Here is a 144,179-nt window from a genome sequence, read left to right as displayed (position 1 = left end):
AATTGCGCGGCCATCATCTCCAGGCAAACTCAACGTCTCAGCGTAGTACGAATGGGGACGTCGACAACAACAACAACAACAACAACAACAACAACAATAGCAACATCATCAGTAACATGCTTCAGCCCATCGGCACCCCGATGACCACGAAAGCATGCACCAGCATATCACCAAGAACGCCAACTCAGCAGCAGCTACAGTGACGACGACGATCACCACATGGCAACAGCAACATCGATGCAACAAGACACCGCATGGTAGCAGGAGTAGACAGTACATAGATAATAATTAGATGTAAGCATTTTTGCAGGAATTGAAGCTCTTTTGTATTTCAAAGTAAATTCAAATTGACGCAATAAAATCATTCCAGTTTTAGTCGTAGACATGAGCAGTAGTTCTTTTTAAAAACACCCCGAAGTCCTTAGGAGACATAATTGGCGCAGTCGGTAGTCCTGGAGTGATGTAGTTAAAGTTTAGTGAAGTGCAGTACAAGTGATCAATCCGAAATCATCGGGGGATTACCGGAGAGCAAGGATTGAACCGAGCAGCACTTTGGAACTGACGAACACCGGCGGTTTACCGGCTGAGAGTCAACTTTAACTACAATTCACCTGACCAGGAGTCCGAGGGAAAATCGGACAAAGAACCAGATCGAAGGAACATCGATCAAAAATAAATCGTAAGTACCCACCTTTTTTATCCTTCAAAACTAATTCAGAAATAGAAATCCGGCATAGGTTTACTACTTCTGAACATCCTCTAAACCTTACTAATAACACAGTCTGGCGGCCCCACCCGTGGTAACCAATGGACTAAAATATCACAGATAGGCCGCGAACTAACTTTAAAAACTCAACAAATAAATAATAAAATCAGCAACATAAATAAATTAGTGAATTAATTAAATTAGTAGCAAAGTGAATTATTTATAAGCAGTGAAGTGAATTATTTTATTAGTGCATGTTAACAAGAAAAATGTCCGAGACACTAATGGACAAAATTGAAGAATTGGAGCAAATGCTGCTTCAACAAAGAAGGCAAATCGAATCGTTGCAAAACACCCCGCGAAGTGTTGAGCAGCGCCCACAACAAATTTTTGATGCAACGCGTATTCCTGACGTGATTAAAATGATCCCAGGATACGATGGTGAAATCAAGGCTTTGCCATCTTGGATTGCCTCGGTCGACCAAAAATTAGAGTGTGCGAAGAAATTTGTACCAGATAGTGATACGCGCACCGTGCTACCTATCTGGACATCAATTATCAGAGACAAAATCACTGGTAAGGCCAATGAAGCCTTAATTAGCAACAATACTGAGTGCAAATGGGAAGCCATAAAGCACACATTAAAAGAAAGATTTGGCGATAAGCGAGATTTATCAACAATTTTGAGCAGGATACCTTACTTGAAGCAAGGTTATCTTAGCGTGGAAGATTTTTACTACAACTGCGATGGATTATTAGCAGATATTCGAGCTAAGGTTAGAAAAAAAGAAAAATGAACGTTACTAATTACCTTCTCATCTTTTTAGGTTTGGGATGCATCGGAAGACTTCAAAATAGCCTTACCAAGACGCCTCATCAACACCTCATTCTCCATCAAGTTATACCCCACTAATCCTTTCTTTGAATTTTAGGTTGGAACATACCCTGGGAACTTAAGTCAACCTAGCTAAGACGCTCCTTCAACTCCTTAATCATTAACCACTATCCTTAGGTGTTGGAAAATGAACCCCATAATAACATTTTTGCTAATTATCACCCTTTCCAACACCACACCTCAATCCATAGAGATAAAAAGCCTAGATAAAAATCCAGGGCTCCTAACCTTAAGATTGGGAGAAGGCTTCATAAAGATAGGAAATCATAAAATATTTCACATAATAGACTTTAAGAATTACGAATTAATGTTTGCAAAACTACCTGCTACCTTGAATGGTTTGAAAACTATTGGAAACTTCACAGATACCATTCACTTGCTCGAATCTAAGTACAATACCATGAAAAATTTGTATCATGATCTATTCCCCACAGTTAGACGCAAACGAGGTCTTGTTAACATTTTAGGATCAGCTATCAAACAAATCACAGGAAATTTAGATAATAATGACCTCATTCAAATTTCAGACACTATTAGAAAACTAGAGCTCGATAATGAAATATTAGTCAATGAAAACAACGAACAGGCAAAAATTAATATCCAACTACAAAATCGGATAAACAGAGTCCTAAATGATTTAGAACGTCAACACAACCTTATAAGAAAAAACATAATTGTTCAACGATCGGAGCTAGGACGAAACAAAAGCATTCAAATAATTGAAGAAATTATAAAAATCAATCTTTATATCGATATCCTTAATTCACATTTAGAAACAATTTCAGAAGCCATTCAACTGGCAAGACTTGACATTATCTCAAAAAACATCCTCTCACCAGACGAGTTGCACTTCGCAATAAAACACTTAGAAGATCAGGGCATCTCTATTACTCACCCAGAACAAGCCTATCAATTTTTAGGACTTGAAGCATTTTATAATCAGAGCAGGGTTATTTTTGTTGTAACGATACCATTATTCAAAGCCCATAAATACGAAATATTGTTTTTGGAACCACTAATCGTAGGAAATAGAATCATCAAGCTGCCCGCAACCAAAATCATATTGAGCAAGGAGGAAACGTACTTCATAACCAGAAATTGTCAACAAATCCATAAGTACTACGTCTGCGGACTTGAAAATTTGTCAAATTCTACCCAAGATGGCTGTTTTTCTAGATTGTTAAGAGGCTCATCAGGAAATTGCGTATTTAAAGAAATAAGCCAACCACATGAAATCAAATCGATCATGAGCAACTACGTAATTTTGAAACAAATTAGCAATGGAACCATCTGGTCCACCTGCGGTATCACAAACCGAACACTGACAGGCACATTTCTAATTGAATATCATAACTGTACAGTGAAAATCAACAGCCTACAATTTTCAAACGATGAGATCGTAAAAACCGAATTACCCGACATAATTCCCTTGGATGGCCTGAATATTCAAGTAGACACCATAGAGTCAGAACCAGATTTCGAAAAGCTCAACATCGTAAACAGGCATCGTTTAGAATCGTTCACTAAAACGCAAAGATTCCACACATCCACCTCTATAACATTATCTAGTTTCAGCATACTAATTGGAATAGCAGTTTCGATCTACCTGATTTGGAAAAATAAGTCAAAAACTACCCAAGACCCCACCAGATTACATCCAAATACGAATCGGGACGATTCTTTTTCTAAGGAGGGTGTAGTTATGGACCACCCATCAGCAACCATCCCAACATCAGAAGACATCGCCCATCGGTTGGACTCAATTCAACGAAACCAACAGCAAGTGGCCTTAGCATTGAATTCAATTGCGCGGCCATCATCTCCAGGCAAACTCAACGTCTCAGCGTAGTACGAATGGGGACGTCGACAACAACAACAACAACAACAACAACAATAGCAACATCATCAGTAACATGCTTCAGCCCATCGGCACCCCGATGACCACGAAAGCATGCACCAGCATATCACCAAGAACGCCAATTCAGCAGCAGCTACAGTGACGACGACGATCACCACATGGCAACAGCAACATCGATGCAACAAGACACCGCATGGTAGCAGGAGTAGACAGTACATAGATAATAATTAGATGTAAGCATTTTTGCAGGAATTGAAGCTCTTTTGTATTTCAAAGTAAATTCAAATTGACGCAATAAAATCATTCCAGTTTTAGTCGTAGACATGAGCAGTAGTTCTTTTTAAAAACACCCCGAAGTCCTTAGGAGACATAATTCATATATTTACTTCAAAAATCAAAAGAAAAGTTAATCGATGGAACCTTGAGTGTAAAATTGAACGCATTTCCGCTTGATGCCCTCCATCAAAGTCTTTACAGTGTCATCCGGTACCAGTTTCTCAGTTTTTTTTTTCCATTTTCTTAACATGTCCTTCTCGTCTTTGACTGTCTTCTTGCTCTTCCGAAGTTCCCACTTCATTATTGCCCAGTACTGCTCCACCGGGCGCAGCTCCGGACAGTTTGGCGGATTCATGTCCTTTGGAACAAAATGGACAGAATTGGCCTCATACCACTCCAGGACACTTTTAGAATAGTGACATGATGCCAAATCTGGCCAAAATAGCGGAGCTTCGTCGTGCTGCTGCAAGAACGGCAAAAGGCGCTTCTCGAGGCACTCAGATTTGCAGATCTCGCCATTTACTGTGCCCTTTGTCACGAAAGGCTCACTCCTCAGTCCGCAAGAGCAGATGGCCTGCCAAATGAGATATTTGGAGGCGAACTTCGACATTTTCTTCTTCTTAAATTTGTCGTCCACATCGAACTTGCTCTTGCCGGTGAAAAACTCGAACCCCGGAATTTGCTTAAAATCGGCTTTTATATACGTTTCGTCGTCCATCACACAGCAGCCATATTTTGTCAGCATCTTCTCGTAGAGCTTCCGTGCCCGAGTTTTAGCCGTCGATTGTTGCCCCTCATCGTGGTTTGGGAAGTTCTGTACCTTGTATGTATGTAGTCCAGCTCTCTTCTTTGCATTCTAGACGTAGCTCTGCGACATGCCGATCTTTTTAGCCAAATCACGGCATGAGACGTTGGGATTTGCTTTAATCATCCGCTTCACCTTTCCCTCCGTCTTTTTGTTCTCCGGTCCCGGTTTTCTTCCAGCTCCTTTGCCGTGGTCCAACGTCAACCGCTCCTGGAACCGCTTCAACACTCTGGAGACGGTTGAATGGTGAATGTTCAACATTTTTCCCAACTGCCGGTGCGACAGGTCAGGAAATTCCAGGTGTTTGGAAAGAATTTGTTCTCTCAACTCGCGTTGGTTCACCTCCATTTTCGTTGAATCGAAAAACACGACTTCGAGTTTGACAGCATGTACACAATACACATCAATGAGAAAGTGTGCAAAATTTGGTTGATTTTTACCCAATGGTAAAAAAGTTATGCCCTGTTGAATGTGTCGCAATAATTTCGTGTTCGCCCTTTATTCGAGATCTAAATTACAAACGGAACCGCAATACAAAACTTCTTCAATTTTGGAGCACTGAAACTATTTTAAATAAATTCGATTTCAAATCACCACCTTTTCGCCCCTCGGTAGTACTCCGTATGTGAGCGAGCTGTCAATTTGTTAATTTTGAGTCAAAAGTGCAATGGTTTTTTTTTTTTTCCTTGATTTGTTTTCTGTTGATCTTGTTTTCCGTGCAGAGCACCAATGCTACCGACGCCAGGGAGGCAGCTCCCACACCTGGATCCTACCTATCGACCCATCAACTGATGAACCGGGTACCAACGGCTTTACTTCCCTTCCAAAAGAAGGCATGATCAGAGATGTTATGCCTCAGAACATTCCGGCGGCGCCGACTGGCATTGAACCCAGGCTTGCCACTACACCACCGTATTTTAGTAATGACATTTTTTTAAAGTGAATTGTCATTTTTTAGCTAGGGTAAAAGGATGTCGTATCGGCCTAAAACCATAAATGCCCCTAATATGGGCCCATACATAAATTCAGCAATCGATTATTTTTTTCAATAGTGACCAAAAATATCTGTTTGTATCGTCCCAATGACGCGTTCATCTAGATAAAATTGATAAAAATCAGATTTTTAGCAATGGGCCCAATCTTAGATCCATAGGCCATATATTGAAAACTATCCTACTGAGATTTTTTGGACTACATCTTTAGATTCAGTGCACGATTTTACATGGGAAATGACCATCAGCGTAGAAAGTTAATAAGTTCTGGTTAAGTTTAGATTTCTGGTCTATCCAGCTTTGTTACTCTGAAGATCTTAAATTGTCCACCAAGTCAAAATCAGTAATAAAATATCTCGATAAAATCCTCTTGATGTGCACTGAGCTCTCCTTTACTCGATTTCTCGCTATCTCGATGGAAATTCAGGCTACTTGGTATTCTCGGCTAAAGATGTGCGACACGTGGCTCTGCAGTGTAAAAACTACGAGAGTCAACGACAAGAGAACAACATTGACAAAGCAAGCTTACGAGATCATTTAGGAAACTCTGAGGAGCAAACGACAAATTTGCTGAATGTTCTATTTCAAACTGGACTGTACCTTATCGGTTGCAGAGAAAAGAAGGAGGAGCAGCCAAAACCCGGTGTAGCGACAAGAAGGTGAAGTAGATAACGGAGCAAGAAAGGAAGAATGTGAAGAAGGAAAACATGTAACTGGATGAAGACCAAAGACAGTGAACTAAGCTGGAGAAAATTGATACGGTCATGTAATGAAGAAAACATAGCGGGTAGTGGATTGAAGAATAAGGAGAAACAACGTGAATTGTGCAGAAAAAAAGAAGAAGAAGAAGATGGAGGGAAGAATTCAGCATCAGATGAAGGTAGAACGGAAAACGAAGCGGAAGAAGACGAAGAAAATCAAGAAAATAATGCGGACAATAGCGAAAAGAAGAAGACGACACCGAAGGAAATTGGAGAAATCGTGAAGACGTAGAAGATGAAAACAAGGCAATGGAAAAAAAAGAAGGATAAAGAAAGACGATGATGAAGAAACAAATATAATAAACAGAAGTATGGAGATGCCGGCGTCGGTGGTGTAGTGGTAAGCGAGACTGCTTTCTCACCCCAATGGGTCTGGGTTCAATTCCAGCCGAGGTCGGTGGGATTTTTCTGAGGCATAAAAATCTCTGGTCACGTTTTCCTTCGGAAGGGAAGTAAAGCCGTTGGTCCCGGCCCATGTGTGTTTGAATGGGTGCGATATCCTACGCAGGTGTGGAAGCTAAGCTGCCTTCCTGCACATTCGATTGCCGTTAATGGATGGCAATCGATGGCACTAGATTGCGGAACAGAGACCAACGTTAAATAAAGGAAAAAAAAAATAAAAAAGAAGAGAAGTATGGAGAGAAAAAATAAGAAGATAGATTTAAGAATGAATGTAGAAGCATACCAAAAAGCAACAAAAGATCAGATATCAGAAGAAGTGAAGAAGATACAAGAAGACGACACAGCCGATTCAGCAAAACAAGCAGATGAAGGAAACTCGTCAACAGGATGTCAAGATAAGTGAATTGAAAAAGAAATATCACAATGAATATGAAAAGTCAATAATAAAAAAAAGCTGCTTGGACCACTCTTCTTATACAAATTTACTAAATCTACCTCCCTAACTGGATATTCTCCTTGACTCCTACGTCCCCATAATTCCTCCCCATGGCTAGTTTTTGCACCTTGACGTTGGTGGGTGGTTGGCTTAATCTCATGTCATAATGGAGCGTTGGAGACGGTGAGTTTATGGCCGGCATCTCTAGCTCATGCTGTGGCAGTGTACCGTCATGGGTGGGCTTTGTGTATTATTGAGCCTTCCGTCTTTGATGAACCATGGCTTGAGAGAACCAAAGTTCTAGTCACTAGTGATAGTATCACATCCGTACGCTTATGTAAAGGTACTGCCTTTGGGTTTGGGTGTGGTACTAGCGGGATAGGCTTCCATTTAATTCCACTTAATTAATTTTGGTATCCATGACAGATACGTATTTTGACTACAATGTGCTTTTTTACCTAGACGATGAATACTTAAGGGGGTAAGATTTTGATAAGTTCTTTAGTGGAAATGACACTGATGAAGACTGCACATTGTAGTCGAAATACGTATTTGTTTATTTGTTTGTTTATTTGTATTCCTCCATCTGACAAGGTTGTCTTAATGAAGTTGGACAGGGAAAAGCCAAATTGAGTCATGGTGAACTCAAATTGGCATAAAAACCCTGTTTCTTTTCTTAAATTAAGTACATAGAAACAGAAACTAAACATTAACAATTACACAGTTCACAGCAAAAACAATGCAAAATACAATAATTACTACAGTGTAAATTAAAAACGTTAAAATGCGGTCAGTGTCATAAAAGTGTGTCAGCAACAGTGCAGCATCGTCATTGATTGTCAAGTCCTCGTGGAAGGGTCGAAAGCAACCGGAAACAAAAATGAAAACAGGTAGCACAATTCATACAGTCATCAGGGGATGGACAGTCACTCACCTGCTCATAATCAATCCATGCACATAACAGCTTTACAATCGATTACTTAGGCGGCGTTGAAAAGTAGCTGCGGAAGCTTCAAAGTCGAAAAGCTCAGATACATCATTGAAGCGAGAGGCCATGAACCGTATTGGGTCGTGTTGCCCGTATCGACTGTTGCGGGATGCCAAATGCAGGAAGTTACGCCGACGAAGGGGGCGTTCAGGTACATAAACGTTGATATCGGCAAGAATGGCAGGTGCATCCACCTCACTAGTTAATACTTTGGCGACAAAAACCGCTTGCATGTCAGACCTTCGTTTCTCCAGTGTTTCAATTCCTAACAGCATGCATCGATGTTCGTAGGGAGGTAGATTTAGATGTTCACGCCAAGGTAGATAACGAAGAGCTAGGCGCACAAATTTTCTTTGAACCGATTCTATACGGTCAACCCATATACTGCTGTACGGACACCAAACTATTACAGCAGATTCAAGGATCGAGCGAACCAAGGCGCAGTACAGTGATTTCAGACACAGAGGGTCACGGAATCCATCGGCAAGTTTAAAGATAAATCCAAGCTGCCTATTCGCTTTTGAAATCACATCAGCATAATGTGTCCGGAGGTTAAGTTCAGAGTCCAATAACACACCAAGGTCTCTAACCTGATTCAGCCGTTCTAGATCATGACCAGCAAGACGATAGTGGAAGATGATCGGATGACGTTTTCTGGAAAACGAAATAGTGTTGCATTTCGTTACACACAGTTCCAGTAAGTTCCGTTTGCTCCAATCCTCAAATGACTCCAACAAACTCTGCAGGTAGGCACAGTCCTCGATGCATGTGATTACCATGTAAATCTTAACATCATCGGCGTAGAAAACACGATTTCCAGATGGTAAAACAAACGATGCATCATTAATGAAAAGCGAAAACAATAGGGGGCCTAGGTTGCTCCCTTGTGGAACTCCGGATACAATCGGGAAGGCGGTTGAATGTGAGGAGCCTAATTTAACTTTCATAGACCGTCCTGACAGGTATGATTCGAACCAACGAACAAAGGCGACGGATACTCCAAATTTCTCGAGTTTTCGAAGCAGAATAGCATGGTTCACTCGGTCGAATGCAGCTTTGAAATCAGTGTATATAGCATCTACTTGCATGCCAGCGTCCATCGATCGAATGCACAATGAAGTGAATTGAGTGAGGTTCGTTGTCACAGATCTTTTTGGAAAAAATCCATGCTGGGCACTAGAGATGTAATTCTTGCTAGCTTCGAACAAGGCATCGTTCACGATTATCTCAAAGAGTTTGGAGCAAGCATTCAACGACGTTATCCCGCGGTAATTGGAAATATCACACTTGTCCCCCTTTTTGTGAATAGGAATCATGACCGAAGTCTTCCACGCGGATGGGAATGTCATTCACTGTAATGAAATATTAAACAATTTCACTAGCGGCATCAATAAGACACTTGAGCAATTCTTAAGAATGCATGCAGGAATACCATCCGAACCGTATGACGCAGAATGTTTAAGTTTACGTATCGCTTTTTGTACGTGCTCCTCAGTGATTTGGAAAATTCCAAAGTCGAGCCTATCTGATGGTGTGTCATGGATGGCTGCATTTAGATGCGAGGACGAAATCGACATGTCCGAGAAGGCACTCTTGAAGTGATCAGCAAACAGCTCACACTTGTGGGCATCTGTGCTAGCAGAGCGGGCACCGAGATACATAGACGAAGGTAACCCATTTTCCTTACGCTTCGACCGAACAAATGACCAGAAACGTTTGGGATGCAGGCGTAGATTTCTCTGCGTACGGTCTATATAACGAGCATACATTTTGCGGTTAAAGCTAGTGTATTTATTGCTGGCCAGAACAAAACGACGTTTCAGGTGTTGTGATCGATTACGTTTGAATTTCCGAAGAGCAGTACGTCGACGGCGCTTCAATCTACGAAGCCGATTGTTTGTCCATGGAGGTTTCAGAGTAGGACGCTGAAGTGGCACGTGAGCTTCGATAACACGACGTATCTCAGAGTTGAACGACTCAACGATGTCATCCAGATCTCGTTCGTCATCCAAAAATTGCCAATCAATCACAGAAAATGCTTCACTCATCAAGTCATAGTTGACACGGCGGAAATCAAATTGCGGGTTCTCGTGTGGCTGATCAAATCTCACTGGTGACGGCAAAGAAACGGCAACCTCAATAGCGGGATGTGCAGTGTCGAGTTCTACAAGAGATTCAACCGCTTCAGAAATGCTGCAGTTAGGTAGTGCTGTATCGTTCACCAGTACTAAGTCAAGAGTACGAGAACTGGCATTTTTCACAGAGTTGATTTGCGTCAGACCATTGAAACAAAACGCATCATATAGAGCACCATCCGAAGTTGAAAAACGGGATATACTGGAATCTATATGAAGTCCGCCATCCTCTGAAGCAGTCCAATGCATGTTGGGGTGATTGTAGTCACCGAACTGAAGCGCAAAATCATGAGGTTTCAAGCATGATATTACTGAACTAACAGAATCGCTATGAAGCTGAATGAGGGACAGATCATCTCTACGATCAGGTGGTAGATATAATACTCCAATACTGACTGAACACGTTTGCAATTTGATTTTTACCCACAGCTGTTCCAAAGCATCACTAACTGGAGCTGGGTCGACACAGCAGCACAATCTGGTAGACACTGCAATCAAAACTCCACCGCCGCGCAGCTTTCTACTGTTCAGTGGATTGCGATCAGTCCGAAAAACAGTGAATGATCCACCAAATAGCTGAGTTGATAGGATGCAAGTGTCGAGCCACGTCTCGGTTAGAACTATCACATCATACTCCGAATCTGCCGCAGCGAGATAGAAGGCATCGATCTTCGTTCGGAGTCCACGGACATTTTGATAGAAGATACGAAGTTGAGAAGAAGAATATGAGGGAGGCATGCCAGTAATCTGTTGAGTCTGAGCGCAGACTGGGTGGATCACAGGACTACCACTTTCAATCTCAGGAACGAGTCGGTTGCGATGAACAAAAACAGCATCTTGCAGGACAAGGTCAGAGGGCCTCGATGCTACTGGAGAATTACCTGCGACGTGCAGCGGCAACTGGATTGAACATGGTGAGGCTGGTGTGCTGTTATTGTCAATATTAGACCACAATTGTCGTGGAGCAGAGACGTAAGATGGTACTCTGGAAACCAAGATATTTACAGGCAGAGAAGTTGTTGTTTGCTGACTGTACTTGCCTACGGTTTGATTTTGGAAGACCCCCTCTCTCAACTCATGCGCAGAGCTGGGACGACTGTTGAACGCTGGCAGCTTAGGCTCGACTGCGATGAGAGGACTAGGGGCTTCCACAAGGCTGGCGGCAAGTGTGCGTCCCAGTGGCATGTTGAAGACAACAGGATGTGATTTGTTTTGCAATAAGCGGCTGTAAGCATCATACATTTTAGGAAGAGAATTGCTCGAATTATCATCGTACTTGCCTGAAATAGGGTTTCGGAAGACCCCATCTTCACATCCAAACGCAGGACCGGGACGGCTGGAGGTCGCTGGCAGAATTGGCTCGAGTGCGATGGGTGAATTAGGGGCTTCCAAAAAGCATGCGGCAAGTGTGCGTCCCGGTGTCCGACTAGGGTAAACCACGAACGAGTTTATTGACGAATTACGACTAGAAGTGATAAGCGTTTCAGGGACAGAATTGTTCGGAAAACTAGAATACTCGCCTGCAGTTGGATTTTGGAAGACCCCTTTTCCGGACTCATACACAGGACCGGGACGGCTGAAGGTCGCTGGCTGGAGGTGCTCGACTGTGATGAGGGGATCAGGGGCTTCCAAGAAGCTAGCGGCAAGTGAGCGTCCCGGATTCGGGTAGTAGGTAATACGACGTAGTGGCTCTGGGTCTTGACTCAGTGATATCACTCCGTCATAGGCATTTGATGAGGTGACTCGCTGGATTTCGGAGTTGTCTGCGGTGTATTTATTGGCAATCCAGGCGGCTTCCAAAAATTTTCGGCTTTGCGGTTGTCAACAAATTCACGAAACAGCATTCCTTTGGGCCATGTAGAGGACGACAATGCTTTCGCCTTCAAATTTGTAGAGACGCCTACTTTGAAGGAGACAAACGACATGGTTTGGATATCTTTACTCTTAGCATCTCGTATCTGCCATGGATTCCAAAATTAATCAAGTGGAATTAAATGGAAGATAACCTTTTTTCGCAGTTTTATTTAAGCATTCCGCTAACAACCCAATTTCATTACTTCAGTATTTTGTACTTCTATTTTATCAAAAGCTTTTTGAAATTTTTGTAGCTGTTGGGACCAACGGAACTTTCGTTATGCGCAATTCGATAGAGCTTGCCAGACGCGTTCTGGGCTTATTTAATTTTTAGAATTTAGTCGGTACGGACGTGAAATCTAAGCATAATTAGTAGAATATTTAAGGAGGAAACCAAAATTTATGAATGTGCCAACATAGGCTATCACATTTATTTTGGTGGTACTCTATATGTAAAAAGCTGTCTTATTCTGCTGTTTCACGCAGCATTCGGAAATCACCCGGTTTTCGGAACTTAAATGAGTTTAGATATTTTATACTAAAGGGTGATACGGTCAAAATTTGGTCAAGGGAAAACGCATGTAAATCGGTGAAATCGTTTATTTAAAAAATCAAATTAAATTTCTTTTTCAAGTTCAATTAGTATAAAATTCAGGAAAAATATTCAGTTAGGCTTCCGCTTTTCCAAATCCGAATTGCCGGGCCTTACGCTTGACCCCTGCCATCAGATTTTGTACAACCACCTTGTCCACCTTCTTCGCCGCAGAAAGCCAGTTTGCCTTGAACTGCTGCTCGCCCTTAGCAGTTTTTTTGGTCTTCTTTAGGTTCCGCTTGACAATAGCCCAGTATTTCTCAATTCGGCGGAGCTCTGGCGTGTTGGGAGGGTTCTTGTCCTTGGGAACCACCTGCACGTTGTTGGCGGCGTACCACTCCATGGCCTTTTTACCGTAATGGCAAGATGCCAAATCCGGCCAAAACAGTACGGAACAACCGTGTTTCTTCAGGAAAGGCAGCAGACGTTTATTCAAACACTCTTTCACGTAAATTTCTTGGTTGACAGTCCCGGAAGCTATGAAAATGCTGCTTTTCAAGCCACAGGTACAGATGGCTTGCCAAACCAGATATTTCTTTGCGAACATTGACAGTTTCATGTGCTTGAAAACATCTGCTACCTTTCCCCTTCCTTTTGCCGTATAAAACTCCTGTCCCGGAAGCTGCTTGTAGTCGGCTTTGACGTAGGTTTCGTCGTCCATTACCACGCAGTCAAACTTCGTCAGCATCGTCGTGTACAGCCTCCGGGATCGCGCTTTGGCCGTCGTATATTGTTTATCATCGCGATTTGGAGTCACTACCTTCTTGTAAGTCGATAGTCCGGCTCGTTTTTTGGCTCGATGCACGGTTGTAGACGATACACCCAGCTTATTTGCGGCATCTCGGAGAGAGAGGTTAGGGTTTCGCTTGAAACTACCGGCAACTCTCTTTGTCGTCTCAGCGGCTTCCGGTTTTCGATTTCCCCCCGATCCAGACTTCCTGGCTGTCGTCGAACGTTCCCCAAACACTTTAATTACATTTGTAACGGTTGATTTGGCAACTTTTAGCGATTTTGCCAACTTTGCGTGCGAGTAGCTCGGATTTTCGCGATGCGCGAGCAAAATTTTGATACGCTGCTCTTCTTGCTTGGACGGCATTTTGACAACTGAAGAGAGAATTCCAAAATCAAAATAGGAGCAACATTCTACACACACACACCTTCAAAATGAGGGGTGTTCAGGTTTTTTTAATGCAAAATTGAAAGAAATACGTCAAGTTGATATTGACCAAATTTTGACCGTATCACCCTTTAAAACAGATTTACTCATTTAATCAGGGTACTACGCGGACGTTTCTATTTTAACAAGTGCATTTTATACTTTTCGCGGTGTTAGGTATTTTTTTCATAATGCCTTGCAATAATTTTTTTTTGCAGATTAATAAGGTATTGTCTGAATATCTCCAATATCAAATCTATGATCAAATATCATTTCTTACATATTCACTCATAATGTCATGTTGACCAGTATTTTTTTAATCTTCAGATGACATTTTGAAACTAGCCTCAAATTAAACAGAAGCACCTATTATTTCGTTTGGTGTGTGTTTCAGCGATACTGATTTTTTTTTATATTAATGATTTTCTGCAAGAAATTTCGTTTTCTGAACAGTTTTATTCCATTTCCCATACTTTGCCGCAAATCCAGATCTTAACCAAATTCGATCAAATTTTGCACAGCAGTGGGAAGCCAGGAGGTTGTTTAGTTGGCTAGTGCTCAACAATGTGGGTACGTTCATAGCATCACATGAGTACATAGAGTGCTCATTAGACTGATGCAAAATTTGAAATTTTCGCTCCACAGTGCTCAAACGGTTCCAAATTGGGCCCTGATTAGCCTCCCAAAATTTGAACTTATTTAGTGAGAAACTGGCTTGGCACAAACCATTTGAAGTTTATATGGGAATTATAATTTCGGTTCATATCTATCTCAAAATTCACTAGTTCACTCTACTTTAAAAAAATATAGCTGAGCTTGTTGAAAATTTTCTCAGCTACAACTTGATTAAACATCACTTTTCGATCAAATGTAAGGAACAAAAATTATTAATGATTCAAGTCACTGATGTCTTATAATTACGCTCAATCAACTGATCAGCATTGGTGTTTATGGCGCGTAGAATATTTAGAGGACAAAAATCATGGCTACTATGTCACACTGCAGAATACAGTGTTTCCCACAATACAGTTGCTTAATCTTGCCATAAGATTATCAATCTCTGAAGAAATTAATAACTATTTAATTTGACGTTTGGCTGAAAACTAATTTTCTGCAAAGTTGTAGCTGATGAAAATTCCCATAAGAATAGCAATAGAATTTGTTAACAGTACAATTTGTAAAAAGACTAGAAAATAATGAACAAAAACTTTTATTTTCCCATAGTAATTTCCATATAAACTTCAAATGGTTTGTACCAAGTCAATTTCTTATCAAATGAATTTAAACTTTCGGAGGTTAATCAGGACCCGATTTGAAACCGTTTGAACACTGTGGAGCGAAAATTTCAAATTTTGCATCAGTCTAGTGTTCATGGATCCACTCAAAATTGTGGGTGGCTTCAGCGATTGTTAAAGAAAGTTATATGAAAATTGGAGGCCAAAAATCAGATTGGAAGTTGTTTTCCAGTTATTGCTATATGCGACTTTCATCAGGAAAAATAATAAAATAATTTTAATACTTTCAATTTGCGCATATAAATCCAGTGCAATTAATGTTCATTAACTATTAAATTGTCCTCGATAAGCAGCAATGACAAAATGGCTTGATTATTCGGAGTGATTTTTTTTCAAGCCTCCGGATAATCGAGTTCAACTTGTATTATGGTAGTTTGATACTTCTTAATTATATTTTATCTAGTTTTCAAAATATCGTTAAAATAGCAAATTATGTTGTGATAAAAGAATAATTTGTTTTAATGGCTAGCCATATGACGAAGACTACAATTCAAGAAGACTCGCAATTGTTCCCTTCTTCCATACAAATGTCAAACGTCACTGATAACAGCGCCCCTGTCAATCAAAGGTGGAAATTTGAAGCACAAGTGTAAGTGAGACTGCTCATAAACAGTGACTGTGTGTATGCACTAATGTCACCAAAACGAATAATCATAACACGGTACTCGTTGTTGTTTTTGTTTTGCTCTACAAAATTTCACGTCAGTTTGTATCCTAATCCCTGCAAGCCGGTGGTTTTCCAACTTGCCATAGTGGATCAAGTAGAGGATTGAAACTCGGATCGATACCTAGTGAAAATAACTTTTTCGTATGAACGAGGAACCGAAATATTGTTGGCTTTGCCTGTTGGAAGCAATCAATTACAAGGAATTGGCAGCTTCCTCCACCATTGAGTGAACTACCATCATTCGGAAGCTGCTGAAAATTCAAAAATTCAAAAAAAAAAAAAAAGCAGATCCGGTACCTACATCACGATCCATCGGAAGGCGTAGCAGGATCTAATGTAGGTAGAAGAAAATGAAAATGAAAGGTTGAAGGGGGGCGACTCCGGCGTAGTGGTTAACATCCATACCTCTCTCACGCCAAAATCACGAGTTCAAATCTCACCCCAGACAAGTGACCCAAGAGTGTTAAAGTGACTATAATAAAAAAAAATAATTAAAGGTTGAAGGACTACAATCCCTAACGGGTACCTATTGATAAAGAGTATATTTCCATTTTAGATGTTGTCAGAACATGAAACCACCGAATAGTATAGTGATCCTCTGTATGCTTTAACAATTCTTGAAATCAACCGACCCCTTCCAGCGAATGATAACAACAGTGTCGGATTGGCCAGTGACATTCAAATGGTCAGCGAGTACTGGGTCAAGTTGCCGAACGTCACAACTCAAATAACCACCGACAAACCGACATGAAACTTAATCTTACCTCTTGATCGAGAATCCATAACGGTGGATTCAAATGTATAGCGATCCCATCTGTCAAAACCATAGAAATTTGTTATCTTGATAAAAATAATTTGCCCGGATTAGATTAGACACAAATACATTTTGTACATTTTGTACATTTTTCGCGAACACGGCGGCAGATGTCAGTTTGGTGCTTTGATCAGAAATGTGATGGTACTTTTTTTGGTCATTCATGTCGGTTTGTCGATGACTTAACTTCCCCCACTGTGGCCAGGAGCCAAAGCCATGCGGAACGAGCATGCATTTTTACAAAAAAAGCCATACGAATGCCCATAAATGCATCACTAAAGGGCTTAGGAAAAGTGGTCCCTCCATCATTGTGAATGGCATCATTGCCCTAGTTTTAATTTTCAAAACAAATTTACTTACGCATCTGTTCAATTGGCGTTGACGGCACCGTCGAAAAATTTGCTCTTCCAGCAAATTTAGATAGTTTCTTATGGGAATTTTCGGTGGAGTGAAAGGATAGTACAAAGTCCGCCATGTTTCACGCACAGTCTGACGTTTGCTTATGGATTTTCTCATAGGAGTAAAGAGCTACAGAGTCGCCGTCAACGCCAATTTCAGCAGGAATTTTACTCGTTGTCAGCATAGAGTAAAGAAATAAACTTTTCACTTTTTACGACAATCGTAACAAAACCAATGATTGACAGCTATTTATTTCTACCTATGTGTGTGAATCCACTCGTGAATTAACACACACCATCATACACAGGTTCCACTTTTGCTCAGAAGAGGCGTTGCCGTTACTGTCTCCCAATTTTTGGCAGAGTTACCAGTCTTCTTGATTTGTAGTCTTCGCATATGGGCTAGTTTGAAGGGATTCCCCTGATCTCTGGTCTAGCCACGGAGATCATCTGGGGTGGGCTACACTCGCCTATTTTGTTGGATAGCTCGAGCTCGAAACCCTAGAACTTCAATGTTGGCTTTTAACATGTTTAATATATTACTCACGGTATCTGTAGTGAGGGTGGGTGCAGCGATGACGGGATTCTGCAGCGGGTGGGGTTTGTCGGAGGCGGATGAGCGGTACGTTGCTCTACGGTAGTCGCGCCGGGTCTCGATCGGATGATCGACGGAGGTTTTGCCGGTAACCAACAGATTGTTTGAACCGGTCGTCGGTGGCTTGCCGATCAACGCTTGCTAAACGGGTGCTGCTTGCGGTTTAGCGTTCACCCTAGCACTTTTTTCCTTGACTTTTTTCCGTACTGAGTACCAATGCTACCCACACCAGGGAGGCAGCTCCCACACCTGGATCCTACCTATCGAGTCATCAACTCATGAACTAGGGACCAACGGCTTTACTTCCCTTCCGAAGGAAGGCCGTGATCAGAGTGTTTATGCCTCAGCAAATCCCGGCGGCACTGAGTGGGATTGAACCCAGGCCTTTTGGGGTGAAGGCAATCACGCTTACCACTACACCACCGGTACCACTTCCTTCGCACTTTTGGTCCAAAGGTTTGTTATTAGTATTGGTATTAGTAAGCCTTAATTTAAAAGTTTCGTATTTGTTTTAAACCCCATTAAATATTTTGATAGGTTTGCTTAGCTGATGAATAATTCTAACTTGAACAATATAGCACGGAAATACCAGTTGGCACAGCTGGCAACAACACACCGGCCGGATCAATTAAAATAAATATTACGATTTTCATACATTATGTGTGCGGAAGTGCTAATGAATGTACGCTTATATGTTGAATCGTTTAAGTGTCTTCGGCGTACTTATTCCTTGGTTAATATGGAATAAGTTCGTAGATGGCACCAAGATGATACAACGTCAACGCGTTGTATTTATAGCGCTATCGCACTTTTCAGGAGTCCAATTTAAGTTGTAAACGACCATAAAAGCTAACCTAAAATGGTATGAACAAATACATGACTAATGAATGTATAGCTTAAAGCGTAATTTCCTGTTGGTTATATTCATCACTGCGACCATTACTTTGATCTATTTTGAAAGCTTATTCACTATACGACTATACGAAAAACAAATTGTTCATAGTCTGTACTTATATGTTTATATGTCACAGAAAAAAATCGAAACTTAATGCGATTTTCGCACAGGCTCGCAGGGAAATATCTTTTGTATTTTTGTAAATACTCAAAGCTTCTAAAGTCATACTTAAATTCTCAAAACTTCATTTTTTGTAACAGATCTCTGGAACTGATTATCTCAACCACCTTCCGTTGCTTAATGAGTCAATAAAATCATGCTGATTTTGAAAACAAATCCGCGGCGCCGGTGGTATAGTGGTAAGCGTAACTGCCTCTCATTCCAAAAGGCTTTTGTTTAATCCCAGTCAGTGCCGCCGGGATTTTCTAAGGCATAAAATCTCTGATCACGCCTTCCTTCGGAAGGTAAGTAAAGCTGTTGATCCCCGGTCCATGAGCTGATGGGTCGATAGGTAGGGTCCAGGTGTGGGAGCTTCCTCCCTGGCGTCGGTAGCATTGGTACTCGACCGAAAACAAATCAAGGGAAAAGAAACTAACGTTGTGGTGTAATCCTCGGGGGATCAAATCTCCCCTAACTGATTTTAAAACTTTCAATTAGATTGAACAAAGAGACAAAAACAGTAAGGACTGTTCATTAAAGAAAGTGGACACCTGTTTATCAATGGTTTAGGGTAAAAACGTAACGTAAAATTGTGAATTTTCGCTCAGTGTGTAAAAACATTGTTTATTTTGGCAACACACCTGAAAAAAGTGAGAAATTTCGAACGATCGGATCAGCCTACCAACTCGCAGATTAATTCTGCACAAATGGTTTTCCGAAAAGTTGTCGTTTCGAGAATTGGCAAAAAGCGTGAAGTGCAGTAAATCTACAGTGTTCAAGACTGTTAAGAAGTTTGGAAAAACGTGTTCTCTTGAAGATTTACCGAAATCTGGGTGCAAAAAGAAGGCATCGGACCAGAAAAAGGAGCTGACAGCAGTACGCCTTTTGAAATCGCAAAAACCGTGTTCCGTTCATGAAATTGCCAAAAAATTGGACATAAGCGTCGGAACTGTGCAGAATATCAAAAAACGTAACAATATCAGATCCTGCAAGAAGCAAAAAGCACCTAAGAAGACGGATTCACAGAAAGCTTCTTCAAAAATACGGTCACGGAACATGTATGACGTTCTCCTTCAAAAGCCGGTGCATTTTGATGGACGACGAGACGCACGTCAAATTGGAACACTTCCCGGGCCACAATTTTTCAACGCTGAGCATAGGACAGATGTGCCTTGGTTTGGCAAGCCATTTGCTCCTGTGGCTTTAAGAGTTCTTCGTATTTCACGACGGGCACAATCAATGGTGAAAATTACAGAAAAAAATGCATCAAAAAACGGCTTCTACCCATCTAACGAAAGCATACGGATCCTCCATTGTTTTGGCCGGATCTGGCATCTGCTCACTATGCTTCTGCTACGTTGGAGATGCTCAAGAAAGAAAAAGTCGATTTTGTCGAAAAATTCCTCAAACTGCCCTGAACTGCGTCCTTTCGAAAGATACTGGGCAATAATATAACGACATCTTAAGAAAGACGTAAGAGAAGCAAGCTCGGTTGACTGCTTCAAGAAAATTTGGCCTGCGGCACAACGAAAACTTAAGAAGAAAGTTGTGCAGAATCTAATGGGCGGTATGAGGAGAAAAGTCCCAGCGTTCTTCAGAAATGAGAAGTAAACATTCAAACTCACGTGAAATCGGTCATATGTATGTTGATTTTCATTTATATAGAGTAAACTTATGAATTTGTTCGACAATCTGACGCACTTGAAAAAAAAAACTGATGATTGTCGAGAAAGCAGGGGAGGGCTCAAGTGTGTCCAGTTTCCTCTATTTTTTTTTTTTTTTAATTACTTTATTTGTACAGGCTTAATCAAATAAACTTTACAGAGCGAAGTTATCATTTTTTTTTATACATTATAAATGTCTTAAATCTAAAATTAAAGGATTTTAACCGATTACTCGCGGTCTTCTCGAGGTTAGTGGATGACAATTGTTTGGATCGGGAGAGGGAAAAGGAGATTTGGAATATGATTTATGATTCAAAAATTTCACTATTTCTAAAACATATACTTAATCCTATCGACGTTAGGTATATCAACTCTGAAATTATACAATTATTACAAAAACAAATATACAAAAAAAAACAAACACACACACACACACACACACACACACACACACACACAAAATACAAACTAAACACAAGGTTTATCAAACTTACAATCTATGGTTAATATTCTTAAAGAAAACATATATGAGTTGCATAAACTCCAGATCGCGTCTAGCTAAAATATCCCGAACTGGAACATTAGGTTGTCTACCTCGAGCCCGAAGGGAACCGTACAACTCGAATCTGACTCCACGGTGCTCAGCACATGACCAAATAATGTGATCTGCGTCCCGGTAACCTTGTCCACATTCACAGAGATTGCTGTCCCCCAGCCCAACACGGAACAAGTGAGCGCTTAGCGAATAGTGACTGGACATGAGGCGAGACATCAGACGAATGAAGTCTCGAACCACCTCCAAACCTTTGAACCAAGCACACTTCGACACCTTAGGGATGATTGAATATAACCATCGTCCCAAACTCCCTTCACTCCATTTATTTTGCCAGCTGGCGGGTGACTGGTGACGATAAATGAAGAAAAATTCGTCGTAGGCGATTTGTCGATCGTAAATGTCGCCTTCCATAGCACCCACCTTTGCAAGCGAGTCCACCTTCTCATTGCCCGGAATCGAGCAATGAGATGGGACCCATGCAAAGGTGATGACAAAAGATCTTAAAGATAAAGCACTTAGAAGCTCTCGTATTTTCATATGAAAATAAGAGGAGTGCTTTACCGGCCTCATGGAGCGAATAGCCTCGACAGAACTGAGACTATCCGTAAAAATAAAATAATGATCTGGTGCAAGTGAGGCGATCGTTTCTAGCGTACAATGTATTGCCGCCAGCTCAGCAACATATACGGAACAAGGAGCTTGAAGCATTCGAGAGGCGCTATGAAATTCGTTATAAATACCAAAACCAGCGGACGCCTCTATTAGTGATCCATCTGTGAAGAACGATCTTGCGGAATCAACTTGACCAAACTTTGCAGCGTAAATTGACGGAGCAATCATGGAACGATGATGCTCTGGGATTCCGCGAATCTCTTGCGTCATTGATAAATCAAAATGAACAGAACTGTCGAAGTCGGAGAAGCAAACACGATAGGGATTATGCTGCGAAGGGCTGACATCCTGTGTTATGTACACGTAGTACAATGACATAAAACGAGTTTGAGGGTTTAGCTCAAGAAGCTTCTCAAAGTTTGCAATCACCAGTGGGTTCATAATTTCACAACGGGTGAGGAGCCTGAGGGATAATTCCGAAAACCGATCAGAGAGTGGCAACATGCCCGCTTACAGTTCGAGACTCATCGTATTAGTCGAGTGCATGCATCCTAGCGCGATACGAAGACAACGATAGTGGATCCGTTCCAGCTTGATGATGTGCGTTTTAGCTGCCAACTGGAAGCAACAACTACCGTACTCTAAAACCGATAAAATCGTTGTCCGGTAGAACGTTAGAAGATCTTACGGATGGGCTCCCCACCACGTTCCGGTAATTGTACGGAGAAAATTGATCCTTTGTAGGCATTTCCGCTTCAGATACTTAATGTGGGATCTCCAGGTGCATTTTGAATCGAACCAGACCCCAAGTTATTTGTAGGACATAGAATGAGTGATCGGTTTACCCAAAAGTTGAAACTTTGTTTGTGCTGGGCTATGCTTCCTAGAAAAAACGACCAACTCAGTTTTCTCCGTGGAGAATTCGATACCTAGCTGGATAGCCCAAGTAGACAAATTGTCTAAGGTATCCTGTAAGGATCCTTGCAGGTCGGCCTCTCTGAGCCCTGTCATAGACACTACGCCATCATCTGCAAGTTGTCTCAACGTGCAGTTGTCACTTAGACAATTGTCAATTTCTCTGACGTAGAAATTATATAAAAGGGGGCTTAAACATGAGCCCTGGGGGAGGCCCATGTAGCTAAATCGTGAAGCTGTAGAGTTTCCATGAGAAAAGCTCATATGTTTCTCTGACAGCAAATTGTACAAAAAGTTATTAATTAATGGAGAAAGGCGACAAGCGTGGAGTTTGTCTGAAAGGACTTCAACCGATACTGAATCAAAAGCCCCCTTAATATCCAAGAAGACAGAAGCCATTTGCTCTTTTTTAGCAAAAGCCAACTGGATTTCTGTGGAAAGCAACGCGAGACAGTCGTTCGTTCCCTTGCCCCTACGGAAACCAAATTGAGTATCTGAGAGTAGGTGGTTCAACTCAACCCATTTGTCCAAGCGAAAAAGGATCATTTTCTCCAACAATTTTCGAATACGATAACATCGCGATGGGACGATACGAGTTTTGATCTGAAGCGGGTTTTCCAGGCTTTTTAATGGCTATAACTCTCACTTGCCTCCAATCATCCGGAACAATATTGAGCTCCAGGAACTGACAAAACAAGTTCAACATGCGCCTCTTAGCGACGTCTGGGAGGTTCTTCAACAAGTTGAACTTGATTCTATCAGCCCCTGGAGCCGAATTGCCACACGAAAGGAGCGCGAGTGAGAGTTCCAGCATTGAAAAAGGCTGGCTGATCTCGTCTACCGAATTCGTCGTTTCGCGAGGAATCATCTGTGCCGGCACAGAATCAGGACATACTTTTCGCGTGAACTTGAGAATCCAACTATCCGAGTACTCCTCACTCTCGTTGTGTGAAGACCGGTTACGCATCCTTCGCGCACCATTCCAAAGCGTATTCATCGACGTTTCGCGCGATAATCCGTCCACGAATTGCCGCCAGTATCCACGTTTCTTGGCTTTGATGAGGCTCTTGAGTTCGCGTTCAAGAGAAGAGTACGCTGCGAAATTCACGGGTGTTCCACGTTTCCGGAAAAGCTTAAACGCGTCGGAATTTTTACGATAAACCTCAGTGCATTGCTGGTCCCACCAAGGGGAAGGAGGTTTCTTGCGGAAAGACGTTCCTGGACTGGCCGAGTTTGAGCTTGAAGCGCGCTGTCCAAGATCAGATTGGAGAGGATGCTATATTCCTCCAACGGTAGAAGCCCTTCTACCGATGTTAGGTCATCTTCTATCACATTCTTGAACTTTGTCCAATCGATATTACGGGTAAGATCGTACGCGACGTTAACGGGTTCCGACGGATTGAACCCACTGGCAACTGAAACTTTGATCGGCAATGATCACTACCGTGGGGATCTTGGATCACATTCCACGTGCAATCCAACGATAATGAGTTACAGCAAAGTGTGAGGTCTAATCTACTTCCATTCGAGGATGGGCCAGCCAAACGTGTTACTTCTCCATTGTTAATAATTGTCATATTAAAGCTGTCGCAGAGGTCATATATCAAAGTAGAACGGTTGTCATCATACAGTTCCCCCCAGCCTGTACCATGGGAATTCAAATCTCCCATAATCAACCGTGGAGCAGGAAGTACCGAACAGATATCTGAAAGTTGTTTTCGATTAACAACGGCTCTAGGAGGAATATAAACGGATGCAATACAAAGGCTCTTACCTTTAATAATAGCCTGACATGCGACAACTTCAATACCTGGAAATTGTGGAAGATTCACTCTATAGAAGGAATGGCACTTTTTGATCCCCAAAAGTACCCCTCCTCCACGCGAATCCTCACGATCCAGTCGAATAATGTTAAAATCATAAAAAGGAAGATCGATATCGGAAGAGAGCCAAGTTTCACAAAGTACAAATGCATCACAATCATTATTGTGAACTAAAAACTTAAAAGAATCTAATTTAGGAATGAGACTTCGACAATTCCACTGTAGAACAGTGATCAAATCCCCGACCTCGTTTGGAAAATTATCCATCGAAGGAAATGATTGCTGCAATGAGGGGCCACTTCAATGTCAATGGCTTCAAGAGGGTCTTCACAGAAGAAAGCATTGCCAGAACAATGCTTTTGAGAGGATCAGAAATATTGAGGTACTTGAGGATATCGTCTACAATTTTATCAAATGAGAACAACCCAGACGAAGAAGGGGCTTCTGTTCTTAAAAATTGGACATCAGGGGTTTTTAATGTCCCCGGAGAGATGGAAAATTATGGTTATAGTCAGTTCTGCGGAAACCAGGAGGAGTTGAAACTTCCTTTTTTCCATCACTCCTTGATTTGGGCAAGCTGATTTGGGGTTCCTTATCTGCAAGATTCCGCGAACGGATTCGTTTTCGTTTCCGTGCAGAGCCTTCCGGAAAACTGAAAGCCAAGTCAGAGTCAGACTCGTCATCAGACAAAACAGCAAAGGGATTTTTGTCGTTGGTTGATGGTGTGGCTGTTTTTAGCATTGCTGCAAAAGACTTCCTGGAACGCTCCTTAAGAGAGCGTTCTAGTTTCTCCCCGCGTTGTTTGTACGCCGGACACGACGACAGACCATGAGGAGTTCCCTTACAGTACACGCATTTTGGTGCACTGACTGTGCAGGCGCCATCCTCGTGCTGCTCCCCGCATTTGGAACAGCGTGCCTTACTGCCACAGTGAGAGGCCGTATGTCCCAACGGTTTGCAGTTTTGGCAGTTCATGACCCGAGGAACAAACCAACGCACAGGTAGCCGAAGTTTTCCCAACTTGATGTAGGGAGGAAGGGCTGAACCAGAAAAGGACACACGGAACGAGTCTGTGGGGGTAAATCTCTTTTTAGCCTCGCTGAAAGATACTGAGTTCAGCTTTTGGACTTCCAGTATCTCAACCGTGGGAAGCAAGGGGTTCTTGAAACGGCCAACCGCCTGCTTCACCAAGATCTCGGGGGTCAGGCTCGCTACAGTGACCACACCTTCGATCTCCACATTACGAGCTGGGATGTACACTCTATACTCGAGTGTAAAGAGGTGGGAGGCATCAATCTCGTTAGCTTGTTTCAGGTTAGAGACGACAACGCTAAGTTTATTGTACCTCACCTTCGAGATTTCGGTCACGGCCGAGAACCGCTTCGTCAGATCATTAGTAATTTGCATTACATTCAAAGGTTTCTTTTTGGGCTGAAAGTAAACAACCCATGGGCCAGTCGAGTCTTCTGGGTAGGCTCGCGATCGGGGGCTTATCTGTCCCTGTCCATTACCAGACTGAGATGACGAACCAGGGATGGCATCATCTGATTTCTGGGATGACAGACCCTTCTTGCTATCGCGTGGCAAAGTGGTGTCATCTTCCGACAAAACGTCTATCTCGTCTTTCGACAAAATGTCCATTTTGCCGTACGAGTTGAAGCGAAAAACGCTCTACCACTGCAACGATAATCAAAATTACTCGGACACGATACACGAAAAAAAAAATACAAACACAGAAACACAAACTTAAATTTAACTGATGGGCGAAAGAAAGAAACAAGAACCAAAACTTATCTGATAATCCTATAATCAGTTTCCTCTAATCAAACATTTTTAAATATTCTAAAATATCTATTCAACACTATTTTCAAAACTCAAGTCATTGATACTCTTTAAAAACACCATCTCATAACAAACAATGCTGTTACAATTGATGCAATGTTGAAATGTTTCTAACATTCTCCTCATACAAATCAAAGAAGAAAAAAAACATTTGCTCTAGAAAAACTGCTGCCTGCAAACTGCGATGAAGTGAGCAAACTCGCTTCTCGGCAACGGGATAGTCGGGCTGTGTCACAGCATTGACGCACAGTTTTCAGGCTTGGTACTCTGACTGTTAATATAATGAACTGAATTTTAACTATTCTACGAAGAAGGCCTAAACGTAAGAAAATGTCGGGTGTTGGCACCAAGGTTTGGAACAAGTTATCGACTGTTCACAAAATGGTACAAAATTTCATTCGCATCTTGCTGTTAATAAAATTCACCATCTAATCCAGATAAAACACACATTACAATGTTACCCAACTGATATAAAATTAGTCTGAAGTATGCCCATTCTAACCGATAGCCGCTGATGTGAGTACCATTTTATTACCAACCCATTGTCACGAGCCTCGACAGTTATATTACATCACATTGACAACGAGTGGTGACTTTCATGCGTGTGTGTGTGTCGTGCCTTCCCAGGGACAGGGTCATCCATTGAATCAAATCATTACCCTAGTCTGGTCAAGCTGGGGGAAATCATCTCCGCGTGATGGTGCCATTATCTTTCGATCAATTCGCTACAGTTATTATTACCTTGTCCCTTTCAGCTGAATGCACTCATGCACACGTACACGCAAACATGTTAATCCATTGCATTTTTTCGCTGACTATTGACATTTAACTCCTCCTAGGTGTAGGTATATTTAAATACTTATTAATGCGAGGCACTCGAAAGCGCGGCACTCGAAAGCATGGCACTTATTGTTTGCAGTCTCGTGTCAGTCCGATGCCATATCCGAAAAGCTTCAATTCGTTGAAATTTAACTATCATTGACATTGGGGAAAACCACTCGCTTAGTGCCTTCGTCACACTTCATTTTGCTCACTTGCCATTCGGATTTGACAGCAAATCTGTTGCACTTCTTGGTAAGTTATTAATGTGCTCTAGCTTTCCGGGCAACAAAGCAAACTACCAAACCAAGGTCAATCATTTTCTAAACTGGGTGAAATAAATGTTCATTTGTTTTTTTAGTATTCCTAACCGAGCACTCGTTAAACGTAGCGCTAATAAATCCATCTGATTGGTTAGCATTCATTAGCTTCTCGCATAAGTAACCAAGTGCGCTTCCTACAACACAGTAGGTAGTCGAATCATCCGCGCATTTTATCCATTCCGATCAGGTAGAGTTTTCGTCACAAGTTTAAATGGTTCACCCTCCCAGTCGGTACGTCATGAAAGAAGCAAACAAATGTATTCCTAAAACAAACTTGCGTCCGTGCTAGGAATGTGAAATTTTGACCTTCAATTTACATGCATATTGTAAAACTGTAGAAACAAACGCTGTAGGTCAAATATCATCATCCGGATAGGTTTTAAATAGTGGGAAATCAATCCACCGCCTATGATTCACCGTAAGCATAAAGGTAGACAGCCGATTCTTGCAATTACAAAAAATACCAACCTATGCCGACTCTGACCACTGAAAAAAAAAACTATACTTCAAGAAGCAGCTGACGAAAGGAGTGCCTTGGTAAATACCAACTTTTCGTAGCTTTTCTTCTTGTTCATTCAGGTTGAAAGATCGGCAGCGAAAAGCTCACTCAAACCGAACCACCCCCACCAAGACCGGTGTTGTGGCGACGGCGAAGGCATCGATCATCGTTCAACGCCGTAGATAGCGAGTGTTCTCTCGCTCCGAAAGCTTGCACCGACTTAACAGTGCTCTTTGTTGCAGCAAGAGAGATAGAGAAAGAACCACCTGAAAATGTCAACATATTATGCTGATGTACACCAATAGTGTGCATAGCGGGGATTGAAAGGAAATTCGACTAAGATGCGCATCGAGAGCATGGTTCATTGGGAACTCTATTATCCAGCTATGGACGTTTACGGTTTTACTGTACTCTTTGATAATTAGCAGGCACCAACATTAAATAGCAACTGGCTATGACGCTACCAAAACTGTAAACCGGTAATACCGGCCAAAAATCCAGTACCGAAAAACCGGTAATTTTGGTATTACAAATTGACAAACAACTTGAGATAATTAGCATAAATGGCAAATACTTTTAAGATTTTTTTTAAGTAACATCGAGAAGCATGTATGTAATCACTACGGAAAGTTGATCCCCACCCACTTATTAAAAGGATTGCTATTTGAATATGCGAACATATTTGCGTTTCTGTCCAACTCATCTGTCCAAATTCACAACCATGTGTAATACCGATGTTCAAAATTATTCAAATTTATTTATTTATTTATTTCATCAATCAACGTAGACTAGTACAGAACAGTAAAAAAGTAAAAAGTACAATTATGTCTCAGATAAAAAAATAAGCATTGTCTGCTTCTCTATTTTCTTCTTATGAGTTTTGATGCCGTATGAAATTAAAATATTGATTTAAATTATGCCGAGACATTGTAAAGTCAATGGTTTCGTAGTATTGATTGTAAAAGGCCGTCATGCGATTTAATGGCCCATCTTTTGCATAATTTGTGCGTTGATGGTTTATGGCAAATCAATTTCGATTTCGGAGTTGCTGCGTAGATGCATGGAAATTTAATGTTGATAAAAGTTCTGTTGAGTCAATGCGCTGCGAAACTATGCCGTTTGCAAATGAAACCATTGCATATTCACAACGCTCTTTTAATGTTTGTATGTTTATAAGCATGCAGCGTGCTTTGTATGATGGAAGAGGAAATGATGTCCTACCTAATTTACAAAGGGCATATAACAGAAATAAAGCCACAATAGAGCGGGCGAGAACCAGAGGAGCCAAGAACGAAGCCCGTCAACGGTACTCGGCTCTAGAGAAGGAAGTCAAGCGCTCTTGCAGACGGGGCAAGCGAGCGTGGGTGAACTCCCTGGCCGACGAAGGAGAGAAAGCCGCAAACACTGGCGATATACGTCTCCTCTACGATATCTCACGACGCCTGAGTGGAGCAAGGATGAACCCGAGGATGCCAGTGAAGGACACGATTGGGCAATTGCTTACCGACCCCACTGACCAGCTGAAACGCTGGTTTGAGCACTTCGAACAACTTCTTCAAGTTTCGACGGCCAACCAGCTATCAACATCTCGGCATGATCCGCCTACGGTGCAGCGCATCACTCGCGTCAATTCCGAGGCCCCATCACTGCAGGAGATTGAAGCAGCTATTAGAAGCATGAAATCCAACCAGGCTCCAGGGGTCGATCGCATATCAGCAGAGATGCTCAAAGCTGACCCCATGCTATCCGCACAAATGTTGCATCAACTATTCTGCAATATCTGGGACACCGCGACTTTTCCGGCCAACTGGATGCAGGGCACCTTAGTGAAGGTCCCAAAGAAGGGGGATCTGACTGTGTGCGACAATTGGCGAGGCATCATGTTACTGTGTATTGTTCTCAAAGTTCTGTGCAAAGTTATCCTGAATCGGATACAGGAGAAGATCGACGCGACTCTCCGACGGCAGCAGGCAGGATTCCGTGCCGGAAGATCTTGTGTGGACCATATTGTCACGCTCCGCATCATCCTGGAGCAGGTCAATGAATTCCAAGAGTCCCTTTATTTGGTATTCATTGACTACGAAAAAGCTTTCGACCGTCTCAATCACGAGAATCTGTGGGGCGCCCTGAGACGCAAACGGAGTCCCGGATAAAATCGTCAACCTCATCGAAGCGCAGTATGAGCACGTGCAGAGTTCTGCATAACGGAGCCTTGGCCGACCCTATCCGGGTAGTCGCTGGTGTGAGACAAGGATGTATACTATCACCGCTACTGTTTCTCATCGTAATCGACGAGATCATGGTAGGTGCAATTGACCGTGTACCGAACCGTGGGCTGCTTTGGCAGCCTATCACCATGGAGCATCTCAACGACTTCGATTTGGCTGATAATGTTGCTCTACTAGCACAACGGTGCTCTGATATGCAGAGTAAGCTCAATGACCTAGCCGAACGCTCCTCTGCGGCGGGTCTCACCATCAACGTCAACAAGACCAAATCGTTGGATATCAACACGGGCAACCCTTCCGACTTTACGGTAGCGGGGCAAGCAGTGGAGAAGGTCGAAAGTTTCCAATATCTTGGCAGCCAAACAGCGTCAGACGGCGGGACCAAGAGCGACATAGGTGCACGAATCAAGAAGGCTAGGGCTGCCTTTGCGAGTTTACGAAACGTATGGAGATCCAACCAGATAAGTCAACGCACCAAAATCCGAATTTTCAACTCGAACGTGAAATATGTGTTGTGATACGCCAGCGAGACGTGGTGTGTATCAACGGAGAACACTCAAAAGCTGCAGGTCTTCATCAACCGATGCCTGCGGTATATAATTCGTGCCTGGTGTCCTCACAACTGGATCTCGAATGCCGAGCTCCATCGTCGATGTCATCAGAAGCCGATAGCAACAGAAATTCGAGAGCGAAAGTGGAGGTGGGTCGGCCACACACTTCGACGGGGCGGAAACGAAATCTGCAAGCAAGCGCTGGATTGGAATTCGGCAGGACATCGCAGCAGAGACAGACCCAGGGGCTCATGGCAAGTCGATAGGAATATGACCTGGGCCCAGGTCAAGGCAAAATCGAGCAGCCGCCCAGGATGGAAGTCTTTCACGTTGGCCCTTTGCACTGCTGGTGGTGCACAGGACCCTTAAGTAAGTATGTAATATAACAGAAATTGTTTTTCTACTGATTCAAATCTTTCTTCGTGCGTGATTGAAAAAGGAGAGCATACAATGCTACAATATTCAAGAATTTAGCATTAGCATTAGCATGAGCATCGAACAAGTTCCACAATATCGTAGGTTGTACGAATTCATAAAAAAAATAAAAAGACATATCCCGCTTCAACAGTTAATGATTGTCCTGGCCACGTCCTTACAACTGGTAGGGAAGGTATGTTAGTCCAACATTCACTTAAGAGAGATGCAGAGAACTACCACCCCTTATAAATTTCTCGGAAATTTAGGAATTATGTTAGTATGGAAGGTTAGCCATAGGATACACCCAGTCAGTGTTGCTGGCAAATGTAGATTTTTTTCATAAATGTTTAAATTGCTGTCCGCTCCAGCAGACGCTCTTGCTGGAAGAGAGGGTTGTTGAAATAAAATAAAGATATAGCATGGTGAACTCACCATCGTTGTCATACCCGTAGCTAATTAAAAGGATGGAATTATGTTATGATTACGTCTTTCGGCAACATATTGGGGGTGCAATTTCAAAAAAACCAAAATCGATCACGTTACGAAGCGTGGTCAGGTTTTGACCACTTACAACTCTGTCAATAGTTATTATTTTAGTTAAAATAGGTCACTATTGAAAATTACACAAATGTCCACCAGTTTCAATGGTGATCAAAATTACCACCGATTGCCTGCAAAAAAGTGGTTTCCCTAACACAGTCGCCGAATATTGATACCAAGCACATAATCCTACGTCATATCTACGTTGGTGTCTTGGATACAACCTCTTACTTTTTTATTGATAGAGGGGAAAACCCGCGGGGGTGAAAATAATTTTACTACCACTTCTCCCGTAGGCTGCTGAATTTCGATGAATCACATTATGCAACATAGGCTACTAAATATATGCAACTTGGTTGAGGGAGCGATTGAAACGATACACAGGGCAACCGGACACCCAGGGAAGATCTTTCCTTTATTTAACGTCGGTCTCTGTTCCGCAATCTAGTGCCAATCACCGACGAACATCGATTGCCATCCATTGACGGCAATCGAATGTGCAGGAAGGCAGCCTCCACACCTGCGTAGGATTCGCACCCATTCAAACACACATGGGCCGGGACCAACGGCTTTACTTCCCTTCCGAAGGAAGACGTGACCAGAGATTTTTATGCCTCAGAAAAATCCCACCGACCTCGGCTGGGATTGAACCCAGACCCATTGGGGTGTTAGAAAGTAGTCACGCTTATCACTACACCACCGGCGCCGGCTACCCAGGAAAGATCGACGGATGAACAAATATTCATAGCAAAGAGAGTGATTGAAGAACGATGGAATGAAGGAAAAATGACTATCGTAGCATCGATTGATTTGAAGAAAGCATTTGATAGGGTCAATATCAAATGTATTAACAGGATTCTGCAAAACTTGAATTTTCTTCATCTCTTGTCCAAAGGGTTTGTAATGATATCAACTTAGAAAAAACCAAAATCATGTGGGAAGGAGTAAGCACAACTGAAAAGAGTAAAGGAATGGGAATCAAGCAACCCAAGTAACAATTTTGGTTTTATGAGGGTTATGTAGACCATGATTTAGACTTGTAGAATGCTATAAAACCGCGATAAAACCAGCAATGCTACTTGGGAAAGGTACCTAATTTCTCCGTTCATTTTCACTTTCGTTATCCAAGATGTTTTAAAAGAGGTTAAGGAAAAAGTGAAAAAAATTGAATCTATTGGAGGAAAAACATTTGAAGCTTCCGATGATATTTTGATACTAGCTACCTCCAAACAAGAGCTTGAAGTCATATTAAAATGTCTGAAAGAGCAAAAGTATGTCTTGAAATAAATGCAAAAAAATGAGTGATCGAAATATACCGAAACAAATAGAACTAAACAACGAGCAATTTCCGGTGAGGACAAGTATAATGTACTTGGGAATTCATTTGAGGATTGGACAGATCGATGACTACGAGACAAAGATGCAAGGACACGATGAAAATTGCAAGGGTGGTAATAGAGTTTATGATGGAGCTTTGGTACATTGATGTATAAAAATGTCATCGCTCCTGCAATTACGTATGGAACAAAAACGGCAACAGATTTGGAAAAGAACCGGTTTTCAATAGCAAGATATGAACACCAAATAGTGCGAGATATATGGGAATATGGAAGGAATAAACCCCCAAAAGAAATATGCGTAGCAAATCTTGTAGAAGGACAAACTGCAGTTAAAAGAGCGAGAGTACAATGTATTTGCAATTGGGAACATATACAAAGGAGACCAAAAGATCATCCACTGAAAAGAGTATTGAACCTAAGATCTGGTAGAAGGAAACTAGGAAGACCGGCGTTCACGTGGAACGACACAATTAAGAAGGATATAGAAAAATTACCGGAAGTGGAAACAAGAAAAAAGAACGAGTTAGCAGAGGAAAAGGAATGCCTAAAAAGAAAAACGGAAGTCTTGCCTCAAAAGTTACCCGTTTTGAAGTACTAGTCTTCATAACATAAAGCGCAGTTCTACTTGTCCAACGCCCCCGGCTGGGTAAGAGATAGAGGATGACACACACACACACACACCTCTTCTCCCGTAGGCACAAAACCTCTATGTCTTTTCAACTTGAATCATAATCAATTACAAATTTCAACAATAAATCATTATTCAAATGGAAGCAATAAAGTTAACAGGTTCAAGATGATAGAAGACATGTTCGAAAGGTGACATCGCAGAACTCCCGCTGAGGTGTCTTCAAGGTTCCATCGTGATTGACAGTGAGCTGAGAGTAGCTTTAATAAAGAAAGATAAGATAAGAAATCGACAGCAATCTGAATCTAATCTAATCTAATCTAACACAAACGCAGCCCGTACGAGAAAGCATCCTGTAGAATGATTAGGTTAGATAACGCGTTAGGTTAGAAGGGTGCGTTGACATACCGTAACAAACGCCCCGAGCTATGTAAGAGTGAATTTAACAATCATATGTGATGTAATGAATAAACCATAATAAAGTATACTTAATGGTACAATATTCCAGAATTGACCTCAAAAAGGCAATATATACACCCAACCAGGCATGTAGGATTTGCTTACAAAAATTTACAATATTTATCGCTGAATGTTAGTGTAGACATCATGAACGGAGGATGCGATATACCAAGCTGCGGTCCAATGCAACAAAATTGGAGACCGAAAAATGTTGAGTGTATTAGTGCGTGAAATTAATTATGCCGAAAAAAAAATAGGAAAAAGGTTGCCCACTGGACTCGAAGCACGAACGTTGCGATTATCTGACCTGAGTTTTCTCCACTGCTCTCTCCATGCTTCGGAACAGGTTAACGGTTTGCTAGCTCGATATTTGTGTGATCGAGGGGGCTGATAACCACTACTTGTTCCTTTATAATTCCTTCCAGTGACGGACCTCTTGCTGAGTTCATCAGCTCCGTAAAAATGAATGGCCAAGTTTTGTGCAAAAGCTGCAACGCTCTTCGATAAGGCGTTGATATGTTCAATATCAGCAGTCGTGATGTTCAGATTTTCATCAGAAGTGAAGGTCTGCAAATAAATAAAAAAAAGTTTTAAGTAGGAGAAAACAGTTTTTAGCATTCAGAGGTAAATATTATACGTTTTGACAAACTTTGGGTGTTAGCAAAAAAAAAATAAATTTGGCATAAGTTTTGTGCTGTTCTTAAAGTTTGACTAAATATTCAACATTTGATTTAAAATTTAGTTTACAAAATTCACAGCATGTACCGAATACACGGGTTTACAAACAGTGTATTTACCAATACGATGTTTAATACGAGTCTGGTTTTTTGGAATTTAAATAAATTCCAAAACTCCTTAAGCTTAAAGATTTTTTGGAAATCATAACAACTTACGAGTTTTGCTTTCGGATCCTCTTTTGCCGCTTTTGCTTCTGATACCGCATGCACAACTATACCTTTCAGTTGAGCAATTTGTACGTCCTTGGCATCAATCTTCTTTTTGTATTTTCTTAGGGTCTCTGTCTGCTTATTGCACCGTTGCAATAAACGTGTGTTATGGTCATTCGAGCATTCGAGTTCGATTTCAGAATTTGAACCTACAGCGAGTTTAGAATTCGATACTGAGCACCCTTCTTCCACTTCTTGGCTTGCTGGAATTTGCTTATGTGAACTTTTGGGTACAAGCTCAACATTATGCACGGCGTCGTCCGATTCGTTGTCCATCTGTTCTGTATTGTCTTCTGGAATGTTGTGTTTAACTGAAGCATCTTCGTCTCTAGCATAAGAGCACGGACCATCGTTATTGTGAACATCCTTTTTAATTTTTTTTTCCTTTGGTTTGTTTTTTCCGTCGATCTTGTTTTCCGTGCTGAGCACCAATGCTACCGACGTGCCAGGAAGGCAGCTCCCACACCTGGACCCTACCTATCGACCCATCAACTCATGAACCGGGGACCAACGGCTTTACTTCCCATCCGAAGGAAGGCGTGATCAGAGATGTTATGCCTCAGAACATCCCGGCGGCGCCGACTGGGATTGAACCCAGGCCTGCTGGGGTGAGAGGTAATCACGCTTACCACTACACCACCGGCGCCGTTAACATCCTTTTTAATGGTAGGCTGTGTATCCTATCCGTTATCCGCCTGTGAATCTTGTCCATTAATTGCAGCATTACGTGTAGTGCTGACGACCATTCCAAAGGTAGAACTCGTGCCTGATATGCCCAAAGGATTGCTGAACGATTGATCCAACTCGCTCATTGAATTCTGCATATCAACGTTGATGAATTCATGGCCACTCTGGCTATAGTTTGCCACAGCATTTTGTGACAGAGCTGATGTTAACTGAAACGATAATGTAGGAAAATTAGGGAAGCATCAGCACTCTATTTATGTTTCAAGTGTTGGTTCACCGCTTGTGTGAGGTTATGTTTATGAGATTTGAACTATCAGAATCAAACACACAAGTATGAGCAAACAAACTCATGTTAATGTTATGCAATAACCATAGGAGTCATCATGGAAAGCTATCTCTAATGCTAAAAACAATAAATTTACCATTGGTTGTAAGTACGCTTGGTTTTCCTCGGCAGCTTTTTTTCGATTACCTTGCTCCTTCCGAGTACGCACACGCTTATTTTTTGTAGAAAGTGCTATTCAATAAATACAATACAAATATTTTTATTGTCGACTTACATACGGCTTTGATTGTAACATACCTGTATTATCGCTGCCACTCCGATTACATTTTTTTCGAGTTTTCGGAGGCATTTTATAAAAAAAAAAACTTGGACCACACTGAATTTAGCTTCAAAATGGCGATTTTTTGTCGATATCTAAAACAGGTCTAGCAACTATAGTTAGTTGCTTTTCTTCCTTCACATTTGACGCCACACAAGCTATAACGCAGGGATAGAAAAGATAACAAATTAACTTTTCCAGATCTGCGATGTACGACATTGAATAATATCAGAACAACATGCGAATGTGTTTACTATCCACCTCCAACCTGGATCGGGTATCAAGATAGGCTCTGCTTGTTTTCTAGCAAACGTCAGTTTGATCGTTTGTTTTTATATCCTGATACTGGTCGAGGTTCGCACTGACAAAAAGTTCGGGTTCGCACTGGGTTGGAACTGGTTTCAACCTGGGAATAAACAAATTCGCGAGCTTTTAAATCAGGGAAAACATGTCAGAAGGGCCTAATTCGAAACGTGAACAATGAATTTAACGGCGATTGTTCGCGAATAAAAACACCCATACAAGCTAACTATACAATCTGATAGAACAAAATTTGATTTAACATATGGTGCAGTTAGTTTACGTGGGTGTGTTCGGAGTCAAACGAAATCGATATTTGAAGTTATTATTTACGTTTCAAGTTAGACCCTTCTAACTTGTTTCCCCTGAAATGTTTTGTGAATGCATTGCGCCGCACTTTAATTTCTTTCCTTTCATGTTTATACGACGTTTAATTTGAAAAACATGAGAAATTCACGGATGAACAAGTTGTTTTTTATAAATAAATCAACCCCATACGCTCGTCGATCTCAAGTAAGTAGAATTAATCCTGGAATTACATACAGGTACATTCATTTTTATTTTTGGTAAACAAACGGATCCCTATTGCAGCAGTTGTCGTGAAAAAAATGAGCAATTCGTCGTGATTCCTCCGATAGATGAGTTGTTGCAGGGTCCTACTGCACAATTTCCTGTTGTCGATGCTCCTACCTCTGAGCATTCTATAAGGTAAATAATAAATCTTTGTACCACACATACAATATTATGTTTTTTTTTTGCCAAAGGATCCTACTCCTGCATCTCCGGTCCCGCTGTCAGATGGTTCGAATAACTTAGATGCATATAAGCAGGATGAATCGGGTCGTTTGAAGGTATATAGATGCCAGCTCAGACGAGAAAGGTGCTAGCATCTCCAACTGCATTTCACCAACGAAAAATGAAAAGGACCTAAATGATTCGCACCACATTGATGATGAATCATATAACACAGATGATGAAGAAGACAACTAGACTGCTTCTTCCATCAGCAGTCAATCTAATGACAGTGAACCAGATCTTCATGAATTTGATGAATGGGAAGATGAAGAGGTAGAGTGTTTGCATCATTAGGCTCACATGATAGAAATTTATTTATTTATTATAGGATTCAATGTTCTCCGAAGATCTTCTGCACAAGGACTTAACCGTTACCAAAGTTGAAGTCATGATTATGCTGCTCCATGTTTACATTAAGCATAACCTGTCCAATGCTGCACTGGAAGATGTACTACGATTGATCAATGTGATTGTGGGCTTTGATTCAATGCCGTCATCATTCTACAAGTTCTCACAGTTTTTCGATGGTAAAAAGTTCAATCGACATTTTGCCTGTAAAAGCTGTGGATTCTACTTAGGAACCAGTTCCAGTGACGTATTTGCCGTATTTGCCAAAGCGATAGAAAATCTACATTCGTGATGTTTGACTTTGTATCAAACTTACGAGACATTTTGCAGATAAACTGGACCTCTATTCAAAGCTACAGACATGGTCTTCGCAACGATGGTATTATCCATGATATTATGGATGGAAAAATAATCCAGAGCCTTTCCAGGCTGACTGATATATTCATATCTTTCAACACAGCTGGTGTTGCTATGTTTAATTCCAACGCAAAAAAGTCCCTTTGGCCTGTAATTGTAACCATAAACAATTTTCCTCCTGAACTCCGTTTTATTCGCAAGAATATAATTGTGGCTTATGGTTATCGCACGGAGAACCTGATTTAAATGTCTTTCTTAAACCATTTTTTGATCAGCTGAGTTCTCTAACAGAATACGGTGTGACTTTAAAGAATAATATGTTGTACAATGTACGAGCTATTTGTTGCTGTGTAGATGTGTGTTGCTCGTTGCAAGCTCCAGCAAATAAGGCAGTTTAACGGTTATGATGCTTGCAGCTTTTGCATGCATCCGGGAAGCTTAGTGGAAAGACAAATAAGGTACAAATTTGAGGCCAACACTCCTGCATGTCAAAAGGTTGACGTACTTAATGCAATGGCTCTTGTTCGCAGAAGAGGAGAGACTGTCCAAGGTGTTAAGGGTATATCACCTTTGATTTCCATACCAAACTTTAATATAGTCAATTATTGTCCAGTGCAGTGCTCCTTGAAGTATCGAAACAACTTTGCAAGCTTTGGTTTACTTACCTTACTAATCAGGCTAAGGCCTTGTCTTCCTCTGCTGTCCGAAGAAGTCGTCTCCACTCTACTCGATCCATGGCCACAGTTCGCCAGCCTCGTAGTCTGCGAAGGGTCCGCAGGTCACCTTCTACTTGGTCGATCCACCTTGCCCGCTGCGCGCCTCTTCTTCTTGCTCCTGTTGGGTCACTTTCTAGAACCATTTTCACTGGGTCGTCCCAGCAGCTGGTGCAATTCGTGGTTCATTCGCCTCCTCCAAGTTCCGTCATCCATCTCCATTCCACCGTAGATGGTACACAACACCTTCCGTTCGAAAACACCAAGGCCGCGTTGATCCTCCACGAGCATAGTCCAGGTCTCGTGGCCGCAGAGGACCACCGGTCTAATCAGCGTCTTGTAGACAGTCAACTTCGTGCGGCGGCGAATTTTATTCGACCGGAGCGTCCTCCGGAGTCCAAAGTAGGCACGATTCCCTGCCATAATGCGTCTTTGAATTTCTCTGCTGGTATCATTTTCGGCGGTCACCAGTGAGCCCAAATACACGAACTCATCGACCACCTCGATTTCATCACCGTCAATCTGAACTCGGGGTGGGATGCTAACATTGTCTTCCCTAGAACCTCTTCCTTTCATGTATTTTGTCTTCGATGCGTTGATGGCAAGTCCAATCCGCCTAGCTTCAGCATTCAGTCTGATGTACGTTTCCGCCATCATCTCAAAGTTCCGTACCATAATGTCAATGTCATCGGCGAAGCCAAGTAATATCGAATATCGTGCCACTCGTGTCTATCCCAGCCCTTCTGATCACACCTTCTGACGCGATGTTGAACAGCAGACACGAAAGTCCATCACCTTGCCGTAACCCCCTTCGAGATTCAAAGGGACTCGAGAGTGTCCCCGATACTCGAACAACGCAAATCACTCGATCCATCGTCGCCTTGACCAATCGCGTCAGTTTATCCGAAAATCCTTACTCGTGCATAATCTGCCATAACTGATCTCGATCGATTGTGTCGTATGCGGATTTGAAATCGATGAACAAATGATGTGTGGGCACGTTGTATTCGCGGCATTTCTGCAGAACCTGCCGAATCGCGAAAATTTGGTCCGTGGTAGCGCGGGCACCCATGAATCCCGCCTGGTATTGCCCCACGAACTCTCTTGCATATGGTGACAGACGGCGGCATAGAATTTGGGAGAGTACCTTGTAGGCGGCGCTCAGCAGTGTGATCGCGCGGTAGTTGCAGCAATCCAACTTGTCGCCCTTTTTGTAGATTGAGCATACGACACCTTCCATCCACTCCTCCGGTAATATCTCCTCCTCCCAAATCTTGGCAATTACCCAGTGCAGCGCTCTAGCCGTATTTTAATAGCTCACTAGGTAGTTGATCTACACCAATTGCTTTGTTGTTCTTCAGCCGACCGATCTCCTCCTCAACTTCTTGAAGATCAGGGGCCGGTAGCCTGTCGTCTTCTGCGCGTGCTCCAAGGTCTGTTGACGTGCCACTTTCATGTTCTGCTGCTTCACCATTGAGGTGCTCGTCATAGTACTGCTTCCACCTCTCAATCACCTCACACTCGTTCGTGAGAAGGTTACCGTCCAAGTCCTTGCACATATCGGCTTGCGGCACGTAGCCTAAACTTTTTAGCTTCTCATAGAACTTCCGTGTGTCGTTTACGCGGAACAGATTTTCCATCGTCTCGCGATCTCGGTCTTTCTGCTGACGCTTCTTCCTTCGGAAAACCGAGTGTTGTCTGTATCGCTCCACATTCAATCTCGTGCGGTGTTGCAGCATTTTCGCCCGTGCTGCATTCTTCTCCTCTACTAACAGTTTGCATTCGCTGTCAAACCAGTCATTTCTTCGGTCCGGGATTGCAGTACCTAGTGCCGCTGCAGCAGTACTACCTATGGCTGAACGGATGTCCCTCCAGCCATCTTCAAGAGAAGCTGCGCCAAGCTGCTCTTCCGTGGGTAGTGCAACTTCCAGCTGCTGCGCGTAGTCCTGGGCAACTCCGGCGTCCCGTAGTTGCTCAATGTTGGGTCGCGGCGTTCGACTTCGACGTGTGTTATGCACCGTTGAGAGTTTTGAGCGCATGCATACTGCAACTAGGTAGTGGTCCGAATCTATGTTCGCACTGCGGTACGTGTGGAAGTTGATAATGTCGGAGAAGAATAACCCGTCGATTAGTACGTGATCGATTAGGTTTTCTGTGTGTTGGTCAGGTGAGCTCCAGGTGACTTTGTGGATATCCTTGCGGGGGAAAAAGGTACTTCGAGCTACCATACCCCGAGAGGCTGCAAAGTTCACGCATCGTTGGCCGTTGTCGTTCGATACGACATGCAGGCTGTATGGCCCGATTGCCGGTCTATACATTGCCTCCCGTCCTACCTGAGCGTTCATGTCGCCGATGACGATTTTGACGTCCCGTTGCGAACAGCCGTCGTACACCTGCTCCAGCTGCGCATAGAACGCTTCTTTCTCGTCGTTGGGTCTCCCTTCGTGTGGGCAGTGCACGTTGATGATGCTGTAGTTGAAGAAACGGTCCTTAATCCTCAACTTGCACATCCTCGCGTTGATCGGCTGCCAACCAATCACGTGTTGGCGCATCTTACCCAGCACTACAAAGCCGGTTCCCAGCTCGTTGGTGGTGCTACAGCTCTGGTAGAAATTAGCCGCTCGATGCCCGCTTTTCCATACCTTTTGTCCCGTCCAGCAAAGTTCCTGCCGTGCTATGACTTCGAAGTTGCGTGTTTGAAGTTCGTCATAGATTAACCTATCGCAACCCGGGAAGCCGAGCGATTTGCAGTTCCATGTTCCGATTGTTCCGATCCGTATTTCTTTCTTCGGTATTTGCAACTTTGTTTTTTTTTTCCAGGGCGGCTTGTTGGGCCTACCCCAACCCCCTATCTCACCGGGGGACCATCGTGCACAGCTATGTTTAGAGTCCCATGCTGGCTTAGGACGGTGATCAGCCGCTCCTAACATGGAGCCGCACCTCCATGATGAACAGACGCTCAGGTTTGGTGAAGCATTTCCTCTATCACCGTACTATGGTTACCGCGCCAGTGTTCGCGTCGCACCTCTTCACTTTGCTATTGCTGGACTGGCTACATTGCCCAGGCTACGCCACCCAGCTGTCTCCATGTTTCAGCTGGTAGTCTTTTGTTATCATATGACTCGAGAAGGCGTGAAGTAGGAACTTGTGAGGACCAGGGCTAGGTATTCCGCTCCTTCCAGGTTGTCAACTCACCATTTTGTAACCCAACAAGCTTTGGTTTGAACATCCTAAATTGAAGTGCTACATAAAAGATAGGATGGAGGACATAGACAGCTTACTTGAATCAATACATCCATTTGCTGAGATCTCAAGATATCCTAGAAAAAATTCGGAAAGGAGATCTTGGAAAGCCAACGAGTGGCAAAACTGGCTGCTCATTTATGGTCCGGTGTGCTTAAATGATGTTCTTCCCGTAAATTATTATGACCATTTTGTATCATTTTCAATAACAATTAATAGGTTGTTGTGCGATGGACTAACCGAAAAAATAATGAATGAATGTGAAATAAGTTTGACTTATTTTGTGAAGAAATTTGAAATACTCGATGGTTCTGAACAGATGACGTACAATGTTCACTTGATGCTTCATATTTCAGAATGCGTACGAAATTACGGTCCATTATGGGCCTTCTCATTATTTTCATATGAAGATATCAATGGGATGTTGAAAAAGTATATGAAAGGCCCAACGAACCTGTTTTACAAATTGCTACTAAATATGTTCTGTCTCACGCACGATACAACACTCATTATTTAGAATCTTATCAAGAAAACGTAATACAATTTTGTGATGCCAACAAACATCAACCAGAGTGCAAGGAAATGTTTCAAATTCCTGCTTCTGTGATTAATTCATACTCAATAACTTCTTTTGAAGCAATCAAAATATTGAGATTGCTTCTTTCCTTTATTTAACGTCGGTCTCTGTTCCGCAACCTAGTGCCAATCACCAACGGACATCGATTGCCATCCATTGACGGCAATCGAATCTGCAGGAAGGCAGCTTCCACACCCATTCAACACACATGGACCGGGACCAACGGCTTTACTTCCCTTCCGAAGGCAATATTAAGATTTAACCGGTACATTTTTAAAGCTGATAAAGAGACATCGAAATAAACAGAAATCAAAAATTACAATCGACAAACTTGTTGCGATTCCACTTTTAGTATGATGGTTAATGAAACAAACCAGTTAGGTATTATTAAAACTATTTTATGTAATGAGAGGGATTATTTCTTTTTGTATTTTCCAATAGAGATATGTGATTTAAACAAATATCCTTTGTACAGAAGATTAACTTAAGCTAATAAAAATTGAAAGCTCATTGCAAAAATGCGTAAGAATTTCTGTTCTGGACAAAATGTACGTATTCTCATATGGAATCGCGCTTCAAATAAATAAAATAAAACTATGTTAAACCTTTAACAACACAAAATATTGTAAAAATGCTGTACTGCAAAAAATCGTTTTCTTTGTCTAATTTATCTTACAGAAATTAAACAATGTTTTTCATGGGAGACTATAAAAATTATGATTAGATCATCGTTTCTACCGTAGAAGTAAGTAGTAAGTAAGATATAAAATTTATTGATAAATTGGTGAACAATGATTTTTCAAACATTGTCAATTTGCCGTTACACATTTTACCGGAGGCATCGTATTCGGAGTGTTAAACTACTTAAAGAAATACTGATTGTTGAGAAACGAAAGGGTGTAGTGATCAATTTCACCCCTTTTTACGGTACTCATTCTTCTGTATCATTTTTGTCAACTTACTGCGACAGTTTCTTCACTGCGGGTGGTATGTATCACAGATTGAGTTTAAAACAAATTTGTAAGGCACTACCCAACCTCTGTTATTACTCACGGCGTCCTACATTTTCCCCCAGAATCCTTCGTTTAGCCCAATATCCAAACTATAGCAACTGGTTATTCAGCAGATCATGTTAGGGACGGCAGGCTAGATAAAAAAAAAATCGAGTTGGGATTTTCCTCGACAACTTTGAAACCACTTAAAAGAACATAAAGTTGCGAGGAGGCATAAGACCGTGATCAGCTGTTTTCAAAAAAAGCACTAAGATACTTGCTACACCACTGAAAGCTTACTAGTAGCTAAATGCTAGTATACTAAGTGAACAGGTGAGAGAGAACTTCGTTCTCGGAGCTTTTGCGGAGAGTGCCCAACAATGACGCCGACGCTGACTCAAAGCTGGTTGCGTCGGGGCATCAGGCTGAGCGCAACTTGCGCCCTCGTTTGCACATATGCCTGCCTGCCAGTGTGTAGTGTAGTATGCGTACGAGCTCCAAGGAAATCTATATAAAAGTATACAGCATTCATAATTTCTTCTTTATTTGTTGTCCAAAGGTGCTACTGAAAAGAGTGCTGTTGCTGCGAGTGAGTTTTAGTTTTCTGAGGTAGTTTTTTTTTTTGGAGTCGTGAAGGTTTACTGCTTGCGCGTGCGCATATTTGTTTTGGAGAGGAATTCCAAAACTAGTAATCCCTGACGGTGCTGACTGTTGTTGATGTTGCAGCTGCAGAGATGCAGCAAGACACGAAAAAACACTAAAACAGCAAAAAAAAAGGTGGAACTTCGACGAAGGACGACCTTCACGCGATACGAAAAGTCGAGCCACACATGAGTGACAAAATCGGTTTAGGTCGGATAGAATCTGAAACATTAATCTACCATAGTGAATTAAGGGTTTTCGAAATCCATGTGCGTTGTTTATTAAGAACTGTTAAAGTGTTCTCCATGGGAGGGACGGAAAAGCGCGATTAAAAGAGAGAAGAAGAAACAGTTTGGAAACGGACAACATTAGCAAATAACATTGAAACGAAATCGAAAGTGTTCGGTAGTGTAGAAAGATTGTGTTGAACAGAGTGAGGAGATGGACTGAAGCACGGGGCGCGAAAAAATAAACTCAAAGCGGGGATAACATCAGAAGAGTTGATAAATCGCGAGCATAGGAAATACTGTGCTCTGACAGTGAGAAAGAGATTCAAATCGTCACGACGCCGCCGTCAATAAATTTTGACGGTCAAATTCCACACAGCAGCAGTAGCAGTCGGGAGTGATGAAAGGAAACTTGTAAATTGATTTTTTGCATTCTCCTGTCATATGTGGCCGTTGGATTTAAGCTGACTGTCATCACACCGAAAGGCACGCATTTTTTTTCTGATCTTGGTCTCGGTGTGTCAGATTGGGTGACTTACAAATCGGTGGTGTGATTGGGGGGACGGGACGGACCTCAATGGGTTTTAGTGCCTGCGTGAAAGCGCGATCAAAACCGAATATTAAACTCGGACAAGGTGTTATATAATTGAGCGGGAGGCTGGTGATAAAACTTACAGATACCAGCTTCTGCTGAAGACGTTTAATGATGCAAAATATTAAATCAAAACTAGATTGAATGGCGGTCAAGTCGAACATTCTACCAACACAAACATCAGGTTTCACGACCGGAACAGAGCCAATGGCAGTAGCCAAGTCATTCTGGTTCGTTGCTTTTCGATGCAATAACTTCAATAAAGCAATCTACAAATTAGAAACGGATTTGTTCCGACGGAACTTCGATATAAAACAAAATCTGAAATGCGAATCAGTTGGATCGTCATTGAGCCTCAAGGACCTACAAATATTCGCAAATGTGCGATTCTTTGGCAGTAGATTGATTTGTCGCAGGTCATCTTTTAGATGCGAAAAATTATCTTCATGTCTGTGTTTTTCTCTATAAAATTTGTAATACTGTTGTTTTAGTCAATAAATATTGGCAAATAAAGGCAAGCAAATCATTGTTAACTTAGCAAAGCTGTCGTCATCATGCTGCTGAATAAATATTGGAATGTTCATTTCGGACATTTTTTTCTCTTTAGACTGTTACATTCTAATTGGAACCTTGTGTCTGCCAACAACTCAACTCAACAGTTGTCAATTGACCGACCTTTCAAATCAAATTTTTACCTTCAAGAACGAAAGCTTCCGGATCAATGTTGATGATTTTCATATTTTCCTTGTTATTCTCGGGGTCTTTATTAAATGATCTTGAATTTCGAAGAGCACGATATAACAAACAGTCTTTTCTCAAAGCAAATAGAGGAAATGGCTCTAATGTTGGCCTATGGATCTTAGATTGGACCCATCGCTAAAAGTCTGCTATTTATCATTTTTTTTTTCTAGATGAACGCGTCATTGGGACGGTACTAGTGGATATTTTTGGTCGCTATTGAAAATTTTGCCGATTGCTGAATTTATGTGTGGGCACATATTAGGGGCATTTAGGCCGACATTACATCCATTTCCCCTATCTTATCAATGGTGGATAACATGAAGGTTTGAGGAAAAATAGGTAACAAACTAATTTCTAAAATGAGTGTTGGACCAAAGGTTGCCTTTGGATTCCAATTGCAGTTGGCTAATATTGATATGACGTAAAGAACAATCATGTAGGACTCAGATTTAATGTTGGGTCTACTAAGCACAAGCCGCCCTTTGCCTTTATTTTCCGAACGGATTTTTTTTTTCACAAAATGGAATGTTCTCACTGCAGATGCCTTCCAAATTTATTTAACTTTCCGTGCGTATCGTAAGATTTGATAATGAGTATCAGATTGGTGAGATATTATTAAAAATCTAACACTGCTTCTTGACCCCAAACTCGGCCTACAGATTCTAAATTTGGCCTAACGTATTGGAAACGCCATTGAAACGCAATTGAATTCACTTCGGCCTGTCGGATGAAGATAAATATTGAGGCGCTCTTCTTTTGTTTTTGAAAATAGTGGGTGCAAACATTCAGATCACACGTTCTTATTGACTTCGTTCGGTAGATTTTAAAAAGAAGTATCGTATCAAAATTGACTTGTTAAAGGCTGAAATCATGCACACTTAGAAAAATTGATGTAAATTTAGGTGCTCAGAGACTGACCTATACGAGCGTCAATTTTGACATAAAATTGGGTCATATTAGATGCAAAATTCAGCTCAATCAAACGTACTTTCGAACTTTTCAATTTCGGGTTTACATGACATGTTTGTTTACGTCTCACCCTTTATGTCAAAGATAGATTCCGTCACGTGTAAGATTTAATGTTTTCTGCTAGATAGGCCCAAAATGGGCGATTAGGCTGAAGTAGCTATCTACCCTATAATTACAAATGTTGTTGCTTCCTCTTGATCGTTCAAAGTGCTGTTTGCTTGGAATTTAAACGTATAATACAATGAATGGTCCCAGCACTGACCTAAATTTGTTCAAAGCTCCTATTTTTTTTTAAATCACCTCAACTAAAGAGGAAGTCATTGTAACTTATGAATCCAAATAATTTAGAGTTTGATGTGTCTCTGTGGAGCATGGATCATCTTTAGCGAGGTCTAATCTGAGAAAGAAGCAAATCTACGGAATGACCACTGACTGGAGTAACCCAGTCCTCCGTTTATTTGGAAAGGCTCTATTGTGCGAGCTTTACCGAGCCGATAATTCTGCTTGGAAGCATTACAAATATCACCTAAATCTACGTCTCTAGGCATGGGACTGATTACTGACGGTTCATTCGAGGTTTGAAGGTTTATATTGTTCAAGATAAGATCAGAGGAAGAGCTCTGAAATGCGATTTTGTTGTGTTAGCAGAGAATTATCGCCAGTGATTGTTGCGCTTTTGATTTCTGATACCGATCTAGATTCAGACCCCGATGTGCAATTAGGTTCCATTAGGACCAGTTTAGAACAGTTTCATGTTAAATGTTCATTTTGAAGAACTATAAGGTCCAGCACTATAAGCACGGCACAAATGAGACACTTGTTGAGTACTTATTTATTCAGATCATAGACATATGTTTGTAATGTCACTTTTTGGGGCCTAGTGCTAAAAACAACTACGAAATAGCGTGAAAGATCACCTATGAGACACAAACTACTCGCTTGAAGCATGCAATATTGATGCAAATTTTGCCCAAAAATCAAAGCAAATGCGAAGGCAAAACACGGGTATGGAAGTTAAGGACAAGGTTGATAGAATCTACAAACGGCCGTTGTTATGGCTGATTTGCCTTGTAACATCAACCATTTGTGGATTCTACCAATCTTGTCCTTAAATGTGGATCATTCCAGCTCAAGTGTATACAAAGTTGTGGTCAATGTCACCGATGTCAAACAAACTTTGCCAAAATGCAAATTTTGATATTCTCAGAAAACCAATTATTTTATTTTGCTCTAAAGTGCCTGTTTCACTATGGGTTGTTGGTTGGTTTTTCTTCTTCTTCTTCGCATTTCAAACTCATTAGCTTATTGCGTGCTCTCAACTTAGTGTTCTAGATGCACTTCCACAGTTATTAATTGAGAGCTTTCGATGTCTGTACCATTTTTTGCATTGGTATAATTGTGTGGCAAGTCCAATCATACTTCTATGCCCAGGGAAGTCGAGAAATTTTCCAACCCGAAAAATTCCTAGACCGGACCGGGAATTGAACCCAGCCACCTCCAGCATGGTCTTGCTTTGTAGCTGCGCCTTTACCGACTGAGCTAAGGGAGTCCCCTTGTTGGTTGGTTGGTTGTCTTTATTAAGGAGATTTTCAGCCCTTTGCTGGTTCATATTCGCGCCTATGGGTTACAACCCTAGGTTTTGGGATTTTTTTTATAGAATAGAGATTAATCCGCAACCAAACAAGATTTATGTGTTCTTGACCCTCCATTTGAAGGGTTTCTAATGTAAAAATCAAATATATTAATCAATATTTGATTTTTATTATATAAACTACATAAGCCAGATGATTGGAAGGTATCCAAATTATTAAATGAAGGCCAATTTTCAAAACTCCTGAATCTCTCTCAATATATTAAAAAACTAATTTACATACTAGATGAGGCCATCTTTTCTCGTGATGAGATAGAACACATATTTTTCCATGTATTTTTTTTTTTAATCTTAGAAAATCTAAACCTTTCAGAAATGCCGAATGAAACCAGTTTTGAAAAAGTTCACGAAATTTCATGAAGTTCAACAAGGGAAAAGTTCGCGAGTCATAGTGAGTTTTTGCGAATTTTTCCATTACTGAACTAAACAAATATTTATGTAGCCAAAATTTGCCTTGAATAGCTCGAGGATTACGAGTTCTTACTATCCTATTAAATTAATGATTTACTGACTATATTCTAGAAATTTCAAATTGGTATGTACAGTAGTTTTCTGAGGTGGGTAAGTGAAATTGAAAACCTGATACTAGATACCTTGTAGATTTTGCAACCAACCTTAAGCGAATATCTTATTGTTTGTTGATATAAAAACTATCGATATCCCCTTCAATGAAGATCGCCATTTATCAACCCCAAACTTCATTCGGATGAACTGAACAGCGTTGCAAACTACCATCGCCCAATCTACAATTTCAGTTCTAACTATATCATCTGAGAGAGCAAACTTTTTCTCATATGCTGGTATCGGTTTGGCAGAATGAGTCTATATTCACGAGAAATTGACGTTTAAAGTCATTGTTTATATTTGGTACATAGGTCCTTTTCACTTATTGCTCCAGGTACTAGCTTCCTCCATCAAACATCAAAACAAAAGCGATCAAGTCTAGTGCAAAAAACAAAATGCTCTTGCTGAGTGACGGGTTGCGACAGAATTTTGTCCAGTCATCCACTTCCGTAAAATTTAGCAAACTGAACCATGGCCTAGCTGAAATTTTCAATATTTGGTAATCTGTTTGCCTGTTTGCAGTCTTAATCCTGAAGAAAGAAATACTGGAAGGGTCTTCTTTTGAGCTGGAACATCCAGAATCTGCGCAAAACGATCGACCCATTGCGTTTTATCACAAAAAATAATCAGTAATCAAAACGATCCAGATAGTTTAAAGCAGAACATTTTTGAAGCTCTAAAATGAACTCGAGTTGTATTTCTGTCATACAACGTGTTTAACGATTTGGGGACGACGGGGTAAGTCGCCCCCCTTAGCTTGAAGCAAAGTTTAACCAAAACTGTATAATGTGTTCGCGATAAATTTAGTGATTGTAGATCTTTAGAATACTTTCCCTAGCTACATTGATTTTTCGAAAATTTCCTTTTCATTTGATGATGATTATCACAATTATTAAAACAGACTAAATAATGAAAGAAAAAATCATACGGGTAAGGTTTGCCACCCCTAGCGGTAAGACGTCTGTCTTCGCCAAAATTGCACAGTAGGTCAAGGCGAATAGAGAACAATAGTACAGAATTTTCTCACTATGCGGCGCTAATGTGCAAGTTAATTACCTGTATAAAATATATCTTGAGATCTTTATTATGTAGAATGTTTCCGTCTTCGGGAAAGTTGTTCAGGTGATCAATGTTTCAAATTTGTGGGTTACTTAGTTCAGAATCCTCTCAATAAGTAATACTACCCAAGTAACATTTTACGTTTTATGAAATACTACAAGGTTACTATAAAACAACATTGATAAAACCCTGGTTAAGACGGCTTTTCCTTAGTTATTACTTCCACCAAAACCTCATTAAGACTAGAAACTGTCTAGTTGGCCCACCCCGAAGAAGGTTTTGGAAGGACATATTTTTGAGGCACTTCAAGATTGATTTGCTGCAAAAACGTTATATGACGAAAGCATTGAAACCCATTTGAAATCTTTATCAAAACTCCAATAAAAGCCATTTGGCATCAATATTTGTGCCATTTGCCTTTGACGCTTGCTAATCGCACTGAAAATAAAGCATCAATCATGATAAAAAGGGATACATAAATACCATCAGATCTTGCCAAATTCATTGTTCAAAAATGAATCTTTCAAAAATCTTCTAAAATTTCCTCATCTAATGTGAAAGAATTACCAGAATTATCAAAGCAGTTCTCATTTTGTGGTCTATTTTTAGGTGACAGATTAAATCTTATGTGAAATGTGCTTTGAAAGATCGAAAAAAAATAAGTCCGCCTTGGGAAATCGTTGATTTTACTTATTATTTTTAATTAAGGAAACAACGAATAGTTATGTTTTATATTAATCATTGCGTCCAGCTGATATGATCATTAACTGCTCATTGATGAATTTATGAGATTAAAGATATTTTAATGGAGAAATATCTTGAAAAACGAAGATAGTAAAAAAATGTTATGATAGCAATATGGCGATGCCATGAAAACTAAATTGGGAAAAAGCTATTTTGCTTTCATGAAATCGCTAACAAATACAAAACGTTTTAATTTGGCTTTAATGAATATAATTTGCAGACTGAATTGTATTTTTCTGAGGCCATTTTGCTTGATCCTAATTCCGTTTATTTTTATGACGGCATTAATGGTGTCTGGAAAAAGTTAAACGTCAAAATTTGTTTACATTTCGATAGTTTTGTTGCAATGCACCGAGCTTCTACTCCTGCGTTGGACGATTATCATCCATTGGAAGCAGTTAATCAGGAAGTGTATCTGCATAACTTGGAACAGGTGGAAGCTCAATCGTTCCCATAAAGTTTCCCTTCTCCCGGATGATGCGAGGAAGTTAATGTGCGCTTGCTTGGATTTTTTGGCACAGTTGACTCTTTCGCCGAATGAAGCCACTGCTATGGTTCGGAAGGCAGTCAGTTTCCAGCTGGCTGACAGCTTCTGAAGTTTCCTGTCGGCAGTTTTCCGCAGTCCCAGTTTGCCACTGATGCATGTTATTCGAATCATCATCGAAACGCGATTTCTGGAGAGGTTGGTCTGTGTTTATCCAGATCGTGACGCAAACGCCATTGACAATGTTTTGGGTATTCCCATCAATTTAAGCGTCTAATTTGAAGGCTTAAAGTGCTTCGTGAACCGCATTCACTTACCCTTCTCAGTCGGCTGTTCTATCATTGTTGACCGGTTCAGTCGGAGCTGCTGGGCCTCCCAGGAAGTTCTGGAATTGGAGTCCTTTTTCCTTTCCGTCGACAGCATCGCTACAATTATTCCTCCTACTATCACTAGTTTCCTTGTGATTCTTCGTTTAAAAGCACCAATCGATTCATTGTTTCTCTGTCTCTAGGCGGATCCATATTTTTAGTTTAATTTGTAAACAGTAGGGAGTTTTGCGATACACGTTATTGACACCAAAAAGCAGCAATATATGCATTTTGTTCCCGTTTGAAACCGAACGGTTTTATAATTGCTTTTTATAATGATAAAACACCTTTATGGAGTATTTTGTCGTGGCATAAAAAAAACTACCGAACAGGTTTATGATTGACTAACTGAACAGTTTTATACATGGATAGAGTGCTACATTAAATTCATTTTTAAAACCATACCCGTTTGACTTTATCGTCAGCATGATAATGTTGAACTACTGACCAAGAATGTGTTGCATTTTTAAATGCTGTATGTTGACTAAAAATATTGTTTATTGCCATTATTAGTCTACTTGTGGATTTCACGTAGATGTGCTCACTTCTTAGATGGTGAGGATTTCAAACTATAGAAAGTTCACATGTACGCTAGCGCCACGTAGTGAGGGAATTCCTAATTCCTTGATCATCTTACTTATAATGCCCGTAACAGAAGCTTCTGAGAAGTCCTGAACCGGATTTTCTGGTGGATTTCCCGGGGCCTCCATTTCACAAATTCATACTGATGACAGATCTACATATGTTTTCGAAAAAAGCTGATATATTTCGGAAAAGAAACATTGTTATTTACTTATTCTGTTTCAATCAACCAAACGTGGCTGTCTTACCCCGGTTGCCGTCAAACCTTAACAGCTTCTGTAATGCCTCATAATTTAAAGAAAACTGTATATTTTTCACTTCGTCAAACAGACATGTGTTTTGCTTATAGTAACATTACTTTTACATGATAGATTATATGATAATATGACAGCTCCAAAGCATTAAATTCCATAAACAAAAACTAACAACGCAGGCCACCGCCATGCGCAATGTTTATTTTGACGTTTCACTTGTTATCAAGCTAGAATGTGTTTAACAACACAAATTATACTATATAAAAGAACTTGTTCAATAGTTGATTGTTTCAATAATCTAAAGAATGGTCGTCTTACCCTGTCGTTCCCTAATTGCTATAACCTCTCGCTAGACTACTAGCACGAAACGAAAATGAAAAAGAAACACCGTTAGAACAAAACGCTGACTGTGGATTTTCTCGTCGTCACCCCTTTCAATGAAATTAACGTCAATTTTCGAGATGAAACGAGGCCCCAATTCGGTTTTCAATTCCTTTCACCGACACTATGTCACCTCACTTTCAATTAATTTAATATGCGTTATGTTCCGTCTTCGTAACTTTTTTTATATTATTAATATATTGATGGAAGATAAATTAAACATATTACGTGCAATCTTCAAGTGTTCTCGCGAGAGAAATGCTTTAAATAGGGAAAATGGATGTAATGTCGGTCTAAATGCCCCTAATTTGGGACCATACATAAATTCAGCAATCGACTACATTTTCAATAGCGACCAAAAGCATCCATAAGTACCGTCCTAAAGACGCGTTCATCTAGATAAAATTGATAAATAGCAGATTTTTAGCGATGGGCCCAATCTTATATCCATAGGCCAATATCAGAGCCATTTCCCCTATATATTTTCATTTTCCTTCATATAAGGAAAATGGCTCTAATGTTGGCCTATGGATCTAAGATTGGGCCCATCGCTAAAATTCTGCTATTTATCAATTTTATCTAGATGAACGCGTGATTGAGACGGTACTTATGGATATTTTTGGTCGCTATTGAAATATGATTTGATTGCTAAATTTTGGTATGGGCCCAAATTAGGGGCACTTAGGCCGACATTACATCCATTTTCCCTACGTCATGATATATCGGTCGACGTGTTTCATAAAAGACGAAACTATCAAAATCGAGAGCTCTTTCACTCGTCCGCTTCACCGAATCTTGAAGGAAAGACGAATGAAGCGTCAGGAGAAACCGGGACAAACGATTGAAAATTTGTTTGTAGATGCCGACGGAGGTGCTAGAATGCTGCGAAGATGCTCAACTTGAACAGTAAAAGAAAGCTAGCAGTCTTTTCGTCGCATCGATTTTGTCGAGTGAAACTGATATTGTTATTTAGATGATGAGTAAACAGACAAATTGACAGGTGTTGGCGGTGCACGGTACATGAAAATAACGCTAAATTGAGTAGGATTCACTTCCTCTAGGCTTTTAACGCTTCTGTAGTGAGTATTTTGCCGGCTCTAAACCTAAAACAAATAGGGGAAATGTATGTAATGTCGACCTAAGCGTCCCTAATTTGGGCCCATACATGAATTCAGCAATCGACTAAATTTTCAATAGCAACCAAAAATATCAAAAAATTAAATTGATAAATAGCAGATTTTTAGCGATGGTCACAATCTTAGATCCATGGGCCAACATTATAGCCATTTTCCCTATCTAAGATATAATGTGATTATTTTTAGACTCATTTTGTTTCTTTTCTATTGCATATAATATTTTGTTCTGTCATGACCTCCAGTTTAAATAAAATTGTTTTAATCTGATTGGTGTCAGCCAGTTCTTGAAAGCATCTTGGAAAATGATATATATATACCTACATCATTTTTCTTGTCTAATTGATATATGTTTCACATCGAAGATGCGTCACACATATCAAAACGGCCAGGCCTACTGTGTAGCATTTAAGGGGCAAGATGATGCAGAAAACATCGGGCCTGTTTAAATCGACGATTTAAACACGTTGCTTCAAAATCCTATAAATGGACGAAACGTGGACATCTCATACCGTACGTTCCGATTTTGGTAATAATATGATTGGTTGGTCGTTGGAAGCATCAAAGCTAGAAAGGTTAAGTGATGCTCCATTTTCTTCTGACGGTTGGGGCATGAGCACTAACTCTTGTCCTAGCCTTTTATGACTAATGGCTATAGCGCCATTACTCACTTTCTTAAAAGAGAAGAGGTAAAGAAAAAGGAGAAGGACAAAGGGAAAAGGATTATGTGAAATCTATGAACATAAACAATATTTTTGATTTGAAATATATAATATAGAAATGGTCACTACCTGAGTCTTGTCACTATTATCAAGTCATAAAAAGTTACAAGGGCTAAAATGTGATCCTTTGATTATTGGAAAATCCTGATTCCCTAGTTTGAAGTTGTCACAACTAGGGTTCGGCGGTAGATCTTATAACAGTAACGCACCACAAAAAGGTGATTTCTCAACGTTACTGGTTTGAAAAGATGAAAATTTATAAAATGGACGAACTCACCAAGTTTAGACAATTGAACCTGAAGGCTGCCTGATATGTGTTGATGTAGAAGTCCAAATTGAAGACGAAGCTTAACGAAGATCAACATGAACTAGTCCGGTGTATGGTAGTTGCGCGGAATGTCGTCCGTCGATTTGAGATAAACAAATGTTTGGATGTATGTAGTTGATTTTTGATGTGCAATAGTCAGTTTCAACACTGCGACTCAACGAATAATGGGACGCCTCGTGGAGGTTATACTTGGCTTCGGAACAGCTTCTCAGTGGCAAATAATAGGGACCTAGAATGAGGAACTAGAAATTGTCGCCTGGGCCTGGCTATGGCCAGATCAGCAACCGATTATAGATAAAAAAAAACTCCACGGAAAAAAAACAAACGTCAGGTCCGAACACCGAAGTTATCAAGTTTAGGGTTTTCGCTCAATACTCCTATGCGAATAGACTACCATGCGTCGTGATCATGTTACAGTTGCTATACATCAATGGGCAAACACCCTAATGAGACCCTAATGCGCTAAGGATCAAAACTGCCAATTTTTATGAAATTCCACTACATCGTTTTGCTATGGAATGGCTTTATATTGATAAGTGTGGGGTTGGCTGAAAGATAAAGAGTGTGAACGCTAAATTTTGGCCAACGGATACGCTTAAAAATGACGCATCTTTTTGCTAAAAATGACCGCTCAAGAATGTCTATGGCCATAAATAAAAGTGTGAAACTTGACGATGAAGAAATTCCCCTCCCCCTAATTATAGCGAATGTCAAATAAAATTTATTCAATTCTGAATTTATCTTGAAACAGATATGTTTTAGCTGCATGCTTGCGATTGGCCATAGTCCAGTATTTATCTCAGATGTTCATCAAAAAAAAAAAGTTAGAATTTATCCAATATTGCAAATCTAATCAACCTTACTCGTTTTCAATCTACTACTCCCTTGACTGCTGCTGAGATATTTAATAAATCCTTTGAAACAAATCTCCCAATACATTACTTTTAAACCATTCCATAATTGTTCACAGCAACAAACAAAGGGAAACAGGTCCAATAACCAAGCGTACTCGCTTACCACCAAAGTCACCGGCCATCGGGGAGTACAAACAACCGACCGAACGAACGACCAACAAGTGCCCAATTATTGACGGTTTTCAAACCAGAAGAAGAAATAACTCGCGGTGCAGATTTCGCAATTTCGTTCGTTTGAAAAATTATTCAATTTCGTACTCAACGACGATGCAGTACCGAGCGACGTCGATATGGACCCTGATCGGTTGTCTGGCAGTCCTGGCCGGAACCACCTGGGCGGCGTATGAGAGACGTAAGTACACTTTATTTCTTTTCATGGAATCGCATTTTTTTCTCTTTCGGCCTGCTCTTAAAGGCATGCAAAAATAGAAGCTGAAGGACGACAGCTCACTGCGAAAGATCGCATTCTGCTCGGTTGTCCTTCTCACTTAAGTCAACATCCGGGGACGGGGATGGACGGTGCAGCGAAGATCTGTCTTTTGAAGAGTGCAAGATGTCAAACTGTCTCATAAGTTATTAATTTTGGTGTTCACTCGAAACGAATTGCTTGCTGCAGGCAATTTCGCACTCGACAATAATCTCAGTCCAAAATTGGACGGAACGTGATAGCGATCTTCCGCAAGCTATTTATACGCTAAGGTTAATTGAAACGACTGTTTGTATCCGATTACCTCTAAAAAAAGAGAAGTTTAATGTTCCATTTCGGTAAACCGCCCTCAGCTACATGATCAAAATTCATAAATTACAATGCCAACACCCATTGTGTTGCGAATGGCTGTGAATCGGATAATGAACTCTCTCGATTCAGTCCCCAAATTTCCGACGACTAGTCAAACCAATTCAAACGCTCGGCGTGACCGCATCGATGATGGGTGGTGGGTGACCTTAACCTACACCGAACGAGCCGCTAACGTGACCACAAAAAGCTCTCCTCCTCAGTGGTGCATTGCCAAAAGTAAATAAGTACCGACCGGCGTGGTCTTCGGACCGAAAATTGCCCCATCGTAGCTCGCGAGCAAACAACGAAAAAGCAAACCCACCAACTCATCTCACACCACATCTGCCAAGGAGCAGAGGCAATATATTTTCTATCAACACTTTCGGTTGAGTGGTTCGGTTTACGGTCGAACGAGGAGGGTGTTCAGTTTTGAGAGTGAGGTAAAGTGGGGATGTGTTTGAGTTTGATGACCATGTGATTTACCCAGCGAGCCCTGCAAGGTCAACGTGCTGAGAGCACTAAAGAATCATCATTGCGGGGACTGACCTTTCGATGTAACTGAGCCTAACGGTACTCCAAAATCAAGTCGGGAAAGTCTTCGATGAAAACGTTGACCGGAGCTGCTCTGACTGATGCAAAATTTTAACATTTTCGCTCACTAGTGCTCAAACAGTTGCAAATTGGGTCCACATTAGCCTCCCAAAATTAAAACTTATTTTTTAGGAAACTAACGTGGCACAAACCGTTTGAAGTTTATGTAGAAATTACTATGGGAAAGTTTGACTTCTAGCCTTTTTTCTATATTACACTGTTAAAAAGTTCTACAGCTAGTCTTATGGGGTACAACTTTGTAGAAGATCGTTTTTCAGCCAAACGCGCCAGAAACACCTATGTTGCCTGCTGAACAGTTGATTGAGCATAATAAAGACATCAGTAACTTGAATCGTTAATAATTACTGTTCATTAAATTTGATCTGAACAAAGTTGTAGCTGAGAAAATTTCCTAGATTGAGATGAGATGAGATGAGATGCTGAAATATTAAATCGATACGAACAAAAAATTTAGTTTCCCCATAGTAATTTCCATATAAACTTCAAATGGTTCGTGCCAAGTCCGTTTCTTACTAAATGAGTTCAAATTTTGGGAGGCAAATTAGGACCCACTTTGAAACTGTTTGAGCACTGTGGAGCGAAAATGTCAAAATTTGCATCAGCCTAGTGGGGGTGTTTGATTGAGAATGTGTTCAAAATCAACATTTACAAATATGCTACCCCATTGTTCGATCATTGGTAAAAAACAGCATCAACAATAGAATCTCACCACGCCACCGATTCTCAAGCATCCAAGCCGAATATCATAACAGAAAACCCTGATCACGCGAACACTGCAAAACCGGTGCTAATGAACGACGCTATGTCGAAATCGCTGCAAACCAGTCGCTGCAAACCGAGCGTCAACTCTCAAGGGGTAGAAAAGATCCATTTCCACCATCGATCCATGCAACAAAATACCACGACGACGTCATGATCCGGCTCATGCTGATCTCAAAGTAGTGGTGGTCGTCGTCGCCGTCGTACAAACACCCCTAAGATAAGTGCATTCTCGGTTCGGATCTCTCAGCAGCACACTCAGCTGCTGCTCAGGGGGCACCGGTTGTGTCCATGTCGAAATATCGCAGTAATTTCGGTGAGTAAGCGAAAATAACAACCAATTCACTCGCTCCGGCATCACCGCGTTTCTAGAGACGGACGGATGGATGAATGGACAGACAAACGGAACAATTGGTCCGCGGAGCGTCTGGCGTACTGCATTTGAATGGTGTGCCCTGCAGCAGCAGCAACCACAGTGGACCACCGGCCCCGGGGGGAACTTTGGCTGTGAACTCGAGTGTGCATTCATTAACAATATTTACATTTTCACGAGCAAATGTTGTGCAAAAGTGTTGACCTACACATGGCTTGACGACGACGACGACGACGATGGGTACAAAGATCTTGCACAAGACGCAGCACGCTGGTGATCTATGCGATTTATGCTCTCTAATGTACATTGCAGTATGGTTCTTTTACTGAGGTGAATGCTGCCGCTCTGGTAGTATGGTGCACTCCGGGTAACTTCAAAGTGCAGTACATGGCAGATACACAGTGGGGTGAAGCCAGTCGTAATTTAATTTTTATTTTTTCATGAATTATTATTTTTTTAAATAAATTTAAAGGTTTAAGCATCAAATACAAAATCAGGATAATCCGACGAAAATTGATTTTTGTTTATTGCGGTAAAGATGAAATTTCAATGAAAAACAGTAAATTTTTGACCAAGGCAAGATCTTCAAGAAATTAATTGTATATGAATAACAGGTCATTTTTCTCATCCTTAAAGAGAAGAACTAACACTATATATAATAAAATAAACTAAAATCAATCATAACCTTATACTATATTATATTACATTATACCTTGTAAACCCACTTTTTGAAAATATGTTCTAATCTTCTACGAAACCCATGCGCTTTATCAGTGGTCTAATTGAACCATATCTAGTATAGTATTTTCCTGGTATTCAAGAAATTTTTCGGAAGACCCAGCAGTTTTGCAAAATTTTTGGAACAGTTCTGAAATTCTTGGAATATTCTGAAATATCGCAGCACTTTTTGAAAGTTCCGGAAATTAATTACTTCGAAATACTCATTACAATACCATCCATGACAAAACTGCAGTTCTCTGGGCTTCCCTGAAATTCACGGAACTTCTTATAGTTTCTCAAAGGTTTCCTGATGCTCGTGGTGTTGTCCTGAATATATAGAATTTAAAATATACAGATCTTAGCACCACTTAGAATCCTATCCTAAAAACTACAGATCATTAAACTTCCTCAAAAGTATGTTCTATACTGAAGTTTTAGGGATCTCTGAGCTTCCCTAGAAATTTCTAGAGCTAGCTTTCTTGAAAGTTTCCACAATTCTCCTAAAGTTTTGCAGACTTTTCAGATAATTTATTGACATCTTTGAAGTTTTCTGAACATCCCTGAAGCCATTGAGTTTCTTGAAAGTTATTTCAATTTCATTGAAGCCGATGGATCCGCCTTGAAATTGTAACTGATATGCTCAACATTTAACAGAAGTTCTCATATTATCCCGCAGTATGTTCATGACACTTCCTCGGAAATCCTCGGTATTTTTGACGTAGTATAACATCTTACGGTAGCATATTGGGGGTGCAATTAACAAAAAACCAAAATCGACCGCGTTACGAAAAGTGGTCAGGTTTTGACCACTTATAACTTTGTCAATAGCGAATGGATTTTAATTCTAAACAAGCCAATCGATCGGACATTTTTCTACGAATCTGATAAAATGAACACTTTTTCAATGTTCAATAGGTCACTATTGAAAATTACCAGTGGCGTCGCGTAACCTCATTTTTTACCTGATTTGTATCCATTGGAAGCCATTTTTTTAATTTATTGAAGTTTTGAGAGTTGTTGAACAGGTAAATTGAGGAAAGAGCGACGCCACTGAAAATAACACAAATATCACCATCCCTCTCCAAAGGGGGAGTTTGGTAAAGAGAGATGAAAAATCGATTTGTACCTTCCTTAAAAGTTGTCCTAGCTCGCTGTCTACTATCTAAATGCAATTTACACACTACCGTACTCTAACGGAACTATCAACTCTATACTTTCATCTCCTCCATCTATCGTATAAAAATTGCCACTTTAATCTGTTATTTGAAATTAGCATCTTCAACTACTTTGACTATATGTTTTAGTATTACTTCTACGTGAAGTCAACGATTTACATCGTTGAAGATGCTAATTTCAAATAACACACTGTAGTGGTAATTTTTATACGATAGATGGAGTAGATGAAAGCATAGAGTTGATAGTTCCGTTAGAGTACGGCAGTGTGAAGATTGCATATAGATATTAGAATAGCGAGCTAGGACAACTTTTAAGAAAGGTACAAATCGGTTTTTTCATATCTCTTTACCAAACTCCCCCTTAAGAGAGGGATGCAGCACCTACCCCACCCGTGTCCCCTCGAGATCGTCAAGTCGACGATGACAGGAGCACATATCGTGGTAGGGGTAAACAATAGTTGCAATTTCCAAACCTACGACTGGATGCCTTCCTTCAAATAACAACCGTAGTGCGGTGAAAAATCGGTAGAACTGTTTCAAACACGCAGTTGGTACTTGAGCGGTCGGTTTTCATCTCTTATTGCCAGTGGTGGCGGGGGGGGGGGACACCCCTCACCATCCCTCTCCAAATGGGGAGTTTGGTAAAGAGAGATGAAAAAACCGATTTGTACCTTCCTTAAAAGTTGTCCTAGCTCGCTATTCTAATATCTATATGCAATCTTCACACTGCCGTACTCTAACGGAACTATCAACTCTATGCTTTCATCTACTCCATCTATCGTATAAAAATTACCACTACAGTCTGTTATTTGAAATTAGCATCTTCAACTATATCTTCAACTATATAAATCGTTGACTTCACGCAGAAGTAATACTAAACAAATAGTCAATGTTGAAAATGACGGTGATGATGATGATGGTCCCACCTTTTGCCCTTACAAATCATGGTCTATGTTCTCCCAACTGCTCGAAACAACTTATCTGCCTTAAGATCTTTTGACTCAACTTAAGATAAGTTTCTTAAATTTTCCTGAAGTTAATGGGACTGCGATGTGGCATCCGTGGCTAAAAACATCATGGCATACGGCGCACGGTTTCGACGTGATGTTTTGACTAGATTCGGTGTATAATGAGTCACGCCAAGAGTGAAGCCAACTCTACCTGTCAAACCGGCTACCTATCGTACAAAGTAAACAAACTTTACGATCCTATGAAAGATCCACGAAGGCATTGATATAAAATATAAAATATAATCGAAGACATGATCATAAATCATAATGAATATTTGTATTATTTGTTGTTAAGATAATTTGATAAAATCACTGGTTTAATGATTTACTACAACCGCTAATTTGTTTTTTTACTTGAAGTCATATAAAGTAGATGCAAAAGTCTTCTGTGGTCAAGTTAAAGGGAAGGAAATCTTTCGAAAACCGTGATGCAAGTTCCACTTTTTTTTTCTCTTGAAGTGACTCTAATACACAGCAGACTCTAGTTTTGACATGTTGTTTGATGCCTTGTGGCGGCACACCAATAGGCGCCTCGCCTAAAGCAAGGTGTGCAGGCTTGTGGCGGCGGAGTGGCATCCGCTAGCATGTCAAACCATGATGACGACATTCGCTTTACTCCACACGACATCGACATGTTGTTTGATGGCACACAGACACCCCAGACAACCAGAAGTCGGATAACAATGTACAGACAGTATCTTAAATTGCTACAGCTTAAGTCAACATCACATATAAGAATGACATACATCGCATTATGTCGTATAGAATGCAAATTTTCTGACTTAAATACGGTGAATCATTTTTCCATCGCATTGTATAACAAATTGAATCGGATTAAAACAGCAAAAAAGGTTATCTTCCATTTAATTCCACTTAATTAATTTTGGTATCCATGACAGATACGTATTTCGACTACAATGTGCAGTCTTCATCAGTGTCATTCCCACTAAAGAACTTATCAAAATCTAACCCCCTTAAGTACTCATCCCCTAGGTAAAAAAAGTCAAGATCATAGGTATAAATATGAAACTACAATGTGTTGAATCGGAACCTACCTAACTAATAAAACCAAAGATTTAAGTAAGCTAAAGGAGAAAAATCTATACAACTCTCTTATAAGGAAAATCCCCAAAGGCTTGGGGATTGAATCGGGTTACATCGTAAGACTTTTCAAATTGAATTTGTTATTACAGATTAAATCGTATATGGGTTATTCCAGCTCAAGTGGGTACCGATTTCACCGATTTGAGCCAAACTTGGCCTAAACGCTTATTTTGACATGCTGAACAAACGCCTTTTTTGATTTGGTCTGAAGTGCCTAGATCCCTCTCCCTGGATTTTCGAGATTTTTAATAATTTCATCTTTCAGAGGAGATTACTCCACAACCAAATAAGCTACTCGTGATCTTAGAACGTTAATTTGAAGGTTTTTTAATGGAGATTAAAAATGTACCCACATTCTGTTTTTGTTATAGTAACTACTGTAAACAGGCTGATTACCGGCAGGTATCAACATTGTCAAAAAATGGCCTATTTTCACCATGGGCAGGATTATTTATTTCTTAATATTTTGGGCTCAAATTTTCCCCACACTTTGGAATCCTCGTCTATTTGATGTGTTTTCAAGGGAAAATGATTTGGACTAATAGTTTTTTTTTAGATATGACCAGATGAGTAAGTGGTAGTTTTGAGCTTTTCTGGTGGAAAATCAATGCTATTTAATATTTTGTATTGTTTCTTGAATTTCTTCACGTCGATGGCACAATAATATTTTTATGTTATTTCGTACATGTTCTGGGCAGGATTCTCATTATATGAAATCATAACTAGATCATTTATTCACTTCTGTCCATAGTTTAATTGTGGTCTCAAAAGTGAAAAATACTTTCCTATCCTTAAGAAGTACGATGAAATCAAAAAGATTAGCAGGTATATAAAATTTATGTTATATATTATAATTATTTTTTTTAGATACAATCTCACGAGCAGCAACGCTTTTTTATCATTGTTATGAAGAAAAATAATCGTTGAACCTTTATTTTAAATTTTTTGAAAACACACTTTTCATTCACGAACGTAACTGTCATGTTCTTTTTCTACAATATTTGAAGCTTACTGCTTATAGCATACTAGATTATTGTGTGCTTTTAAAATTAGTGTTTCAAATGCATTTTCATAGTTAATAATTGAGAGCTTTCGATGCCAACATCAATGCATAAGTGAACTGTGAACCAGCGATTCCAAACACATAAAGCAACTAACGATCAGTGATGGAAAAAATCAAGAAAATCCAAAATCAGGAACGGTCGAAAATCACTGCTGATCTTGAGATCAGCAGAACCACAAACAGAAAATCACGGCTGATTTTATCTTAGCTGATCTTGAGAGTAGCAAAATCACAGCAGAAAATCAAGGCTGATTTTAACCTTAGCTGATTTTGAGGTAACAAAAAACCAAACGGAAAATCAATAGCTTGGTATTACAGTCAAAGTAAAAAACCGACATCCACCGCCATTTTGGAATTCATGATGGTGGACCAAAATCCAATATGGTGGCACCCGGACTGGGCATATGCATTTAAAACCATGCAATATGGGTATCTACAGAATGGGCTCGATGAGGCGAAGCAGAAAATTGACATCCGCCGACATTTTGGAATCCAATATGGCGGAACAAAATCCAAAAATTTAGATGATTATTCCCTGTCCGGGGGCCGCCATGTTGGATTTTGGTCTAACATCTTGGATTTCAAATTGGAAGCTGATGTCAATATTCCACTTCCCCTCATCGAGCCGATTCCGTAGATACCCATATTGCATGGGTTTAGATGCATATTCCCTGTCCGGGGCCGCCATATTGGATTTTGGTCCACCATCTTGAATTCCAAAATGGCGGCGGATGTCCATTTTCCACTTCCACTTAGCGATCCCATTCCGCAGATACCCATATTGCATAGTTTTAGATGCATATTCCCTGTCCGGGGGCTGCCATATTGGATTTTGGTCCACCATATTGGATTTTGGTCCGCCATCTTGGATTCCATAATAGTGGCGGATGCCAATTTTCCACTTCCTCTCATCGAGCCCATTCCGTAGATACCCATATTGCATGGGTTCAGATGTATATTCCCTGTCCAGGGGCCACCATATTGGATTTTGGTCCACCATCTTGGATTTGTGCGAGCCATCTTGGGTTGAAATCCACCATTTTAATTTCATCCGGAATGTTGACTTGAATTTCGGAATGCCCCAAACTCTCGAATTTCACATATCTTCTAATCCTATGATTTTCGATGATTTTGATCTTGGTTGATATTGATGCTGGTTGATTTTGAGAATCGGAAATCACGGCTGATAATGGTCGAAAATCACGTGTGATTTTCGAGGTGATGATGGCTTGTGATATTGGTGCCTGTGATTTTAGGTGATATTGATCTTGAAAGATTGCTTATTTTGATTTTCTGATCTTGATTTTAGCCAACACTGCCAACGGTACAGACAAAACGATTGCTACGACTACCATGACAAACTCGCTCTGTAACATAGCTCGATCGGAGTGGTAGAAGGATAATGATATATTGCTTGCCTGCTGTGTTACAATATATAGTGGATGAGGACATAACCTGATCTGAATCGAGAAAAGACATAACAAAAAAATTTCCATTAGCACACGTGTATCATATTCGGCTTTGCTTCGTGAAGCAGTTTGCCAACAATTTGCTCGTTTCCATCTACCGCCCCAAGTGAGCTGTGTTGCACTGGCTGCTTGTCATGAAAAAAAGGAAGAATATTATATCATTATTGATTTCCACTTCTGACATAGCGTTATCATTCGGTTCGTTGATCGCTTGTCATATTGTCATTTGGAGATATTTTTGATTCCTTGCTGTATTAACGTAATTAATGGATATTATTCAAGTAGCTGCTGTAATCTACAACTGATATTTTATATATTTAATAATCTATCTGATGGCATCGTACTTCTAAAGGATAAAAAAGTATTTTTCACTTTTAGGACCACAATTAAGTTTTAGACAGAAGTGAATAAATGAGCTAGTTATGATTTCATATAATGTGAATCCTGTCCAGAACATGTGAAAAATAGCATAAAAATATTATTGGAATTGCAGAAAAAATATTAAATAGCATAGATTTTCAACCAGAAAAGCTCAAAACTACCACTCACTCATCTGATCATATCTCTAAAACTATTTGTCCAAATCATTTGCCCTTGGAAACACATCAAAAAGACAAGTTTTCTAAAGTGTGGTGATAATTTCAGCCCAATATATTAAGAAATAAAAAATCCCATCCATGGTGTAAACAGGCCATTTTTTTTTGACAATTTGGATATCTGCCGGTAATCAGTCTGTTTACTGTAGTTACTATAACAAAAACAAAATGTGAGTACACTTGTGTGAATTTACATTAAAACACCTTTAAATTAACGTTCTAAGATCACGAATAGCTTATTTGGTTGTGAAGTAATCTCTTCTGAAAGATGAAATTATTAAAAATCTCAAAAATCCAGGGTTGTAGCCGAGAAGGATGTAGGCACTTCAGAGCAAAATCATAAAAAGCGTTTGTTCAGAATGCCAAAATAAGCGGTTTGGCCAAGTTTGGCTCAAATCGGTGACATTGACCACAACATTTTTAAATTCTGTACCCACTTGAGCTGGAATGACTCATATTCAATTAAAATTTAATAAAAATTGTCACTTCATAGCTTAAACGTACAGTATTAGGAAGAATCCGAATTTTTGTGAAATTCTTGTTATTTTTCTGAAGTTGTTAACGTTGAACGAAAAATGGCACTGAAAATTGAGCAAAATCAAACATTTTGTTCTACGAATTTCATATTTAAATTAGTTGGTGTGTATCATCTTTTAGAAGAGCTGAAATAAAAAAAATATCTGGCTTGACACAATTGAAAAATTTATCCTGGTGCTCAAGTTATATTGACATGAGTATAAAAATTGAGCAGAGCACTTGTGATTTAGAATTTCGTAAAAAATACATACTGCCTCGAGTACATTGCTTATTATTTTCCCCATGTTGCTTAGAAGTAGAACCTAAAACTTGCCGAAGAAAGTATTAAGTTAAGTAGTAAAATAATAAAGTTGTTACTGAAAGTTTGTGTCCGTTTCATAAACTGAACAGCCAGCACTGCCAACCGGAGAAGTTCGAGTTTAAAATTCCGAGACGGTTGCATTCGAGTCGCCCGCTGTGTGTTTTTTTTTTTTTTTTTTTTTTATAGGGGAATTTACGTATTCTCGTCAATCTAAGAAGCGTCTGCACTTCTACTAGCATTTTCTCAGCGTCACGCACATATATGATGTGTCTGTTTGTTTACATTCATCTGCTGCTTGCTTTTCTATCCATTCCAATCGACAGAATTTTTCAAAACGTTTTGAAAGCGTTTTTACAACGCTCCAAACTTCTCAGGTGAGTGTGACTATTGTCGGCAGCCTCTTTTTCTTCGGCAACCTTCCCATTAGAACTGCGTGTTAACCAGCTGTTCTATTATCGGCAACTCGAAATCAACCCCATTTTGTAGTACGTATGCTTTATTTGAAGAAAAATGTAGCATTACTGGATTTCTCGATCGTTCAAATATAATCAGATTGAAGCTGAAAGGCTAAACAATCGTTTGGACACATTCAGGGAAGTGCGTTGATGGGAAAACATAGTGAAATTAACGTTTAAATTTTGGTTGCCGAAAACAGTCAATGGGTGCCGAAGCCAACATTTACCCTATGTAGTTTGATGCTCTTTTGTTCAACTACTATTGAGTTTTCTTTAACCTCGATCGCGCGTGATCTATTGTTTGGTTGGTGCGGTAGGTACGGTTGAATGTGTGTGCTGATGGAGGCTTTTGTTCATGCGAATCATCAAAAGAAGTTCGCGATCGAACATGTGGAACACGGATTAGCTAGTTGGATTTTGTTGTATTATGAAGGAGAGGTTGATGATCAATGAATAAGCTATATGAAAAAGAACATATGGTAAGGCTAGATTAAGCGAGAAAAGCTGACACGGGTGAGATCTTTCCTTTATTCAAAGTGGTTTCCAATCAAAGAAAGTTTGAGAACCGTTTACTTTTAACATATATTTTTAATATAAATTCTGGCAGTTGCGGTGGTACTCAGGTCTAGTTAAGATGAACACCGACTTATTAACTCCAATTTTAGGGCGGAAATACCACGAAAGATTTAGTACTTGCTGCTATGCTGTCAAATATCATGACTTTGGATCAGAGTGACGATTGGACTTTCTAATTATCGGATGTTCCTTTGTTGTTCGATTGAGATAGTTTAGGAAAATATCCCCGTCCATACATACAGAGAGGTACCAGGTTTGCGATCAGTATTGTTACTACCAAAGATCACGCTCAGATCAGCTTTTAATTTGGAAAATCGAATACCGGCTTAAACTCAATAAACAACGATAACTCTCTGTAAATGAGGTCATTGGCTAGACGAACAACCGTATTTTTCAGCCAAACAGGTTAATCCTGTATTTTTGTGATTCCATCATACTAATTCAACTTGCTGTGTGATGCACAAAGCCATACATAAATCGATGCAATGACGACAACGGTTGCCCGAAGTGGCAGTCTTGCAGAAACCATCTCTTTCAAGGTATCTCCATCTCTAAAGGCTGAATCAATTCTCCCCCGATCTAGTGGTCGGCCGTTAATTGACTTAAAAGCGAGCAGGAAAAGTACGTTGAAAGCCGAATTGAGCCGTCTAAGCCGGGCTTTGGGGCGGCAAACAGTTGCAATACAAAAATCCGCAACCCCAAGCAGGCCAACACGTCATATCGGTTAAACATAGTATTCTGACTATTTAGGTAGGTTGGCACCTCACCGATCAAGATTTACTACGCGGCCCAATTTGCTCCCATTAGTCACGAACCGGCAACACGTGTTTGTGTGGTTCAAATTTTCTCACTCACCTATATTTAGCGCCGTGCCGCCACACTTCGATTGCGATTTGCCATCGGAACATAGAGCGTGCGGGCGACTGACTGTGAAACCGAAAGTGATGACGACAGGTGCCTACAGTTTCAGCTCTATGCGTGCCAAAATTTACCTCATCTAGCGATGTGAGATGTGTGTGTCGCGCGCGGTCGGTGTTGACGGTATCATAATTTATAATTTTAGGCTAGTTTGGGCTTGGTAATCTTAACGGATTTGTTAAGTCGCCATAATTGACCCTCGTTTCATGCTGGAGTTTTAAGCTTGATCTGAGTCAAGGGGATACATTTCTTTTAATAAATCACTACAGAAGGAAAGTAGAACCGTCTCGCAATCTCAATTATACTATCAAGAGATGCAAATGTATTCGTCAACCTGGCTCCAAACTCGTTTGATAAAAAATAAAACAACGTAGATTAACTCGTTATCTGGTCTACAAATCAAGAAAAACGATTTCCTTTCACCTTCAGTCGTTTGATTTCCGTAGCAAAAGTACCGCTGCACCTACCAGAACCACAAAATTACCATACGCATTCCTTTGTCACCATCGTCGCAAAACGCAACAATCCACTCAAACGGGTTTTGCATTTCCCAACCAATCTCTGTGCCACCAACAAGCAGGAAAGCTAATTGACTGGTTCTAATGCTTTCTAGAAGACTAGCGCGCGCACATACACACAGAGGCTGCACAGGCCAATATTGCAAAGCGCAAAGCAAGGCAGAAGGAAAGAAGAAAAAAAAACCTGAAACCGGATTGCCAAATCAGCTGACTAGTGTCGCGCCACCAGCTTCTTCTGCTGCTAACTGACATTAGGCCGACTGGGGCAATTCCAGCCTTACCACTTGCAAACGCACATTTCTGCCGTTTGGTACACGGCCAATGAGATCAAACCAAATTTGAGGTCAGTTTACTCATAAATCGCAAAAAGTGAGCAAATTTGCCTCATGTTTTCTAGTTTATTTGTACTACTTCTTGACTGAGTTAAATTTTCGTCAATTTTCCTCATATTCTGGCAGATTTTTTACACGAAACGAAAATCAATTATTTTATTCATGTGTTTCACTTATACATTTTTGCCAAAGCATCAGCCTTATACATTCCATAAGACAAACCACATAGGTCCTACAAGAATGCATAAAAGGTATATGTGAGCGCTTATACATTTCATTTGACACATGAGCTTCATTAACTTTTTGCAAGACGTCTGCTTATTAGTTGACTTATACATTTTATGAATAATCAGCAATAGAAATTTGCCAAAAGGTATAAGGAGATTTCTATCCGTGTAGGTTGTCCACAGGAAAACATAGGTCAAATTTACTCCTCGCTGAGTTCCTGCACTTTTTTGCGGGTTATAAGTAAACTGAACTCAACTTTGGGTTGATCTCATTGGCCGTGTAGCTGATCTGCCGCAATTCGAAATCCCACCAGAGCGGAAAATGCATTTCTGCCTTGCGCTCGCAGAAAGCAAAAAAAACCTTGCAAAAGACTTCAACGCATGCACGTGCTAGCAGATGACGAACCTCAAACAAACATGGGAAAACGTCAGCCGATCGAAACCCCATCTCAAATGTTCGATTTTTTCTGTCCGCTATTGAGCAGAGCTTCATGTCGCGAAAGAGCAACATAGGGTAGAGTGCTACTTCGGCATAAGCGCCCATTTCCGTCATGTCTCGCAGAAACATCAAATTGATGTGAAGGAATCAATCATGCACACTTAGAAAAATCATGTTAATTAAGATACTCTGAGACTGACGTATGCGAATGTCAATTTTGAAATAAAATTGAGTCATAACAGACACGAAATTCAGTTCAATAAAACGTAATTTTTATCGAGTAACAAACTTTTCAGTCTCGTAGCACTTAATTGTACATGACATGTTTGTTTACCTCTCATAAATGGATTCCGTGACGTGTAAAATTGATAAGAAACATTAGTCCAAAAGCTATAAAACAAAGTCGCATCATATGTATATTTCCATCAATTCTTCTCATTAACAAAAGAAGCGCTTCATGTAAATTCATTTTGTCTGAAACATATCTCAACAATTTATGACGTGTTGTCAAATCACATGGAAAGATAAATCAATTTACATGTCATCTTCGATAGAAACATTCAAATTTTTGTTCAATCCCGTTCGAAAAAGAGAGGTAAAGTGCGAATTGTGCTTAGTGCGGTGGAAATTAGATCTTAACCCTACCTTTTTATGTGACCAACAACAACCGGTTCGGAACGCGTGCCGGCTTAGAGCGCGAAGCAATGAATGTGGTGTAGGTATGGGATTGCTGAAATCAGCCGCTCCGAGTAGGACTGCGACTAGATTCGGTATCCACCCCACCACCACATCCATCGAGGTTCTACGGTTTGTTTTGTCAACAAACTGTGACCGCTTAGTGCAATAGCAGCTCGTGTGTGTGTGCGGTGCCTTGGTCACCGATGCCTCGCGAGAAACACCATTGACAATTATAGTAGATTATGATTGGCTATGGACTTATGCTGGTGATCTCACGCGAAACTCTTCATACAATTAGCATTGGCGCGTTCTTTGCGGACAGAACTGTTTGCAGCTATCTTTTAATTTGACGTTATTAAGACTGGCCGGCTGTCGCTACTGGGTGGTACCGTGATCGCAATTTAGATGGCGTGCTGTGTGACCCCAAACATGTTCTAGAACGTTGACAGTCGAATGTGGATGTACTGGTGATGTAAACTTGTAGAGCTGTGGTTTCGATTCATTTACCAACGTTGAGCTCGGGGGATTCCATTTACTATTCAGAATTTACTCACTATGCGCTGTCAGAATGCATGTAAAGTTTGGAATTTTCACACTACACAGCATGGGAGGTTTCTGTATAGCACAGGTATACTTAAAGATCCTGACTACCTAGGAAGCAACTGCGCTTGATCATTTGAGCAAGTCTTTCGAATGGTTGACTATGGCTACATTATTTTAAAAACTGAAACCTTGAAGGATAATGTACATTTTAAGTTATTAAATCATGGATGTGGATGCTTAAAAATCCCAAGGCTTAAGGCAATGACAACATCAATTATAAATCACATTATGGTAAACTTGTGATGCTTAACTATTTTCATAATAACCTTAACAACTTTTTTTTTTGGTCTTTATTATAGAGATTTTTAGCCATATGGCTAGTTCATCTCTTAAGATAGCAAAAAAAGTAAAGGGAGGAGAAAAAAATGGGCTCTCAGAAGGAGATTCTCAATCTTGGCTGTGGTACATTTATCCTGCTAGAATGAGAAGGTGTAGAAAACTGCCAAAAGGACCAACAAACTGGAAATACAAACAAGGAACACTCAGATAACACAATAGTTGGGTAAAGAAGAACTGCATTATAACACACCATCGTCTGGAAATGCTCTCGCAACGTGGGGCTTTAGGTAGTGATGAAAACGTCGCTAGAACTATTCCACAGCCGCAGTCAGTTTATGAGCAACAAGAGGGACGCACATTTTTGCCTGTGAACTTGGAGACATACTTCAAGTCCCCGCGTACATCGTACGGTTAGGCAAAAATGTGCGTCTATCTTGAAAAAACTGTCGCATTAATGGCCCTTCGCTCATTTTCAACTTCTATTCAATTTTCATACTGCCGTACTCTAACGGAACTATCCACCTACCCTCTTCTAAAGATCATTCTCTAGCTAATAAATCATCACACTAAAGCTTCATATTAGCATTTCCAACCAACTCACTCAGATATTGTTGTAGGGCGGCTGCTGCCCGAGACTCGTCGCCCAACAGGTTCCAAATGCTGATTGACTCCAAGCCGAAGGCAGCCCGAAGGTTCTCCAGCTCCGCGCAGTCCACGAGGATGTGCTCCACGGTTGCTGGCACTCCGCAGGTTTCACAGGTCCTCCGGAACGATGTTCCTCCGAAGTTGTGGGAGAATCTGCTGTGCCCGGCGCGCAGCCTTGACACCACCCGTTATTCTCTTAGGTTTGGTCGATCCTTCCAGGTTCCGGTAGTCGCCTTGATCTTCCGAAGGTGGTGTGTCCTGTTGTTCCTCCACTCGGTGTCCCAGGGCGGTACATTTCCGGTGGACCTGGGTCCAGTGTGGCCTGAGCCGGCTGTTACGTTCCCTTGGATCCCGCAGTGACCGGGTACCCACATGGATACAGTGTTGAGCGGCGCATGCTTTACCGTCCCTTGAATCCACGGATGCTTCGGTGTTTCTGTTGTTAGGGCCAATATCACGCTGTGTGAGTCAGTTACGACTAATATCGGCCGGTTGGTAACTTAACCGCGTGGAGAATGACCGCTGCCTCAGCTGTGAACACCGAGCATTGGGTCGGAAGCGATCTGCTCACACGCAGACCATTCCCGGAGACCCCCATTCCCACTCCGCTCCTGGAGAGAGAGCGTCGGTGTACCTAACTTCATAACCTTGGTAGTGCGCCCCGAGAGTTTCGACAACTGTCCGGCGTAAAGCCAGTGAGTTGTCTCCTGCCCTGAAGCGGTCCTTGATTCGGCTGTCAATTTTGATCTTGTGCGATTGCCAACTTTTGTTTCCGTGCCAGTGGACCCTGGCCATTGGAGGGAGATCTACGTCGGCGGCCGTGCGGAGGAGTCGGTTTGCCTCGTCGAGGAGAACGATCCTGTTGTTTCTCGACGTTTTAGCGAGAAAGGCGGCGGCTTTGGTAGCAGTAGCTGCGGTGAAAACGAGTCGAAAAGGTAGGATACCGGCTTCAACGCATGCAGCGTCGGCCGGGGTAGAGGACAGGAGACCCAAGACTGTTCGAACGTAGCCGCTGTACACCGGTTCTAGAATCTGGACGGCTTTCTCGGCGGCAAGGCATGTAATCTCTACACCGTTCAGTAGGCGACTGTCGATGATGGCTCGAGCTACGCGGAAGCGGATTTCGCGATTGTTGGATCAGTGGGGGCGGGATATGGTCTTAATCAGGTTGGACCGACTGCGACAGTCCTTCTTTACTTGTTGGAAGTGCGGCTCACAGGATAAATTCCGATCGAGGAGCACTCCCAAGACCCTCACGGTGTTTTTAGTCGGTATTGCTTGTTTTTTTTTTTTATCATGATGGGCTGTCCGTTGTTGCGATGCCTGGTGGTACATATATGGCAGTGCACACTCTTGCCGGCGGAAAGCTGGAAGCCAACAGAGTCAGCCCATCTGACCACCGAGGGACTGCCGCTTGCGCTTTCAGTTTCATCCTCTGCAGGGTGGGACCCACCGTTACAATGAGGACTTCATCCGTGTAGACGAAGATGTAAACGTTCTTGGGTAGTTGGTCAAAGACCCCATTCATGGCCGCCAGGAAGAGGGTGACCACGATCACCGAACCCTGTGGCACTCCGGTTTCCTCACTGAAACTTCCGGATTGCACGTTTCCGACCGAAACCCGAAAAGATCGGTCGGTCAGAAAGTTCCGGACGAAGTGAAGGATGTGTCCTTTCAGGCCCCAATCAGCAAGCTTCTTCAATACAGGTGGTTTCCATGTTCGGTTGACCGCTTCGGAGATGTCCAGCGAGACTTGGTCATGTGCCTCCTTCAGGACATCCCCAAGAGTGGCGAAGTAGGTGGAGGTGCCATAACCTTGCCTGAAGGCATGCTGCCGATGGTCAAGCAGCCGCTTGGCCTCAAGATATTTCTTCAGCCTCCTGTTGACCATCCGTTCCAGGACTTTGGCCATGCAGCAGGTCAGTGCAATGGGACGGAACCCAGTGATGTCCTTGGTCCCGACATTGTTTTTCGGTAACGGTATAACAAGGCTTTCTCTCCAGTTTTCCGGGTATTCTTCAGCGGTCCACAGTTGGTTGTAAAGGTCGAGAAGTTTCGTTTTGCCTTCGGGTAGAAGGTGCTTTAGCAGCGGGTAGCCGATTTCATCCGGTCCGGCCGAGTCTTCTATATAAATCGGAATACTTAGTGCAAAATGTTGCTGCTTCTTTCTGGAATTTAAAATATATGCACCTCACTCAAAGCTTGATCGAACTGGTTCCAGAAAAATAGAAAAAGCTCAAAGATAAAAAATGACACATAAGGGAAATGGCTCTAAATGTTGGCCTATGGATCTAAGATTGGACCCATCGCTAAAAATCTGCTATTTATCTATTTTATCTAGTTGAACGCATCATTGGGACGGTACTAATGGATATTTTTGGTCGCTATTGAAAATTAAGTCGATTGCTGAATTTATGTATGGGTCCAAATTAGGAGCATTTAAGCCGACATTACATCCATTTCCCCTACATTGTTCTTCTTAGTTTACCACAGAGAAATAAAATTGAAAAAAATATACCGCGTGGAGTCTCGTCATTTATTTGGCCATAACTACAGCAGTGCATGGTAAAATTAGAGCTGGTTACTTACTGATTTTTCAGCACGCGTTGAAAAATTTTTACGTCTTAACATCTTTCGTTCAGCGCTAAAACTAAACCCCTGGATCAAACCGCTGACGATGATGAAACTGTAATCTTTTGTCTTGAAGAATGAAACCCCGTAGCAAAATGACTAACTCTTCAAGATTTTTAAGCTTCCTAGAAAGTCTAGACTTTTTAGAAGATTTCAAAGCTTCCCCGAACTGAATTTGACTGTTTCATTTGTTTTTAAAAGTTACCGCAATTTTCTTGAAGTTAATTTAACTACCTTAAAATTCATTGATATATCATGAAGCTCCCTTTTTTTAAGTTTTCGATTTTTCGTTGAAACTCATGGAGCTTCCTTCAAAACCTCTAAACTTCCTTGAACTTTCTTGAACTTCTCTGAACATGTCTCGAATTTTCGTTGCATCAAGAAGTTCCTTAAATTTTCATACAAATCTAGGATTAGCTTAAATTTCTTTTTCAAACAGACTTTCAACTGTGGTTAGATGTCACTTCGCCGAAGGAAGTTTCGCCGAAGGACGTTTAGCCGAAGACAATTTCACCGAATGGGTCGTTTCTCTGAATGGGCCATTTCGCAGAATGGGTAATTTCACCGAATTTTAATCATGATTCAAGCTGAAGGAACTGGTCATGTTTAAAAGAAGGAATCATTCCTTTATATAAAAAAATATTGATTATTTATAAATTAACGAAATCAGTACCACTCGAAAGAACTGCTTAAGACGGAAGCATTCCTATAAATACAAATGTTGATTATTTTAAAATTTCTGAAATCAGCACAAATTGAAAGAACTGCTAATATTTCAAAGAAGGAAGCATTGCATTTGAATAGCTTGCCAGGTTGAAAAAATCGATACCCAAATCTTTTTGCGAGACTGATTCCAAAATTTACTGAGCATGGAGAAAAGTTGAAAACCGTAGAAAATGGCTTACTTTTCAGCGAAATGACCTTCGGTAAAATTACCCATTTAACGAAATGAGCTTCGGCGAAACGTCCTTCGGTGAAATGTCCCACTCCTGCTTTAAACTCGAACGAAACCACATTATTCCCAAGTAACATTTCAAGTTTTATCGAGGTTTTATAGCATTCTACAAGTCTAAATAATGGTCTTAAGAACCTCCATAAAACCCAAATTGATACTTGGGTTATACCATCTCTTTCTAAGAGAACGAGGTGCAACGGAATCATTTTTTGGTCAATTAGACTCGCAGCTTGAACTTCACACGTTGTGAATAGTCTCGCTTGTAAAACCAATATCAAGCATGATATTTTGCTCCAACATCACGCGTGATATTGAGAGCATATGAGGGCATAAAAATATCAATTTGCAAATGATTATGCCATGCAATGCTCTTCGAAATGACGTAGAAATTATCGTCTGCATTCACATATATTTCTCCTCCCAATTCTCGTGGAGATCTCTTCAGAACTATTTTAATTCTTCGTATCCACAATCTCTTTGAAATAGTCTTTGATTTGTTTTTTTTTTTTAAATCTCCTAAACATTTGTTTGGAATTCTTCTCGACTTTCTTGAGAAAATTCTTCAAAAATCCTTGAAAAAATTAAAGTCTGAGAGGTTTCAAAATATTTAAATCCTAATTTCTTTCTTTGTGTTTAAAAATGTAGCTTCGTGGATTTTTTTAAAGTTTGACACTGACACCTTTACACAATATTTCTGTTAGTCCCATTGACGTACAACATCTATTTGTAATCCAAGTATTGCAATCTTGACATTTTTAATCAGTCTCAGGATCATGATGATTTTGACGGCAATTTTAAGTTTTTATTTTCTATGTCTGCAATCGGTGGTCATAATCGATGTCATTGTTTAATTTTGTTGCTAAGGAATCCAATTTTGACTGACAAAGGGGTGTGCCCTTGGAGGGTGTTCCAATACCTCATCATTTCCCAATTGTGATGGAGTAGTACAACATATGTACACTATACTAAGGACACGGGATATACTTCAATAGATCAAATTACTGGTCGCAGTGGTGTTAGGTCCCGAACAGAGGAAAAAAAAGACCAGGCTCTTGAAATATGTTCTCAATCGAAGTCTCAGAATCTTAAGAATTTTTGTAAATCCTGGATCTTGGATTTCTGTACAAGGAATCTTTAAACACAAATCATTTTTTGAATTTACTAAATTCGTATCGCAGATTGTGATGTCTCCTACCATCACCCAATTACACACGTTCAAGCCTACCAATTGCACGATCCTTTGCAGATGTGATACCTTCCACAAGGTACCACCAGTCAAAACCAATGGCCAATTAACCACCAGTAAAAGCCATCAAATGTCCCCAACTTCATATCTATCATACCTCGGAAATGGTGCACGATCCAGATAAACTTCGCATCTGCAGTCCCACTGTACCCTGTGGTTGTTGCTGTTCATCTGCACGCCCATGGGATCTTACCGAACAGCAAATTTCTTAGTGTCGTCATGCGTCATGCACTTTCGAGAGTGTTTGGTAGGCTACCCATCGCACCGGATTCTTTTGAGACAAACTAGTGCAACAGAAGAGTGCAGATTGGATCGTTGGTGATGGGGTGTACTCACAGAATAGAATTTAATTGCATTTTTGATTGCATTGATCTATTCCTGTAAATCCTATACTGCTTCGCTAAGGCAATCGTCCAGACCTGATGAAATATTTGGGGTTAATACGTATCGACATCCCCCAATAAGTGCTGGGACTTGAATGGACATCCCTATAAAGTCCTGTGGATTTCGCATCGAAGTCTATACCAATTGAAACCAATGACTGGCAAGGATTCCTAAATCCTGATGAATGTGGGCGTCCTATGGAAAAACGGATTCCTAAGGAAAAACGTAGGAGAAAACGATAAAATTTTCATCCCGGAAGAGGCAAGATCAAAATTCAAACCTGGCCGAAACACGAAACCCATCACCCACACCCCCAATGATGTGGTTTTTTCTTTACCGTTCGTTCTGCATAACAACCTTGTAAAACAAAACAAAAATTCTCCGCAGCTTGCACAATATTGTCGTCGTTCAAAGGATTTTTGTCCATTCAGTTCACCGATCGCATTCCGCACTGTACCGTCGTATTGACCAGCGCGTTGGAGGAAACCCATTTTGGCCATCTTGACTGTCGTATCGACCCTCTCGATCGACCATGGTGGTGTGGAAGAAGGCTGGTGGCGTGAAGCTATTCTGGACGAAACCACGAGCCGCTGGGATTTTCGGTACGAATCGGATGAGATAAACTTAGTTTCATGGTGCAGGCAATACTCACTCACAGCATTTTCTCTTCGAATCCGAACTCAATGTGAAGCCCAATGGAGAAAACAAAGAAGTTAACCTTAGCAACGATTGGCAAAACGTCAACTCTCGACAGTGATGCCGTTTTATATTATGTTGATTGTATCCTACTTTTTTTTTATATAATCCATTTATTTGTCAAGGCTCAAATGTGGTAGCTTTGCGGAGCCAAATTACTTTACATCTAATTTTAGATCATCATTTCTTACAACTAAAGTTAGTTGAATAGGAGCCATATACTCACGGTTTACTCGAGATTAAAAATTACATTTATTTAGAGGATTGGAAAGGGACAAAGGGAAAGGGATATTGGTAAATCTTCTTCTTTCTGCTTCTTTCGACGGGCGATTGTGAATGAAGCACTGTATTGGCGGACATGTGCTGTGGATCTCGAAGCATTGAAAGCACAGCTGTAATGATACAAGAGGGGACTTGGTTTGGAATAGTGATGAGAAAATTAAAACACAAAACACTACTAAATACACAAATCAGCACTTTTTAAAAATTCGTTAATTAATCTCATAAAATTGAGATTACGGTAAGCCAGAACGTCTCTAATTGGTGCATTAGGTTGTTTTCCTCGGGATTCAAGTAGTTCGGATCTCGCCACATGATGTGAGGTGCAGAACCAGACAACAAGCTCGATGTCGTGATAACTGTTTCCACAGGCCCACAAACTGCTGTCTACAAGCTCTATGCGGTAAAGGTGTGCGTTTAACGAGTACTGATTGGACATGAGTCTGGACATTACCCGGATAAAATCGCGATCCACGTCCAATCCCTTGAACCAGGGTTTAATCGACACCTGTTTGAAGATCGAATGTAACCATCTTCCCAGATCACCATCATTCCACTGTTGTTGCCAGTTGATGAGGACTTGCTGACGAGCAATTGTTAAAAACTCATTGTAGGCGATTTGTCGCTCGTAAATGTTGCCTTCCATAGCGCCCACCTTAGCTAGCGAGTCCGCTTTCTCATTGCCCGGGATAGAGCAATGAGAAGGGACCCATGCTAAGGTGATGATATGTGAGCTGTTTGATAAAGCACTCAGTGACGATCGTATTTCGTTCAGGGAATACGTCGAGTGTTTCATCGGCCTCATTGAACGCATAGCCTCCAGAGAACTTAGACTATCCGAAAAAATTAAATAGTGATCAGAGGGAAGTGAAGAAATCTGCTCTAATGCATATAATATAGCTGCTAGTTCCGTATACACATGGTGTTTGAAGCTGATACGAGGCGCTATGAAGATCATTGAATACACCAAAACCAGTGGACGCATTTATTGTGGCCCCATCAGTGAAAAATCTCCTCTCGGCATTGACGTGGCGGTAATTGTTCGCGAAAATGGATGGTGCAATCAGAGGGCGATGGGGCTCTGGTATTCCTTGAATTTCCTCCCTCTTTGTGAGATCGAAGACGTTTTCATACGATTTATTGAAAAATGTCGAATACGCTATTTAAAAAAAACTGCATGATTCCAAATAGTTCAATTTAAGCACCTATGTGAATGATTACTCATATCAAACAAGTATGCAGAGTGTCAATTTGTTTGTTTCTTTGTTTTTTTTTTGCTAATTGGACTGGAACTGCTCAGTATTAAAATTTAGCTCGCCTCAACGTCAATGTGATTTGTCAATCAAAAATTCCCTTTTCCCTTAAGTAATTTCTGATCAAACCATTGTGGCATTCATCAATTAAACTGAAGCCTCGGTATTGAAATTCTACCGAAACGTGTGAAAAGGTCGTTTCAATTGCCGTACATAATGAGACCCCTGATTTTCGAAGGCAACACTTGTTCCAACCTGTAGCTCAAAATGGAAGGGTTTCACACTCCAATTTAATATTTCTTGGAAACCTTTTCCTACTCCGACCAAATCAACAGTGCAAAGCGGATGCTGTGATCGGCTGGAAAAAAAATAAAGAAACTCAAAAGTGGGCCACGGCCTTAAACTTAAGGTGGATGTTCTGCACATGGACCCAGGATGACCTTCGTTGATTGGCTGACTGTGTTCTGCCCGGTGATAAATGTCCCCCCAGTCAGTGGTGACACAGTTTGCATACGCATCAGAGTAAGACCTTCGCTGGCTGTTTGCTTTTTGCCGCACACTTGACCACATGGTGGTGACAATTTGCAAGCAAATTAGCAGGTACCAACTCATGAAGCGAAAATGAATGTATCCCTGAAAAATTACCCAAAATGCAGACACGTTGAAATGTTAACATTTTCGGTATTTCTCACCCAACCTTGCACGGTTGTTCGAGTTCAGCATACACACATTCAAGTCTCAGCATACGCTCGGTGTTTGGATTTGGCAAGGACGGACGCCGCCTAACCGGTTTGATTGATTACTGATGATTGCATTTTAAAACATCGATTTCGAATCATTCGGCATAGTTTCCATCAAGCGGATCCATCCGGCTTGCCGGATCGGAAACAGTTATGCTCTTTCCTCACAATCGCCGCCGTTAGCGTTTTCTTACGTCATCTCGATAATGGTAAGGGCTCTTGCGCGGGCAGTGCTTCCTTGGCTATCAAGTTGCAAATCAAGTTGTACCGCAAGCATGTTGTTCGATATAATAACGATTCTCTGCTGGCATGTTGTCAATTCGTGTTGAATTGGATTTTCACCAGACTATGGCGGGCGGCCGGTGGGTGGATCGGAATCCGTACCGGCCCGAATGTTTAACCACCAAGTAGTAACCGTGATGTGTGTGTGTGTGAGGTTTAAAACAAAACAAAAGAAGGCACCAGTTGCACTTTTATGCAACCGAAAAATAAAAATGCTACTGCCGGTTGCATTGATTAAATGCTTGCATTGGACGTGGAGTGTCTTCTTCACTCGGTAAATACTTCGCATCTACACCAGGACGACGCCGCCGACGGCGACGAAGGTGTGAGGGTATGTTTATTTGTTTATTTTGCTGCTGTGTTGAGTCGGGCACGGCACACTGACCGGGGTACTAAATAGGCACAGCAGAGGCACAGACAGGTGTGGCTTTACGCGATATTGTTTTCAATCTTTTCGCTCGTTGGCTCACGAATTCCAATTGTAAGCGTTTTGTTTGGACCAAGATTGGGCCCGTTGTTTGTGCGGACTAATGTAATCAAACAGAGTTCTTGCAAAGTCCGGAAGGTTTTGTTGTTACCCAGTTGCGGTGTTACGAGGTAACTATTTAGTCTGGGCGCTTTGAAAAAATGAAAACCTTCGAGGTAAAGCGTCTTTTCAGTGTTATTTAAAATGCGCGTGTCTCACGTGCAATCGGCGGGGGATCTTTCCTGGCTTTGTTTTTATACTGACCTTATGTAAATGCAAACGCGTGATAGAGTTATTTATAAACGCGTGAATTTAGGGCGAGATATGAGACACATCGGTTTTTGAACTTCTTCCAGAGGTGTGTCTGGGTCGTTTTACCGAATGCTATGTAATCTAATATTTAGAAACTAATATTTGTTCAACCATATTTCGATAAATTGGATAACCTCATCCAGAAAGATTAATGTCCATTCCTTAAAGCATATGATATGCCCACTTTAAAAGATAGACGAGCCGCTTTAAAAAAATGTGAAACATAAGATTGACTCTGAAAATTCTAAAATGCCTAAATAATTTACTATGAAGAATATCTTTCGGATTCTCAGGCTGCGATTAACTATCAACTAGACAAAAACTGCCAGACGAAGTCAAAGTTTGAACGTCATTAGCGTTATCTTTTTGGTGATAACTTACTGATAAGACAATGAAGCCTCATTTACAAGCTCCTTTCCTTATACTTTCCTTAAAAATCAAGATCATCAATGGAAATGACCTCATTTTGTAAACAAAACTTCTTGCGGCCTTTTCTCGTGAATTTGAGCTCATCTACGCTACCAACAACACTATCGGCTAGCTTTTTCCTACCTGATGGCGTAGAGTAGGATGGTGCAAAATGCACCGTTTAAGCAAAATCGTCAATTGCTTGCGAATGGAATCTAAAACCAAGGAGAAAGTAATTGAGTAAGGGAGAACAGCCCATAATGCACCCCTGGGGTAAAATGCCAACTTATTGAAAAACATCGATAACTTTTCCTCAGATGCGTTTTTCGGGTAACGGTTTGTGATTGTTTTCAACTGGAGGTTTCACAAATAATTCTTGATCATAAAATCATAAATTGACCTATTGATTCCTTTTAAAAAAAATAGCATTTTGTGCAAAACAGGACACAGTTGTTAAAATCATCGACTGAAAATTATGCTTTTAACATCATATATCACAAAAAAATTTAACGAATTTACTTTTCGTATATTTTTTAGATATTTTACTTGATGAATCACAGTTTAACATTCTATTGAGATTTTGAGACCTTATTTCGTTATTTCTGATGTAACATAATGAAATAATCATTTGAAATACCGCATCCCTTTGCATTATCTACTTGCAGGGGTTATGGTTTGTCTACCATGGGGTGCATTTTGTGTTGCGTTTTGACCATTGTTGTCGTGCGTCTTGCCCCAATGTTGTGGTGCATATTGCATCATGAATCAGGCGTTTTGCCCCGCTATCATTTTGGAAGCAATTTATAAAATACCTTGAAAGTCATGGAAAATCATCCTTTTGTAGGTCTAAATCACTCGATCTTCGTAGAAAACATGGTAATGAACCAAAAGCCATTACTTTCTTCTTGATTTTAGCTTCCATTCGCCAGCAATTGACGATTTTGCTTAAACGGTGCGTTTTGCACCATCTTACCCTATGGTTCATTACAATGTTTTCTACGAAGATCGAGTGATTTCGAAGTTCAATATACACCACAACATTGGGGCAAGACGCATGACAACAATGGACATATCACACCACAACATTGGGGTAAAATGCACCGCTTGATGGAGCCAAACATGGCACAGAAGTAGACTCAAAAAACCGCAAAAATCTACCTTTAGTTTTGAAAAACATTGTATTCTTGGACTGTAGACAGGAACGGAAAATTGGTCAACAAAAAAATCATTTCTTTCAGTCAAAATTCATATCAAAAAAATCTTCTTATTTTTCTTTTGGTAGTTCAATTCATATATTTAAAGGAAAAAATGTTGGTTTGTCAAATCCGGACTGCCGTGCCTTCCGCTTAACCCCTTCTATTAAATTTTGCACAGTGGTCTCATCGACCTTATTCACCGCCGAACGCCAGTTAGATTTAAACTGCTGCTCGTTTTCCATGGATTTATTAGTTTTTTTGAGATTCCGTTTGACCAAGACCCAATACCGTTCGATAGGGCGGAGTTCTGGGCTGTTGGGAGAGTTGTGGTCTTTGGGTACCACAACCACGTTGTTCGCATCGTACCACTCGATTACCTTTAACCATAGTGGCAGCTCGCCAAGTCCGGCCAGAATAGCACAGGTCTATTATGTTGCTTTTGGAATGGTAGCAGCCACTTTTCCAGGCACTTCTGGACGTAGATCTCTAGATTGATGGTTCCCGTGGTAATGAAAATGCCGTTTTTTAGACCACACGTGGCCTGCCAGACGAGATATTTTTTCGGGAACTTCGACAGTTTGATGGTTTTGAAAATTTCAGCCACCTTCCCTTTTCCTGGTGCGGTATAAAACTCCTGTCCCGGAAGCTGCTTGAAATCCACCTTCACATAAGTTTTGTCGCCCATGACAACACAGTCGAACTTTGTGAGCAGATTCGTATACAGCTTTCGGGACCGCTGCTTTGCCGACGTGTTTTGTCTGTAATCTCGGTTCGCCACCTTCACCTTCTTAAACGTCGACAACCCGGCTCGTTTCTTGGCCCGCTGCACAGTAGTGTAGGAGACATTGAGCTTGGCAGCGACGTCCCGGATGGAGAGGTTAGGATTCTGCTTATATTTCACCACCACCTTCTTCGTCGTCGCTGCCACGTCCAGATTACGATTACCGCCGCTTCCAGGCTTCCAGGCTTCCTGGCGGTCGACAGACACTCCCCGAAATCCACTAATTTTGCAAACTTGGCGTGTCGGATTCTCTTGATGCGCGAGCAAAATTTTGGCAGGCTGCTCCTCATGCTTGGGCGTAATTTTGAAAACTGGAGAGCAAACGGTGAAAGCTCATCATAGCAACCATTGTATATACACTCAACTTCCAAATGCAGCATTTCAGGTTTTTTATGCATTTTGAATAGAAATACACCAATTTGAAGTTGACCAATTTTTGCGCGTTCCAGACTTTACTACCTAGTATCTTTTTTCCAATTATTTTAGAAAAATCAAAATGCACCAAAAAAGTTTTGCGTGGTAAGCTTCTTCTTGCGTTGCGTTGCGTTGCGTTTGTAACGGAGTAATTCGTAGATTGCATACTGGCAACTGTCATGTATCTACTTTAACGTTCTTATTCTGATTGCTTAAGGAAAATTATTTGGGAGTGAATAGCTATCCAATCAAAGTTCAGATCAGGAAAAGCATGACAATTAACATTGCCGGCCACGCCCATCTTCTCCGTTACGGGGAAAGGAAGGATATTGTTGATGTAACATGTACTTAACGGGAGGCCAGCGACTCACCGACGCGCCCATAGATGCTACGGTGTTGGATAGTTGGATAGGAGATGGGTCAGGATTCGCATAAGCAGGCGCAGGTGATGCGACAATGGTAATGTTTTATTTTGGAGGAGCCTGAGAGTAAACCCACGGTCTTTTACTCAGTAAGCAAAAGCGGTTGCCACCAAACTAGCTCGAGCTCCTCATTCATAGAAATTAAGTTGAAATAGATAAAAGTAGAAAAAGGAACAATCTCACCAAATCAGTACAAGTGAATCCTTAGCAAGCAGCTCTGTCACGCTTAGCAGTTCCGATTATAGACGGTCCAACTTACGGGGATCAATCGTGATCGGATGTAGTCGATTGCTCCAAGTGTACACTACCGATCATAAGTTTAAGGACACCCCCAAAAAACCATGCAAATATGTTTTGTTCAAGGATCTCTCATTTTACGTTCAATTTTCGATCTCCAAAGGTTATTTGAATGGTATGAATGGTATAGCATAAGTGTAATACTACTACTTTTATTTCAAAATTTGGCCAACCCAATTCTGAGAAAATCAGTCACGATTCTTCAGAGTAAATTTTGAAAAATATTGTAACTTTTGGTGAACACAAAATTTGAAAATTATTTGCCTACGAGAAAAGTTCCATTCAATACCTTTCAAAAGAGAACGAAAATTGGACGTAACATGACAGAGATATGAACAAAACAAATTTGTCATGTTTTTTTGGGGGTGTCCTTAAGCTTATGATCGGGAGTGTAAGTAGCCAAATATTAACCTCAGCACACTGCAACTTGCATCTCCTTGACGTGAACACGTAGAACGATGGGACGTCTGATGGAGGTTTCTGCTCACTTTCGAAACCGCTTGTCAACGGCAAGCAGAGTTAATGTACACGTGCATCCATCCCGCGTGATAGAGACACGCTTTCAATCAGATCTTAGGTGCCTGGTACATTTCGAGACGAATTATTTCGCGTCTCTTTTTTATTCCTACGTGCCTCATTCGTGTCACATGTGCTGTATCTCATGAGCTAAGCACGGCGAGCCTCAGGGAGATCGGCAGCATACCTACGTCCTGCGTGCATGCTAAAAGTAGCTGGTTGGTGATAAAGAAAACAACGGAGAACTGTTGATCGAGTAGTCTTGTCACACTCTAGTGTTGCTGGTACACCTGTTTGATTTGAACGAGATGGTATTCAGTTTTTGAGGGTTGAGAGATTGTGGTTTTATAGAAGTATTTCAAGCGGAAGATGAGTTAAACGATTAAAAATCATTTACCGGCGGGGTTATTTGTTACCGATCCATGCGCATGGAATTTTCATGGTTCATGATTTTGCTCGACCAAGTTCAAACGATTTAAAATCAGCTATTGATCATTCTCACAAAATTTGATCTCATTAGGATGTGAGCTCATACTGCACTTGGCCCTTTGAAGTTTATGTGGGAATTGAAAAATTGAACGTTAGGATAATTAGTTATTAATTGATTACTACTCAGCACACAACGTTGGAATAATAGAAAAAACAATCCAGGCTATTTATTATCTCATAAGGGCAAGATGCAGTGTTGCCCTGAAAGCAGCCGATTAATCCTACCAGAAAGTTATCAACTTAGAAATAAATTAATCACTAATTTTGTAGACGTTCAATTAAAACGTGGTTTTCAACAAAGTTGTTGCTGGGAAAATTTCACGTAGAGGGGAGGGGGGCTCCGATAGACAATGTTTTACGTAAATCATTATGGTGTAGGGCTAGAACGATGAGGACAAAAAGTACACTTCTTGTAACAATTCCCATATAAACTTCAAAGAGCCAGTGCAGAATGAGTTCGCAATCAAATAGCTCAGTTTTTGGGAGATTGATCAGCCTGATTTGGAACCAATTGAGCTTGGTTGATCAAATTGAAACCATCGTAGTATAATAGATACTTTCCAGCTGGCAGAAAACCAATAGTTCAGAAGGCCCTTTAAAAAATGTCTTCGCTGTTGAAATTGATTCGTGTGACTTCATCCAGCTGTAATTTCAGGCTTTCAAGCTGTAGGCGATAACATCACTAGTTAATTCAAACATGTACCTAAATTTGAGAACTGTTTAAATATATGTCTAATCTAATATTTATCTAATATATATATATCTAATAATATTTCTAATATATTTAGAAAAAAAGCATGGTGTGTTCATCCCAAGTAGTAGTTAACCTGAAAATATGATGAGAAATAAGAAAATTGGATTGTACATTTTAGGATGAATCCAACATATTTGTCACACTCTGAATTGAAAACCATGTTTTCCAAAAAAAATTTTTTAGTAGGTTCAATATCTTTGAAAGCTCTGCGGAGCCGAAGGATTAAACAAATATTAAAATGGAGATCGAAATCAATTTCCTTATTTTTTTTTGTTTGCAATGCATCGAATCTCGACAGATCCGCAAACCGTTTCTGCCGAGGATGCTGGGCTTCGTTTTTGCATTGACGCTAATGTTCCGTTAACTGTTTTCACAAGAACACTGTCCTGATTTTGAATGTTTCTTTGGTATTATTATTATATTTTGTTTTATGCATTAGTACCCAGATTGATGCATGGACAAAATTTATTGAAATTATTTGAAGTTCTGAGATCATGGAAAAGTTCAGAAAACTTGGTAGAAGTGGGAACTTTATACAAGCTTAGGGATCTCCGTTGAAGTTAATTGTTTAATGTAACGAACATCTTTATTTTTCAGGGATCTTTTTTATAAATTCGGAGCACTTTGATGAAATCTCGTGGACTTGAAATAGTTCAGAGAGTTCCGCGCAAATTCAGGAAATTTCGTGCGTCGAACTTTGCTGAAAATCAACGAAAAACGTAGATGTGCAGCAAACTTTGATGAAGTTTTCCTGAAGATGAAGATTTTGGACCATCGTTCTATTTCAAAGAACTTTGAAATTTGAGTAAATTTTCTTAAACCTATGGAAATTTTGTAGATGTTCAGAAAAAGATGCATAAGTAAAGAAGTAATGAAATTGGGTTGCTAGCGGAATGCTTAAATAAAACAGCAAAAAAAAAGGTTATCTTCCATTTAATTCCGCTTAGTTAATTTTGGTATCCATGACAGATACGTATTTCGACTACAATGTGCAGTCTTCATCAGTGTCATTCCCACTAAAGAACTTATCAAAATCTAACCCCTTAAGTACTCATCCCATAGGTAAAAAAAATTATACCTGTGATCTTGACTTTTATACCTATGGGATAAGTAACCTTTTTTTGGCTGTATTATTGATGCATAAGTAACAAGATATTCTTTCAGATATGCTCCCTAGACAGCCAGGAAGTGTAAAAATACCAGCATTGGCTGATGTTCTTCTGATCTAAATTAGAGAGTTCCTAAAAAAAAGGATGACTTAAGAATGTGCTTAAGTTTTTGAATATCTTTTTGTTTCAAATGGATAGGTCAACTTTCAACACGGTATTTTCCAAATTTAAAACATACAATCTGGAAATCCAGTGAGCGGATGCGACGAGATATTGAATCATATTCCGGTGCTGCGCCGATGCTGGTGGAAACATGGTGATTTGATCTGGGGGGTGACGTGCTGTCAAATCAACTTACTGATCTTTCTTGTATGAATTTGGTTCCAAAAGTAAATAAACCCTGTAGGTTTCTTATGGCTTGTTTACGTTTGGAATCCGTTATGCGAGGTAGGCGACGATTGTTCGTATTTGACAGCCACCTCCCCAACCCCCCTTGGATTTGATTGGTTTATCTGGTGTAGGTTGTAGCGATGGCTGTACGACTTTCGGGTCAACCGTTTGTTGTAGATGGTGGCGCTTGGTGGTCGCTTTGTGGAATTGGTTCCGATACTCACTGTAGGTATGCAAAGGCAATATAATTATCTGAATACTCGATCACATGAGGCAGGTTAAAAAAATCTGCATAAAATTCTTCGACCCATTGACTTATCATAACATTGCTGCATTCGTAGCATTCCGATATAATCTATTCAAAATACGTAACATCCCTTCTAACAATGCATACCAGTTTGTGTTGCCGATGAATGGTTAAATTACGTTGAAATTTGTGAACGTCTTGCCACGGTCAAATCCCCGTACTAAACAATACCGATACACTTTTTGTAGATTTTTTGTCCATTACATATTTAGAAAATAACGTGTCAAAAGATGTTAGTCATGCAAGTGTATTTAAGTGTTGAACCGGAAAAAATAAACAAAGAAGATTCTAATTGACCGGCAAATTAATGGCTTTGGCTGTTAGAGGATTTCAAGAATTCAAGCACTGCAAATATATGCTAGCTTGCCTCTAAAATAGGAATGGTTTGTGGTAACGCATATTAAATGTCGGTCAAAGCAGCCAAGTTTCAACAGCCTGTATTTCGTTTACCTACACCTTCCAGAACTTAGAGCTCTGCTGTTCTAGCATTAATCGTAGCACATGAGATGAGACACATGAGATCAGCGCGAGCCTCGCGCACGCCAGGATTTTTGGGTGTCGCATTTGTTTCTCGCTCGTATCTTATTCTCGCGTGTCTCTTTCTCTCTCGTCACATGTTGTTTTCGTTGCGACGGGAGACGGTTTGTTGAGAGTCTCGGCAGCACATTTTTGTACGCACGAGGAAAATGTAACTCTGACGGCAAGCCACAAGGACGTAGAACTAGTATACCTTCGGGGAAGGGATGCAGCAGCCAGCACTCGTAAGTATTTCACTCTCTTTAAACTTTCAATTATTAAATTAGTTTCAGTCATTTTGACCGGATCAGCAACCGAAAATATGTTTGAAAACAAGTTCTGACGAAAAAACGAACGTCACGTTTGTTCGAACACCAGCCTACTCTTTCTTTTTGAGTGGTAAGCTTCTCCTTAAAAACAAACTCAAAATCCAAGATTTATAAAAAAAAATCATACTTTTGAGGCTGAAAAACTTAGAACGATTGTTATACTTTCAAATCAAAATACTGGTTTTAAACTAATTTCCAAGATAATGGACTTAGACATATCATCAAATTCCCCAAAATTATAAAATGTCGAGATTTAGGCCATTTTAAATATCTAAAAATCAGACAAATAATGAAGATCGTTTATTTATGATTAATGTCTTGTAATGCTTGGCTTGGAAAAAAACACCAATGACTTAACTCAATTTCATGATTTTTTTTAATCTATTTTGAAGGATTAAAAACTTTGAGATTGGGCTTAGGAGACTTTTTAGCTAGGAGAATGAAATGCAAGATTCAAAGCTTGAAAATAGAAATCTTGAACTTCAATTAAGAAAAACAAAGACATGTTAAGGTAATTAAGATATTAGGGGAAATGGATTTTATGAACTGAGAATTTTTTGTAGGTGGCAAACTCTCATTTCAGTGGCGCCAGTGGTGTAGTGGTAAACATGACTGCCTCTCACTCCAAAGAGGATCAATCCTATTCGGCACCGCCGGGATTTTTTGAGTCATAAAATCTCTGATCACGGGAAGTAAAACCGTTGGTCCCCGGACAATGCGTTTATGGGCCGATGCCTCTCTGGCGTCGGTAGCATTGATATTCAGTGCGGAAAAAAATCAAGGAAAACAAAAAAAACTCTAATTTTTCAGAACATCCCCTTACACATCTCAGCACATTCCATAAGGGTAACGGTAAAAGAGAAGAAACGATCTGTTGAGACAGCTTATGGAAGCTATATATAAATTCAAATCTCTGTTCATGCATTTTTCCTGGATATCGTAGAACTTCGATAAGTTCTTCTACCTTTCCTGGTGTACTCTGAATTCGTCAAATTTTCCCTGAAATTTACAGCTATTTCTCAAAGCTGATTTTTTTTATTTTATATTATATTTACTATAGCGCTCTTGGGTAATTCGTGACTTGCCCGGGGCGAGATTTGAACTCGTGACTTTGCCGTGAGAGATATAGATGCTAACCACTACGTCGGGGTCACCCCTTTTCTCAAAACTCACGGTAATTCCCTAATGTTATTAGAGTTTCTTGGCGATTCACAGACTGTCCTTAAAGTTTGCAGAACTTTCCTGACGTTTGAAGAACATTTAGATTTTTTTAGAACTTCTACATAGTTTTGCTAGAGTTCACCAAACTCTCTTGAAGTTGAAATTACCAGGAGGAACATCCCTGAAGCTGGCAAACGTTCACTGAATTTTCCGGAAGTTCACTGAATTTTCCTAAAGTTCGTAGAACTTCTCTGCAGATCACTAAATTTTTCCTTGAAGTTTACAATACCTTCCTTATCTGTATCTCTGAGGTTTTCGTGAATTTCGTGGTTTTCGCAGAACTTTATTGAACTTCATAAAATTTTCCTCGAGTTTGTTAATCTCCATAGAAGTTCGTAGAACTTTCCTACAGTTCGTAGAACTTTCCTACAGTTCGTAGAACTTACATGTGTTCATAGAAGTTCTCTCAAGTTCGCAGAAATTCCGAGAAGTTCACGAAAATATCCTGAAGTTCTCAGAACGCCCTCAGGTTTGCAGAACTTCACTGATGTATCGCTTCAATTCAAAGAACTTGTCGAATCAATGCAGAACGTCTCCAAAGTATGAAGCAGTTCCCTAAAATTATCAGATCCTTTTTTAAGTTTGCTGAACTTCACTGGATTTTGCATAGCTACCCTGAAGTTCTTAGAACTTTCCGAATGTATGCAAAATGTCCCTAATGCTCGCAGAATTTTTTCAGAAGTTCCCAATGCTTCCCTTAAGTTCGAAAATCTTCACTGAAGTTCACAAAACTGCGCTGAAGTTCGCAGAACGTCCGTTTAGTTCAGTGCTGATAAAAATCATTTCTTCTACACTCAACTTAGCTGAAAATGAAGACAACATTGACAGACAGACCAACTACCTGCATGAATTTGAATTTTGACATAACAACATTCTGTTGATCAACGCAACCTCTGAGTATCAAAGTCAACATTTGTTTTTATTTATTCGTGGCTGGATGTTCATTATCGCTTGTGTTGATGTCATTATTATTGGGTGAGGATGATTTAGAGGATCAAATGCAAAATAATTGTCTTCACTTTGCACAAACTTGTCGTGTTGGTTTTTACACACAGATTGATGGCAAATTATTGCCTCATGCTGAATTGATGATTATATCGAGGTTTTAGGCTCTGTGGTTGACAATATTCAAACTAATAATTTTGCCCAAAATGATTTTGATTATTTTGCCTTTGAGGGTCGATTCTGATTTTGACAATTTTGGTATTTGTTGATGTATAACGAACACATTTGTTCATTTCGCTCGTACGTAACAGCGAAAACAAACGTAATTCAACTACACTGGGTTGAAGCGCTACTCTTTGCTTGTGATGGTAAATAATCTAAACAGACACTGGTTTAGTTTGCAGAACTTTCCTAAAGTTTACTGCAGTTCGCAGAAGTTAGCTAAACTTCTCTTTAGTTTGCAGAACTTTCCTTGAAACGTTCCATGGAAAAACATGGGATCTGCGTTGAAGCTCTGTCAGTTCTGTAGCTCACTCTGTAGTCACTCATAGTGAAGGCTACCTAAACTTGCATGGCAAGAGTATTTGCTAACCTTGTGTGAGTTTGAGGAGTTTCATTAAGCCTGTGCTTCTGTATCAAATCGTCTTTTGTTTCTTTTTTTAAGACCGTGAATATTGTAGTTCCTACTTCGTTTCAGATCAGAAGAAGTGGAATTTCACAGAAAACAGCATAGATGGCACTTGGGATTAGCTTATCCATCTTCTATGTGCAAGTTCACTAATTCAACCTTTTTGCACCGGCGCCGGCTACGTCCACACGGACTTTTGGGAAGGGGATGGATGATTAATATGATAGTCGTTGTTTTAGTGACCGTGGTTACCTAGGAAGTTGTGTTAGTGTGGGTCAGGTTTAAGTTTATCTGGATTCACAGTGTGGTAAGCGATGCGATTGGATCGGTAAAGTAGATTTATTTATTCAAATCTAATGGGAATAGAGAATTAGATACATAGCGACAAATACGATGAAAGGGGCGGGCTTTCTAAAAAAAAAACACAAAAATTTTATCTTAAGTTGTTGTTTTACGATTTTAATCAACCTTTAAACATTCCAAAAGTAAGTAATTTTATATTCTTTTTAATAAAAGAAAATCAAAAATCGGACAAGGACATTGTGAGATATTTAGGTCAACTAATAGCTGTGGAAGTGCATCTAGAACCTAGGGGCAAGACGGCTGCACTCAGAGTTAATATTTTCACAGCGAGTAAATTTGAGTAACTCATAATTACTCAAAAGTAATCATAGTAGTCTCACATTCGTAAAAAAATTAAAATTAAATCAGTATAAACGATTAAAGCTGTCAGAGTAATCATTTATTCTAGTTTTGTATTCTTGCAACAAATACTCAATAATCCATGTGTATTTCTTTTCAGCATGAATTACTCTTATAAGCTTAGTCTCAGAACAATGGTAGGACAACAAAGTTGAAAAATCAGGAATAGGTATTTCCGAAATGATCCGGAGAAGGCCTGGTACGAAAAACGAGTTCGTATTTGGTGTGCTTTATGACGGGTCGCCTTAAGTTTTCGGCAAACGGTGTGTTCTTTCAATTATAAATTTCAACATCTTATTGCCACACCACTAATCCGAAATCGTGAGTGAGCTGCAATTCGAAGTGAACAAATATATCAATCCCGGTATAAACTAAGAGGAAAGGTTTTATTTTAAATAAATTTCCTTGACATTACCCTCAGAAATCGCGACTGAATTGTGATGGTACGGTGCATTTGCGAGAGAAGAGAAAAAGTCCTATCAGTAAAATCTTCGATCAGTTTTCAGTCGTACGACAATACAGTCTTTGAATCAAAAAGTAGTCTTTGGGGGTTATTCCGAGAGTCAAAGCGACTTTTGTCACTAGTGAAGTGAGAAAAGTCATGTCGTGGTGATGTGACTCTCTGTGTAAATCAAATGGACGTGACTTTAATCACTTCACCAGTGGCAAAAGTGGAATAACCCCCATCTATAATCTTTTTCATGTCTATGCAATCTGCCAAAATGTTCGCAATGGAATGCTAAATAACCGTGTTCAATAACCGTTTGTATCATCACTATGATAAATTGTGTTACTACACCATGTTAACTAGAAAATCCTACTATTATAGTCGCCATCCAATGATAAGATTTTCCTCGTCAAACATCTTTGTTTGACAATTGTGGAATGCACACAAAACAAACCTTGACATTGAATATTGAGCAACTCGAGTTACTCAGAGTTACTCAAAATTTACTCCACTTTAACTCATTATCGAAAGCTGTCTTACCCCTAGTCTAGAACACTACGTTGAGAGCCAGCAAAATGTACACAAATGAAGCGTAAAATGCCGTGAATAAGCATGATATATGTATGCAGGGTGACTGGTAATTTGTGTTTCACCCGAAAGGAGATGAAAGTAGACTAGATTTGCAGCAAAAAATTGTATTGCAAGGTACGTCAAAAAATCATTCCTTACCGAGTTATTGAGCAATTGATTTTCTACTCATTCAAAATACCTCATTTTGCTCGGGTATTCATAAGCATCAAAAATGTTGCTCGATCGTGCACGGAGAAAAAAATACTACCCTAAATTTGAGTTTTTTTTCACTTAATTTTGAGTTAAGACTCTCACTTGAACTCGTTATTGTTGCCAAAAAATTAACGAGAGATTTGACCCAAAGACATAGTTCAGCCCAATAAGTTACTTATGTGTAAATTGCATATTCTCAAATTTACGTGAATTAAACTTAATTTTGGGTAGAATAAATCTAAAAGTAAGTATTTTTTTTGCTTCTGTTGAATGGGCCCGCCACGACCCGCTAGGTCTGCCTCTGCTGTAATGTCCTACCGGATTCCAATCCAAAGCTTGCTTGCAGGTTTCGTTTCCACCCTTCCGCCGACCCACCTCCACTTACGTTCGCGCATTTCTGTTTCTATTACATTTAAATGTAACATTAAACGGTTAGAATCTGATCAAATCCATCCGAAAGTATGCCTGTGGCGCCAACTGAAAAGAGTGGTTAATGAACAAAGTTAGATCATAGTAGCCAAGCAATGATTACCTCCCTTGTGGGCTTTGGTAATATTCGCGAGTGCCCGAGCAAAAAGTGGAATTGTTGCTTGGCAATGTAAAATAAATAGATCAATAACTCGGTAATTATGATTTTTGACCTTTTTTGCTGCAAACGTGGTCTACTTTCACCTCCTTTCGGGGTAAAAAGAATTACCAGTCACCCTGTATGTAGTCTAGTTATACAGAAAAAATACACCAGTTAGTTATTCTAGCAATGAATTTTGTGCGATTTATTTTCTTTCGCAACATATGGAAGTTGTAAGCAAATTTATTTAAAAAAAATTGCCTTCCCTTTCGACGACTGTAGTTAGACGCTTCCGGAAACTGCAGTATGCACGTTTTAAAATGTTTCGATCCATAGATGTCATCACTGCCTTGATTTTAGCTTTTAGCGACTTAAGTGTGGTGTGAGGGGTTCTGTTGGTATCCCGTTGGACGACGCCCTATACAAAATAATCCAACGGATTGATATCGGGACTGCTTGGGGGCCAAATTTCTTCCTCCCAAATTTACGAAATATTTTCCGTAAGCCATTTCTGTGCTTTATTTATTTATTTTTTATTATTATAGTCACTTTAACACTCTTGGGTCATTCGTGACTTGTCCGGGGGTGAGATTTGAACTCGTGACTTTGGCGTGAGAGGTATGGATGTTAACCACTACGCCGGGGTCGCCCCCTACTCTGTGCTTTATTAGCAGTATGAGCAGGTGCTCCGTCTTATCACTTTCCCAAGCCTTTTTTAATATTATACACTGTTCGTTCAGACACATTTACCGACCGAATTATTTCTTTCATGCATACTCCGGCGCGCAACAAAGCGACAACGGCTGACAGATTGCTCTCTTGTTTCGACATCTTTACGTTTACTCAACATTGTTTGTTTAAATCTTACACCTAAGAAATTACTATTTGAAATTTACTGCAAAAATTCGTCACGCACCCTGTACAAGAGGATCAGGTTTAGGCAATAAGTATTGGACCATATTGCAGGTTTTACAGAACAAGGATGGGCTCTCAACTCTGAGGAATTTACTATTTAAGGATAACAAAGATCCTAACATTAAAGTTTGATGATTCATTGCAGCCCGAAATTTAGGCAAACGACTTTATTTCTACGCGAAAGCATCAATCAATGACTTGATCATGTCAACGAAGTATACTTATTGTTCTGTATTTGTGCCGAACGTTGAACTCGCAAGCAGCAGCAAGGTTGAATTCCAACCAGTTATTTATTATTATCAGCCACACAACTTCACCAAACAAAAACAAATCATCGACATTAAATTTTAATATCTAAGCAAACTTCCGGCTGCTTCGACCATAACCTTCAAATCACTACATGCCTAGGGATATTTGTCCAGCGACTGGTTAAACAAACTAGGTCCATGTACGGTATTATCTTCTGACCATGAAAGGTCAATGGGGCAAAACGATTCCCGCTTCGAAGAAGCCTCAGTCAGTCGGAAGCTGTCTTAGGATGATTCCAGTTCCAACTGATTAGCATAAGAGACCTAATTAAGATTCCAAACGGGATCGTCCGGTGATTCAATGTCAACTTGTTGGTGGCACACCCGCTGAATGGGTGAACCCTCGATGGTTAGCCAAACTCTCGTTTCGGCGGAAATGACTATCAAAACAAAGATGCTAACCCATAAACCACGATCGCGTCCGGTGTGAGCGTGCGCGTGGTTGCGATGTCGTAACCGGCACGATCCGTACTTTTGTCGATAAAATAAATAGGTAATCGAATCAAGGTTGTTGCTTTCCACATACCAAACGGTAAACATGAAAGAACCCACAAACTTCATGGTTCGTTCCAAAACCAAGACTCAACTGAACTGAGCTTAGGATCCGTTAGCTAGCCATTTAGCAGGAGATTTGAACTACCGATTGAGGGTCGTGAAACGGAAAGTTATGAATTAATAATGCATTCCATAACCTTGGCAGAATGGGAAAAAAAGAGAAAATTTTGACCGAGGAATGATATATGATGAAGTGGTTGCGTTTTTTTAGATTTATCGATAACTCAGGGAGATTTGATTTTGTTACTGCTGCTTTTAAATTAATCACAAACACTCGTGGAGGAAAATGGCAGCAATCAGTCGCAAAGGTACTTATTACCGGTAACGCTACCCATGGCAACGTCGGGCCAAATAGTGTACTATTAGCTAGCCGTCTCGATCAACTGCAATAGAAGAGGCATACTAAGGTACTAAAGGAGTGTCGGAGAAGGTGTGACTTGTTCTGAGCGGCTATCGGCGTAAATCACTAGTGTTTTGAAGAGGTTTCAGTAGTTCCCGGAAGATGCGCAGTCGGTTGCTGATAATAGCCAGGGGTAAAGCTTGTTCAGTAAATTATCGTAAACCAGGCAATTTGAGACGGACAGCCATAGCCTTAAATCACGTTTGAATGGAAGCCGGTAACGTCGATGGTGAACCTGTCCTTGGCCTTTTCGGGTCGGGTAATCTGATGATTAGTTTCCTATAATTCAATGTTATCTTATGAGTTTCTTATCTATATCTTGGAGGCAAACTATCATGTAGCTACTTATTATAGTATGGGGGCTGTTTCGTGATTAACTCAAGATAACTGGCTTCGTATGATTTTACTACCGAAAGAGGAAATAGACAAATTTAATGTGTTTTACAATTCAAGGGCGTTACTCGGCTTTTGTGAACAAAGGTTCGATCGTCAATTAGTCGAAACTCTTAGCTCGTCCAAAGGCGATAATTTATCCTACTTGAAGGTAGGCTAAGAGTATTTTCAAATTGACGTTTGAATGTTTGTTTACAAAATCACATACGTTCTTATTCAAATTCATCCTTGCATTGCTCTCATCTGTTGATGTTGCGTGAATCAATAACAAAACCTCCAACTGAGGCTTAACTGTGGAGATATCCAGAGCTCTCCATATGTACCCCACACATTGCGAATGTGGAAGATTCATACCCACCCCTTCGTTGAGTGCGGCCGATCCATCTCCAGTTCCGTTCTCGAATTTATATAAATATAGACTGTAGAGACATCGACGAAAGAGCTCAACTTTCGAAAAACTGTTGTGAGGCCAGACACGAGTGATATACCGTAGGCATTGGTAATGAAGATCTGTAATAGTACCCGAATAGACGAGAATCAATTCAATTCAATTCAATAGCATGTTTTACCAGTAAAATTTGAGAACAGAACATCAAACATTGCTATTAGTTTGATTGCTCTTCTTCTTCTTCTTCTTCGCATTTCAAGCTTATTGCTTATCACATATTAGCTTATTGCGTGTCCTCAACTTAGTGGTGTAGATGCACTTCCACAGTTATTAAATGAGAGCTTTCGATGCCTGTACCATTTTTGAATTAGTATAACTGTTTGGCAAGTACAATCTTACTCTATGCCCAAAGAAATCGAGAAATTTCCAACCCATAAATTCCTAGGCTGGACCGGAAATCTAACCCAGCCACCTCCAGCATGGTATTGCTTTGTAACTGCGCCTTTACTAACTGCGCTTAGGGAGGAGTTTGATTGATATAACAGGTAAAATATTAAAAATAATATCATAAAATTCTTTGGGACTACAACCATATCTAAAGAATAGCAAAAATCATAGTAAAATTAAATTACATTCTGCTATTTTATCTCATCAATTTATTGATATGTTGATTAAATTAATCAATTAAATGACCTATTAATAGCTTATTCTGCTATAGAATAAAAATAAGCTCATGAATTCATGATGCTACTGCGCACAACTGACACCCTCTACCCGGGTATGCAGTTGCGTTAATCTTCATACGTTCCGTAAACTTGAACAGGCAGCCCTAGCCTTTTTGATGTGTTGCTCTTGATTTCGCTCGCCATCTGGCGTGATCTGGCTAACATGAATGTCTTCTTTTTACTTACCGGTGAGATCGACAATAAGTTCTGGCAACCATGCCGAATTTCTGTTCAAGAGTGGTTTGATTGATAATGTCGATAATACAGGAATGTTCGAGGATGATTTTCAAACTGTCGCTTAGAAGCTGACCTACCTCTGATGAGCCGACATGATACAGGAGCACAAGTTTAATGAAATACTCTTGCCAACTGAGTTTAGGTAGTTAGAAGTTCTGCAACTTACAGAGAAGTTTAGCTAACTAAAGCGAACTTCAGTGAACTGTAGGACAGTTCTGCAAACTTAAAAGACATTCTGCGAACTTCAGCGTAGTTTTGTGAACTTCAGTGAAGAAAGTACTGCGAACTTCAGGAAAAATCTGCAAGCTTTAGGGACATATAACAAACATCCGGAAAGTTTTAAGAAATCCAGGGAAGTTCAGCTAACTAAAAAATTCCTGTATTATCGACATTATCTATCAAACCACTAATGAACAGAAACTCGGCATGTTTGCCAGAATTTATTGTTGCTCTCACCGTTAAGTAAAAATATGTCTTCATATCAAATCCCAGCAATTTGCCACCACTCAGGGTTTGGGAAAGGTTCTGATAGTTTTAGGGAACTGCTTCAAACTTTAGGGACGTTCTGCATTAATCCGGCAAGTTCTTTGAATTGAAACGATACTTCAGTAAAGTTCTGCAAACCTCAGGGACGTTATGCGAACTTTAGGATATTTCTGTGAACTTCTCGGAATTTCAACGAACTGTGAACATATGTACGTTCTACGAACTCCAGGAAAGTTCTACGAACTTCAATGAAGATCTCTGAAGTCGAGGAAAATTCAATGAACTTCTGAAAAGTTCTGCGCACTCCAGGAAATTCATGAAAACTTCAGAGAAACAGAGAAGTTCATCAGCCTTCAGAGAAGTTCATCGAACTGCAGGGAAGTTCTACAAACTTCAGGAAAATTCTGTAAACTTTCAAGGCGTGCTTCGAACTTCTCAGAAGTTCTTCAAACTTTAGGAAAAGTACTGCAATTTCAGGAAAAAATATTGCGATCTTCAGAGAACTTCTACGAACTTTTAGGGTCGTTTCAGGGATGTTCAATGTCCTTCTGGTAATTTCGACTCAAGAGAGTTTGGTGAACTCTAGCAAAACTGTATGAAAGTTCTAAAAAGAATCTAAAACGTTCTTCAAACGTCAGGAAAGCTCTGCAAACTTTAAGGATGATCTATGAACCACAAGAAAAAAATAATAACCTTAGGAAGTACTGTGAACTTTGATAAATAACTGCAAATATCAAAAAGAATTTGCCAAATTCAGAGACGTTCAAAGAAATTCCAAGTACACCAGAAAAGTTTAAAGAACTTCATCGAAGTTTTAAGAAATCCAGGAAAAATCTATGAACAGGGAAAAAATAATTTATTTTCAGGAAGAATATGCTCGGTAAAGTTTGATGAGTAATTTTGGGTAAAAAACAAATCCATAAAAGTGCTCTAAACATCGGATAATCAATTCTGCACATTCTGCCGAAATACATCGTGGCACGCTGATCGGCGCGTCATGGCACACGATGACAAGAATGACACAAAATATAATATAAAATCGCATCACTGTTTTGTGTTGACATTTTGCCAATCGTTCACTTCAAAGTAAGGGGGAAAGCAATTTGTTTGTTAGTGCCATTTTCCAGCGAAATTATCCTCAATCATAATAAGAGATTGTACAATTGACGAGACTCTCTTTGTCCTTATGCCTTCTGGGGGATGAACCTCTACAGAAAGTCCACACGGCTTTTGAGAGATGTCCATAGTTTCAGGGAAGTCCAAGCGAACTAGTGAGAGTCACTACGCCCCGTATAATAGGCCAGAATTAACTAGAATTAAGTATTAACTCGATGGCCATAGGATCCGGACCGAGAGTCAATTGTATGGGTAAGGAGCATTGCAGCGATAATGTGCGGTGTCAACAACACCCCGTTGCCGAACGATCCTCGATCCTCCTGCAATCGCAGCTGTTTCTCACGCAGAACACCCCGGTACGATTGATGGAACACCAATCAGTCAGCCGTACAGTTCATTTTATGGACTGAACTCGGATTCGATTGACTGTGGAGGTCTCTCTACGCTCTTTTGCAACTGTTCGTATCACCGACGGCAACAGCAACATTAAGAAAGATGCTGCTAACAGAATTGTGAAGATAACCACACCGGAGGTAACGGAGCCAATCTGAATCGCGGTCTTAATGAACGCAATCGGAACCGGCAGCAGTTTCAGGGAGATTAATATGCGATTCCGGCATGACCAAGGATAAAAAAATATGAAGGAACAACAGGCAGATACAAGGAGGAGGTAATCAGCAAACGACTGCAACCAGTATCGAGATTCTGGACCGACATATGGATAAACCATGGAAGAAGTGTCGTGACTGGACGGAGGTTTCCAGCCTCAGTCATGTTTTCACGAATCTGCTGCTCCCTTTGTGTATCCACTAGTGACGCTTGACCTAGCTTTCAGCACATATAAAGTACTCGGCACAGATTGGGATGTGCAGAATTGAATACCCGTTGGTCCTAAACTTGAATAACAAAAATACTCTCTTCAACATTTTTATAAGCTTTTACGCTTTTAGTAAATGCTATCATCTGTGAAATTTTCATCTTGGACATATAAAAATTAATTAAAATCATTAAACAACATCTTTTGCAAAATTTTGGAACTTTTTGTTTAAATTCTCTTTTTGAATTTTTGAGCTGAAATCGATTGAACAAGTCTGTAGTATTCTGAGGAAATCTTTTCAAAAAAGAGGTTTATATGAACAGCTCAAAAATTTGTTCATAAGTTGTTCATCAATGATTTTGTTTTTTTTTAATCTAAAAGTTTCCAACTTAAAATGTCACAAAAGATAGCATTTTTCATAATCTTTATAATAAAAAAAATATTCACCAAATATTTAAAACCTGGGTCATTTTTTGATATTTAAGTTTAACGCATTTTTTACCCAAAATAACACCAAATTCTTACTGTGTATATTTTTCCTGTAAAGAAATTGTTATTTCTTACAACTTTGTCTCAGATGGCATGTTATTTTGAAGTGAGGTTTTCGAGTTATGATTTGTTGAAAAATGTCAAATAAGCCATTTTGAAATTTTTGCGTGATTCAAAATGGCTGAATTTCAGCTCAAATGTGAATCAAATCAAACAATTACGCAAAATTTCATACAAATCCTAGATGGAAGTGGCTGAAATACATATTTCAATTCTGATAATTGACCTGGAAGTGCTCAGGTGGTTTAAAAGAGAAAATTCATGAACTTAATTGTTTTCTAATCAATGTGTACACTTTAAGCAAAGAAGAATACTAAGAAGAAACAGTCGGAAGAAAAACTTTCGATTTTAGTGTCCTCTTTCACGGTCCCTTTCATCCAATGAGTACACCCGTATGCAAGGTTATTTTAATGCGAATTGCTTATCGCACTAACATACGATTTTTTTTCTGAAAAGACTTTATGTCATAAGAGAAAAAAATAAAGTTGACCTATCTAGCACACTAAGAAATTATTACCGACTTCAGTAATTTTTTTACCGACCTTTTAACAGCTGAACTAAAAAAAATACGGTAAATCTTTTGACCCTCATTTCAAAAGCTGTTTCGCTAAATTTTAATTTGAAAACAATGTCAGTCTTGTTTAAACAATGCGGTGAAGTTTTCCATGTTTTGAAGCTTTAAAACTAATTGATTAATATGCCTGGTTTTTACCAAACAGTTCGGCTGTTGAAAATTACCGAAGTCGGTAATCATTTTTATGTGTAAGTGATACTTGAAATTAAAAAACTCTTGTAAGAAAAACTTTTCATGTTTTATTTAAATTTGTATATGAATTAGCACATTATATTAATAGAATATAATTCTCTTGATGAGCAACTTCCTGAATGTAGCTGTTTTCTAAATATTTTGAAAGTAATTTTGACAAAATTTGATTTTTAAATGAAAATTCCCCTTTCAAAACTCAGTCCTGATTCTCCATCTACAGTGATAAGATATGCATAACGTGCATACAATTCATTACAACCTATCGGAGTCGAAATGGTTTTTTGACCTGTGAAAAAACAAACATAATCTCCTACACCGAAGACATGTTGCAAGTATCATTCAAATTAGAGATGGTTGTGCAAGATTTTGGCCGATTTGTGTCAGATTTCACCTGGAAATACTTTAAACAAACAATATGACACAATAGATAAACATTATATTTCTGATTGATTAAGATTTTTAAGAACCATAACGTACAAGAAAACGGTAAATTTTAAAAGTTTTAAATAACTTGTGGATCATACGTTACTGCTTTCTAGGAAGTTAATTTTTTTTATTTATATCTTTATTAAGGAGACTTTCAGCCCTGGGCTGGTTCGTCTCCAAGAAATAAATTGTTCCAATAAAAAAAAAAAAAAAAAATTACATACAGTCAATGTTTCTAAAAACGGTCCCCCTAAATTGAACCCTGTCCCACGTCATCAGCTTTCCTGCAGCCGCCTTTTGCTATGCAACACACACAACACCATTCAAAGTGCGCGCGAGCCAACCCATCTAACCACGTGTTTCCTCTGCCATTTACAGCTGCATACGTACTGCCCTGCCGGCGAAGTGATCCGCAAATCAACACATGCATCAAAAACTCCTTCAACTTCATCCGGCCGTACATTGCCGGCGGGCTGGCCGAACTGAAAACTCCCCCTCTGGAACCGCTGCGGATCGAGCAGCTCGCCATGGAGAACAATGCCGGTGCCGTCCGGATCAAGGCCCTATTTACGGACATCGTTGCCCAAGGTGCCGGCAACTACACCATCAAGGACGTTCGCAGTGACGTCAAGAAGCTTCGGATCGATCTGAGCCTCGGGATTCCACGTGTCGAAACCCGCGGCAAGTACGAGGTGATCGGCAATGTACTGCTCCTGCCGGTGCGATCCAACGGGGAGTTTTGGACTGAGTTCTGTAAGTGTGGATTTCTGATTTTGTGTGGTTTTCGTAGCTAATTTGTGGATTTTGTTTCGACAGCTGATATCAGTGCCATCGCCAAGATCTACGGCAAACCGGTCGAACGGGATGGCGAGACCTTCATGATGGTGGAGAAGATGCTGGTGGACTTCACCATGAAGAATGCCCGCTTCAAGGTCAAGGACAATGTCAACACCCAGAATGTGCTAGGTGAGTGTGTTGGCATGGCAATCTTGGGAATTTTTGTTTCTAATTCGATTCTCTTGAACCTTTTTTTCAGGCGAAGCCATCAATCAATTCCTGAACCAAAACGCCAACGAGCTGGTACAGGAGATGAGACCGGCGGCTTCCCAGAGTATCGCCAAGCTGTTCCGCAAATTCCTGAACGATGCCTTCAGTAACATTCCGATGCGATTGTGGCTGCTGGAGAACTGAGAGGTCCGCGAGGGCGAATGAGTGAACGAGAGATGTTAGAGCGAAGCAGGCGCAGTCGCGATCACGATCGCGAGAGTGTTTGAGTGTTTGAGCATGCAACTGTAATAGGTGATAAGCGCTTCTACCTAGCTGCTAAGTGATATTTCGATAGAATGTGTAGTGAGAGAGGTACTCTATTTTCTACATTGGTCAATAATAGTGTTGAAAGCTGGAATCCCTGCCCGTATCAGTCAAAATTTATGAATCGACCAAAATGACACAAGTTATTATTTATTGAAGATGTAGTACTGTTGTAAAGTGTTTCTTCTCCTCTTAAGTCAGTGTTTAAACATACTGTTCGAGTTTTTTTCGCCGTACACTGCCTCTCCGGATTGGGTACGAGAGGCTGTCCAGTACGATGGGGAAAGACAGAAACGTACAAAATCTAAAGGCGAATAACGATCGTCTAGTATTTAAGAATCATATGATTGTAAATATGACAGTAGTATTTTATCGTGTAAAATTCTTTTAAAAAAATCGCTGAAATCAGTAAAAGAAAAATGCAAATAAAAATAATACACGAACGATAACAAGAGTTTGAATCCACCGAAACAAAAAATAGAAAGCGATGACTGATAACAAAGGTATTATGCAATCGGTACAGTACATTTCATCACTTTAATTTTTTAAGTCGCAAAATGAGATAATAATGACTAACGCTCCACTGCTTAATTTGGCCGTACTTTTCTTCCTGTTCACACGACAAAATTTACGCGTCGCTCAAACGGACCAATTATCTGGTTGTTCAACTCGGCGTAAGCTCCCAGCTCCCTCCCAAGTTCCCAATTCCATTGATGCAAAAAGTCCACCCAAATGATGATTGTCGTTGCCATTCACCACGCCGAAGCGATAAGCACGGTCAGCCCAAAACTCGTGACCACCGTCGTTCTGTTCAAATTTAAACTTCCATTCGGCTATGGTCGACCTTCGTCGGCTATAATCGTCGTGCCGGCGCGATGGTCAAGCAGCAATTAATCCGTCGATTTGCGGACGCATTAAGAGCACGATCAACGAAAATATCACCTCCTTAAATTGCGGTAACAACATTTAACGTTTGCTAATTCATTGCATTAATCCACTAAGCGATAGGAAAATTTAATCCTAATGTGAGGCAATTAGGCTTCCGTTTGATCTGTGTTTGGGTTTTACATGTAATTTCAATTATTGCGGTTCAACGTTTCTAGAAAGCTTCACAAGGTGATGCTTTCTAGACACCTAGGTAATTCAAGTAATGCCCGAGTATCTGGGATAGCTAATTGTTTAAGTGGTAAAATGCCGTATACAATGTAAATCAAATGGAAATCCCCGCAAACAATCTCTCGATCCACAAACGAAGTCTCAGACATTACAGCTAATTGTAGATCGAGATAAGAGGCACACACTGGACTAACGCGTCCAGCTGGCGGACGTCATGCAGCCAGTCCGGAACGAGATCACTATGCTCACCAATGCGCTTATTTGTCTTAAGGTGTCACGCTTGAATAGCGCATCCACAAACGACGCTGATAAGCTGCTGCCAGCTGAAACCGAACTATTAATAGTAACCGATCGAACGCGCATCGGATCCAAATCGAGAGGGAAAGTGATGATACTGTTGCTGTTGAACAGCAATAGCAGTATAACTGGTTTGAAGTCGGTTAGCATCGGTTACGACTTAGCTGCAACATCTGGGTTCTGGTATGATGTAGAATTATCAGGAAACAGGCAGTTAATAGTTCCGGAAATCACAACAAGTAAAATTGAATTTGATTTTTTTCCCATCGAGAACCCGAGCCAAGATTGATTCCAAATTGATAACAAGTTCTGATACCCGGTTGATAGTTTGATAGCTGAATATTAAAAAAAATGCTCGATGGATATCACTTTTTGTTATCAATTAAAACATGTTGATAACAAATCCTGTGAGCTATGCCAATTGATTCAACAGTTTCAAATTATGTTATCGATTTGATATTAAAGCCTTACGCTGATAACTGAAATATGATTAGCGATGAAAAGCAATTTTTTTTTAAATCTTGAGCGGAAGATTTAACTTATATTACTTATTTTAGGGTATCAACTGATAACATCTTTATTTAAGGTGGACAACTAAATTAGTAATGCGATAACAACTAAATACATAATGATATCTAGAATATCAGGACTCAATGGAGTAATGAAATTGGGTTGTTAGCGGAATGCTTAAATAAAACAGCAAAAAAATGTTATCTTCCATTTAATTCCACTTAATTAATTTTGGTATCAATGACAGATACGTATTTCGACTACAATGTGCAGTCTTCATCAGTGTCATTCCCACTAAAGAACTTATCAAAATCTAACCCCCTTAAGTACTCATCCCATGGATACCAAAATTAATTAAGTGGAATTAAATGGAAGATAACATTTACCTATTATGTCATGCTGGTCGATACCAAATTTTGGTATCAGGTCAGAATTAGGTATTCATTAGTTATTTTCTCCTGCTCGGGTTATTATTCATTTCTCGAGAATCAAGCCCATCTTTTGACACCATTTTCCAATAAATTGAAACACGGCATCGGCACGGTGTAAATTTATGCCATCGTTCAGAATCATCACATATGTTTATTATGTTGCAAAGTAGACGTAATAATTATAATTAATTAAAAATTAAAGCGTCCGGATTAACTATCTGGTATTCGAAACATTACGGTACCTAGTTATGTTAGAAAAAAAGACAAATGTACAAAAGGTGCCAACTATAGTAAGAGGTGATGCCACCTAACTGATCGATTCACCCCATGCAATTAAATTCCATGCATTTGTCAAGGAATTGGGTTATCTGTACCGTTATTTACGAACAGTCAGCGGAAGCACTTTAACAAACGCAATGACATGAGCAGTCATGCACTATGATTTGTGTACCTACCCATATTGTCATGGTAATAGGAATGAAGACAAAAATGCAAGTCATCCTGAGCGTTATTTTTAGTGCATACATTAATCTAAAAATAGTCAAACGCAATCGGACATGTCCTGATAGCGCACAACAAATTTCTAGTAACGTTGAATGATTCGTTGACGTTTCTGAAGCGAATTGATATTACATTATGGATTGATGATTATTTGAATTTATGCGTCTAATTTTATCAAAAGTGCCTGATATGCATCTTATTTTAACTTAAAACCTGAAAGTAATATATCTGAACAATAAAAATGAGAAAACTGAGAGATCAAATACACTCGCTGATCAATTAGACCACGTTTTATGGTACACAGAAGAAAAATCTTATTGTTTTACCATCGCGTAATAATTCTGCTCGTTTAATTTTAAGCTATAGTCGGCATAAACAATAAAATTGTTTACAAGTTCCTACCCCAAGTAACAATTTTGGTTTTATGAGGGTTCTGTAGATCATGACTTAGACTTGTAGAATGCTATAAATCCGCGATAAAACCTGCAATGTTACTTGGGATGCAACACTTCTGGTTTATGCGAAATCGCGCATAAATTTACATGAAATATCGTGTAAATTTTCGCTAAATCTAGCGTTAACGTGTACGTTATATATCACAGAAATTGACATGAATTTTTCAAACAGTGCACAGCTAAAAAAAGTAGTGTAAATTTCCGTTACTATGATGCACATAAATGGAGCGTCATATTACATACAAGTTTAGATTATAGATCCTGTAAATTTATGAGACATGTCATGCAATATTCCATATATTGTATGCAACTGTCCACTTTTGTTTGCAACATTTCTTGCAAGCTGCTAGTTTACGTGAAAAGGAAGTTTACATGTATGAATGCTTGCATGCATGGATGTTCTCATCGCCAGTAAAATTCAGATTTTTTTGGTATGTGTATATACTGAACATGAAATGTAAAGGCATGCTTTATTTAGACCGTTCGGTAGATAGAATTTTCAATACAAACCGATATAGGGGAACCGGGGGTATGTCCGGCACCTTAAGCATTATGCTTATTTCAAAATAATAGAGTGCTAATATACACAGATAAAAATCCTGAATTTTAATTGTGCTGTAAACATTCATTCACGTAAACTTGTATTTCATTTCACACAACCGAGCAACTTGTAAACAATGTTGTTTACAAATATGGGCTTTTTTGTACAATATTTTCTACATTACATGAAATGTGTCAGAACTTTACATGATATATAATGTAAACTTATATGATATGTGACGCTCAATTTATGTGCATCATATTGAACAGAAATTCACACTACGTTTTCGAACTGTGTAGTTATTTATCCCACGCAGAGTGTTTGCCAAGACTGTTTTGAATGTAAAATGTACGGCAGCCCAGATTATTCTGTTAATTACTGTTAGTTACAAAAAACTACACGGATACACAGGGGATCAGTGTATGTTTTTATCATTTACCATCACACGCAAGGAGAAGCGCTTAAGCCATAGAGGTAACTCTAAGACCAGAAGGTCCCGAAGAAACGTACTGAACTTTTTGGCTCAGCTCTAGTACTATCTTCGGTCCCAAGCTAATCGATGCACCCCTCGAAACATAGGAAAATTCACGAACCCCTCATTTTATCTGTCAAACTTTCATAGCGAATCAAAACAAACATAGTGTAGTACTAGAATTTTGACAAAAATGGGGTACGTTAATCGATATGCGCGGGACCAATAGGCTAGTCAAGTAGCGAGCCAATTTAAAATCGTTAGTTTCCACCGGTTGCTTCAACCCAGTGTAGATTGTTTGCGTTTGTTTTGAAAATCTTCGGTGTGAAGTACGAGCGAAATGAACAAACGAGTTCATTATACATCAACGAATATACGTTGTTGATATGCACCAGTGCTTGATCATCCAACCCGAAAAATTTCAAAATCAGAATCGATCCTCAAAGGCAAAATAATCAATTTAATTTTGGGCAAAATGATTATTTTGAAAATTTGTCGACCACAGAGCCTAAAACCCAAGGGGCAAGACAGCTTTTGATCATGAGTAAAATTAGAGTTTATTTCGAGTAACTCTGAGTAATTAACGTTAATCAACATCAAATACACATAGCAACCTGTTTTTATGTTGAAAACTATCATCATCGGTGGGCTGAAGCTGACATATTTTTCAACAGTAATTTCATAAGCAACTGAAAACTGGTGCTGAAGTTCTTGCGAGTGTGATACTTGTGGTGCTGTTGCGGAATATGCTGGTTTGTATAATTCTGTCCGGGATATCAGTGTTACAGAATGTATGGATACGATGATTCAAGACCACCACCAGGTCTGAGTCATTTGATACTATCACCGAACGGGTAGTAAAGTATTTAGCAGTGGTGAGAGGAACACTTTGCTATAAGTAGCATGAGGAATTGAGTCCACCAAGGAAGAATCTGCAGCTGACGAAAATGAGAGTGCCCGGAACTATTGTTCAAACTAACATTTTTTTTTCTTTACTATAGAGATTTTTAGCCGAATTCAAACTAACAGGGAAATTTTGCACTGAGCTCTCCCGGGATTCTCCAGAATTCCTATTGAAACAAACTGCGTTTTAGCTCAAGGCCAAATAGTGTCCATACGCCAACATCATTGACTGACTTATACACTGTAATTCATCGCAAAAATTGGCATTGTGGAAATGGGTGATGACAACAGAAGTAGCATCAAAGAACATCGCCTCGAAGCTCATGTCAAGAAGGAACAGAAACGTCATAGTGTCATTAAGAAGGGCTACGGTTGTCCTACCTGCCAACAAACGAATATCTCGTGGTACAAGCTGAGCAAAGTCAGCCTCAGCATGGCGTTACAAACTACTCAGAAAAACGACGACCATGTGCTACAACAACAGCAGTTCAAAAGGCTTTTATCGATATTATCGTTGTTAATTGGAGTGTTTTATAAAGTTAAAAGCACATTTAGATTAACCAATTTTTTAATGTAGGTCTTTGTTTAATTAGTTCAACAATGCAAACATTATCTATAGTTATTTCTTCTTCTGCGAAAATGTTTAAGCCTACCGTAAACCCATTCTGGTTTAAATATCGTACGTATCCTACCACTTCTAGCACACGGTTACACTTCCTTCCAATCTCCTCTTGACAAATTTTCGCCAACCCATTCTTGATGGTAGCCCCGACCTCGTACTTTCAATGCTAGTGGCTGGTTTCGGAACCGCAAATCGCAAATCTGTTATCAGATATGAGCCGTCCTGCAAGTGATCTCATACAATTTCAACTGTTAGTAAATTTAAAAAATGCATAATTTCATCTCAAATAAATTAAATGTCGGGTGGCTAGATGACGTCTGTATGGATTTTTCATTGAAGGTTTGTATTTGTTGAAAAGAGCGAGACTACTTTGATCAATTTTGAGTAATTATGAGTTGCTCAAATTTACTCGCTGCGAAACTATTCGCTCTGAGTACAGCTGACTTGCCCCTTGCTAAAACCTCGATATTATCATCAATTCAGTATGAGACAATAATTTACCATCGATGTGACACGTGTTCTTCAGCGCTATAAATCATCCCCACGAAGAGGAAGACGAATATTAATATTGACAACAACAGAGGCGATAATGAACATCCAGTCACGAATGAAGAAAAACAAAGGTTGACTTCGATACTCAGAGGTTGCCTTGATCAAGAGAATAGAGATTAGTGACGTTTAACGCACGCACACTAGCGGGTGCATCGCCGTGTAAAGTTGTTTATAGAGATTGCTGACTTTTATCGTACGCACACTACGTCACGGATACGTATACGCAAAATATTTTCATCGGGAAAAAAAACTTCATACTGGAAAATTTTCCCGATGAAAACAAATCACTGACACAATCATACTTTAGCAATCTCTATTATGTTCCTCTGACTAACCTAAAAATGTATGTAATTAGATCGGTCAAAATGAGGTTGACAGCGATTTTTTATGTATTTTCCCCTGTTTTTCACTAATGCGCTCTCATATATTGCACCAATACAAACGGACGTGAAAATCTCTATGCTGTTGTGTCAAAATTTAAATTCACGCGGGTAGTTGAGTGTAGAAGACATGTTTTTTATCGTAGTGCTGATAGGGGACCAATTCCACACCAAATCGGTCAGTCACCAAACTTGACTATCTTCGATCTGGATGATACTTGGCACATATTTTCAGTATGATAGACCAAGTATTTTCCGCAGGAGAGGAGACCCTTTTGACTCAAGGGTAATTTTTGAAAAGGGCCTATGTGTTTTTGCACACATACTTTAAAAAAAAATGTAGTTCGAAAACAGTTGGTTGTAGAAAAAAATTTACTAAGAAGGAGTTGTAGGAAACTAATAAGGCTTTATAAAAAAAATATACACGCAATTTTTTTTTTTTCGTTTTTTTTACAAAAAAAAAATTAAAAATAAACCCCAAAATTCAAATAACAAAAAAAGAATTTTTGATTTTTTTTTTTATATATTTTTTTTAATAAAAACTTGAATAGAAAGCAGAAGTTTTGAAAACAACTCCAGGATGGACAAACTTTTAATAAAAAAGTTTTTCTAAGAGCAACTTTTAAGGCACTTTTGAAACTTTCATTATTTACGGCAAAATGTTCGGTTTGATGTCAGTATATGATTATAAAAATCATTTAAAACGATAGTGCTCATATCGATAAACTTCCTAAATGTAACCGTTTTCGAGATATTTCAAATTTACTTTCATCATAATCAATTTTGTGTAGAAAATATGCCCTTTTCGTAAGTTATACGTGATTTTCTATCAAATATGATAAGTTTTGCAAGATATGCATGTACATAATTTTTTCTAAGTGTGAAGCTATTAGTAATCTCACGCTGAAAGTCACGCCCACGAGTTCACATCTCATCCTGCAACAAGTATCACCTAGTGAATTACCAGTAATTTTTTGAAGTTCATAATAATAATAAAAAACATCAATATAAAAACTATTTGTAGCAATAGACACTAGAATAGATCTATACTGATGTAAAAAATTCTATTTGAAAAACCAGATTTTATACGTAATATTCAACGGTCTTCCAGTGGCTGAAATGTGTATATTTAGTATTAACCAGTGCTGCAAAATTTCGACAATACACGGTGATACTCAAAAATCTGCTTTGGTCACTCATTTGAGCTAACAGTCATCGTCAAAGCAAACCATGTCAATTGTCAGTGGCATCTCTGTCAGTGACGAACATTTGGTGTTATGCTTATTAACTAAATTTGAAACGAAATTAAATGATTTGAGCTACACAATTACATGCAGCCGTTAAATTGAACAAGCATCTACTTCCTGAACAGCTTGGATAACAATAATGTGACTCAGAAAGCAGGAAATTACGATTTTGGTTACCTAGTGAATCTTTGTCATTGACGAAAAAATGAATGAGATTTTGACAAAGATTTTTTTGAGGATCAAGTCTATCATTGACTATATGAAAAACAATTTTGTCAATATCGCGTAAAAGTCTGTCAATGACAATGAAAAATCTCAGCACTGGTATTAACCCTTTCTTTCCCATAGTTGCTCCAGAGAATCAACAAGTTAGTGAATCTAATAAACTCAAATCATTTTTTTTTAACTAACACATGCTACAGTATGCATCTCATCAAATTGAATTCTAACTTTTCAAAACAGTGAAAAATCTTGTGGTAATTATAGGGTTCCACATTTTTAGACCGCTCCGGAAATCGAGTCCGCCGCCTCCAGGTAGGCTACTCTCTTAGACCTTCAAAAGTTTAAACGGATCTTCCTGCGGATCATCTGGTGATCACTCGGAGCCTATGAACAGCTATTGCATCGAAAATCACCATTTCACTACATTCCGTATAGTTCCAAAGAGCTACTTTACTGCATTAGTATCAGAACAAAGCAATGTCTACTTTGATCAAATTTACACAATAAATAATTTTACAGATATTTCGAATCTGGCGGACCATCTGGTGAACATTCGGAGCCAATGATTAGCCAAAATATAAAAAAAACACAATTTTTCTACATTTCTAATAGTCTCACATATCAAGATAGAGATGAACTAGCCAACGGCTAAAAATCTCTCTAATAAAGCTAAAAAAAAAAAAAACAACATACTTTAATCAAATTTACACAATAATCAATTTTACGAATGTTCGGGATCTCCCAACGGACCATTTGGTGACCACTCGGATCCAATGACCAGCTAATATATTAAAACTCATCATATTACTACATTTCATATAGTTACAGATAGAAAGCATGGCCTACTTTGATTAAATTTACGCAGCAATCAATTTTACGGATGTTCTGGATCTTCCGGCGGACCGTCTGGTGACCACTCGGAGTCAATGACCAGCTAGTACCGTATGCGTGATAATGTTTGCACCATTAAGCAATGTCAAAATTTAAAAAAATCTCAAAAATTTCGTTTTCGAGTTTTTTTTTTATTTATACAAAGGGGGGATGTTTCTCAGAGTCTTAAACTATGTTAATCATCGATCGAGTTTCCACTTGCTGCAATTACGGCCTCCACACGCTTCCGGAATGCACGGCAGGTTCTAATAATGTAGTCTGGATCCATTTCTCTCCAGGTACGGGTCAATGTTTGTCTGACTTGCTGAACTCGGGTGGCGTTTAGAACAGGCCTTGGCCTTCATGACGCGCCATATTGAGTAATCCAGCGGATTAAGATCGGGCTGGATGGCGGCCACATATCCTTCGCAGCGATAACCCTTGGAACCCGAGCTGACCTCGGACGACCTGTGGCCACCTTCGCGGATAGTTGTCCTTTCATTTCTCGGTCTAAAACCCTTTTGACGGTCCACCGGGACACTCCCACGGCGAGTGAAATGTCTTTTTACGACTTTTTTTAAATCACGAATACGCTGCCACTTCGTCATGGTTCACCTGTCAAACTAAGTCAATCATTTTCTTTTATACACAGCCTACTACGGTATGAGCTATAGGTTACGTGCATGCAAAGAAAACGATGGTGCAAACATTAGCACGCATACGGTATATCAGCAAACACCATTTTGCCAAATCGCATATAAATGCAGAGAAAAATAAAGGCCTACTTCGATCAAATTTACGAAGCAGTACATTTTATGAATGTTCCAGATCGTCCGGTGGGGCATCTGGTGGCCACTTAAATGCAATTACTGGCTAATATAATCAAAAATCACAGTTTTACTACATTTTACTGCATTAGCATCAGAACAAATCAAGGTCTACTTTGATCAAATTTTTACAACAAATCAAGTTTACAGATTTTACGAATTCTCTGGCGGACCATCTGGTGACCACTGGGAGCCTATAATCAGCTTATATGTCAAAAGTCACAATTTTACTTCATTCCATATAGTTGCAGAAAAATCAAAGCCTACTTTGATCAAATTTGCGCACCAATAAATTTACGGATGTTCCGAATCTTTCGGCGGGTCATCTGATGATCACTTGGAGCCAATGACCAGCTGATAGATCAACAATCACCATTTTACTTCAATTCATATAGTTGCAGAGAATAATCAAGGCATATTTGATCAAAACTACATAATAATCAAGATTAAGGTTGATCCGGGCCGCCGGATGGCCTTCCGGTGGACACTTAGTATTTAGAACCAGGTTGTGGGTTGGTTTTGTTAAAATATTAATCAGCACTACCCGTGATGCCTGTTGCTGTGGATTTCTAGCATCACCTTGTTCTAGACGACTGGTACCTTTTCTCTTCCCGATGGTCTCTCGGAAACCCAACTTGGCCAATCTGTTACAATTTTTAGAAGACCATACGCACTGTGAAAATTTCAGTCAATTTGATGGTGAAACGAAAAAGTTATACTCATGCAAACATTGCTGTTCGTAAAAATAAAAAATAAACCGCACAAAGCGCGTTAGGCCCTCCCCAGAAGTAAGGCAGGTGGTGTTCATTTGAAACGCTAATAACTTTTCGGGGTTAACTCGGATTCACAACCGCTCTTGAGCAAAGATGTTTCCAATACTCTAAAGGATCTACATTTTGTACATGAAAAAAAAATGATCAACTACAGCGCCACCTAGAGCCGCGAATGTGAAAGTGGCTCGTTCCCCAATACATTTTGTAGATTTTCCATAAACAAACTTCAAGCCCTTTGAGCGAGAGGTTCCCGTGATCCAAATGACTTGAAATTTTGAAAGGGTTTTTCTGACCTCCCAAACTACCATTCCAGAGGGTAGCGTTTGAAATCCCAGGATTGACCTATTTTGAAATACTCTAGTGTGCAGTGATCGTAATTGAAAGTGTTTTTTCATTATATAAGTCTTTTTGTCAATCGAGTGGCAATCATTATGCATTATTACGAGCATTATTATCGATATAAATTTAAAAAGATGCCGTAGGTAACGTTTCTTTCATTTCAATTAGGTATGTGAAAAATCAAATAAATCGAAATAGTTATTTTTTCACCCATTAATGGGTGCTTGCCAGTTACAGTTTAATTGAAAGATGCAGTGTTGCCCTGAAAGTAGTCAATTAATCATATCAGAAAGTTATCGGCTTCGAAACTTATTAATAACTAATAACCTTGAAGTCTAATCAAATTTTGCAAGATTTTTTAGAACCTACACACTTAGAAATAACTAATTTTACACGTGACGTTTGATTGAGCTGAATTTTGCGTATATTAAAGGGTGTCCACGATGAAATTGCCACACTATGAAATTGCTCTAACTTTTTAACCGTTGGGTAGAATTTAATGAAAATTTGGGTGGATTTAGTTCATAGTGCATTATTTACATCCTGCAAGTTTTAAAGTCCTGTGATCAAAACTCGCGGAAATGGAGTCGAAAGAACAGCTCGTGCGTGATAAAATCTTGCGCATTCATCACGAGAACAAGGATCTCTCGCATCGTTCCATCGCTAAAACGTTGGGAATCGCGAATTCCACGGTGTCGCGAGTGATTAAGCGGTTCGAGGAACGGTTGACCACCGATCGGAAGCCCAGAAGTGAAGGAAAAAGTATTCCGTACAACACCAAAAATCACAACCGCGTAGTTGGGGCCTTCAACCGAAATCCGAACGCCTCCGTTAGGGATGTGGCTAAGAAGCTGCACCTAAGCCGAAGTTTTGTCCAGAAGGCCAAAACTAAGGCTGGGCTTCGAACGTTCAAGGTACAAAAGGCCCCTAATCGCGACGAGAAGCAGAACAAGTCCGCCAAAACCCGTGCCAGGAAGTTGTACCTCAACATGCTGACGAAAGTTGAATGCTGCATCATGGACGACGAAACATATGTGAAGGCCGACTTCAAACAGATCCCCGGCAACCTGTTTTTCACGGCCAAGGATAAGTTCAGCGTTCCGGAGCATGTCCGCACTCAGAAGATGTCCAAATTTGCGAAGAAATTCCTGGTTTGGCAAGCCATCTGCACGTGCGGGAAGCGGAGTGCACCTTTCGTGACCCAGGACACGATGAACGGACAGGTGTACATAAAAGAGTGCCTCCAGAAGCGGCTGCTTCCTCTCATGAAGGCCCACAACGTCCCAACAATCTTCTGGCCGGATTTGGCCTCATGCCACTACTCCAAGGACGTGCTGAAGTGGTATGCGGACAATAAGGTCAATTTCGTGCCGAAAATGTTCAACCCTCCCAACACTCCGGAGCTCCGCCCCATCGAGAAGTACTGGGCGATTATGAAGCAGCACCTTCTTAAACGACCTAAGGTAGTGAAGACAGTCGAGGAACTGAAGAAAGTATGGGTTTACATGCAAAAAACGGTTGATTCACAGGTTGTGCAGAATCTTATGGCCGGGGTTAAGGCCAAGGTGCGGGCATTTGCGTATGGACTGTAAATAAAATACGAGTAAAATGGTAAAATGAAGTTTAATAGTTATTTCTCAATCCCTGAAAATTTGATGGCAATCGGATGAAAACTCGAATTTTGCGAATCAATTTTGTGTGTGGCAATTTCATCGTGGACACTCAATTTGATGTCAAAATTGACGCTCGTATATGTCAGTTTCCGAGCACCTAAATTTACATGAATTTTTCTAAGCGTGTAGTTGGAACTGCACAGCAAAAAAATAATTTTGATATCACGCCAAAGTGGATGCGATTGATTGTCGAAAATATGGTGTAATATTACTTGCTAAAAAGAACAAAATTATCATTAATACAATGCATGAACTGACATTACGCTGCTTTTACTGCATTTGTTTATTTATGTAGTCATAAAAATTACATGAAATTTTCGACATGATTGTAGTGCATCCACTTTGATGTGATATCAAAATTATTTTTTTGCTGTGTGGGTACTAAGTGAGTGAGTGAAATTGTATTAGATTTTCCAGGAAAAACTGCTTGAAAATGAGGAAAATCGAAGACATTTTTACTCAGTCTAGGAGTATACTGCTGGAGTGAGTGAAATATCACTCAAAATTTCTCAAATTCAAGAAGATTATCCTGGAAAATCGAGGAACATTTGACTCACTCACTGAGTAACCCCAATTTTGAGTCGAATTCGACTAAGTCACCGAGTTACTCTCATTGGCCATGTATGTAATCCTTATAATTTTAATATCTTTTGCCCAAGACAAGCACGATACAACAGGTATAAAATACAGTAATACCTTCATTAATGTGGTTGATGGTACCGTTCACCTACCGCTGTTTCGCGGCTGTCCTTCAACCAATTACGCTTACCAATTTTGTATTTGATTAGTGTCATCCATAAACTAGTTATCTACAGGAAATCAACTCAATTGGTTGAAAGATAGCCGAGAAATAGCGATAAGTGTACATTATGACCCACTGCATAAATTGACGGATTACTGTACAAACATTTAACACACTATGCACCAGACTCTAAACAATGACTCAAAAGTCAACGTGACTGCATGGCATAAAATTCCACTCTTTCGATCAGACTAGACTAGGTCCAACGGAATTTTTCCAAACTTTGGCTAAACAAAAATCAAAATCCCAAAATAATCACTTTCCAAACATGCAACACTAGAGGAAGTGACAATATCTATCTACCTCTTTACGGAAAACCGAATAGTCACCAGCATCAGTCACCAACCACGGTCACCACGCTGCTGCTTGTGTATTGTGTGATAAGAAACAGCTTCCGCAGCGACACATCGAGAGATGTTTCTACCCGTCTTCGATCGGTGTAGACTCTAGGGTATGGAATCTCTCTTGCCTGTTGATTGCACGCACTACTGGTGGATTGTACTTACTCTTCCGATGAAAGCACACACTCTCCCTCTCCGACGGTACCTAGTAGGAAAAAAGGAGATTCCGGAATCCCAATCGATAAGAATACGCGAATCGTTCGGATTTGAGTTCTACTTGAGATGATCGGTCCGGGCCCGGATAGATTCAGTCCGATTCGAGCGTCGGTGCAGAGCGGTGCACAACGAGTCCAGTCGAACGAGCAGGATCAAGTGAAACATTATCCTGCATTTATTAAGTGGTTTGACATTTTTCAGTGTATTGTGTTGGTAGCAATATATATCTTTTAATTTAGAAAGGAAATAGTTTACACCCGGTGACGCTTGAATAGTCGAAATATGCGGAGGGAAATCGACGGAAGAGTGCCCAAAGGTTTCGTGTTTATCGGTACCTACGACCCGGTGATGAGATAGGTCACAGTCCGAGCTGTCAGTATTCGCTTCGCCGAGCTCCGGGAGATACGTGTGTTTGCAAAAAGTTCATTGAATCGAGGTTTTCTGTGTTTCAAAGTGTGCAAAGATATGTAATCAATCTGTGCCAGAGGACCGATTGCCGTTTTGTTACGAGTGTACTCAAGTTATCAAACCACCAGCACCGAAGGTTTTCCAAGGATACTGATTGAATGTTTTAAATCGATGCGTAGTGAGTGAGTGATCGAGATCGTTGTCATCACAAAAGGCATGCCACATGTGTTAGACAAAACAAATTCGTTAGAATAAAAGACTTTCGCATCCGCACCGCAGCTACGTAGTTGAAAAGAGCAATAACCATCGGTGCGAATCCTAGTTTCGTAACCACCGCGCGTTGTGTGATCTCGTAATCGTCCCATACATTGCAAATTAACACAGAGAACGACGACAAGTGGTGCATGAAATTGTGTGTTCTAGACTGCTGCCACTCGTCCTAGATTGGCAGGCCAAATCCTCGGTCGAAGTCGCGTTATCAGCTGCAATTAGTGCCAAGCTTTCTAATTAGTTGCGACGAAAGAGCATCAGGGTGCAATCGGGAGAACAAAAGCGAAGGAGTGGAACGTTGCGCGTGGATTAGCTAGTAGTACCATCAGCATCCCAGCAGCAGCAGCATCAGTAGCAGCACCAACATCTAGACAACCATGGCATTGGACTTTACCAGACGGCAGTGGCTCACACTGGTGATTATGGGACTGGCTGATTTTTGCAATGCAATCTGCGTCAGTTTACAGGCACCATTCTTTCCCAATGAGGTAAGATTGAGAGTTATTATTTTTTTTTTTTTTTTTTAGATAGAGTGAGTAGTCAATAAGCAATGTTTAGACAGGTTCATGTCAAACTTCACCTAACCGGCTACGATCAATCCAATGAACTGCTATTTAAATCTAATACTTTCAATGGTTTTATTTTGGGAAACAGATAGAGCTAGCGTTAATGTACAGATATGCTCCGCTTATTGATGGTAAAGCGAAAATGATCTAAATAAACATTTCAATAAATTTATACTGGGAACACTTATGTCATAATTGGTACATTTCCGATCGATGTTTTCAACCGATGTTTTCAACCAGAGGGCATGACAACAACAATGGTGACGAGCCTGCTACAATAACCCCATGACAAGTCTCAAAAGACCTTAAAATTAACGGAAACCGGGCTTAGTGGTCAACATATGTATCAAAGTGTTTTCATGCAAATCGAATAGCTTGAATTACCTCTTATTTAACCCTTAAAATGGCAAAGATGTCTCATATTTTGTTTAAATGACATCTAAAATAAATTTTCCACTAAAGGACCCATATAAATTTCGATCACTAATTTAGACTGATTTTAACTGACATGTCCTGGTGTGCTTCACAATAAGATGCAATTTTTTTCCTTGGTTTAAATTGTATTTGTCCAATATTTTAGCTTACTTATAAATCGCTCCAATTTTTCTATAATACTGCATTAATCCGTAAGTGGTCACCTAATGGAAGGGTTCCATTAAAGGCAAATTTACCCTACATAATAAGCAACCTCATTGTCATATATTTGTGGGTTATGAATTGAACTGCAGTCTAACCTAAACTGACACATCCTTAGGCACCTCCTGTGATGCTCTTCCTGGACGGCTGCATGTTTTTGCCTTGACCTGGGCCCAATTCAAATTTCTGTCGACTTGCTTGATTTCCTTGTTGAGGCTTCAACGACATGAGTTTCGGGGCCTGCATCTGCTGCCATGTTCTGAAATAGTTCTAGTGTACCAATTTTCATCAATTTTGGTACACTAGAACTATTTGAAATAAGTTGATCGCAGCAGGCCGCGGTTGAAAGCTGACTTGTTTTTCTTTTGCTGCATATTTTTCGTCAGTGAATTAAACATTTGTTGCTTTAAATTTGTAAATTTGTGTGCTGAAATTTAGTTTCAAGTGTTCATAAAGTATCATTTAGTGATATATCGTGTTTTGTCTGTGTTTGCCTTGAGGGACTCGGTTGACCTTGAATCTAACCTTTAAAATATACGACGCAGCTTCAGTTCCATTGTTCGGTGTCGGTTTTCATTGCCTTCCGGGAGCCAGGTTCTCCGGGTTCAGATGCTACACTTTCGGCGTGTAGTTCTATTGAGAGATCGGTCCGGTTGGTGAATTAGTCCGGAAACGTGTTGATAACGTGTCCGTCGCGAGTTTTGGTGGTGATTCGGTAGCCGACGTTGCCGTGAATCAGCAAGTTTTTCACTTACAAAAGTGCTCGGCTGCTGGTCTCTCGTCGGTGTCGGAAATTGCGAGCAATATGAAAGATGCCTCGCTGGATACGCCCAAGACTGGACGGGTTGACAGTTCGTGGCCGCGAACTATTCCTGGGGAAAGCACTAGACGCGAACCTCCTCCCAAATGACCATGGCAATGCAAAAAATTGTGTTCGTTGAAGGAAGTATTACGACAAAGATGCATCACGAAATGAGATGCAAAGCATAGAGAAAATCTAAATTACGGAACCCATGGATTGAAGGATCAAATTAACATGGTGATACCAGTCCAAATACATTTTACAATTAAAAAAAACATAAACTAAATACGTGCCAGGTTTGGTAAGAATATTTTCGAACCTGGAAGCGTGTATGTAATCCCAGTAGCCATTTGATAACGGTGATGCATGCATGCGGGGCTTATTGTAAGTGAAAGTAACCTCGGAATGGGTGTAACTCTCCAGACATTCTGAAATGGGTTGCTAGATCTGCAAAAGAGCTTTCATTTTCTAACTCCCGGACTTCCTCCGGTTTACTAACGTTAGTTTTAAGTAATTTTGTTAAATAAACAATGAATATCGGCTCTGCATAGCTACAGCAAATGAGCCTGGAAAAAGTAAACGCATTATAAAAAAACTACTTTCGGACTAAAGCTGTCTACAATGACCGTAAAGGCGACATTGTAGAGAGAGTTCTTCCATAATAACACTGCCGGACAGTGGGGGTTGGAGGGAATACACACACACACACTCACACACACACACACACACACACACACACACACACACACACACACACACACACACACACACACACACACACACACACACACACACACACACACACACACACATACACATACACACACACACACACACACACACAGCATGACCCATCGACCTGGCCACCTACACCATAGGGCGAGGAAGATGAAGACAACGTTGAACAAGTCTCCAACGAGGAACTCATAGCAGCAGCGAAAAGGTTGAAGGCGAATAAAGCTCCCGGCTCGGATGGAATTCCCAACGTGGCGTTGAAGGCGGTGATCCAGCCGCTCCCGGACATGTTCAGGATGGTGCTGCAGAAATGTCTGGACGAGGGTCAGTTCCCTGACAGGTGGAAGGTACAAAAGCTTGTGCTGTTGCCGAAGCCCGGAAAACCGCCGTAGGATCCTGTATCTTATAGGCCAATATGCTGGCTGGATACTGTCGGAAAGCTCTTGGAGAGGATCATCCTGAACAGGCTGACGAAATGCACGGAGAGTGAACACGGATTGTCGGAGAGGCAGTTCGGATTCCGTAAAGGGAGATCGACGGTGTATGCAATTCGGACAGTGATTGACAGAGCCGACAAAGCTTCCAAACAGAAGCGGAGAGGAAATCGACACTGCGCCGTGATTACGATTGATGTGAAGAATGCATTCAATAGCGCCAACTGGGAGGCCACCGCCAAGGCGCTGCATAGAATGAGGGTTCCAGACTACCTCTGCAGGATTCTAAGTAGTTACTTCCAGAACCGGGTCCTGGTCTACGTGACTGACACGGAGCAGAAATCGCTTAGAATCACGGCGGAAGTTCCACAAGGCTCCATTCTAGGTCCGACGCTGTGGAGCGGAATGTACAATGGCGTGCTGACGCTCAAGCTGCCCAAAGGAGTTGAGATCGTTGGCTTTGCGGACGATGTCGTCTTGACGGTAACCGGTGAGACGTTGGAAGAAGTGGAAATGCTGGCGGCCAAGGCGATAGATACGATTGGTAACTGGACGCAAAAAACGAAGCTGCAGATAGCCCACCACAAAACAGAAGTGATGTTGGTCAGTAACTGCAAAGCAGTGCAGCGGGCAGAAATCACCGTTGGAGAGCACACCATTGTTTCGAAGCGCGTGCTGAAGTATCTGGGAGTGATGATCGACGACCGGCTAAACTTCAACAGCCACATCGAATATGCTTGCGAGAAGGCGGCGAAGGTCATCAACGCAATAGCCAGAATCATGCCGAACAATTCTGGTCCAAGCAGCAGCAAGAGGCGTCTTCTGGCTAGTGTGTCCTCATCGATACTAAGGTACGGAGGTCCAGCCTGGATTGAAGCGCTGAAAACAAAGCAGAACCAAAAGAAATTGAGCAGTACGTTCCGGTTCATGGCCAAGCGAGTCGTGACTGCGTACAGAACCATTTAGATGGAGGCAGTATGCGTTATCGCCGGTATGATCCCAATCGGCATCACCTTGGCGCAGTTCCTGTCTGGTCATGGCTGCTTCAGGAAGTACCTGCATCGGTTCGGACACACAACGTCACCCTTCTGTCTGGAGTGGAAGAATCACCAGAGCACGTAGTATTCGAATGTCCTAAATTTGATGCTGTGCTAGAGGAGATGCTCGCCCTTAGCGCGGCAAATGTCGTCGAAAAAATGTGTCGAGAGGAGGGCACCTTTAAAGCCGTCAGCAAAGCAGTAACGCAGATCATGTCAGCGCTGCAGCGAAAATGGCGAGAAGACCAGCTAGTAGTGATGTGCTCACACAAGTGCGAAGTGAAAGCCAAAGCCGGGGTTAACCGAGTAGAACGTGACACTGGAAGTTAAATGGCTCTCAAATTGGAGAGACGATCAGCGAAGTGGAAGCGCCAATTAGCTGAGGTAAAGTGAGGTGCGTAATGCACAGCCCCCTCCGAAGTAATACGACAAGTGGTTCCGGGGGAAAAGGGCAAGGCGTCTAAGGAGGTTTTAGTGCGGTAAGAATCCCACACACCGTGTCACCGCGACTGTGCGCCCGGTCGTCAAGCGGTGGCATGATGGCCTTTTGAAGGTTTCCTCCTTGCAAAAAAAAACACACACACACACTAGAACTATTTGAAATAAGTTCGATTACATTAGCAAAAATCTCCATCTTAGCACCCCTCGGTGGGAGTTTGTATGGGAGCGAGCTGTCAATGTGTTAGTTTAGAGTTAAACAGTGAAGTTATTATTTTGATTTAAATTTTGATTTAAAAATCAAGATGGAAATCTATGAGGTCAAAGCCCTTTCAGATTGTAACCGATATATTTTTTTCAGAATTAAAGTACCCAATTGATGAGTTATATATTTTTTAAGTAATCAAGTTTTGAATATTCGCTCAAAACTCCTACGCCCCCGGTTCATGAGTTGATGGGTCGAAAGGTAGGGTCCATGTGAAGGAGCTGCCTCCCTGGCGTCGGTAGCATTGGTGCTCAGCACGGAGAACAAGATCGACGGAAAAAAAATCAAGAAAAAAAACCAAGACTGCGACCCACTTTGGGACATCACATATGATCGCGACCCACCAATATTGAACACAGATATTGTATAGCCAAAATGGCCTTAAAACTCAAAACTGGATTTTATCAAGTCATTTATTTGGAAGGCCCACGGGGCCGTAGGGGTGGACCGATTACTCGCGGTTGACTCGAAGTTAGGAGGGTAACATTTTTTTAGGGAAGGATCAGGGACAAAACTTACTTCAAAACACCAAAGAAAACTTCACGATGACCTGATACCCAAAATAAGAACGGAATTGAAACGACTTAAAAATGCCAAATTAGTCAAAAATAAATATTTCAAAATGACTATAAACAACAGAATTTCCCTAAAACATCAGATCAAAAATGGCATTAAATGCACGAAAATGATCAGAAATCACTTAAAAAGTCATCGAAACGCTAAAGTAGTAACGCTAAATGGAAAAGCTCGTCAAAATTAAGAAATGGCAAAATTCACCTAGAAGGCATTAATATTTTTTTTTCAATATTCAACAAGCTCAAACGCAGTAGCTTTTTGGAGCCGATGATCATTTCTTATAATTTTAATTAAAACTTAGCTTATTCCTCCCTTTATCGCTGATCTTATAATAGCCAAAACTAGGAATCTTGAAACGTCAAAATAGTCATGAAATCGCCAAAAATGGATAAGACAAAATGGCTTTCCAAAAACATTTGTGAAATCGAATGATAGAATAGTCCTGACATCACAAATAAATAATTAAAAACCCAAATAACCCATTCATAACAAAAATGGCATTGGAATCCCTAAATGATTTAAAAACGACAAACAAATTAAGAAAATAAGTTCAGTTGGGAGAGTTAAGTTTGTATAAGAAAGTATCTTTGAAATTTCGATTCATTTGTTATTTTAGCAGCTCAATTCCGGGCATACATTTCATCCAAGAGAATGAATTTTCTAAACATAAGGAATATGAAGAAATTTCTTTCTCTTTGATGAAACTTATGTCCGGAATTCAGCTGCAGCTGTCTTAAATTTTGCGACCCACGACCCATAGATTGAAAAGTACTGATCCAGTGAATGCGTTGCTGCCTGTATTTTGTTGCAATAGACGAACAAAATGCACGTATAAATTTATGAATGAATATTTCCATAATACTAACTTGAATCGTGATGCTGCCTTTGGCAAAGTAGTTCCTTATCATTTAAGCTACATATGCTGAAATTCTGAGCATAATCGAGTTTGCTGAACCAGTTTTATACACGAAGGAGTGAAGGAATTTTATTGCTCATTTCTAATGGCACACAATTGGGGGCTGGCCCGTTGAAAGAATGATAAATATATCTCCCATATAAATGAATGCCAGTCTAGTCTAGAGTTCTTTTATGGAGGAAATCAGTGCCAACATTTCAAAGGGGCGTAATTGCATTTGTAAACAATGGCTTTAGCCGTTGATTTCTCGCAAATAAAAGCTCACTCATGAAAATTGATTGCACCAACAGGTAGAGGAATGTTTCCTTTTCCAGCTAGCATTGTTAATTTGGAGGAGTGAGCTTTTATTTGCGAGAAATCGACGGCTAAAGGCTTTGTTTACAAAAGCAATTACGCCCCTTTGAAATGTTGGCACTGAAATTTTGAGATAATACCGGCAAAGCAGGCCACTCTCGCTGTGTGCCACACGATCATCTGTTTTCTCGGCAGGAACCATTGTGTGGTCCTCTTCATTGTTCTTCATCAGCAGTTCTTTCGGTCGATGCGTCGTCGACTTTGGAAAGCAACCGTTTCGTGATGAGTGTGTGAGTGCTGACCACGTTTTGCGTCCATTGCTGCAATGCACAGTGGTCCAGAATGCAGATTTAGGTGGAATGATATGTTTTGAGCCTGAAACTGAAACTTTATACTAAAAGTCTCTTCTACAAAGTTGTTCCTTATAGTTAGGCCCTCATTTTTATGACAATGAATTCTAGGGTGGTTCCTATTATCATTAAAATCAAAAATCTAACTTTTTTGTTTGAATAAATTAATGTATACATTCTTCGGCAAAGTTATAGCTGAGTGGTCCTATGAACTCCATCTTTTGCCAATAACTTTTTTATTTGAAATTTCTCATGAAAGTTATCTTCTAGAGAATTTTAAAACTCTTTAAGACAAATGTTTTATACCTGAATTTGTTGCCTGTATCTCTTCTAATAAAAAAGATATACCCAAATATAGTAAAAAATATGAATAAATTCAAATTGATTTTATACGAGTTTAAAAAATAACATACCTCCAATTTTGTCATATTATGGAGAATAACATACGCCCTTTCAAATGCTGTAAATAATCTTTTTTTTTTTTTTTTTTTCGCCCCAACCAGAGATATTAACATTTGAAAAGTGCATATTTTTAGTATAAAAAACGTCAATAACTCTTGATCGGCGAAAGATATTGACAAGCTTTATGCAGCAAAAATTTGCGCCTTTTTAAGATCTAAAAGTTATTTTAAGACACCTTTGCTGAGAGATTCGAAAAAAGAAATCTAGAGCAAAACAACTGTTTTTTTAAAAGCCACCCTAACTCAATTCAAGAAAATAGCTCTAAATCGGCCAATTTAAGAGATACAAAAAAGTTGTTTTGATCAAAGTTGCTTGAAATTAGCTCAGCCCAAAAATGTATACCTTAATTTATACAAACAAAAAAGTTAGATTTTTGATTTTAATGATAACCCTTGAATTCATTATAATAAAATTGAGGGCCTAACCACAGACAAACAGACGTAACTCTTTGAAAAACTTGTTCTTGAAAACATAGTATCTCAAAACATATAACCTCAGTAACGACATCTCTCTGGCTTCTCGCGGAAAACAAGCTTACTCGTTAACTCGTAAACAATATTGCATAAAAGTTCTATAGAATATATAGAAACGTCAAAGTGATCCGATGCCAGCGCTGCGGCGAGTAGTTCGCGGAACTGATAATATTCAAATCAACCGTTAAATGCATGAACGAAGATCCACAATGAAGAGTTACGTCTGTTTGTCTGTGGCCTAACTATAAGAAACAACGTTGTAGAAGAGACTTTTAGTCTAAAGTTTCAATTTCAGGCTCAAAACATATCATTCCATCTAAATCTGCATTCTGGACCACTGTGCAATGTAAGCGTTCTGCCCGCCGATGGCGTAACTGCCATACAATAAAACCACTGAAAGTGGCTCCAGTTCTGATGGAGGAGGCTTTTTGGATAGCGGAAGATAAAGTGTTTATTGTGTTGTACCTTTTGACTATAGTTTTAAGATGTATTGTATTTTGACTATAAAGGGTGATACGGTCAAAATTTGGTCAATATCAACTTGACGTATTTCTTTCAATTTTGCATTTAAAAAACCTGAACACCCCTCATTTTGAAGGTGTGTGTGTGTAGAATGTTGCTCCTATTTCGATTTTGGAATTCACTCTTCAGTTGTCAAAATGCCGTCCAAGCAAGAAGAGCAGCGTATCAAAATTTTGCTCGCGCATCACGAAAATCCGAGCTACTCGCACGCAAAGTTGGCAAAATCGCTAAAAGTTGCCAAATCAACCGTTACAAATGTAATTAAAGTGTTTGGGGAACGTTTGTCGACAGCCAGGAAGTCTGGATCGGGGGGAAATCGAAAACCGGAAGCCGCTGAGACGACAAAGAGAGTTGCCGGTAGTTTCAAGCGAAACCCTAACCTCTCTCTCCGAGATGCCGCAAATAAGCTGGGTGTATCGTCTACAACCGTGCATCGAGCCAAAAAACGAGCCGGACTATCGACTTACAAGAAGGTAGTGACTCCAAATCGCGATGATAAACAAAATACGACGGCCAAAGCGCGATCCCGGAGGCTGTACACGACGATGCTGACGAAGTTTGACTGCGTGGTAATGGACGACGAAACCTACATCAAAGCCGACTACAAGCAGCTTCCGGGACAGGAGTTTTATACGGCAAAAGGAAGGGGAAAGGTAGCAGATGTTTTCAAGCACATGAAACTGTCAAAGTTCGCAAAGAAATATCTGGTTTGGCAAGCCATCTGTACCTGTGGCTTGAAAAGCAGCATTTTCATAGCTTCCGGGACTGTCAACCAAGAAATTTACGTGAAAGAGTGTTTGAATAAACGTCTGCTGCCTTTCCTGAAGAAACACGGTTGTTCCGTACTGTTTTGGCCGGATTTGGCATCTTGCCATTACGGTAAAAAGGCCATGGAGTGGTACGCCGCCAACAACGTGCAGGTGGTTCCCAAGGACAAGAACCCTCCCAACACGCCAGAGCTCCGCCCAATTGAGAAATACTGGGCTATTGTCAAGCGGAACCTAAAGAAGACCAAAAAAACTGCTAAGGGAGAGCAGCAGTTCAAGGCAAACTGGCTTTCTGCGGCGAAGAAGGTGGACAAGGTGGCTTAGCAAAATCTGATGGCAGGGGTCAAGCGTAAGGCCCGGCAATTCGGATTTGGAAAAGCGGAAGCCTAACTGAATATTTTTCCTGAATTTTATACTAATTGAACTTGAAAAAGAAATTTAATTTGATTTTTTATATAAACGATTTCACCGATTTACACGCGTTTTCCCTTGACCAAATTTTGACCGTATCACCCTTTAGTTTTAAGATGTAGTGACCAAAGAATCCTCGGCTCTGTAAAATTAATTCGTTTGAGCCTTATCAAATAAATTAATAAACAACAACAAAAAAACCTTTTAGCATAAGGCTTGATGGATCCTTGGGTATAAGACTATTGCAAAATTTAAAATTTTCGCTCCACAGTGCTTAAACGGTTTCAAATTGGGTCCTGCTTAGCCTTCCATAATTGGAACTACTTTAGTAAGAAACTGACTTAGCACAAACCATTTCAAGTTTAAATAGGAATTACTATGGGAAAACTTATGTTTTTGTTCATATCTATCTAACAATTCACCACATCACTATGCTTTTAAAAACGATAGCAGTGATTGTAGCAAATTTTCTCAGCTACAACTTTGTTCAAGACCACTTTTCGATCAAATGTAAGGAACAAAAGTTATTAATGATTCAGGGCACTGATGTCTTATGATTATGCTCATTCAACTGTTCAGCAGGCAACATTGGTGTTTCAAGCGCGTAGAATAGACCACAAAAATCATGGCTGTGTGACATAGACTGCAGAATAAAGTGTTGCCCACAGAACAGCTGCTCAATCATGCCATAAGATTATCAATCTCTTAAACAATTAATAACAATTTAATTTGACATTTGGCTGAAAACCTATGTTCAGCAAAGTTGTAGCTTAGAACATTTCCCGTAAGAATAGTTTTAGAAATTTTCGAAAAAGCAATATTGAACATGGGTAGAAGACAATGAGTAAGAAGTTTGGTTTTCCCATAGTAATTTCCATAGAAACTTCGAATAGATTCTTACCAAATGAGTTTAAATTTTCGGAGGCTAATCAGGATCTGATTTGAAACCGTTTGAGCACTGTGGAGCGAAAATTTCAAATTTTGCATCAGTCTATTGGGTATGGACCGGCATTCAATACCAATACCAGCATGCTTGGCATACACAGTTTTAGTCACGAACTGCTAATAACTTTGCACACAGTTGACAAAACATAGTTCTGTTTGAAGCAGTAGATACAATAACGTTTAATCTTGTAATAGGTACGTAAGAAAAAGTAGATTTTAATTTTAGTAATAAACTGTATTTATTTTTGCGTTGTAAAAATCAAGTGGGACATGCTCGCTGCACATCTCGGACTTTGTCGGGGGGCCTCATAGCGTAGTCAGTAAAGGCACGGTATTACCAAGCCGGAGGCGGTGGGTTCGATTCCCGGTCCGGTCGAGGGAATCTTTCGGGATGGAAATTTTCTGGACTTCTCTGGGCATAGAGTATCATTGTGCTTGCCACACAATATACAAATTCATGCATTGGTATTGGCACCGATAGCTCTCAATTAATAACTGTGGAAGTGCATTTAGAACACTAAGTTGAGAGCACGCAATAAGCTAATATGCGCTAAGCAATAAGCTTGAAATGCAAAAAAATAGAAGAAGACATCTCGGACTTTAAGTGTAAAAATTCATTGGTGTTGATTCAAATGTTAAGGTTTACCTACACCTAGGCAAAATGGAAGAAATGCGCTGATTCCGTGTCCGTTTCCACTGTGCGGGCGGTGATGGGCTCCATCAAGAGGAAGGTTCGTGATTTCGTTCGAACTGGAGAAATGTAACGATCTAATGCTGTAACTTTTAAGTTTTAATAAAAATACTGTAAAGCAACCATTAATAGACTTTTTAAACTTATTGAACAACAAATTACATGTCTTTTTGTGCGTACCAATTTACTTTTAGTCAGCCTTTAGTGGGCTAGATGGTTACTTGGGCAGGTTTTAATTTTGATATCCTGTACCATCGAAAAGAATATAAGAATATTTAGAAACTGAATTTGATTAATATGGATAATATACATATATATTGTAAGGTTCCCATCAAACTCCCGGTTCTTCCGGTTTGTTTAATGGCCACCCTGCTTAGAATTCTCGCGAAGTTTTGGTTTTTTTTTAATTTTCCTTAGTATTTAGTAAGTATTTCTCCGAAGCTTCGTTTTTCAATGAACTACTTTTGATTTCAACTCAGTAATTGTTTTATATGATCCTCAGTATTTTCATGAAATTCTCCTTCGAGTTTCTTTAGCGACCGGATCTAACACTGGATCCAATGTTTGTCTCCTCCTAAAAATTGACCTCCTCTCTCCCTTTCCTCTATATATTTCTGACTATGCGCTCTTTGGTCATTCAGGCAGGCAACGCTTTGATCCAGATGCATTAATTCCATATAAATATCAGTTATACCTAAATCTACACGAAATTAATTCGGCAAGTATTCTACAATAGAGAAATGCACCCTTAAGTGTTTCGTGACTCAGGTTTCACTTGACTGTTTTAACTTTAAAAGAAAGATTAAATTTCTAATAAAGCAAAATACTTAGAACAACGCAAGTAACCTTGACCTGCGCCTCAGACTTCGCGACAACGACTGGGGACCGCAAAATATTCACGTGATGTTCGGTACAGTGTCTTAGTAAGTAATCTAACACCGAATAGCAACAGCATTCGCATTATTTTTGTCCAACCGATTACACATGCCCGTGCGTAATCATCACTTGTCACCACAGGCCAAAAACGTATCATCATTGTTCCCGAAGGCAGCCACGATCTTGTACATTTGACCCACCAGTTCAAAGCCAATTTCAGCCGGTGAAACGAAAGTACCGGAGATAGTGACAAGAACACTCTTGCTCCGAACATATAGTTTTTCATTCGTTTTCCATCATCGATGACGACTAGCTCCTAGTGGCGATTAAGCATTCAAGGCTAAGCAAATCGTTATCACTCTGAACTTGTGAGACGCCAAAACTAACTACACGGACGAGAATGACCGTTTGATTTCAATAGTCATTAAGCTAATCGTTTACATTCAGCAGTCAGCAGTTGGTTCTGCTAGCTGGATCGGCATCTGTTGGTCCGGATCTGCTGTTGTCAGCAGAAAAATGTTCAAATCCAGCTCTCGCAGCAGGATGTTCGCGTTCCGATCGATGTAGATGGCGATGGCTATAAGCTATCGCGATAACCTTGGTCATCGAGCCAGTGCGCGCCGTACCTACACATCTAGACACTACGAAGATTTGAAATTCGATCCTGGCGCTTGTTACGTGTAAGCGTGCGCCGACGACGACTATGAACGATGGTATGGTTAATAGATTGGGATGGAAATAGATCTACGAGCTAGGGGATGAAAGGGTTCGATTGTGGATTAATTATTGGACTGCATAATTTAGTTTAGGAAGATTTCTGAGGATGATTTACTATTTTACACTTCATCCATCAACTCCACAGGCGGAACGGAAGGGTGCAACTGCGACCGAGTACGGTCTAGTGTTCGGCATCTTCGAACTGGTAGTGTTCATCATTTCCCCAATATACGGTCAGAGCATCAACCGGATTGGACCAAAAGTATTATTCAACAGTGGAATCTTCACCACCGGCACGGCAGCTATCCTGTTCGGTCTACTGGACCGGATCCCGGATCATATTCCCTTCATCACGTGTGCCTTCATCATCCGAATCGTGGAAGCCTTGGGCAATGCCGCCTTCCTGACAGCCTCCTTCGCCATCATTGCGAAAGAGTTCCCGAACAACGTGGCGACCACCTTCGTAAGTATTATATGGCAATCGACGTTTCAATATCACCTAAATGAACCTTCTCCCACCGTACAGGCATCTCTGGAGACATGCTTCGGGCTGGGACTGATCGTTGGACCGATGGTCGGCGGTGCCCTGTACTCCGTCGGCGGATACTACCTACCGTTTGTGGTTCTCGGTTCGGCTCTGTTCATCACGGCCATCCTAACGCTGTGCATTCTGCCCAAACACGCCGATGAACCGTTTACGGAAAATGACAAACGCACCTCCATGTGGGGCGTCCTCAAAGTGCCAGGTGTCCTGGTTAGCTCTCTGGCCATTTGCGCCACCAGTGCCTCGATCGGATTCCTCAGCGCGACGCTGGAACCTCACCTGCGGCAGTTCGATCTGGGACCGATTCTTTTGGGTGAGTACGATGATGATTTGCTGAGGAGCGAGGGTGCGAAATTGACAATCTTCCATCACCTTCGACAGGGGTACTATTCGTGATCAACGGTGGAGTCTACGCATTGACGGCGCCAATTTGGGGCTGGATGGTGGACAAGTTCCTTAGTCCCAAGGTGTGTTCCACGATGGGATGCTTCCTGGTGGTGGCTGGCTTCCTATTAGTCGGACCGGCTTCGTTCATACCGGTGGAGACGTAAGTATTTGTTGGGACATTCGGAAGCGGGGATTTTTTTTATAATCGGACAGGTTTGGGCCGAAGGGTCTCAGAATTATAAGAAATTTTGCCCATGGATAGAGTTTATGATTATATGAACGAAAAAAATAAAAAAAAAAAACGGAATAGTTTAATTTCCCACACATCACGTACATTTTTTTTTTTCGTTATTAATTTATTTGATAAGGCTCAACCGAATTAACTTAACAGAGCCGAGGAATCTTGGTCACTATACAATACATCTTAAAACTATAGTCAAAAGGTACAACACAATAAACACTTTATCTTCCGCTATCCAAAAAGCCTCCTCCATCAGAACTGGAGCCGCTTCCAGTAGTTTCATTGTATGGCAAATTGTTGTACGCCAACGAGGGTCAGAGCGCGTCCATTGCAGCAATGGACGCAAAACGTGGTCAGCACTCACACACTCATCACGAAACGGTTGCTTTCCAAAGTCGACGACGCATCGACCGAAAGAACTGCTGATGAAGAACAATGAGGAGGACCACACAATGGTTGCTGCCGAGAAAACAGACGATCGCGTAGCACACATCGAGAGTGGTCTGCTTTTGTCGACAGCCGAGTGAACACTGACATCACGTACATTTAAAATGCATAACTCATGAATGGAAAATCGTAGAAAGAATGTTCTGCAATTAAATAATAAGTAAATTATCTCAGTAATCCATAAAAATATAAACCGAAAAAAATCGATAAAAAATTTCACAGTGGATGAAAATTGCAAAAAAAAAACAGGGAAAACCATTTTCCGAGTGATGACTTTTTAAATTTATTATCTGGAGAACATTTCAGAGTGCTATTTCTTACCGTTTCTGATTATCCAAAAAACTAAAGGCCAGGTTTGTGCCATTCTAAGAAAATCATTTTCATAGCTTTCCTACGACTGGTCATTAATGTTTCAATCATATCTCAAAAACGGTCAGAGACACCACCCTGAAATTCCCAGCAGTGTATGATACGAAGTTCTCAAGCATAAATATCATTAGAAAAATTTGCATTACCAGAACAATGGTTTTCCTTATTTTCCTTGCGATTATCCTCCACCGTGACAATGCTTGGTTGATGAGTTATGAATTTTCAAAGTAAGTGATGTCCGGAAAAATCCTAAAACTTTTACCCAAATTTTTTGGAAAAATCAACCACCCCATTTTTATTATTTGTTATTCGTTCATATAATCATAAACTCCACTTGTGGGCAACCGAGTGCCAGATTGGTAGTAATCTAAACATTTGGTTGCTTTTCTTCCGCAGATCACTAGAAACCGTAATCGTTGGTCTGGTCCTTCATGGCCTGGGAATAGCAGCAGTGCTGGTATCTGGATTCACGGACTCGCTGAGAACTTCAATGTAAGTACACAACTCTAAAAAAATTGGCAAATTTCTTTGATGGGGGAAATTAGGATAGGCTTCGCTAATATCTTCACGTATTATCTACAGGGGGATAAATGAAATCCATGATCGCTAGTTTCTTGCATGAACATGAGCATTTTCCATAAATGGCAATGCTCATGTACTTTACATGTTTAACGTAGGACTACGTCTGTGATTTCTATATGGGGGTACACTTTGTAAAAACCAAAAATGGAACATGTAACAAATTTATGAAAGATTTTGAACGTTATTCACTCAGCTGCCCCTGGATCAATTTCAATAATTTTATCACCAATCGATCAGAAATATGTCTACGCATGAATCCGATCGACTTTGTTCATTTGTCAACTTGTCACTTCCTACATAGTTTAACCATTTTTGGGTAGATTCAGTTTTGACCAATCTGGGTGGATTATACCCAAATTTGGGTAGTTTTGAAATAGTGTGCAGAGCAATGAATTGAATAGTGCAGTGCATTCACGGCTTTCACACTCAGCCTAAGAGCACCGCCACAGGAGGCACTATCTCTATCCCTATAATAAGGCTCCATCTAGGTAGCCATTTTTGCTTAGCACCCCATTCTTCCACCGGTGATTCATGTTGGTTTCTATTTTGAGTTTAGCGACTTGAGTAATGTCTTTGTACCGTGTGTTGCTAAAACCCAAAACAATATCACCACGAAGAACATCGTCATATTGTTGTAATTTATATCATTTTTATCGATCGATCAATGTGCAGTAGTTGCGTAGTTGTATCATCAATATTCCAAATGCATCGACGGCAGATTGTTTCCCGGAGGCCGCTGATTCCATTATTTTAAGTGACGAGCAAGACATTGAAGTTGTACAGCATTTTCCAGTCACATGAACTGTTGTTAAGGGCTGCGGAAGAAGACGAGAAAAATCGAGCAGGAGGATCTCGACCAGACAAAAAAACGAATATCAACAGGAGTGCTCATGTAGGGACTGAGCGACTGTTTTAGGATTATTTCTCCGAGATTCCCACGTATGTATAGCGATTCACAGTTTTGGCGGTGGTTTCGAATGTCCCAAAACTGGTTTACAAAGATTGTTGTAGAAATAGAAGATAAGAAACCTTACTGCGTGCAAAAGCCTGATGTGGCTTGTAAACTAGGATTAACTGGCCTTCAAAAATGCACCACCGCAATCCGTCAGCTTGCATATGGATAACAGAGACAACAACGCTAAAATCTTTTGTGGAGTTTTGTGAAACCACTGTTCGTATTTACGGCCCCAAGACCTACGCTATCCGACACCTGACGAGGTGGAGAGGTTGAAGCGTGTTGGAAAGAATCGTGGATTTCCTGGAATGCTAGGATCTTTAGACTGCTGCCGCTGCTTTTCTGCCTTCTGGTTTGTTCCTCTGGTAGGGTCCTGGGACACATCCAACCGCGCAAAACAAAGCTCCGTATCTTCTTCGGATGGCCAGGTTCCACCTCTTGCATTGGTATTCAATGAAATGTGTAATGCACTGAACTACAAAGCGAAACGGTAATATACAAAAAAATAATCGTTGTATCGAAAAGTATGAGAGTAAATCCTGGTAGCAGCAGGTATATTTTTTTGTTATTGAATGAAGATCCACAGAATTCACCATTCTTTATTTCATGAGCTGTTCTTTGAGGAAAACCTTTTCTTCTTTGACAATTGCAATATCTATGTGTGTAATATTACAACAAATGTGTGATTGTTGTATTGCTAGATGCGATTGATTTCAAGATATAGTTCAAAACTATGCTGAATTTTCATTTCCAGATTACTTAACCGCTATCGCTACTAATCTTGGATCTAAGTAAATATGTAGCTACGTCACTTATGATATGATAAATAATGGATTCCAAACTGTGCTTATGAAATAAACTATGTTTGTATAACTTAAATCATCTTTTTTTCAACGCTTAGCCACATGCTCCGATTGCAAAACAATGCTTGGGAATGTGGATGATAGATGGTGCTAGCAACAATCAATTCGAAACTAACGATTTTAAATTGGCTCACTACTTGACTAGCCTATTGGTTTCAATCGATAAACGTACACCATTCTAGCTAAAATTCTAGTACTACACTATGTTTGTTTTGATTCGCTATGAAAGTTTGACAGATAAAATGAGGGGTTCATGGATTTTCCTATGTTTCCATAGATAGTACCAGAGCCAAAAAGTAAGCTCGTTTCTTCGGGACCTTCTGGTCTTAGAGTTACCTCTATGGTGCTAGTGCGCATGCAAAATACGCTTGACGAAATTTTTTGTAGAATTGTTTGTCTGTGGCTTAGCCTAATTTAAGCATTGCTTATCATGCTCGAAACAGGTTTCTAGAGTTGCACAGCAGCAAGGTATTTTATGCCAAACGTCTATTATGCCTAACGTATATTATGCCTATCGTTCATTTTGCCTAATGAATTTATGCCTAACGTATTTATGCCTAATGGGGTACACTCGTTTTTGTGGCCATTTTGAAATTTGTAAAATTTTCAAAATGAAGACTTTAATTTTTTTTTCCAAATTTGCAAAACGGAAACGGCATTTCTGAATGACGTCTCAAAAAAAGTTGCAGCGAAAAAAAAATTCTGGGAAAATATTTTAAAAAAAGTTTAAGTTACTTTAAGTAAAATTCAAAAAAATATAAAAAATCTAAATATCTCAAAACGTATTTGTCCTAATTATGGACACTTACAAATTGTCAAAAATAGTCAAACAAGAACTTTTGGTAAATTTTTTTAACTTTATGGTAAATTTTTTTTTATAAAGTTTATAATCAGAAAACAATGTTTGAGATATTAATTTCTGATATAAATAACACACAAAAAGTAATAACAAAAAGATCAATCATTTGACCAAAAGTTCTTGCTCTTCGAATTTTGTCAGTTTTTAAGTGTTCAAGGTTTTAAACAGACCAAAATGTTGCATATGTGATGAGCTTTTTTATTTAATTTCAAAACTCGGGCATGGACAGTTTAAGATATCTCGGATTAAAATTTTTTAAATGTTTACCTAAAATAAATACAAAACATTTTTTGTTGGGGAAAAATCTACTTCGGCCCAATCGCCCATTCCCGACCTATCGAGCACAAAACATCAAATTGGGGAAATGTCTCTTATGTGCCCATCGCTAAAAATCAGCTATTTATCAATTTTATCTAGATGAACGCGTTATTGGGACGTTACTAATGGATATTTTTGGTTGCTATTGAAAATTTAGTCGATTGCTGAATTTATGTATGGGCCCAAATTAGAGACACTTAGGCCGACATTACCTGCATTTCCCCTATATCTATAATTTCGGCGTGAACGTGTCAAAAAATATTTGTTACGATGCTTCTATTCAATAGCTGCAAGACAAAGTGTTGAAGAACGCAAAATAAGACCTCGAAATAAAAAGAAGTATACAAAAGGCGCACGCGAGTTCACTTTTCTTTCCGTTCGATAGACCAAAGAGAATCCCAATGGCGTTTCAATGGCTAATAGGCCCAAGAAAACCCGTAGGCCAAGTTGAACCGCCAGAATCAGTATGGAATTTTTAACAATAAACGAATATTTTGCGAACGCTTATCAGATTTAACGGTACATATGAAAAGGTATATAAATTTGAAGCCATCTGTAATAATAACATTCCATTTGGTGCTAAACTACGCTAGCTTAAGACATACTAAGTACGGGTTGTGCTGAATAGGCCGGGAATGGGGTAGTTAACCCTATGTAGGGAATTTACGTATTCTTGTCAATCTAAACAGCGTCCGCCCTTCGATTAGCAATTTCTCAGCGTCACGCACACGTCATCTGTGGTTGTTTGTTTATATTTTTCTTTAACTAATTATGATTGTATTACTCCATACGTGAAGTTAACGATTTACATAGTTAGAGATGCTTAACGACAAATATCAGACTTAAAGTGTTCATTGCATACGATAGATGAGAAGATGCAATCCCTCCTCAATAGGGGAGTTTGGTAAGGAGATGATTAACCCGATTCACGCCGTCCTTTCAACAGCTGGAAGATCCGTATCAACGCGGTAAAGACCCAGGTCATCATCTTTCCACACTCAAAATCTCCTAGACTTGTTCCGTCTGAAAATAATAAGATCTGCTTAAACTGCTCAGTGGTGGAATGGTCCAAAGAGGTCGTGTACCTCGGACTAACACTAGACAGCAAGCTTCTTTTCAGGGAGCACGTTGACAAAACCAAAACCAAGTGATAAGATCGTTGTATCCACTCATCAACAGGAGGTCTACCCTGTCCCTGAAAAATAAGCTTGCTGTCTACAAACAAATCATCCTTCCCAAAATAGAATACGGGGTGCCAATCTGGGGGAGTTGCGGCAAATGCCATCACCTCAAACCCCAAAGGATCAAAAACAAGATCCTTAGGATGATCCTTAACAGTCCCCCGCGGACTAGAAATCATGAGGTCGTCCACCACCTGGCTGGTCTTCAGACACTGGAGTTACGGAGAGCTGACTCCATCGCAAGGTTCAGAGATTGCTGTAGGCGATCCGATCAACAGATCGTCAGGGATCTGGAACATTAGGTAAAGTTAGGTTAAGTAGGTAGAATAACAAATTAATACATTCAAACAACATACGTCACAAGAAGAAAATTGAAAAACATTACACAGTAAAAAACAACATGTACAACACAAAATCAAAAAGTCCACCAAAGATAAAGAGCCCTTCTGGCTAACCTAGCAATTGTAAACCACATAACAAATCAAAATAAAGAAGAATTTTACTACTATTCACGCCTGCCTCAAAATTGACCTTTGTTTGTTTTCTACCCTCTCTATATACAATGTTCACACTGCCGTGTTCTAACGGAACTACCGGAAGTAAGTCTGATATTTGTCGTTAAGCATCTCCAACTATACATTTTACTGCTGCTAGCTATTCTATTTATTCCAATCGACAGAATTGTCCAAAATGTTTTGAAAACGTTTTTATAACGCTCCAGACTTCTCGGCTGAGGGCGACTATTGTCGGCAGCCTGGCCTGGGTTCAATCCCAGTCGACGCCGCCGAGATGTTCTGAGGCATAACGTCTTCCTTCGGAAGGGAAGTAAAGCCGTTGGTCCTTGGTTCATGAGTTGATGGGTCGATAGGTAGGGTCCAGGTATGGGAGCTGCCTCTCGACGGAAAACAAACCAAAGAAAAAAAGAACAAAATTTTTATTTCAAGAGTACTAAAAAATAAATATTATATTAAATTTGAAATGTACATGATTTTCTGATTGATTTTTTTCATCACAGCGCACGTAACCGCAAAATGTTATCAGTTATTCCAAAAGAACATCAAATAGACTATCATTTATTAAAATATTTCACAGGTACATTGAGATGCATTTGAGATGTTTGGATTTCGATCAAACAATAAATTTAATTTAAACAATCATATTATTATTGTATGTACATTAGGGTGGGTAAAGTTCTTATGGCGGATCACAACAACTGTTTTTTCAATGTGTATTTAGGTCACCAACAAATCCGGAGAACTTTGAGATTTGGGCGTAATTGCTTTTGTAAACAAACACGTCAATAGCCGATTGCTCGCGAATAAAAGCTCAATCTTGCAAACAAACTATACCAAAAGATAGAGGAGTCATTCTTTCACCTGTTTGTGTTGTTAATTTTCAAGATTGAGCTTTAATTCGCGAGAAATCGGTGATTGACATGTTTGTTTACAAAAGCAATTACGCCCTAATCTCGAAGTTCTCCGGAAATGTGCCAAATTTGAACGTATGGTTAAGATCTGGAGCTGCGGGAGAACTTTAAAAGGTGTATGGAAAATGGTATAGGAAGCAAAAGAAAATTATATGGCATGTGAAAAATTAAAAAAAAATATTAATTTTTACCAAACTTGGGACTAAGATTGAGAAAACAATGCAAAACAACTTTGACGTAGACTGCACAACGATTCAGCCTCTGTGCAATTGTTTTTGATTTATCTAATATTTTTTTAATTTGTTTAATCATTCTTCAAACACAAAAATAGGAAATATGAATACCGTGGACTTCCGGTAATCGGACCGTTTTTATCTGAACACTTTTTAGTTTGAACCCCGCTTATCTGCACGCCATGCATTGTTGCTCAAACTTTATTTAGCATGTGGAATGGAGAAAAGCAATTGGAACGATGCGAAACGGAAAGCAGAATCAAATCAAAACAGCAGATAAGGATACCAGAAACTCTGATGGGACTAAGGTTACTAGAAGTTCAAATTAAAAATGAACCCTGGTAATATGCACGAAGCACTGCTCATATTACCCAAGTAACCAACAAGTCCGCTAATTCGCCTTTTTGCAATATAAGGCTGATACACGGCTAACATAGGGCATTCTAAGCTTTATATTAGCCGCATATTAGCCGTATATATCAAAAAAGTGAATGAGCGAGCTTGTTGGTTACTTGAGTAACGGGGGTTCATTTTATGTATTCTGAATATTTTAAGAAAAGTTTACACATGTTTTATATAAAATAACCAGTGATCAGTAGGGTGCTTGATTCGAGTATGAATATGGTTTTGAAAGTCTGTGCACATGTCAAAAGTGATGTTACGGGGCGCCACTGAATTCAAGACTTTCTCAGTGCTGACTATTCTTTAGACTTAGATTGGGCGAACTATGTGGAAAAACTTTGTCGAAGACTGCAAATCGATTCGAATTCTATGCAAAAAGTTAGCTATCATTTAGTATTCCGAAAATCTAGATCACAATTATTTGACACAGTTGGTGGGGACCGCGGCATAGTTTGTTCAATCGAAGTCTCAGAAAAGTGCAATATTCAGTAATGTGTGAACTTTCGACAGGTACATTTGGCATAGTTGTAGGGAACATCAATACAATTGTAAATAAAGGGGAATTGTAATCCACCATACAAACTTGACCCACCCTAATGAACACAACCAGACCCGCTATTGTTGATGAAAGTTGGTTGGGATGTAACATCCGCGACCGATAAGATACAATTATTATTTAGTAGTCAAGTTCACGCAACTAGTTCCATGAGTTTATTTATTAACAAACTTTAACCAACCATTCAACCTTCTCTCCCTCCCACAGTGCCAAGGGCCTGCCGGACAGCATCGAAACGTACGGGCTCGTGTCCGGTCTGTGGACCTCCACGTTCGCGTTCGGAGCCTTCGTTGGACCTTCGGTCAGTGGTTTCCTGTTCGACGCCATCGGATTCCGTGGTTCAACGCTCTTCATCGTCGGGCTGGAAGTGATCGTCGGCACGGTGCTGCTGTTCTTCCTGATGTGCGACAAAACCCCCTCGCAGTACAAGGAAATCTCGTCGGTGGAATCGCTCATCAAGAGCCAGGACACCCAGTCACATGATAGCGTCCTGGGCAGCCGTAGCAGTAGCCTGGACATCAGCTTCCGAGGGTATGTCTTGTCAGTTTGTGTTGTTAGAACTGTGTTGCACCGTATCATCATCGAAAGGGCAAAGCACACCAACAAAGGTGGCATCAGAGCGTAAGCAAGGGGCATGGGGCTTATCATTGCAGTCAGTCAACTATTATCATGCGATTGTTTACGTTGAACTGCCATCAGCTACAGCGTTTTCCTTGCTCGTTACTGCTCAATAACACCGATCGCCCATTGTTCTAGGACAAGTTCAGCTCAGGGATTGCGATTAATTGTTTTGTGTATTTCGCTCTGCTTTGTTTTCCAGACGAGGAAGTCAGCATTCGCTAGCCATAGAATCGTGGCGCCCCTCGGCCAACAGTCTGATCCTGACCAACAGTTACAATAGCAAGCAGGGCCACTGGGCCCGGTCGGTCACCGAGTAAGTTGCGCTAATCAAGCCTCGAATTTCCCGTCCTTGTGCTAATTGAAACTTTCTACTTTCAGGCTGGAATCCAGCAACGTGGCACAGTACGGACCGCAGTACGGAAGTTTTGACGCACGACCAGCCTATCAGGATACCATATCCTAAGCTAAGGAAAACTGAATGGGTCATTTTTGTGACCAGTTTTTGGATAAACCTGCCATTTCTGTTCGCTTAACTAGGTTGTAAATATATTTAAAACTACTCATAGGATTTCGTCCTCCAGCCCTTCCCACAGCGCAGCTCAAAGAGTGAAGCTACCAAAGCCGTATCGCCAAATGTACCGAAAGATTAAATATTAGCATACATACACACATACAGCTAACTTTATAGCATATTAATTTTCGAAGCCGATGAAACATTTGGCATTCACGTGACCACACACAACAAACGCCGGAGATAATCAGCAAATTACTCAAACTCAGTTCTTTTGATAACTTCTCAGTATAGCAACTCATAGGAAATGTGTTCTCATTAAGAGTCTTATTTTTTTTTTGTCTTTTCGCATACGTAAGTCTTCCTATATCTATTTGTTTTACCCATAACGTTTAGGGGAACTGGTGATGTAATACGTGCCACGGGGTAATATGACCAACGGCCTATTACCCCGTAAGCTTTCCAAATGATACTTCAGCAGTGCATCTAGTAATTCTGAGTGAAAAACGCTTGAATTGGAGTTGAATAAGACATAAACCAACGCGGTTGGCCACATAACCCCGTGGCACGTATTATCCCACCTTACCCTACTTATAATATTTTGTTTCAAAAAACGGAAAAAATCTCTAACGTAAAGCAATTGCCATGACTGGAAGATCGCGAGCTTGAGATGCGTCCGCGTGAGATGAACCAGAAAAAAAAGAATCGAATCAAGCGAGCGAAGCGAAAAAAAAACCTTTATAAAATTGTGATGATAGCATTTACTCTCTACGGAGCAAACAAAAGAGCAGCCTTGTGGAAGCGATAAGCGTAGCGCTCTGTAGAATAGAAGATGATTTACCAACAAGAAGCACAATAAATGTAGGCTATTTATAATGAAAACCGAACTGACAAAGTGTGAATTTGTTCATATTCTTGATCCTCACAGGCCCTTTTCAATTCTCGTCGTCCGGTACCGCGTTGTCGCCCGATCGGTAGTGGTAATAGTGGGTGGGGGCAAGCAGTGGACAACTGCACGGACGAGCTTACATATGAGCTAGTTACAGTTGCCTCGCCCTTATCAATCAGCTGACGGCTCCGGAAGGTTCGCAAAGGGAAAAATGGTGATTTCTGATGGGCTATCGGGTGATCTGGTAACTACACACTTAGAAATGACTACATTTACACGAGACGTAATCCATATTGGACGTAAATCGTGGAACGTTAACAAGCATGTCATGTAAAATTACGTGTTCTTAAACCGAAACATGTGCAACTCGACGAAGAGAACGTTTAATTGAATGGATTTTCTCGTTTCTTTCAAATGATTCTTATGTCAAAAGCGAGGGGTGCGACTCATCTAAATCTCAAGTTTTGATGCTCAACAAATCTCACACTGGCGAATCGATTTTCGAAAAATCTTCTTTCATTTGTCGCATCTACTTGCATCGCTCATCATCTTTTTGCAGGAAATCTTCAGAATCTTCATCAATCTTCTTTCTATCTACTCAGCGTGCGCGCAGCTAGCCACAGCAAAACACAATCTTTTTTGCATCGTAGATAGAGTCGCCCCCCTCGGTTAAAAGGCCCGCTTACATGTGTCGGTCTCAGGGAACTGAAATTTACATTCCTTTTTCGTAGTGTGTAGTATTCTTTGTGCACATCTACACTGAACGAAAACACCCACCTTGCTTTCTTTGAGCCCCTAATCCCGAATCCCGGGAAATAAAATTTTATTTTGAGACTCTTTTACTTGGTAAATCTGTAGCAGGATTTGAATCCAGAACATTCACATCTTATGAAATATATCTCTTCCCTTCGTTTGCCATGTATTCTGATTTATCGTAAGTATTGCACACAGACATCACATTTTGTATATGATCGTTGTACAAGAAGGACTCGTGAAAAATACGATCTAGCAGTGAAACAAACCGTGAACTTTTTGATCAAATTTTATAATCGCGTATCTAGATGGTACATAGACGAAAATCAGGTTTAGCGTCGTGAAATGTCGAACAACAATTGAAATGCATTAAGACAGTTTGAAGTACGTGAAGATAGTCTCGACTGATGAAACGACTCAGTATTTGCAGTGTTTAGAGTCCTTCCTTAGATTCTAGAGGTAGCGGAATCTTGTACAATGCTTACTCCTTCTGGAGGAACTTCTATATGTCGCCTACTTCT

At 40.1% G+C, this 144,179-nt stretch overlaps 2 protein-coding genes across 2 annotated transcripts; both read left to right on the top strand.

Moving 5' to 3' along the window:
• Positions 1 to 55,879: 55,879 nt before the first annotated feature.
• On the top strand, positions 55,880 to 104,260 carry LOC135704236 (circadian clock-controlled protein daywake-like). Its single transcript, XM_065225716.1, has 4 exons — positions 55,880 to 56,166; positions 102,908 to 103,282; positions 103,346 to 103,495; positions 103,566 to 104,260. Exons 1-4 carry the CDS (start codon positions 56,082 to 56,084, stop codon positions 103,718 to 103,720), a joined length of 765 nt encoding a protein of 254 aa, XP_065081788.1. The 5' UTR covers positions 55,880 to 56,081; the 3' UTR covers positions 103,721 to 104,260.
• Positions 104,261 to 118,016: 13,756 nt separating this feature from the next.
• Positions 118,017 to 142,903, top strand: LOC135704216 (MFS-type transporter SLC18B1-like). The gene is made up of 8 exons (XM_065225690.1): positions 118,017 to 119,096; positions 131,667 to 131,984; positions 132,048 to 132,378; positions 132,447 to 132,612; positions 133,906 to 134,001; positions 141,092 to 141,415; positions 141,705 to 141,818; positions 141,884 to 142,903. Exons 1-8 carry the CDS (start codon positions 118,986 to 118,988, stop codon positions 141,966 to 141,968), a joined length of 1,545 nt encoding a protein of 514 aa, XP_065081762.1. The 5' UTR covers positions 118,017 to 118,985; the 3' UTR covers positions 141,969 to 142,903.
• Positions 142,904 to 144,179: the final 1,276 nt, after the last annotated feature.

The sequence above is a fragment of the Ochlerotatus camptorhynchus genome, unplaced genomic scaffold, assembly GCF_037179485.1.
Source record: "Ochlerotatus camptorhynchus isolate MF236.1 unplaced genomic scaffold, CSIRO-AGI_Acam_v1.1 ptg000232l, whole genome shotgun sequence".
NCBI lineage: Eukaryota > Metazoa > Arthropoda > Insecta > Diptera > Culicidae > Ochlerotatus > Ochlerotatus camptorhynchus.
Note: the sequence above shows the minus strand (reverse complement) of the source record. Positions and strands in the feature narration are given on the sequence as shown.

What these genes read in the sequence shown, in the direction of transcription:
- LOC135704216 (XM_065225690.1), top strand. Translation starts at nt 118,986, where the DNA reads ATGGCATTGGACTTTACCAGACGGCAGTGGCTCACACTGGTGATTATG. An exon ending in CACCATTCTTTCCCAATGAG is followed by an intron (nt 119,097 to 131,666) that starts GTAAGATTGAGA and finishes TCAACTCCACAG; the next exon opens with GCGGAACGGAAGGGTGCAAC. An exon ending in ACAACGTGGCGACCACCTTC is followed by an intron (nt 131,985 to 132,047) that starts GTAAGTATTATA and finishes CCCACCGTACAG; the next exon opens with GCATCTCTGGAGACATGCTT.
- LOC135704236 (XM_065225716.1), top strand. Translation starts at nt 56,082, where the DNA reads ATGCAGTACCGAGCGACGTCGATATGGACCCTGATCGGTTGTCTGGCA. An exon ending in GGAGTTTTGGACTGAGTTCT is followed by an intron (nt 103,283 to 103,345) that starts GTAAGTGTGGAT and finishes TTGTTTCGACAG; the next exon opens with CTGATATCAGTGCCATCGCC. An exon ending in CAACACCCAGAATGTGCTAG is followed by an intron (nt 103,496 to 103,565) that starts GTGAGTGTGTTG and finishes CCTTTTTTTCAG; the next exon opens with GCGAAGCCATCAATCAATTC.